We start from the raw sequence: 114,069 nt of genomic DNA on the forward strand, positions 1-114,069 counted from the left end.
AGGGATTTATCTCGATCAGACTTTTGTTTCACAGATGGTAAGATTTTCTGCCTCATGCCATTAAAACAAAAGAACAGTTTCTATTTACATGTATATTTCACTGCAGGAACGCTGTTAAAATATGTTTTGTTTGCTTTTTATTTATGAATTGATTTTAAATAGGGGCCAGCGACATATACACACACACACACACACACCCACACACACACACACACAACCAGTGGCAGGGGGGGGGCAATCACTAGGATACACTAACACAACAAAAACAATTGAAAGTTGTGTCAGCCTAAAATCAAACCAGCCAATGGACTATTCACATTCACCACAGGTTAAATCGCTGTTTAACTTTATTCAAAGACACATTTGAATAAATCAAGCATAAAACCCTGTAAAGACTCTTGTGCCACTCATACACAGATGCTGCTGAATACAGTTGTACAAGTCCTTTTTTGCCAGCAGATGGCAACATGCTACAACAGGGATTACTGTTTATAGCCTGCACCCAGGACAACCAAGTATTTTTGACTTCACATGAAAGCCTCTTCTGACTCAAGCAGAAAATATCCCTGTGGCAGACACAAGGTGCCATAAGAGGTTTTTGCACTTTGTCTGCGAGCTAATGCGGAAATCTCTCCACAAGGTCAATGTTGTGAACATATATGAATGGCTGTGTGCAGTAAGTGGTCTCCTTCACCATTACCACGCTCTGGGTAGTGTGAACCCTCAAGCAATAAGGCATTTTATTGGCTTGTTACAGAGAGTTATTAGGTTTACCCCCCTGGCCCCTGCTGGTATTTAATTACCCTTGCACTCTCTCCTTTTCATCATGATGGAGATGACGGCCGCCATCACCAGTAGGTGAAGGAGGAGACTTCACCGGGCCTTAATTGGTTCATTTGCCTCGGCTTGCCAGGCGCAGATGGAGCACTTTATTACTGTCACTGCCAGGTTCATTTTGGTCTGATGAAGGCTGTCTTAAGAGGGCGAGCTCAGCAGCACATGAGGACGTGGATTATCAGGATGAGAGTTACAGCCCTATACTGATGTGCATTCATAATATGAGCTTATTCTTCTGTCACAGATTTCTTCTGTTGTTTCAACAGTGCCAAGACGAACATCATTTTATAGTCATGCTTATGAGCCTACTGGGTCTAAGTTTTATTTGCATCCCTTGGAATCTTTCTGAATAAGGATTTTATGTATACAATGTGTTTGTAGTTTTGTGTCTGTGCATACATGTTTACCAATGCTTGCATATAAGCATATGATACATATGTTCTATATGTGCATAGCATGATCCTATTGCATGTGTTTATTTACATAAATATAGCTATGGTCATGAATTTGGTTATCATTCATTGTATGATTTATACGTGCAAACGTGGCATAATGGGGGAGGATATGGAGGCAGGAACACACACTGCAAAAGCTTTAACATAAAAATTCTAAATGCTCATGTGTGTTATAAACATGAGATTCTAAATAACCTGAAGTACATGGCATCTCACAGGTTAAAATAACAGCAATTTAAATCTTTTCATGGATGTATTGAAAATATATTTCTAATAAAAAGGCAACACAGACACAAAACTACATAACAGCATCACGGCATGGAAATATACAGCACACAGTTCATAACACGTAATCAGGTTACGACTGAGGGATGTCTGTGAATCACTCTGCACCCTTTTCCATCATATCATTAAAAAACTGTTAAAATATGAGTTGGGTTAGAATTTGTGCTCCACATGAAAACTTAATAATTACTATGTGTGGATTTTTAGAGATTTCAACAACAGAGGATCAGTGTTATGTTTGCATTAAGCTCCTGTGCAACAGTGGACCCCTTTTACTTTCTGAAGAGCCATTATTCCAACAACATGTGATTAACTAGACTATTTTCCATCCATATCCTCCGTGTTCAATACAGGGACATTGGTGCATAGCAACCTCATTTGCCATCTGCAGGCCTCATTCATGTTGAAAAATGACACGCAGGGAGCTGTCAAGAAACAATTCAATATTCTTCCTCAGTCTGTCTACTTCAGGTTTCGCTGCTTGGCTTGCGGCCGATTAGCTTTCACAGAAAACAACATAATAACACTGGTTTTTGCAGGGATTTGCAGCAAGACTAGTTGGTTTCCATTATCACATACTGTAGGATACACAAGGACATAAACAGGAGTTGTTTCAATTTTCCTAACTTTCAACAAGAGCAAATGAAGACAGGTTTGGACCACAGGACCTTTCCACCAGAACTAGAAGCCATAATAACCAGGGACTAAATAAAGTTCAAGGTAAATTTTTTCACCTTGGAAACTGACCCTTGCGAGGCGGAATCTTACTGATTAGTTGGAACAAATTTTTAGAAAACCTGAAGCAGCAAACCAACTGTTTAAATTTTTGAGCCTCATGATGAACTTGAAGAAAATGTATGAATGATTGACCAACAAGGAAGTCCAGACCTTGCTTGGCATTTTTGCTGGGTACAACGTCCAGTGTGGAATGGAAACCGAACCAAAATGATAAGGTGTACGTTACGGAACATTCTTCATACCGGGCAATATTGCCTGGTTAAAGCTAAAGAAATGTAAACAATACAATAATAAAAAAAAGAGGAGAACAACCAGAACAGCAGCTCTGACTGGCGGACCTGCAAGTGGTTTAAACACCTGGATGCGTTGTTGGGTCACGGATCGGCCTTCTCTCCTGCAGCTGCAACAAGTTTCCAAAATTACTTAAAGAGCAGAGGTGAGTGCAGCTGTTAGCTTTGGACTTTGGGGGGCCAAGGCAAAAGGGACCAGGGGGCCCCTACATTGAACCATTCTAGTCTTCAACCAAACCTTTAAGGGTGCTCTAGCAAAATTGTCATTCCTGTGGCAGCTCTAAGGAGCCCCCTTTCAGCTCGAGGCCCTAGCTTGTGCGTGCCCTGTCGCAGCGCCCCTGCATCCTGCATGTTGTGAATGGTATTGGAACTCCAAGGTTTTAGCAATGATGTTACTATAGCAACATTAATGATGGCTCTGTTCCATTCAACTGTCCCTGTGAGTCTAGATAATGTGTCCAAACAGAATTCAGCCATCATTCATTTTACTATTAACACTTGTACTTTTCATCCTGTGACATGTCAAAGTGTCAACAGTGAAAAGACCTGCAGAGGAAACCCACTGGCTCAGGAAATTCTACCCCCCCCCCCAATGCACGCACACACACACATACAACACATGCACACACACACACACAGACAAACACATGCACAGACAAAGAGTCACACATATGCATAATGCAGTCCACTCATGCTGTGATGCCATTAGACTTACAACATGTACATTTTGGCAGCCACAGGGAACTATTATTAGATTTAAGCTGGGTGAGTAGTCAAGCATACACTGACATTACTATCTGAATATGTCAAACACCTCATGCCCTTAAAGGACAGTCGACACTTATATTGATATGTGCTCAAAATCTGTGTGTAAACCAACTGAGGACGCAGAACATGTATAATTCATGATTTCACCACAGAAACACACACTGTCACTCCATCATTAAAAAACTATATTGATATTTTGAGGACTGGATGAACTCGTCTGATTAAATTATGATTCTCTAAGTGTTGGTTAAACACACACACACCTTTTTCATTTTGACTTATTACATTAATGATGGCTTCATTCCAATGCGAGAGTCACAGCGAGCCAACCAGCACAATACCAGGATACTCAAACTGGAAGACGGGTCTGGCACAGAGATTAATTGCGCCCGTGGCTTCCATCCTATGACAAGTCAGGCTGTCTGCTGGGGAAATGGCACACTAAATTATTTTCAGCAACAGATCGTGACAAGCTCTCATCCTGAGACGTTTAACCCGAGAGACATCATTTATAGTCAACTTGGTTCTCGATTTTGTGTCAGACAAGAGTCGCCTGCATTGAAAAAGGTTTTCACACCTATTTTTGATCCTCACTTTCTTCAGATTTCTCTTTAGGATCAACATGCCTCTGCTGAAAAGACAGATTCATGATCAGTGTATTCAATGTGTCTAACAGGTGCTGATTCAACACCACTGAGGGTTTGTCTCTGTAAATACTGTAAGTACAATTTTCAGGGATGTGCACTTCTTTACTTTTCATTTTAAGCTGCTTTCACAACATGATCATAACTTATACTCCATCTTTACCTACTCCCATGTTTTCATCTGTCTACACAAAAACTACTGGACGGATTAACACGAAACTTAAATATTAAGTTACATATTTAGTGCTCATAAAGGATTTTTTTTTTCCATTTTCTTTTTTTTTCACCATTTTTCCAGGAAATAATTAATGGATCTTAAATAGCACACATTTAGGAAACTGTTATTAATGAGTGTATGACATTTGGTGCAGGTTTTATTGAATTGAAGGAGACCTTTACCTTTTTTTAGTTACCTTTGAGTATAGCTGAACAGTTTCAGATTTCAATTGCAAAACATATCAACTTGTAAAATAAGTGCATCATTAATAATGCACATTAAATATAACAATCATACAAGATAGATAGATTGTAGATTTTGCAAATGCTCTGCAGAAACATTTGTAATAGGGTATTTCTTTACAATGTGGTATTTGTATTGTTATATCTTCTATACTTTTATCATTGCCAGTCCTGAGGTGATGCAGGTTTTTCTTGGTCATCTTCAGTTTAATGAAGCTCTTCTGATTGGCTGAGATTCTCATATCATCATCGATTAGACGTGCAGGGATCATTTTATCGACCACAAACTTGCATCTATTCCGGTGCCATCACTTCAGAGGCTCTTCTCCTTTAAAACACAGCAACGTGCTCACTTTGACGGCTCTGGCATCACGGCAGCGGCCGCCTTCTCTCGCACACGATTGGCCGAGCCGTGGGAATATTCAAATTTAGCCTTGATTGATTGGCCCGGAGCCGGTTTCAACAGTGCAGAGGACTCATTGCCATTCCGACATCACTCTCTCTCTCTGTGGCACACACGCACACACACACACTGCTTTTGTCAGCTCCCGGGATGAGCTACAAGCTGGTGCACGGAAAAAGAAACAATCAGTGACATTTTCTTCCTGTTCCACTCGGACTGAAGATGCTGTTGAAGTTCAGCTAATGGAGCCAGCGTCATCCATGGATGTATCCCCGGAGGTCTCCAGTGCGCACCGCGGAATCAGAGGCGAGATTGCTCTTTGCGGAGGAAATACGCCTTCCGAGCAGGGGAGCGACCAATCAGCCGTGGCCAACCAAAGATAAACAAGCCTTATGATAAGACTAAACTCTGTAAGACTTCTTTATCTCCACTATAATGTTCAATGTATGCGTGTGGCAAATGTTTCTCTTGTTTTTCCTCTGCAGCTCCATAGGTTTTTTAATAATCGCTGTGTGCGTGTGTGCGTGCGTGCTTGTGTGCGTGTGTCTGTGTGTACACGACCATGGCAGAGTGAGAATAAAACATGTCTGGCTGTAAAGATGCTCCAGGATTCTGCCCCGCATTGATTCCAGGTCGACAGCGCTAAAGTGGTGAAAGATGCCCAGTGCGCACTCATGGGTAGGAGTGTCTCGCCCTCACTATACATCAGTGTCCTGCTGTTGCTTAATGTGTCTTTATATGCCGCTACAAGGACTGTAATTTATATCCACCATAGAGAAGGGTTCATTTAATGGTACAAATAGTCTCTGGTTGTTTTATAAATGTAGGAAATGTGCGTAATTTGGTGATAATATGGATGAGAAACGTTTGCGTAATGATGATGTGTAGTTTGTGGATGTTTTTTCTGTTTTATAAAAACTGTTGTTTTGTTTGCCAGGGGCGTTTTTCCACTCTCATCAGCTGTGTGCATGTGTGAGTTGGATGCTGGCTGTGCATGCGCGCACTGAAAGGCGCTTTTATAATGTCAGCATCTCAGTGGAAACGGGAAGTGCTTTGAAGTATATTATCGGTCATTGAGGGCTGCCTGCCTCTGAAGGTTTCCATGTCTATTGTGTGGAAGCCGGAGGTGGGATCATCGCACCTCACTGCACCGGTGGCAGCCGGGGTTGAAGGTTATAGCTGCAGCAGAGGGGGCCTATAGATTATTGGCCAGGTGTGAAATTCTAGCCTGCATGCTTTCCTGCTTGTTGCCAGATCCTTTATTACCCAGAAAGACGTAATGTCACAGCTTCTCACCAGAGACAGAGAAGTAGAAAAGCTGCAATTTGGTGTCAGTCATTGTCCCCTTCTTCCTCCTCTTTTTTGTGTGTGTAGTTGTTCAAGCTATTCTCTGACCAAAAAGGGAAAAGTATGTCAACTCCCCTGGGTTAATTCTTTCCTTTTGAGGCATGTGGTGATCAGGAACAGGCGTATATCTGTCTTTCTTATGATTTCCTATAAGCATATTCAAAACATGCCACTGTTGCCTTTGATGTACCACACTGCTGCAATAAAAATTTTAGTAGCTTGTCCCCTTTTCATCATAAAGTATATTGGTTTGGCGTTCGATCCATAAATCTGCTTCTCACACTAAAACCCTCTCCCCCGGTGAACATTCAGTGCTGTAGGCTTACACATCACACGCTGTCATTTTACTTGGGCTTTAGCAGCTGCGTTCTTCAGTTTTAGACGGTTACATGTCACTAATTACACAATGACAAATATTCATGTTGCGGTTGTTTGCTTGAAATGTGCTCTGCCCGGCCCTGAAGCTCTCCTGAGCGGATTGTAAATTGTGCGGTATCATGAGCAGTCAGTGTGCAGGTATCCCGTGGGGGTTTCCCTCTGATCTCACATCACACCCCAGCAGTAATTCCAACTCCGTGAAGAGAGAGGGGGATTTGTCATTTGGCTGCCTGCTTCCCTTTGCTATCTCAGGATTGAAGCTGAGCTCTGATCTATTGTGAAGTTTCCCCAGGCTCGCTCAATCTCCAGGCCCACTGAGTTACTGAATGGAGGAAATGGCTCACCACAACAGTGACCTTTTCTTGGATGATTATTACGCGGGCCAGAACAAGAACTGATTAAGGTCATGTCTTTCTCTGCCGTGTCATCCGTTGCCTCACATTTAAGACTTGTTATGTGCACGGTGAGATTACAGTTGTGTATCAGTCTCTTGTTGGGAGACTGAACGATGAGATGATTCAAAATGACTTTGATCATATCTACATATGCACCCAGCCTATCTTTCCATCATACATGGATAATGTAGCTGGCTCAGTTGCTTCGCCCTTTTCTCCCATGCACCCTTTGTAGTCACCTTTTTATCTGCTAAGAGATGTCATGTGTAATTACAGACAGCCTGCCATCTTTTGAAATCTGTCTAATTGGTCTTTTCACTCTAATAGGATGATGGAGTAGTGAAACTGGGGTTAAGGGTGGGAGGTTAAGGACTGGGCCTCCGGGGTCACAAGGAGGGGGGAGGGACTGAGGGGGTTATGTGGAGCTCCAGTAATCTTTATTTTGTCTACATGACGTTGCTCGGTCATTACTTCAAATTAATGATCAAAATGGCCAAATTGCAACTGATGCTTTATCATGTAAGAGAATGGAAGCTGAGATGATGACATCTTTGTTTGGTCCAGAGATCAAAAGGCTTTTTTTTTTCCGAGAACGTCTCCACGAGGCCGGGTAGGGAGCTTATCATTAGGTTATAGCTCAAATAAGAGCCATGCAAGCAGCGTTTTTCTCCACGGTATTTAATGAGTTTTTTGTTTGCTTCAAGATTTTAATGACTAGAAGGAATCAGTGACCCTTAACAGTGTAACAGTGCGCTAAACAAAAAGATGACAGGGCTCAGGGAGGGTGGGGGGGGGGGATTAAGTTCATGCTTATGTATCGTATTTTGTTTTCTCCTTCACAAAACTCTGAGTCTGCCCAACAAAATGTCAATGTCGCAACTGAAAAAACATAGTTCCTCTCTTTTCCCTCAAAACTTTTCAGCATACTCTTCCACCATCTGTTATCTTTAGTCAACGTTTTCTAAAGGCTGGACAGCATACCCATAGCTCTTTGACAGCGTGTCTCGGCGTGCACACTGGGATAAGGATAAGATAAGGCTTTGTTTACCCTCTAATGCTACCTTGGCATTGGCCAGACTTTACCCCATGCAGTTAGTTTCTTTTACCTTGGCACCGTCAACGTGCAAGGGCAGATTCGGGTCAGTCCGAGCTTTCTACTGCCGACCAAAGCTGTTCTCAGAGATAAGATTTAATTGTGCAGTTTTGGATTAATGGACAAATTTGCACCGAGCAATCTGTTTAAATGAAAAATGTCCAAGGTACTACTTTCCAAAGACCAAAGTGATAAAACTTATGTCTCTCAACCAAACGTGCTGAAAGTGGCATGGATATGTTTGGAAATAACAAAAATAGTGATGATATTGTTTATATATGACACATGAATCGTCTTACCAATGCTGTTTTGAAAGACTGACTCACAGAAATGGCCTGTATTTACTCCAAAGTAAATGAGTAATTGTTTGTTAGAACTGTAAACCTCAAAGACAAATACATCACGCTGGCAGTAGCTGCGGCTGCTGCCGGAGTTAATGGTGCAGGCTCTGATCCCACGGAGCCGGACTGTCATTCATTTCAAACCATTTGTTGCCACAGTTTAGATGTTAAAATATTAAAATCCTGCAAAATACTTGAGATTGTCAGACTGCAAAGTGATGTATTTTTTTCACATTCAGGTGGTGGAAAGTAAAAAAGACAGATGGTGAAATGACTGTAGAGTTTCTCAGCAGGTACATGGAGAAAAAAACTCTTCATGTCTGCTCCGACTTTTAATTGAGATCAGTCTCATTAAGACTTTTCATTTTAATATTTTATTAGTTTTCAAATCACTCAAGCTAGAAGGTAAATTGACAATGTTGCTTTGCACAGTAGACCTACGGTAAATGGATTGTATTTATATAGAGCTTTTCTGGACTTGATGAACAAACCATACAATACGTCTATGATTTTATTAGATTTTTTCGTTAGACACAGAAGTGCTCATCCCTCGCGGGTTTGTAAGACACCAAAAGTAAAGTTGCAACTTCCTCTATCACACATCACTCACACACTACCAGCACAGCCATCAGGAGCAATTTGGCATTCAACTTCTTGCGCCAGGACACTTGGGCATGCAGAATGGATGAACTGGGGATCACACCACCAGCCATCTGGTTCACAGACAACTCGCTCCACCTCCTGAGCCACAGCCACCCACAAACAAGTATGAGAAGTCAAAACATCAATATAAAAGCTCAGGGTTTGTTGGGTTAAACTGTGTAAAACATGAATAAAACATAGGTAGTCCAACAATGTGCAGGTTTATATTTTATCTATACATGCAGCAGATTTTACACTCATATCTATGTCATTGCAATAGTGAAGCAATATGTGGAAGATTGTGTGCTGGACAGACTGTTTCTTGTCAGGGGATGATTGGCTGTTGTTACAGAGCTGAACGATTTCCAGCTCTATCAGACTTCTTCGGCCTCAGCTTTCATTGTAACTGTTTTGTGGCGGCCACATGATGTTGTGCACGGGAGAAATTGTGACGTTAATGTTCATCCCAGGCAACCAACCATTAACGCTGCATGATTTACATCCATCTGAATGCCGTGGACATCTGTCTGAGCATTGCCCGGCGTTTGCATTTCCATAAATTTTGTGCTTGCACGCAAGTTGTATAGGAAATGTTTCTTTTCTTTTTTGTAAAACCGTTGTAATACCTTTTACAGGAGCTAATCCCAATGGAAATGAGTCTCATTGTTATCGGCCTCAGGCCTTGAGTGTTCTTTTAGCGTGGAGCAGAGTAACTCCAGGTTGTTTGGTTTTCCTGCATTTGAACCTTTGTGTCCTTTATTCTTCTTTCTCTACAGAGAAGGAGAAGAGAGAAATCTGGGTCTCTCTTATATGCAGCTCTGATACCAATTATGCAAACTATTATAGAATTTAACCAGGGCAGCTCTTATCGGCTAATCCAGAAGTAATAGATTCTATTAAAAATGTATGAGGGGGTTGGGGTGTGTGTTTGTGTGTGTGTGTGTGTGTGTGTGTGTGTGTGTGTGTGTGTGTAAGGAGGGCTTTATAGAGATGAATCCAGCAGCTGCAGCAGCCCTGTATGTCAGATTACTTGTCTGGTCTCCATTACTTAAACAGGTTCCTGCAGTGCCTACCTTAAAGACAGTATAAAAGCCATGCATAATATACTATTAATTATACAGTAAGTGGATTGTTATTCATGGGCCACATCTTGTTCATTCAAAGAGGGAGACGCTGCTTTTCCTCTTCTGTAATAACCAATTGCTCTTTGTTAATCATCTATTTATTTCTATATGTTCTTTCATTTTCTCTTTTTTTCTGCAGTTTCTGTGTGGAAGGAAGGGGGAAACATTAGCATAGCACTCACATGCTAATCCACCCAGAGAGTGAAAAGGGTGCTCGTCTTAAACCTTTTTCATTATCATCTAATTATTAACAGAGGATTCTGAGAACTGCTAACAGGAGCTGAGATGGTTTGGGTAGGGAGGGGTGTGTGTGTGTGTGTAAGTGGCAGTTTGGATGTGTGTGTGTGTGTGTGTGTGTGTGTGTGTATAAGTGACAGTTTGAGTGTGTGTGTTTGTTTAGAGCCAGTGTGTATCCCTGTGCATTTCATGTTTGCTGAGAGGGCGGCTCTCCACAATTTGCTTCTATCTTCTCTCTGACCCTTGATGCTGCACAGAGTCATAAAAGACTCCAGAAGGTCAGACACATGCTCGTGTATAATGAAGGGCTTTTTCCCGCTTTGATGGTTGTTCCTGTGCTGCAGCTGTTGTTGTGAAGCCTGACAGGTAAAACATTCAGCATGGCCCAGTATTTTTTCTGGGTAATTGTGCATACCTTGTTTAAAATCTAAAAGAATTTGAATTATCCAAAATGTTCTCAACAATATTGAAACCCTGAGAAATCCCCTATTTTATAAAAGGCTATGGGATGATTATAATGATTATTCTCTGCTGTTTGCCGCGTGATGTGAATTAAACTAATAGACAATGATATCCAAACATATACATACATCATCAAACTAGGTCTTTTGTCATTGTTTCAAATTAGAGACCGTTAGCAGCCAAACGTACGTATTGTAAGTTCAAGATAACATATCATCTCTGTGCCTGCGGCAGCCATCATTAAGTCCCTCCGTCGCTTCCCTCATGGCCCCTCAGCTGACCATATCTTCTCAGGGAAAAGGCCCCGTCCTCATCCCGGGAGAGATGACATCAGAAAAACGGGACCTTTCAAGTCCCGTCAGAGATGAAGAAAGAGGCTTGAAAAATAAACTCGTCCGCCAAAACACCCTTATCAGAAAACCGTGGGGGACAGTTAGATGGACTGCAAAGCACGAGGTCTTTATCTCGCTGGCACGCCCCTCAGCCGACCACATCGCGCTGCTTATCAGCTACACGGATGTCGCCGGAGAGTGGTGAGGAGTGGACGTCCTTGCAGCCTAAACTTTGTCCTTTTCCCTAATAAGCATGTTACAGAGGTCATTCATGAAATGAAGAAGAGTAAATGTGAGCAGTGAGACATCTGGTTTATAACAGTAACCATAATATCTTGCTGCTGATTGAAGAAACAATGAACATCTAAGTAATGACCTTATTTGTGAAAGCTGAGTTGAACTACAATAACGACTGGCATTTCTAAGATTGCTGACAGTTACTGTGCAGTTGTCAGACGTGAGATATCTCGACGTGACATCAACAAAGCCAGAGGCAAAACTTTTTTGTTGAGCAGAACATGAAATGAAGGGCTGGAGAAACCATATGGAGCCGAGATAATATCACAAATTCTGGGATCACTTTCATTTGTTATCTGTCCTCGACTTTCAGGTAATTCTCCTCGAGATTCAGGAAGCAAGTTCAATTTTCACAAAATCTCTTTAAATTTAAAATTTAGATGGCAGGATGAAAGAAACCATCATTACTCGCACTTTATGGATCATATCTAGTTCCCTTCTCTGCTCTCAGCGAAACTTTCTTTTTCTTTAAGCCACTGCTGGCCTCTTTGAATTATAATGACCTCCTTGATGTATTTTTTTCCATCTGCAAATTATGGGGGTAATGGAAGGTATTCCAATTCATGTCTCATTTTCTGCTAGTGAAGGGATTTCCCTTGAGATACTTTCCCTCTCTTGTGTTCCTTCTGCGTTTTCGGCACCTCCCTCTTGACAAATGTGTGGTAATGGAGGGGTTGTTGTGAAACTGCTATTATTTTCAAAATGGAATCTGACCATACTCAGGCTTTTAGCGCTTCAGATGTGTGTGTGTGTATGTGCGTGAGTGTGTGTGTTCAGATGAGACAGGTTGCTCTGAGCAGTTTGAAGTGGGCTTGTCACCAAGGGACAGATGTTGAGCGGAGGAGGGGGAGGAAGGGAAGAGTGAGGGTTGGCACCTGAGTAAAATGAAAGCCACTCTCTGTCTCTTCTTCCTTTTGAGGCGAAGGTAATCACGTTTCCGCAGCTCATCACTGAACATTCTGTTCCGTGGTTGACTCTCTTTAGCTGCTCCGCAGACCCTGAGGGAGAAATCAAGGCAAAATCCAAAGGAACCGAAAAACCGAATAAGAAAAAGAGGAAAAGTGACAGCTGGATGCTGCTGGCTGCCTTTTTTGGGGACTACTGCAGTTGCTGGATTAACGGTATATACGTCTCAGATAGTTTGCTGTCGGTATACGAGATACCTAAATCAGTAAGAAGTTTGTGCACGGTAGCCCAGGGTTTTTTAGTTTTGCAGAGCTGGCATACAGATTTGCTGACTCCCTCAGATAATCAAAGTGAATGTCAAACACCGTTATCACTGAAATATTCCCTCAATGCCTGGCTTTCTTTTCAGAATGATTGCTTCAATCAGCACAGCCATGGAGAGGCGCCTCCTTCTTCAGACTCCGCCGCTCATTTCCTCTGACAATACTTAACCCTGCAAACAGCGCGGCCTATTCTAGGGAGTGAGCTGCTTTTGGCTTTCTACGCTGATCAATACAGCCATAAATTCATAGAACAAGAAACCCAGGTCTCGGGGATAGTAACAAACTGAAACGCACCCCGAGGCTGCAGGAGTCCTTGTAAATGATCTGTGTGATTGCAGCTGACAGACCAAGGTTGATAACAGCGAAGAACCATCATAACAACTAAGCAGCAGGAGGAGATGGCGTCGTTATTAAATGAGATTACTTCCTTAAATGTGCAGCCTCCGCAGTTCAAAGCCGGGCTCCTGAATTTTAATGTGGTAAAAGGACCCGAGACGTTGAAGAGTTTTAAGACATGTCAGCTACTGGAGTGAAGTGGAGGAGATGTTTTTGAAAGAGGAGAGTTTGTACCGTGCGCGCCTGCAGTTTTTACTCCGACATCAAAGTGATGATTGAATGTAATGCCCGCCCATCGTTAAATATTTTTCTCTCCAAACTTTAAGTCGGCTTCTGCTTTCTTTTGAATGATAGTTGTGTGACCAGACCATGAAATCAGACAAACATTTTAAATCAAAATATATAGACAACAGAACTGGTCTGGGATTAATTCATCTTTAATGGTTTTTGCTGCTATCACCGTAGTGTGCCGGTCTGTCGTCGTAGCCATCCATGGTTCTCAGAGAATGAAACCTGCCGACTCTGTTGATGCTCTGACTTTATCACCAACGCTAGGCTGATATTTGTTGTTTTAAAATGTCTATGTCTCAAGCTTCAGTCTGGTTTAACCAACATGTTAGTTGGAGTCAAAAAATCAGTTGTGTTATCTTTATTCCAGCAGGTTTACCCAGGCTGTGAGCAGCCGTCGTGAACTATCATGCTGGCCTGTATCCAGAGACGGCAGAACCTGTCATCGCAGCATCTGGCCTGCACCCCCAAAAGCCTCGATGTTCCTCCGCCACCATTACTGCTGCAGGTGCCGCCGCTGCAGCCCTGCACCCGCAAAGGTGAGTCATGGCACACAGGTAACACAGAGGGCAGATAACAAGCACTCTGCACATTCATCAATGGCATAGGCTGCTTTTAAAAGTGAATAGTTCATGAGTGACTTTTTAATCAGTTATGTTTTGCTTTCACATGTCACCTTCAAGTGCACATGAAGATTGTGCTCTCATACAACAAGAATGAGAGAAATGAAAGAAAATATAAAAACAAGAAAGCACCTCTGCACCAGGGTTACGGACATTTAGGTTAAATCCAGTGGATTTAACTGTGGCCTGCTCATGGTCTGAACCTCCTGGAGGTTTTTTATAAACTGCAGCTTGTCCTACTCCAGGAAATAACTAGTAAATTCGACTTCTAGGGGCTCTATCTGCTACACAACAGATACACATTATTGGTTGATAGTGGAAATACCCAATGGAGGAGTAAATGTTGTCACTACTGCACAAGATCAGCATTTTCTGCCAAACACAACGTAACCCTCGCTCCATTGATACCACACGCGGCACATTCCCGCTGCAAGTCGACCAGAAAAGCAGCCCACATGGACAGGGAACTGGTTTAGTTTGGCAGTGGTCTGAACCAGGCCAAGACAGACTAGAGTGGAAATTAGATCAAAAATGTCAAAGTGAGATGCCCTTTTCCCAAAAATGTATCATACATGTGTGTATATGCTCACAATGTGCAAACAGCAAAAGTTGAATACCAACATTAATCAAGTTCAATATGTTACTTACTTAGTTAACCTTACAACAGCACGTTGAGCTGTCAGCTGTCATTAAGCTCTTAGAAATAAAATAATGGCCAATCCTGATGATGATGATGATGCCTTTTAATTGGGTTGCTAATCACTGTGCTCCTGCAGTGCCAATGGTCAAAGTGGAGTCTGAAATTACGGAGTTAATCAACTCTCCCACACAGGGTTACTAATAACGTTCACATTTCAGAGAGCCCCCATGTCAGTGACCTTCATCTTGACTGATTATGCCACGTTCACTGAAAGGTTGAGCCGGTATCTCCGGGACTAACCTGGATTGACATTTGTAATTAGATTCCTTCCAGTTAATTGGTTAAATGTGACATGTCTGCAGAATTAGTCCTTGGTCTGATACTGCTGTGTTTTGCACGTGTGTGTATATGTTACTCTTTTCTTCTTCTTCCTCGATAGTCTAGATTCAGATAATGAGATCACAGTACTGCAAATGAAGTTATTCTGCTGTGGTTTCCTTTTTTTTCATTTTGATTTAAAAACTGCTGATGCCTTATATTTCTGTGCTGGGTCTGGTTTCGGAGTTATATTGAAGATCTATAATTGCTCACAGTTTAATGGTTCAGCTGGGTGTATTGCAGTTTTATTAATACACTTAGCCATGAAACACTTTGACTTATTAGGTCCTTTGGAGATGTTTTGTTTTTTCATGTAGGTGTTGCAGGATTATTATACTGAGCCTGAGCTGTCATATATATATTTAATGTGTTTTATTTAGTCCCATGCATGAATTGCTACTGTACTGCAATACAGGAAGGTTTCCAGTAAGCAGGAGTATGCAAATATTGACCAGTAACAGCGTGTACGTTCAGATCCATCTGAGTGGATCACAATCATTTGACTATCGGTGTTTGGTGAGCAAACGTTCACCTTTTTGCCTGGAGATCAGGGCAGTGGTCAGGATGATCTTATCTGACTGATCCTGCTGCCTGTAAATGTTTTCGTTCATTTGCATGGGCCTGTGGTTTCTCACAAAGGACATCTTTGCTCACGTATCTCGCGCTGCACCATTAAACTGTCTAATGTCACTGTAATTGTGTTTGTAATTATCAGATTACAATGACGGTGTTTACCCGACACCTTCACATGCACACATGGGTGTTTTCACATATTCTGGATAATTTGACCTCTTCTCAGGTTGAAGCTGGGTGGAGCCACACTAGGGGGTTTTCTCAGGTCACCGAACTCCATATACTTCATATACACTTCATATACTATATATACGATGAGGTCAAATCAGCCAAATGAAGAGGAAATACCTGTGTGGTGCTGCAACAGACTTATATTTAGAATTAAAGGCTGTGTTTCCGACTGAACTCACTTTTGAAAGGCTGCTGAAATTCTTTCCCCCCTTTTAAGCTCTGTCTCCTCATCTCCTCATCTCCTCATCTCTCTCCCCGGGTGAAATACCTCTTTGTCTATTTTGTTATTAAATATTAATTAGGAATCAGTGGAGCACTTGTCTGCTAAACATTGGAACAGAAGGGCCTAGTTTGCCTCAGGCAGAACCAGGGGTGCGTTCCTCATCCTGTTTTCGACCCCTCCCTCCCTCCTCCCTCCCTCCCCCCCTTCCCCTCTCCTCCCCCTCCCTATTAGTTTTATGTACTGCGACTGTGCGTAGCGTGGTGCAGCACCCTTCAGCTGAAGCCTGACATTTCAAGCACAACCACAGGGAATAGACTGCTGATGGGAGCTCAGTCTGTGTGGGTCCAGGCTCCTTCATTAAATGAGCTGCTGTTGGATCATGTTAAATGGGGACAGACGCCGGTCGCTGCTGTGCTTTTGAAAAGCCATTTCCATTTTTAGCTATCAATAAATGGAAGGCACAGGACATAAAAGCTCTCAGCCACACAAACCCATGTGAAAGATTTCTGAGAAACCAGTGTGAGGAATTATGCGATGAGAGTGAATGCGCGCCACGCTCTTCTCTCTCCTCTCTGCTATCTCAGTTTGAAAGCAGGGGCTGGAAATGCCTCTTTTTTTCCCACGCTGCCGGCCTGTGCTCGGGTCGGCTTTTAGAGGGGAAACTTTGCCCAAGCTGGGCCAAGCGGCACAGAAACAAATGAGGAGTGACACTGGTGCAAAGGAGTATTCGCCATAGCCTCCTCGAGCACACATAACTAAGTGTTCAACCCTGAGGTTACTCCAGCACCCTTCACGTAGAGCCTGCTGACATATTTTCAGGTTTTTGTTTCAATTATATATAACTTCACTCAACAAAGAATCATGACAGTCCTCTGGATAAAGAAAAAACACTTAACATGCATGTTGTAGTCACTGGTTTCAATAATTTAAACTTTGTATCTGTTGACATGACAGATGGCTCTACATACTACATTACCCATGAGCCAGAGGGAGGCTACTGTTTAGAGCTACTTATCAGAGGGGCAGCAAATTCAAAACACCTTGATTTTAAACTCTTTTAAACTACATTTTATTAGCATTCAGTAGCAGAAAGATCGTATTAGCTGTTCCTATTACCAGTTTTCTCAGCTTGGATTTCATATGTCAGCCTGTAGCCATATGTATGAGAATGATTGGATGTTTCTTACTGAAAAGCACCTTGAGAGTTAACTTCTCATGTTTTGTTTTTTATTTACAGCTACTTTTACTTTTTAACCAAAGTTATTTTCCACCGCAGTTCACATTCAGCACTAATTCAACCCGGAGAGTCGTGTGTCCATCAGACACTTTCTGAATGTGTAGCACCCGCAATCTGCTCTGACACCATGGAAACTCTATAACCACTTCATAAATCATCCATCTTGTGGTAGCTGTGTATCTCTGTGTTCGTTTTAACATCTTATGCCCCAGACTGAAGTTGAAAATCTACAGGCCGAAGTTATCCATCACCAGTAAATATAAGCCGTAGATAGAATCATTATCCAAAACCGAAATGTATGATTTTATTTTCATTTTTTGGCTCGAATATGGAGGAAGAGCAGAGCAGCAGTAATGTTTGGTGGTATCGCTTTGTCTAACCTCTGATGAATGGAGGCAGGGCCAATTAATTACATGGTTCTAATGACTATTGGGCGATAATAGACACAAAAAAAGGGAGAGGTTGTCATGGGAACAGAGACATAGGTTTTACATGTGTCGTGAATGTGCTGAGCTCAGGCCCTGGTTACGAAGGTGGGTCGAGAAGTTCTTTAAAGACCAGAAATCATCTGTGTGGTGGATCCTCGCCCAGGATTTGACTCTTGTAAACAGGCTCTCTCACTAATGTGTCCACAGGAAGTCTGCACCATAACATCGAAGATCTGACATTTCAGCCTGTATGGATATTAATAAGGAATAATTACCTAGTGGTCATTCTCATTCCTTATGTTGGGCCTCCGGGGATGTAACAGTCAGGAGGAGTGGTTTTGGAAATGCAAAGTGCTCCCCCGACTCCAGATTTCATCTCTGCCTCTGGGGCTTGTTTTGCCCATAAATTAGTGATTAACTTTAACTGCTCCAAACAATGAGGTCTGCGCTCTAATCTGGGGGGTGGGTGGGGGTGTGGCTTCTAGTGTGACCACGGGAAAAAGATTAGCCTGGTTTTATTTTTTTCAAAGTGGCAAAATTGTATGGGGGTGGAATCAAGTTTGTGAAAAACCACAAATTGCACCGCGGCGCGATTAAAAATGCAATGTTTTATATTTGCAGATTATTCCTGTGCAAACATTTCTTCTTCTTTAAATCACAAACACACACATTACAACAATCTCCTTTCTCTCTCTCTCTCAACCCCCGACTGTTTCTTTCCAAGTGAGTCTCCTGCATGTAAAGAGGAAATCAGGATTAGGTGTTTCCTGTGAAAGTGTGCCAGCTTCTCTCAGCGTGGCGCCACAACAGTTGCACACAGCACGTGTAGCGCGTGGCGTGCCCTTCTAACCAAAAAAAGCTTCTAGCATGACTAGTGGGACCATTAAATGGATCAATCGAGATCCGTGGATGCGTCGTACATCATTGTCATTATGCAGATTCTTTTTGAGGCAAGGAATTTGACAAACAAAGCTGTTTTTTAATCCAGCACGGCCCACTTTAATCAGCTGTGTCTGAGGACAAGTAGGGAGGGGAGGGCTGTTAAAGGTCAAAGAATTTAAACGTGTAAACACTGCGTGATGCCGGGGCCTGCTCGTGAAAAGAGTCTGATGTTTTTCTGGGCTGTTTTTCATTTCTCTCGCTCGGTGCCTCTGCTCTGTGTCAGGGCTGAGGAGAAGCAGCGTGCAGTCTTCAGGTTAACGGCGATTAAGTGCTTAAGGTCAGACTGCTAATTATCTCCCCGCCATTCCTCACCTGACAACACGTAGCTGCCATTTCCCCGGTTGTCATGTGAACGGCCTTGTGTTTGTTTTCATTTCTTGTCTTAATTTTTTTACACCCATGACTTTTGTCGTGACAACAGGGGAGAAACACAGGAAAACATGTCAAGATGAAATGCATGGTTGACACCCACAAAGTAGATTTTTGAAAATAATTTACAAAAGAGTACTACACATAAGTGGAGTAGAGATAAGTACAGATAGGGAGAAATAAAGAAAATGAACATAATTTTGTTTTGTTTTGTCTTCATTGTTTTAAATAAATTCTCAACCCTGCAGATTTAATATTGCAACCTTTGTTTAGCCCATAAAACTTCCAGTTGGTCTTTGGGACACTCGGTACATTGCTGACTACTAAACATTAAACATGCATTAATGGAAGAACATGAATAATCTCATCTCCTAAAGGCAACATTGCCAGGATAAGACTAAAAGCTGCTCTGCTGCTCAGACATTTCACCTGGTATTACTCCCTCACACATTTCTGAGCTGCAGTTAAAACACCTTGGTTTTAAAAGAGTGAACCCCCCCCCGGAATATAACGACTGTTCCCTACTTTTGCTTGTTTTCAGGATCAATGATCTGGAAGCATCAGATTTTGAAATGGACCAGCAAAACAAAACCACTGACTTCAAAAAAAGCTTTCAAATTGAACCTTGCTCCGATTTTGGAAAGTGCAAACGACGCCTGCAGAGCACCGTGCGAGCGAGATACTTCATGCACATCATCAATTATCACTTTCATGTGTATATATATATGGCCCCTGTGTTGAGAGTGAGGGTGAGACAGCAGCCTCCACAAAGGAGGCCCATGCAATCTTGGCACCTTCAGGGGGAGACTTGAGCTGTCGTGGAGCCAGATTGTAATTAATGAAGCACACATATATTTTTTTTTTTGGAGCAAAGCCTGGTGAAATGAACAAAAATGATGCAGCTGACTGGTAAACATGACGTGCTGTGCTGCAGTTTAACTCCTGTGATTGGTAATAAAGTCCTCAAGATTGAAACAATTACCTCTGGTTGTAATTTCGAGCTTAGCGTTAATGCTGGTCGTGCTGTTTTTGTCCTCACTTTGAATTTCCCATTATCCAGCAGTCGCGCTTCTGTCGGGGGATCAGCTGAAAATGATCCCCCTTTTTTCATGCATATGCCACGCAGGAGCGGTCCTCGGATGACAAATATGTGAATGCAGAGTGGGGGAAAGGCCTATTTGCTAATGAGGTTTCCATTAAGGCAGCCACAGTGGGGAAGTGCAGCTGTGTTGTGTCTCCATGACTCTGACAGGGCTGTAATCTCTGGACTAACAATATCAGACACCCCGCGAAGACGTGTTAGCATTCAAAGTGTTTGAAATGTTTGTGGAACAGCGAGCCAATCGCAGCGTGCAGAGCTTAGCGCTGACATTTAACCAAGCGAGAGACGGCAAAAACGCCTCACTAAATCATCTCTCTCAGGTAACTGAGCAATTTGAAGCAGAAACAAGAGACATGTTTTCTTCTGTGGTATCGGAAGGATTCATTTTATCTTTTATATCACTCCCCATTACCTAAGCTTCTTCATGGTTATGATCCTCCTCTACTAATCATTTATGGTCATGAATAAAAACCTTTTTTTTTTTGCCAAAGGCTAAAAATTGTTATTGCAGCTGGTTTTTCCTGTTACATCCGACTCCGTGAGCAGGATTATGGGAAACCAGAGAAGCGAGAGCTCACATCTTGATGTTGTATACAGTATAAACACCTCTCCAACATCCCAGATGTCATTGTTTTCTATAGCAGCACTACACCGCGATACATAATAAGCAGTGTTTTGCTTTGTTGTATTTCTCAGTAGAATTCATTCATGCTGCCGGCGCCACGGTGCGTCTGCTTCGCCGGGAGATTTCTAGATGGATTGAACGCTCCACCTTACCTCCTTCCTCCATTTTAAACACCCAATTTATTTCTTTCATGAGATGGATCTTGTAGATTGAATCATTTTCACAGTCGGGAGGCTCACTGTAGGCCTGAAATGAAATGAACTCCCAAATCAATTTCAAATAGGAACAACAAGTGAGCCTCTCCCCCGCATCGCTGGAATTGGTTTTGTTATTGAAAATGAAATGAAGTGTTTTGTTTTTTTATTTTTATTTTTAGAAGCTTTTTGTCGCAGATTATAGGCTTGTTATTCCGCCCGTGATGATTTCCACCGACTTATGTAGGTTAATTTCAGCGCCTTTTCTGTTTTATGTCAGAAACTCCATAAAAGTGTCGGCCTGAAAGGTGGCTGTAATTTCAAACAGGTGATTTATTGTTTTTAAATGGCTCCCACCGTTTTCCACCTCACCTTTGTTGCAAGGAGTTAAGCAGCCATGAAATTGCCTGAATAATAGTGTTTAAATCCAATCTTAGTTTGTCCTGTTAGCTTTCCCACACACACAATTCAATCAGAAGTGCTCTCCTCTCTTTTTTACCCCCATCTGCAACAACTTCTCCTTCACAATGTAGACTCCAGGGTTTTTACAGTAGAATCACTTCAGGTTCATAAAAGCTCTAAGTGGAACAAACCTTTATTGACAGGAAGCAGTGATGCTTGAATGATTTCAGAGCCAAAAATGTAATGTGGATCAACTCAAAATAATTTAGCAGTCAGGCCAATTGCTGAAATATGAGTCGTGTAATCAGTAACAAAAATGACTTTAAAGCTTTTTTTCACCTTGATATCTTCAAATGAATCTCATTGAAGCCACTGCGTCAAATTTAGCTCCTCCGCTTCTTGGAGACTAATCGCTTCTTTTCGTCTGCTTTCTTCTCAGGCGAGCTGGCCTCCGTGATTTCCCGGTACCCCTCTCCTGCAGAGTTGGATGCTTTTGCCCAGAGGACCGCCAACAGTCCGCTGTCCATCAAAATATTCCCCTCTGATGTACGAGTGCCGCAGCACAAGCAGCTTAACAAAACCGTCAACGGCTTAGACACCACAGGCAACCACCGCTACAGCCCGTACTCACACCCAGGCTCAGGAGGCCACCAGGGCTTGCTGGCCATCGGCAAAGCCGCTGTGGTGGTCAGAAGTGGGGTGAAGAACTCTGAGGGCAGGAGGACTAAACATGCAAACACCCAGCAGGCCTCTGTGGCACCGTATAATAATCCTCTGAATAATGGCTACACTGTCAGACATGGGCACAAGGCCTATCATATAAGCGCATGTAAGCTCTCTGATGTACCCATCGAGACACTCTGTTCCGGTGCGGGGATGACCTCCGGAGATCAGAGCGTGCTCCCCCGGTCGGAGCTGGCGGAGGTTCAAAGCCTGATGAGGCAGATGAGCCGAGTTCCCCACAGCCAGGCCCTACAGCTGGGAGGGGAGGCGCGAGCCAGCCCCTCCGTGCAGGCTGTGGCCGCGGTGGCACATTCAGACTCAGACTTTGTCCTGGGAGTCCCGCCCCAGAGCAGCCTGGCATTCACAGGAGCGATGCTACCCACGCAGAGTGCAGACATCGCCAAAGCTGGCCACTTGGAGAAAGGAGACTACACAGTGTGGCAGCACAAGCAACAAATTCAGCAGCAGCAGCAGCAGTCCTATCAGCAGGTAGCAGTGAGGATGTACAGTGTGAGTAACAGTGCTCAGGGGCATCGGGCAGCACAGGCCGGGGTTGGCCAGTCTCCTGAAACCTGCCTCCCTTTGGCGTGCTCCTCGCAGCTGTCCTACAGGCCGCCTCCTCCCAGTGCTGGGCAGGAGCGAGCCAGCAGCTCGTCTCTGAGCTGTGCTGCCATGCAGGGCGGGCAGTACTTCGCTCCTCTCTGGGACGGCGTCGTGGCCACCCCCAACAGCGACTGTTATCCTTCTCAGGTGCTGGCAACGGGTACATGTATGGCCAGGCCTAGAGACCTGGGGCTCTCTCACCCCCACCTCCACCCAAACTGCCATCAACGCCACCACCACCACCCTCAGCGTCACCAGCCGCAGCTGCTCCCTCCTCTCCCCCCTCACATCCAGGCCTACAGCACAGACCAAAACCTCTGTTGTGGGCTGCCTACTTCCAGCCTGTGCCACGCTGCAGTACTCAGCAGCAGCCTGCAGTCTCTGGAGTGCCTCATCAGTGAGATCCACCCTCCCTGCATCAAAGAGCGCATGCTGGGCCGTGGGTACCAAGCCATGGGAATGCCTCAGCTGCTGGAGCACCACCAGACAACCCACATCCAGCTCCCCGTCTACAGATAAGACGAGGCGCTGGCGCTCAGCAGGGCGCAGAGGTGACAAACCTGACAGCGGAAGTGTGTCAGTTCAGACGTCTGCGAGAATGAGACATGCCTTTTTTACGTTCGTGCATGTACTGTAACTGAAGAAAGGCTTTGTGTTAGAAGCCTGAAGGTAAATGATAATCATGACTTAAGATATAGGTTTATCTTATGGACTTTTTGTGTTTTTATTTTTCTATCTTAAATGGCTGATCACCCAATCATAATTCTCCATCTTACTTTGACATGTCAACACTGTCTGTTTTTCTCTGTCGGCCTTTACAAACATGGGAAACCTACGAAACTGAAATAATCATTGGTACTCGTCTAAAAACACTTGAATCTGACTGTTTATATATAATAATATGTTTTTTTTTCCATGTTTGAGAGGGAACATTTCTTGATTATTAACTAAAATTCTGTTTGTCTGTTACTTTAATGTGAATTTAGTTTTCAGTGTTAACAGACATGTGCTTCAGCAGTATGATGCCGATCCTCTGGTCGGCGTACGGGGAACGTTTTTGCGTATAAATTTCAAAATGTGTTTTGTCATGCAGTTATAGACAAAAGTGATGTAATTTAGCATCTGAATTGTTTTGATGTAGTCACGCTCAGCATATTAGGACTGTTGCGTATCCAAAATCAACACTGTGGCACTCAGGCCAAGCAAGATGTGCAGTTTGGTTGTATTTTGTTAAGATTTAAAATTTCTGAAGAGGGTGTTTGGATGTGACAATTGTTGTGGCACCGTAACACAACATCTGGGAATGATGGAGTGCCATGTTGTGGAGAGCAGGCCGCCTGAATCATTTACACTTCTCTTCTTTTTAGGGCTCTATGATCTCTGATGGCGTGAGACGTGTGACTGAGTAGATCTTTGTGTGTCTGCACTGGTTCTGTAAAACTATTTATTTATGTCGGCCTGTTGAGTTACATAGCAAACTGTCTCTATAATTATAAAGTGCAATTATTCTATATGAACATGTGAACGCTCTCCATGAAGTATGTTGTTGAAATAACTACATTTTGCAATGTATGACCCCAATCCCTCACCCCCCCTTTGGCCTCTTCTTAATAAGGATTGTCGAGTAAATGAAATTTTCTAAACCCAGCCCAGAGTTTGTGTTATTAAATATGATTATTTATCATCTGTCCAACGTGTAGCTGAGGAGACCCTTTGATTATATTCATGAATGATAAAATAGTTGTGGAAAGGAAAGGAGACATTTTTCTGGTTTTATTGCAAAGGGATTTATAGCTTAACCACCGAGCGTATCTGGTTTTTTTTTGGCAGCCATAGATCTTATTTTATTAAGATATATTTTTTTTCCACCACTCGATCTCGGCTTTATAATAAGATGTGAGTCCATCCTGAGCTAAAACACATTGGACTGGTTCCTCGATAAATGATGCAAGTTGAAAGAACTAATTTTGTTACAGTTAATTATGTTGGGGGAGACGGATGACCGACGCTTGAGCCTGAAGACACAGAATACTTAAAATTACAAATAAACATACCAGCCCTCCTTTAGATATTACGTTTGTGTATTCAAATTACATTTATTCCTGATGATAAATCCACGAGGATACTGCTGGTCACATTATTTAGAAGTGGCCTTGCTATTACCCATCTACGGAATTGCTAATCTTAAAATGGTGCGCCTGCATGCGCCTCTTATGTTGCTTCATTTGTCCTGCTAAATTGGATGCTATAGCTGTAATGCAGTTTAGATCACCACAGACATAAAACGCATGCCCACTTTAAGTAGCCTATTACCAAACAAATAACCTTGCTGGCGTCAATAGCGGCATTATATGCAGTGTTGTGAATAATACTGCAATATTCAATTGATGACTATATTGCAGATAAATATTTCAGAGGGAAAGGTCAGTGGCTTTGTCATTGAGGCTCGGCTGTAAATGATTTCCTGCCTTTAGCCTATTGTGTCCCCGGCTTCGCTCTGAGCTTTTCCGCCCTATCTATCAGCCAGGACAGGCCAGGCCACTCTTCTGATAAACCTACAGGATTACAGACATGCTCGCCTCGCTCTCGCTCAGAGACGATTAGCTCAGGCCTGGGCTCCTCTGGGAGAGGAACCAGAGCCACTGTGGCCGCTGGGACACTCTTCAGATAAGTAAGACTGGGCAGAGGAAAGGGTTGGTCGATTTGGAGGATTAGGAGACATGAAAAAGAGAAGGGATTTTCCTCACTGCTGATGTTTGTAGGGGGGGAAACATTTTTGTCAGGAGTCTGCCTTGGAAACATTTTCATGTCTTTTTCAAGATTTTCACAAACCAGCTTTAACAGATGAACGAACATCAACATAAAATGTTTTTAAAGATTCATTTAAGATTTCATTCGACTGAGACTGAAACTAGATTTGTGTTGCATATTGTTTGATTTTGGTTTTTATCCGTAACAGCTTCCAATGTTTGATGCAGCAGCTGCACCACTAATGTGATTAAAAGAGAAAACTAAGACAAGCAAACATCGCCACCTAGAGTAACATTATTGAACTGAATGCATGTGTGATTTGACTGGTTTGATTAAAAGTTAATTTAACATTAAGATCTTGTGATAAGAACAAATCTGATCATAGACCAAAACAAATAACTTATTTTTGAGTATAACTACAGCAAATTTGTATAAACCTAAAAATGAATGAATTCTTAATAGATGTGTAGGAAAAAAAAGATATTTTGATGTAAAGTGTTGACGTAAAAGGAATTAAGTTTAATTTATACATAAATAGGAAACAACACACACAGTGAACACCACCACAAACTTGAAAGATACAGAAGTTCAAAAGAAAAAACGAATTCTCTCTTTGAAACTGAATTACTGGCAAATAAATTAATTCTGGGCTTATTCTGAAAGCACTGTTTTTGTTCAGTGACACCATGAGGGCACTGAGTGAAAAAGAACAGAACAAACTGTACAACTGCTCCCAGGTTAATAGCGGAGGTGACCCCCCCCCCCGGGCATAGGGCACAGTGAATACCACAAACTGACAGAAATGTTTTGCAGTGATAACAGTGTTTACAGTCTAATAGTCTTCTCTCAATGGAACAGGTGAAGGCCAACAGTTAATGCCACACTCACATAAAGCAACAACCCACACAACAACACAATCCTGCATAAAGCGCGAGAGCTGCACTGCTGCGAAAACAAAGGACAAAACGCAAAACCTTTAGCGTTTTGAATCCAAAGATTTTGCAGAATTAATTTGTTTTATTAACGTAATAAATACCAAACTGAAAGAAAAAATGAAAACAACCCTGATAAAGTGCCCTCGTCCGACAGCTGAGAGAGGGCTGACAGATGGGACAGTGTTTCAGGACACGCCTCCAGCACCTTCGGTCCAGTCACGTCAAACAGTGTAGTCCAGCTCTGCGTTTAGATTTGTGTACATCTCGTAGATGGCGTCTACAGTGGCGGTGTAATTAACCAGGAAGTGATGCGTGTTTGCCAGACACTCCTCTTCTTTCACTTCCTCTCCCTTTGACAGCGCCTTGAGGAAGTTGGATCTGTAGGGAGATGCATATAATGCCGTCTGTAATGGACAAAAAACAAAACAAAATTAGAAATGGGTTGGAATAAATATGTTTAAGACTGAGTTCTTCATCTCTCTACCTAACCTCAGTGTTGTGTTTAATCACCAACCACCCTCCTCTGACCATCTTGTGTTGATCATCGAGTTCTTTGCACAGTAACATAAGAAAAGTCCAGCCTCTCCTGCCTTAGTCTGCCACGCAGCTCTTGAATCAGGCCACTTTATCTCCCGCCTCCTCTAATTCAATGCCCTTCTAACGGTTCTCCTTTCACGCCCGGTGAAACCCTCACAGATGACGGCTCTGCTTTTCCATCAACCTAAAAGGGCACATGTCACTCCGCTGCACATCGACCTCCACTGGTTAAACGGTGGCCGCCCGAATCAAATTCAAGTCTCTAATGCTCGCCTACAGAGCGACCTCTGGGTTTGAACCCATCTACTTGAACTCAATCACACAGGCTTATGCTCCTTCTTGGCCACTGCGTCCCCTCCGAGGGACTTTGTCTGGCGTCGCCATCCCTGCACACAAGGAAATCACAGTCCAGACTGTTCTCATTTGTGTTTCCTTGATGGCAGATCTAGCTAACAAATCCCATCAGAGCAAGGCTGTCTCTCTCTATTTTAAATTATCTCTTAAAGGCTCATATCTTCCAGGGGCACCTCTTCTCCTAACAGACTTAATATGTAACTTCGTCAGATCTCCTTGCACTTTGTCTTCTTGACCAGATTTATGACTTAGTTCTCACTCCAAGGTCTCCTGCTAAAGAGATAAAATCAGATAGAATCACCTTCTCTGATGAACAACTGCTTCACAACGGTCAGACTTCGTCCATAATTTCTATTATATTACTATAACTGGTTAAAAACCGTTAACATTTAAAAAAGAACATTTTACTCACACTGAAAATCTTTTGCACCAGCCAGCCGTGGTATCTCTTCAGTGCCTGCTCGTAGGCTTTCGTGACATTGATCTGTATCAGGTTGGGGTTGTTCTCATCTCTTTCTCCATCCACCAAACTCTGCAGCAGGATCTGGATGAAACGGAGACCCCTGCAGGAAACACCTAGTACTTATTAGAAAATGAGCCTGAGACAGCAGACGGTCATAGCATTGAGTTTAGGGAGCGCTCACCTTTTCAGCCACATCAGAGCTAAAGTTGCTCCAACTTTGGGCCATTCTGCTCCATGGGCCTCACGCTCGACCTCCAAGATGTCCTGCAGGGTCTTGTACTTCGCAGGATCCTTGAGGTAGACTGCTCTAATTTTCTGAAAATGCAAACATTTCACAAAATAATGACTTTTACTCAAAATAACAGCATAGTATCTCAAAATAAGGACAACATTTTAAAAAGAATGACTTGTTATACAGACTTAATTTCTCAAAAACATGAGCTAGTATTTCAGGAACATTACTCACTAGCTCAAAGTAATAACTTAGTACCTAAATGTAATAAGTAAGTAACTCAAAATAATGACTTATATTGTAAATAATGTTTTACTAACTCAAAAATAATGACTTTTACTGTAAATAATGTTTTACTAAGTCAAAAATAATGACTTTTACTGTAAATAATGTTTTACTAACTCAAAATAATGACTTTTAATGTAAATAATGTTTTACTAACTCAAAATAATGAGAAGATCTCAATATCATGAGGTAGTATTTCAGGTCAAAATAATGACTTACTAACTCAAAATACGGGTTTTCACTGAAGATAACAGCTTAGCAACTCAAAATAACGACCTGCTAACGAATAGTAATAACTTAGTATCGCAAAATAATCTTTCTAACTCAAAATAACGACCGAATAACTCAGAATGTTGATTTATCACCTAATAGGAGCTTCAGCATTGAACCAGCTGTGGCATGAAAACACACCAGTGCAGCAGCAGAGGCCAGAAATAAAAAGGGGTTCCAGACAGATGTGTATCTCACCGTTATATTTCCATTAATGTCAGATTTGATGATTGAAAACACTTTTGATCCCAAACAGTCTGGAAGACAGAGAGAGAGAGAGAGAGAGCAATGAAATGTGAATGACTTCAGCACACGTCCCTGGCTCTCACGTGGGGAGGATGCATACAAATGGGGAGGAGGAGAAAATGAATGTTTCAGTGTTCAGCGAGTCAACAAAGAGTTTCTCTATCTGCTCATCCGATCCGCGCCGCGCAGCGCTCCAGCACATACCCACGACCCGGTTCCCTCTTTGCATCAGACGGATCATGTGTGTGAACGTGGACATGTCATGAGGGACATGTATGAAGCGGGACAGCGTCGGTTCAGTGACTTTATGTTGGTTTGATCGACTTCAGCTAAAAAGAAAAAGGTTGATACTCACCGAAGAAAGACGGGAGGTGAGAAACGGCCTCCAGGAACAACTTGGTGTCCACGGACCTGTCAGGGGGCAGCTCACTGAATTGGTTGTCCAGTAAAAGCGACATGATCCCGGTTGAGGCAGCGGCGGCGAGTCGGTAGCTCTCAGTTAGAAAGAACCCGGAACTGAGCTCTTGTCAGATGGGTGGGGGGGGGGGGGGCAACTTCAGCCCCGAGCAACCTCCTCCAACAGGTGCGGAATTCAACACGTCCGTGTGAAGAGACACACACACAACACACAACACAACACAAAACAAAACACCACAACGAGCTGAGGTACGAGTTATACTTTATTATAGCTGAGGCAGGGAGTGTTTTCAACCACAGGGACCGTGGCACACTACAGGGAATTCAATGTCAGGGCTGAAACCAGGAGCGGAGAGCAACTGAATACTGAACACTTCACACTTCATGTACCTTTTTACAACCAGTTCGTTAAGTCACTGGAGTTAATGTTGTCAAGACCCCGGCAGGTTGTGTTTGTTTCGATTGATGATTTATTGTAATAATAAAGAAAAAAACAGCTGACTTTGCAAACTGAAAGTAAAACCTTCCTCCTCTTACAAATGACATTCTGAATTCACCAGCACTGAAATTATCATCACTGAATTACCCTAATTGGCTTTAAATGGCCACTAGTTTCACTGACATTAAGATATCACACTATCCTTGATCTACATTTACATCACCTTCACATTTGATCCTGTTAGTTATGGCCACAGTTCAGCAAAGGTCACAAGGTCTTGCTTTAGAATTCTCCAATGAAGTTTTAAAGTTAATTAAAAGTGAAATTAACACTGGTTGTTGCATCATTTTAAAAAAAAAGGGAAAGTGAAAATAACGTGTGCTTAATGATAAAACAGTTCTGTCATCACACATTACAAGAAAAAGGAACAAAATAAATATCTTTTTCAAAACGTACAAAAAATATATATCTGTTCAGATTCTCAGTCATCATGGCACGGTATCATCAGTTGTACAAGTGTACATAGGCAGAAACACGAGCAGGTCCAGTTGCCGATGTGCACGCTAACAACTACTGAGTAACTCAGACTATGCGATGCAGCTGAAGCTCAAAGCTACAGGACCTCGAGTACAGATTGAGGAGAGAAAAAAGGATCACTTAATACTTTAGTAATTAACAGACTTAACTCATATGAAGCCCAGCGTTAACCCTTATCGTCTCCGTACAGATTGAAACCTCATGTAATGTGAACATTAGCTCAAGCTCTTGGTAAACCTCATAAGTAAACAGTCTGTTGGCTTTCTTGATAACAAAACTTACAAATGGCTCTTTAATGATAAATTCTGTACTTTACTTTGAACCTCTTTTTCCTTCTCCATGCATCCTTATGAGAAGGCGTTCTGAAAAGTTCAATGAATTTTTTTGGTGGTTATAGTCAGGATGCAACACTGGCTCTTTGACCACATTAGTAACCGATGTGTGCAACTTTTTTGAAAGAGATATTTTACAGATACATTCAAACGCAGGTGACTGCACTCCTCTTGTGTACGGTATTCTAGTCGTCTTTCCACCCCTCGCTCAAACGTACCTGGCTCACGACAATGAGTGACACATTGGACCCAAGTTCTACAACAGGTTCTCTAACTCAGAGGGCACATTTACTTTATCACTGATTGTAAACCATGGCAGTACGTATTCGACCACAGGCGGCGTCTAACACACCAGAGTTACAGCACCACACCGAATGAAACAAAGAGATCACAAGTTGTCTTGTAACTAACTGCAGGCTGAGACGTCCCAAACCTCAGAACACACGTTAACCTGTGAGGAGCATCATGTTAAACAAAAGCTTATGAAAATAAACATTGGTATTTTCTTAGAGGTATGACATACACTTTATAAATATAATAGCATTTGGGTTATTTTGATAAAGAATTACATGGATACATACATCTTATATATTTGCATAACACTATTAAAATTGATTCAAAATGGATTTCACACGGGCCATCTGTGACACACACACACACACACGCACTCACATAAACGCACTTGCATACACCAGATATATAGCTGTAACATTAGAACTCCAAAAAACGACTGAAACTTTACTTACACACCTTCAACCAGAGCGAAGGGACTGGATGGAATTGAAGTTCACACACTCCGTACTCACATGCTGCTCAATGCACTGACACCATGTTTCCTAACCAGTTTGCTTAATACACAGACTTACATCTAAGCGAGTGGCATCATGATTCAAGATTTAAACACTGTTGTTGCATTAAAAAAAAAATGAAAAGGCTAAAGTAAATTGTCACTGGAATAGATTAAGATTCATCTGTTCTGTGTCTTGCAGACTTTTGTTCACGTCAGCAACAGAAACACGACTCAAGGAGCACAACTGATGACCTCTGGTGTTTACCTAAGTACAATGTAAAAGCTCAACTGCTTGTTTTGCTGATTGTTTTATATGCACATAAACACACCTTGCGCTTTTGAAAATTGTGTGGTTTCAACTAATGAGGTGAGGTTAAGAATATAACCTGTTTTGTAATATTTGTGTCACGGTACAACAACCATCAAGGAAATAACGCTGTTGAATGTTCCATAATTTTGCATTGTATATGTTTTGTACAGATTTCACTATCTCAAGGAATGTATTGAAATGATCACACTCTTAATGTGGGAAAACAGAAAAATGGTGTGAACCGATTAAGATGAAATGAGCAAAATCATTGATGAGCTGTATTTTGAGCGCATTCGAAAGGTCTTTGGGTTTTAGTTAGTTGTTATTTTCTTTGGTTGTCACAGTGACAAGTTGCTTGGCGGCTTTGGCAATGTCATAGGCGCACTGGATGACCTGCTGGGTGACCAGCTGGATGTCCGACGGGCACGGGCTGTGATCTGCGGCCTTGTGGCACTCTCCGTGCAGCCGGCTGGCGCTCGAAGTGAGCAAACACAGAGACCCTCGCACGGTCTCAGAGGACGGCCTCTGTTGGGGGGGGAAAAGAGGGATGATGGAGACTTGATAAAAAAAAATTAAAAATGACAATGTCTATAAATTCACTGTTGTTGTGGTCAGTAGCCCCACGGGCACTGTGTGTGTGTGTGTGTGTGTGTGTGTGTGTGTGTGTGTGTGTGTGTGTGTGAGAACAAGAAACCAAGTAATCCGATAAATTGCAAACATAAAACTAAGTAATGCAATGAACAAGCCCTATCATGTAGACGAGTCAGTTTAGATTACCTTTGGCCGTTTTCAAACAAACAACAAATCCTTTAATTACATGGGGGAGGGGACACCAAGCTGTTGGTGGGAGTCATCCTACCTTGGGAAACAGGGCGGCCATCTCCTTCACGGCCATACAAATCTTTTCAGAGCACGGCAGAAAGCTGATGTAGATGGAGGAAAAAAAAGGTTGATCAACCACTCATGTGCCATATTTAGAAACACTGCTGCCAAACAGCCACAGCACACACTCCCCTGTCGAGAGCCTAAAACAAAACAGTCGGAGGTCAAATTTCTTGACAATGATATTTTTTTTCACGGTGCACATTTCATTCACATGTTATTTGTAATTCATTTTGGATGTTTACACATCTTACAGTATTCCCAGGTAATGGGATTTGACTGGTTGTTATTGCCTCCGAATGCACACAAGGAATTAATGAAGCAGTGAAAGCCTCGTCAGACCAGTAACATATTAGAAAGAAATAGTGTTTACAACATCATATGAGACTGTGCATGTTCTCTATATATTTAAAAAATCAACATGACAGAAACTGTTAAAATTCTCAGAGGAATATGAAGAGCAGTAATGTTCAACAGTACAAAAACACAATATTAACACATGAATGAAAACAGGAAACCTCCGTGACTGTAGTAAGTCTCTGTGGATTTGGCAGATCACAGGGGAACATGCTCATGTGATGTGTGTTTGTTTCCTGTCAGCTGCATTAAATGACACAAGGCCGGCCCCCAGCAGATGGAGAGTTTCTAGGACACTGGGACAGAGGCTGGTCCACAAGGCTCAGAATCAGTGAATCAAAGTCTCTGGAACCAGAGCTTTGCTGGTTTTATGTGTTCAGTGACTGACTTCATTCACCATGATAATCAGTTACCAGTTATCCAGCTAGACTGAATGACAACCAGTAGGGCCCTGGGCTCAGACTATTGAAAACCACTGACCTAGAAGAAGCTGAATCTGAGATTACAGCATTTACAAAAACACCAGGCTCTGTTCATCTTATCTTGGAATATCCTTGATGTTTGAGCCTATAATTCTCTTTATGTTTATTAATTATACATAATCACAAAGTACCTTTCATGTTTAGTCTCCTGAGCAGCCCTCAGAAGCTCCTGTATGTTCTTAGTGATCTGCTCTGTCTTACAGATGACGTCCTCTGTGCACGGCAGGGTGGCGTCTTCCTCACCCTCCGCCTCTGGCTCCATAGTATCAGAGGCTGAAGGAGGGCTTCTATAAAGCAAAAGAAGAAATTGCATTTGTCACTGCTCACTGCTCTATACACTGCAATGCATTGGTTCATCCAGTTCTGGGGGGAAAATATATAAACTGCAGATGATAGTCCAGTCTATAACAAGAGTGATTTTATTTAAAATATAGATTTTTTCTTCTGACTGTAAAATTGAAGTAAAATACGATTATCATATCCTGCAGTTTGGTTGTAATTTAGAAAATGCAGCTCAATTTGAGTCTGGCTGTCACAATTCAGAGCCATTTAGATGTCAACCAATGTTTGGTTTTATAAAAACGTTCCTAACATGATGTAATATTAAAGTGCTTGATATTTTATAGCTTCTCAACAAATTGCCAATAGCAAAGACAATAGCAAGTAATACATGTACATAAATGACAAAAGAACAACCAGAGGTACGTGTGTGCATAAGCAACTGATAGGGTACAATTTGTTAACTCGTATCAATCAAGGCATCTTTTTAAAAATCTGCCCAAACTAAAATTACTACTTATGTGACTTTTTAATATAGAAGATTTTGCTACAATGATAATATAATCTGTAGCACCAGAAACAAGAAACATTTATTCCCACTTATTTAATTTCAGACTTAATTGCTGACATTTCTTATTCAATCTCTTTGTCTCCTCTTAACAGCACGTTAATTCAGTTAATCCTGCATGAATCCTGTTTTTTTAATTTAAATTTTGATATAAAATTTCAACTACGAAATTTGGGATGCTTATTAAAATCTACAAAGGTACAAAGAATTTACTTAAAAAGGCCTTTACCCAGTCTCCTCCATTTCAGAGTGGTTGGGTGTAGTGTCGTTGTCACTCTCCAGCATGGTACTCCGTCCCTCCAAACTACAGCCCTGCAGAGAAATCAGCGGATTAGCATCATGATATATAGATAGTATGTAGTGTATATGGTTGGCAGAGTTATCACAGGAGCAACTGTAGGCACAAGTCAGGATCATGCATGTCTGAAAACAAAGCCATAATCACACCTTCAGACATTTTGTTTTTAAGCAGATAAAGAGAAAAAGAAGAAACACACAACAAAGTCATTGTGGTGTAACAATGCATATGGCAGGGGGTGCAATTAGTAGATGCAAAGAAATCCCAATGTAAACTGTGAGTTCTCTTATCAGTGGTTATGGCTAATAAGCACATTGTGATGAGCCATTTTATTTGTCTTTCTTGGATATGGAACGCTCCTGTCTGATCATTCAAACAGCGGATCTGGTGGAGGTTCACTGTAGAGAGAAAGCTGGTAACTGAACGGCAGCAGAGGCACTGTGGTGCATGCAGGCACGCAATACTGATAAAAAGCAGTTTTAAAAGACACAGGTCAGGAGAGAGAAGACTGTGGGGTCAAGCAGAGGGACGGTTTTCACCATCCCCCAGGGCTGCCTCTAAACCGAGGGGAACTTCGGTACTTAACCCTTCGAGATCTCTCGTCCCTCGACCAGGACAGGGAGGAGGGGAAGGTAGGGAGGGAGGAAGCAGCCGTCCCCAAAGGACCCCTCCCAATCTAGAAAGGGGTCAAACCAAGTTGAGCATACTCTATTGAGATGCAATGAATGATTGATTGAATGAATGAATGAATGAATGAATAACCAACACCAGCCCCAAGCCAGGCATCATTTTGTCTTGTGAGGACAAATCCAGTAGGATCATTGGTGCCTCTGTGCTTACATTGGTTGGGAAAGGTTGTAAAACGACTCCATCCTCATGCCTGGCTGTTTCGGCTCGGTGGGAGAACTGCTTCGGATTAGATCCTGTCTCATACATCGATATGGCGCGACCTCCGCGGGGTGGATGTCGACCAAGGGGCCCCTGGGTGTTTTGCTGTCCACTGGGGGTCTGCCATCGCAGGGTTGTGTTTTCAGTTTGCAGGGAGCTCAACTGTAGAGAACAAAATATCTTTCAATGCAACTTTAGCTGGCGGGCCGATCCCCTTACAAAAGCTCGGCCAGACATCAATAATAGAGTAGAATGCAGCAAAGCCTCCAGGAGAAAAGAAATAATTCAATGTGAGGTTCATCTTCACCTCTGTTTTGTTTTCAGTTTCCCTTCAAAGTTTTTCTCAGAACAAAAGGTTTGTTTCTTTGACAAATGAAATGCTGACACTGTGTTTACAGTGACAACTAAAGTATGACCCCACTGAGAAACTGCTGCAGCAGTGGTTGCCCTTATTTACATCAAGAGCATTTCATAGCTCTTTTCAAAACGGAAGATAAGAAACATGCCTTGCTCAGCTTCCAGTCAATATTATTACTGCTAACAAGGAGGTTCTGTTTTGGCTCCTGTCCGATAGTTGGTTGCGTGGTTTGTTTGTCAGCAGGATTATTCAAATGCTACTAGATGGATTCCTACAAATCTTTGTGGAAGGATGGGCCATGGGACAAGAGAGAAGTCATTACATTTTAGGCACAGATCCAGAACAAAGGCATTGTTGGGCCTTGTCTGAGGTGTCCTACCTACTGTTCTAGTGTATTATCATATAACGCCTCATATCAGATTATATTATATCAGATAACGTAAACAGCTGAATATTACCAGTCTAACATAAAATAATAAATTTGTTACCTGTAGTTCTTAACAGAGCTTTTGTCTTTTTAATTTTTTTTAGAATATGCAAATACATTAAAGCAGATTTTTGAAAATTTGCTTAAATGTTTGGAATTTAATACGGTCAATCTGTATCAGCAGCGTAGTTACGGAGAAAATAAACCAGCAGGAGGCAGCTCATTGTCAGTACACTGTCTCTGAATCAAGTGTAGAGATTAAGTGTCAAACATTGAGCCATTGAAGAAAACCAAATGAAATGCTGCCATCTCGAGAAATGAGTGCGTAAGTGACAAAGGATTATTTTGATTGGGAAATATGTGAATGAAGTGAGAATGATTGTAAAAAAAAAAAAACTGCCCACACCATGGTTTATGTTTTTGCTGAATAACCAGGATATTTTCACCAATGTATTTAAGTGGTGGTGGAAAATCGTGACAAGGGTCGGGAGGCTCCACAAAACCATGGCAAATAAAACTGGCACTGTGCAGATCTGAATTTATATCGCTGGGCCTGATTGGGAAATCCAAGGTTGTGTAATATTAAGCAATAAGGAAGCGAGTAGAATGAGAACTCTAAATAAAAAATACTTTAGAACTGTTTTCTGGGGATGTTTTGGATCCAGATCATTGACGTTTTGGTGAATGCCAAGCTGATAAATCTAGTGATTCACCCACACGTCAAAACTAATAATCACATAGTGGTTTGTGACTTGTGGCTATTTGATGCTTCTGCAGATTTGCAATAGAACATCATAATATTCTCTGTGGTTGTATTTTGTGGATTATTACTTCTGTCATCTGACTTGAGGCTCTGTATGAATCCTCCGTTTCAGATCACAAAGAACTGTTACACTTAATCCTGTTCTGCTGTTAAACTGCACAGCATAGCGGATTCCTGTGGTGATAGCTAATTATCGCCACAGGAATTTCACTCATTCTGAAACATAGCATCCATTTTCTCTTGTGGATTAGAATCCCTATTGAATTTTATTTTTCATGTAGAATTCTAGTCTTCCTGGCAACACATACACATGATTCATACACAGGATATCAAATAACTAATCGTCTCTGGTAACACAAAGATCCTGCACACGCAACACAAGACTGAGACTCACAAGCAGATGTGGGTGAAATGAATACAGAAATGTAATCAATAATAAGCCTTTGTAATGGAGTCACAAAAGGCATATTAGTGATAATCTTAATGCAACTGGAATTGAGAAGGATCAGTAAGGATGTAAATATCATAAATACTGTGCGACCGCCCTGTTATTATAGAGATATAAGATAAAATGAATATGTACTTCCATCTAATTCAAAACTGGAAATCACCTGCACATACACAAAAGAAGAATATGCAGTGCAAAAGTAAACTTTGATTATTAATTGGATGTGGATTCACTAACCTTGCTCTGCATCGACCGCAGCTCTTCACTGAGATGACAGTTGACTTTGAGAAGCTGCTGTATTTTGGCTTCTGACGCAGTGAGGGCGCTCTTCACCTCCATGAATTCCTGCACTGTGATTGGTCCATCAGAGAGGTCAGACGACTCCGAGCTCTGCAGGACATCATGTGACATTGGACCGCATGAATTTAAAACAGTAAAGCAAGACGATGTGTTTGAATATTTTAAATTGTAGCAGGGTCCCACAAACATTAACCTTGGTCCTTCCATCATTGCAGCTGTCCCCACAAGTGGCCTCTTGGACTGGATCTTCATCTGATGCAACACTGTCGTAATCTGGCTGATCATTGTCCTGGCTCTCACTGTTGTGGTGACTGTCTATTCCCTGAAGGATCAGCTCTACATTCTCTGAAGGAAGACCACCAGATCAAAAGTTCCATGATTAAAACAAACCCCGCTGGCTAAAGGCAGATGTCTAATTCAAAAGGCAAAGGAACCAATTTAAACTTAACTGAATCCAGAATTCAGGACTTGTTTGTCTTTAATATCCTAACAATCTTTTGTCTTTGAGTAAACACCCGGAAGAAAACAGGCTGTGATGTGGTTCTTGATAATTTGCAAATTGCAAACGTTTTTTTAATGCAGCTTTTCCACTTATACATCTGTACACATGGTCCACAATTGTAGCCTTGGCTAAGATGGTCCACGTTTACTGACTATCTGCATCTTATTTGCAAACTGAGTACTTACCAAATAAGTACATATACTGCAATACAAACAATAATAAAACCCATACAACAAAATCAGAAAGACATACTCTACCTTTGGGACTGTCACAGGAGTTACCCCACTGCCGTCGTTTAGCATCAGTTAGGATATCGATCACCAGGGTAGCAAATTCATGAGCACTGAACCTTGCCAATTTTTGGCGACCCTGAAAAAAACCAACAAATGTATCAAATCATAAAAAGGAGAACACGGGGGAGACAACTGAAGTTTGATTAAAAGGCAACACACGCTTACCTGGTTTCTGGTAGATGAGTACTCTGGGTTGACTGGCAGAAAAGGTACAACCGTGGTATCAGTCACAAGTGTGCTGTGGTTCTGAGTGGCCAGCCACACTGAAACAAAACATATAATAACAATTAAAACACATGCATACAAAGTGTTACATACATGATTTCCAATTGTTAAATATTTACCAGCATCTGTTTCCCTTCTGTCAACTTCATCATAAACATCCATGGCAAGTTCTTCAAACTGATGGTTACTTAGCTAACAAAATAAAGCAGAATTCCTGCTTCAGTTTAAGAGCAAATGAAGAGTAAGTGACAAAGAGAGATTACACTTTGGAACCATCAGCAAATCCCAAGTAAAAATGTCTCACCGACTGCAGCTTCTTCTTTGCAGCTTTTGCAAACTCCGACAAATCCAGACTGCTTTGAACGAAAAAAAAAAAAATCAATAATTATTTTTCTGCAAACAAACCAAAAAAAAAAAACTATGGCAAAAGTAACATACTTACTTATTTCTTATCCATCCAATGCAGCCGAAAAAATAGAATTGTAATCATATTGTGAATGACTATCATGCTGCCTATAATGTACAATTAAAAGTAAACTATTGTATTAACTAGCAGCCAGGGGCCTGTTGCAGATGATAATATCACTTGGTATTGATTTCTGTGCTTTACAAGAACCCAACTTTTATAAATAATAGATGTTTCAACTTGGATCATAGCTCTTACCTGTCTGCCATTTGAGGAATGATGAAGTGTTGCCCATTTCTGTGATCTACGACAAAACAAGAACACCACAGAAAGTCATTACCACAGGCGTTTGCTCCCGAATCCCATACAGCCGCTACGCATAATGTACTTACCCGGTCTTCTACCACAAAGGTAAAATGTTAACCGGTCAGTGAGTTCATACTGGATCTCCATGAGCCTCTCTGCCAGCTCCTGGTGCCCAGCTTGTCTGCACAGATTAGGAATAACAAAAGGTGAGATACCTTTTAACTATTTTACGTGTCTATGAAGGTCACAGAAAACTACAGTATGTTTCTCAATTAGGGTACAAAGTTGGTTTGGTAGCTCGAAGTAATACACAGTAATATTGAGCACAGGATTGCAGAAGGTGTAAGAGTGTTGGCTGGGCATGATGACCCACCACTATAAAGTATACAATTTTGACTTTGACTTTGTTGTAAAATGTGACGTGACATATCGCCATCAGCTCAAGTATCTCTTATTTTCTTAGTTTTTAACTTGTGAGCTGACTCAGTTAACATATTTTACTAAAGAATCATCCCTTCCTCTCCTGTCTGCATTAGTCATACCCTTATTGAATTAAACTGTCAAAATGCCACTGGGCTTGTCCCGTGTTCATTGTAGTGCAAAGCATGCTTAATATTTCTGCCATTTCAGCTGGAAACTGTGTTATTTCCTTTACTCACAATGTGCAATATCGTCATTTACACCTCAGTATAAACATAGTACACATTATAAACACATCAGTTTTTTTCACTTATTTAAATCTCCAAAGGATGTGTGTCATTTCCTGTAGCACAGTCACCAGTGAGGTGGGCTACATCTGTTTCAGTGAAGCTTCCAGCTACAATACCATCTAATAATGTAAACCACAACAAATGTTAACATAGACAGTAACGCAGTTCTAGTTAATGTTAACTAGATCTATGTATTCTATGTAGCCAGAACAGATTAAATTACAGAGCTAGAAACAATAGGAGACAGAGTTGGCCCATGTACTATGCCTAACAATAAAATTCAATGTTTTAAAACATTAAGTTCCATATTGTGACTTCTCAAAAAAAATGTATAGGTTCAAAGCATCATATAGTGTTGTTTAGACTTCACAATGCTAAAACCATAAATACATATTATAGTAAAACAAACAGGTAAGCAAGTGTTGAATGGAAAATATAGACCAATTTTTACCTTGCATAATCAATGGGGGTCTTTCCGCTGGAGTCCAGAGCTCCAGGATCAGCTCCATAAACTGCCAACAGCTCTGCTTGTAACACCTGACCTGCTTTTGCTGCTATGTGTAGTGGGGTGTTTCCCTTCTCCTGGGAGTCCAAAAACAATGTCATGTTGAAGGATTAATATTATGTCAACTCACAAAAACATTTTTTTCCGTTTAATTCTTCTGTACTTACTGGATGGAAGAAGTTGGCCTGTGCTCCCAAAGACAAGAGTCTGAGGCAGGTCTCCAGGTTTCCAGTCCGAACACTGGAATGTAGTTGCTGAAAAGAGATTGACAGGAGCTTTGCGTTGATTGGATTGTGAACACAAACAGGGTTGGCTACACTCAAGACATCTGCAAAGAACTGAGTGATATGATCCAGCTGGAAATATATACAATAAACACACATTATCCTGCTGTAGATATATATAACGGGTTTTAATCATCTATATTATAGTATTCACCATCTTTATATATTCACTTATCTATCTATAAAAGAGATATAAAATATACTAAATAGACAAAAGTGTGTATGTTTAAATACAAAAACAGCCATAAACATTTATTTGATACGTTACTTTACTTGTTAAAACGGTTATTGACATGAATAATATTCATATACAATCATCTCTAATTGTATGGAGTGGTAACTGTGAATTCAATACACAAATCCAATAGGAGAGTGAAATAGTGTAAGTACAAGAAAATGTGAGTAGCACCATGACACAGCAGCACTCAATTTTAAGAATCATATATAAAAAGACCATGTCATTTGTGAAATCACAAGAGTGCTCCAGTATCAAAGACAAAAATAGCCCAAAAGGCACTTCCTCTGCAGTGGTCAATCATTGGAGTAACTTGCAGCATATTAACACATCACCATTGGGTTTACTGTTCCCTAAAACCTTATTTCAATGTTGGTTTAGTCTTACATTGCGTAAATGTTGATGAATGACGAAGGTAGAAAGAAGAGATTGATTTCTCACCTTGCTGAGGTCTTTTGCGGTTACACTATCATCCTCCCGACAAGGCATTCTATGGACATACGCCAGCATTTGATATTTGGCCTTGATGAACTCTGTCTTGTTGGGACTGAAAACAACAACAGATGCTCATGTCACAAAATCAAGAACATTGAAAATCTGCTCCACTACTGACGACCATATCATAGAAGATAAACAACATAGAAAAAATACATTTCAAAAAAGGATGTCCTCAAGTCCACATTCTGACATACCACAACACAGGATTCTAAAGGTAGACAGCTTTTAAGATTAGAGTAGCAACTCTAAGAGTTTCTATTCTCCCTGTAATCTGAGCAGCTATATCTCTGTACAAATAGAGCTAAGTACAGTATACCACAGCAAACTAATGGGGAAGCTAACAACAAAAAGCACCTTTCTATTTAAAGTTAAAAACCCCAATCAATTTCTTAATATCAGTGGCAGACTACTTCCTTGTTTTGTGACTGAATCAGTACAGAAGTTGAAGCAGCTGTTGCCTCCAACTGAATGACTAAAAGACTCTTTGTCCCCTGGGAAAGTTTCTTTGATCGATGCAGTAGATAAAACAGCAATAATCGTGAACATTGTATTTGAGATAGAGAATAGCTGCCTCATGCTTGCTGCACTGCGTACTCTCCGTCTGCATCTGTCTGGTGACTGAATGCATTTGCTCTGGCACGGCTGTGTTTATATGTGGCCGACTATTTATCTTTACTCCATCAGCCGGACACTGTACCGACACAGTGTTTATACTTGGCACTGGATGATTTTATAACAACTCAGCCTTATGGATTTTTTATTGTCTTCTAAGGCTACAGTACATTCTGAGAGTTAAAAGCCTTTACAATTACTTGTTTTCATCGGCATTCAGTCAATCAACAAAATTGCCAAATTGATTCCATTTGGTTGACACGATTAAGATGTTACCTCTGTCAAGTATGTTTCATCTGCGTTTGTTTGTTGCATGGTTCAGGGAAAAGCTCATTAAATTTAGTGTGGATTTTTTTCAACACTTTCTCTGAATATGAAAAAATTCTGGATGTAGTTCATTTCAAGTGGTTTCGTAAGAGTGCTGACGGGCCTTGCCACAGGTATGGCACTCTGCTGACTGCCATTCTAGTTCATGTTGTTGTGTACATCCCTATCTGCATGTTAACAAATCAAACCTCCTCAACTTCTTCAAGTCACTGTGGACTGACTAACTGGCCATGAGTCATTTCAATGGTACAGAGGGCCAATTATATATCTCAAAGTGCAAACAAGCATGCCCAAATCAGGACTGACACTTCAAAATCCTTAAAAGCACTTACTGAACTCTGTCCTGGGGATTTGCTTTACGCTTCCCACTCACTGAGGAGGAAGGGTCCAGAAGGCTGTGCTCCCATATGGAATTAGCTCCATTGCCATACAGCGTCTGCACCATCTAAAACAGCAAAACAACAAAACAGATCACATGAATTATTATTACATTAGCCCCAGTCCCTCACTGGTGTGTCTTGGTTGTGTAACCTCTACATTGCATGTTACTATTATTATAAAATACATCTCTTGGGTGAGAGATGAAACGTCTTCAAGAAACTCAACCAATTCCAGTTGACCTGTTTTTAGCACTTGGATATTATTGGATATTATAAATGATAAATTATTCTACCCATTTGCATCTGGATGTTGAGTGCGCGTGTGTGTGTGAGTTGAGTCCATGTCCCCTCACCTGTAACTGGGACGGTGGCCACGGAGAGTGGGTGAGGTGTCGGACTTGGGAGCTGTGTCGCCCCAGACCTCGATGGATGCTGCAGCACTCATCGCAGATCAACACCCCCCTGTTAACAGAGGCCCAGCGTGGCTCTGGATGAAGATGTGACATGTATTAGTTAAAGGTTCACTGTGTAAGATTTAGGTGAAAGGGATCTATTGGCAGAAACTGAATATAAAATAATCCTAGTGATGTTTTCACAAGTGTGTTTCATCTAAACTGTAAGAATGGTTCTCTTTACCCTAGATTGGACCCTTTATATTTGAACACTTCATCTTTACATCGGGAGCGGCAACATCCAACCACTAGATGTCACTAAATTCTACACACTGAACCTTTAACGCTTCAGTTTAAATACTGATGATGCACTAAACTATAAACTAAGGCTTCTTGATATTTCATGAACTCCATCCAGACGAAGATGTTGGCTAACTGACAGCCACAGATAAACACCCCCGAGGTTAGCTTCCCAATATCCAAAACATGATCAGTCACAAACACAGAACAGACGTGGGGGAGTTAGCGAACTAGCTAATTGAGCTAACCCAACGTTAATTAGACAACATAGAAGATATTACAGGCTAAGAGTTTCAAGTTGTTGTGACAACACAAACGCGGAATATTCTAACACACGTTCCCACGAGAAGAATTGTTTGCAAACCACCACAATTAGCCACATAGCTAGCAACCCGCTACTTAATTGTAGTGCGTTTAGTTACGTTAACCAGGCTAATGGCTAACTGGAGGTGGAGTTGTTGTCGGGGCTAGCTCTGGTTAGCCGGGCAGCTAACGTTAGAAGCTAGCTGTGTTTGACATCCCTACCCGGAGCGCTGCAATCAGCGCAGACCTCCCTGCTTCGGACTCGCTTTGACATCCCTGGACGGAGATCCTCAGAGTCCAGGCAAGGAAGGCGAATGTCTGAGCCGCGCGTTGATACCACAGCCGGGCAGAGATGAGACAGGGTCGTCCGCCCCAGCAGATCCGATCTAACGCTCCTAGCAGAGCCACAGTGTCGGTCTCCCCTCCCCTACCGCCGAACAAAGCGGTGTCCCGTCCCAACACTCACACTGCCTCCTCGACTGCCTCCTCGACTGCTTCCTTCCCTGCTTCCTTGCCCCCCCCCCCTCACATTACACTAGCCCACATTGTCCAAATCAACACCAACATGTATTTGATGTATTTCATAAAAATGAGAATTTGTACATAAACTAAAATAAATTACTTTTTAAGTTTTTGAGTACTGTTGCTTTCTTAAGTGCAGCTGATGAACTGACCTTCAATGTTTGTTGCTACCTTATTAAAACATACATTTCCCTCTGGATCAATATCTATCTATCTGTCTATCTATCTATCTATCTCTTTCTCTCTCTCTCTCTCTCTCTCTCTCTCTCTCTCTCTCTCTGTGTGTCTCTCTCTCTCTCTCTATCATAGAGTGATGCCTGAGTGATGGAAGTCTTTTGGAGTGCCTTTTAGAGCAAAGTATGGCTGAGCATATGCTATTTAGAGTATATACAGATGGTAAAGCTTGATGTTGTTAAATGTATATGAGACCACAAGCTGAGGCCTCAAACGCTTGAATTACCACGTCATCCATCTCAATAAAACTCCACAATATACGTAAGAAGACAAGCCTAAAGCCTAATTACAATATGTTGTATCGCCAAAGCAGTTTGTGCAGGATTTGCAGTCAATTAAATTTCAAAAATGCATCAAATTAGGGAGGAACACCACTTTTAAGCCTGTTTATTATGATTGAAGATGAATGGGACTGTTTGTATGTGAGTGCATTATTTCTGTCTAATTGTGATGATTAATCTAATGAGATCTTGATTAAATTGACCTGAGGCTCTTTAGGTTCAATCACCATGTGTTCTCCACATGAGAGGAAATAATAACCAGGCTCTGAAAATGCTCAGGAATAAATGGCAAAGAGAAAAAAAACGAAATGTATTGAGAGTCTTGGGGACATTTCTAATATGTTGAGTGAGTGTATATGTGTTGTCAGGGTTAATGTATAGGCTACTGTGACTTTAAAGGGGTGTTGGTTCACTGAGAGGTAGCAGATAGGTTTAATGAGAACACATCGCACATCTCGGATCCTCTCCACCTCCCAAACCCGCGGCTGTGCGTCCTCCGCTTGTTTTCTGGACATCCACCCGAGAAGCTGTGCGTGTTAGCCGCCGCATCCTGCCCCCGGGAAGCGATGGGAGGTACCGCTGTTATTATCATTTGTCCCCTGTCGTCGTGAGCTTGTCATCATTCATTTCCGATACAGCCTCAGCATCTGATCGGCATAATCATGATGTTTTCTCCCGTGACAGAGGCCGAGACGCGCCAGAAGCTGCTGCGCAATGTGAAGAAAGAGGTTCGATGCATTCATTTATCTTTTTCCCCCCCTCTAATTTCCTCGTTGCAGTTTGTGTGAGATCAGGCAACGTTTGTGTGCATGTGTGCATGTGCATGTGTGTGTGTGTGTGTGTGTGTGTGTGTGGGCTGTGAGCCACGACTACGCCACACAGGCCTGTTTATCATAAAGAAATGACCATTTATTTGACATCATAATGACGGTGGATGCATGTAAGATGGCTGTGGTTTTATATCCTGGGGACTGCTGGTGTAAGATGATGATGACGATGATGCTGGTGGTGATGATGACGATAACAGTGATGATGATGGTAGTGGTGGTGGCGGTGTTGATGATGTTATATCAGGGGGGAAAAAACTATAAATTCACCTGCAGATTAATTTACTCCCATCCATGCAAACCAGGTTATTTGTCATATCCTGCAGTAGTCTCTCTCTCTCTCTCTCTCTCTCTCTGAGGATAAACTGGCATGCCTGTAACACACCATCTTATTATTCACAACTTAAAGGTGTGACCTTGGCATCTTTATTATGTCTGTGCTCCATCAACCATTAAATGCAAAACACTCCAACCAAAGCCGGATGATGTGTCGCTCAGTGATGAACCATTTGGATAATAAATCTGCACAGGAATTGGAAGGATCTGCAGTGTGCTCCCTTCCAAACTGCTCAGTGACTCCACGACTCCCCAGGGAGAGAAAAACAGGATGTTTTATTCATTGCTGAGAAAGCCCTGTACTTCAGGGCTCATTGTGCTCCCCCTCACCTGTGACTCATTGCCTCTCAAACATCCATGACTCTGGTACCAGATTCTGCAGCAAGGAGGGGCAAAGCTGCGAGCTGTGGGTTTGAAATCCATGCATTGAATTGAAATGATAGGTTTTGTTTTTAAATGTCCAAGATCATTAATTCATACAACAGACAGACACATACACTCCTTCTGTGTGCCTCTGATTTGCAGTATACCTTTACATACAATACAATAATTTTTAAATAAGGCAGTAAAATCCCATCTTGTTTTATGACAGGTCTGTTTCAGTTCATTATTTCCTTGTTCTGCTTTAACTTTTTACACATCAAAGTCATATAAGGGAGCACTTCCTCAGCCTGTAAAAGAAGCATATATATATTGTTTTCTGTGGCTCTGTGGGAGTTTTATCAGGTCTGAGAAAACAAGCGTAGCAATGACATCAGGGTTAGTTTAGGTTCGTCTTGGAGGCAAAAAAAACAACAACCTGCATTATAAACATGCTATTAACATGTGTACATTTAAATGGCGGGTGGGTCTCCTACTGCGACGTAACCATGCATTGGAGGAAATCTAAAAATCTGCATATTTAGTCCTCTGAGGCTTCAACTGTGATGATTCTCAAGAGTTTTCTGTCTTTATTGACATAAATTGCTGGATTACCCTCCTCCCTCCAGAAAATTGGGTTAGCTGATGGTTGCGCATGGAGATACTGAGGGAAGGCTGTTGTCTGGTGTCTTTATCATTGTCCTTTGTATCATATTTACTCTTATGTCAGACAGATTAAGTCTTGTCTCACCATGTTTCCTTCTCTTGTAGGTGAAACAAATTATGGAGGAGGCAGTAACAAGGAAGTTTGTGCATGCAGACAGCAGCCACATCATATCTTTCTGCGGTAAATTCGTTTTTCTATTTATTCTATCGTGATTGCACTGCACACTAAGACTTTTGTGGAATCATTTTGTTTTATGCTTCGTAGGAAAAATAGTTTTCTACCTAAAATAGTTCAGTGGATCAGTGCTAATTTCTGAGATCATCACACAGAACATGTGGTATCTAATAGCAGCGGTCACAGCATTGGTCACACATGTACAGTACAGAGTGATGGTTGACACGACTGTCAACTCCCACGTGTTCATCCTCACTGTGTAAAATGTTCCTTTACATTCTGTTCAATTCAAGCGATGCAAATCCTTGCACAATTTATTTTCATGTTTTCTAATGTTTCTAATGTTATAAGCCATGTCTGTTTATATTTAATAAAGTGGATAAGATGGACTGCGTTAAAGTAGAACACCCTTCAAAGGTGTTGATACTAACCAGGAGTGATGCATGTGTGATTCACATCCCTCATATCCTAGCAACAGTAGTCAGTGTCGGACAGATCCGAGTCTATTTCTACTTGTGCCACCTGTGCTTGCCTGTCACCTGTTTTTTTGTAGAAACTATAAAGGCGTGAGGTTTTCACAGAGTGGAAATGATAGCGTGCTCATGCCAAATAAAAGAAAGATCTCACATCAAATTGCATGAACTGAAATAAAAATAAAAATCTAGACCAAATCTGGGTGCCAAATGAATATACTAATACTCTGTGTGTTTGTGTGTAGCTGTTGTGGAGGCCTGCATGCTTCATGGGCTGAAACGCCGTATTGCAGGCCTGCTGTGCAGCAACAAGGTTGCAGCACTTTTTATGAAGGTGGCAAAAAGCTTTTCACCTGCTGAAGATCTCTGCCACAAGGTCCAGGAGCTGGAACAGATCATTGAAAACAGGTGAAATGTACATTCCGACCGATGAGAGGCCAGTGACTGAAACATCAAACACATTCTCTCTGTTTTAGTCTTGTATATCTTTTTGCTTTCTACTGTACGTGCCACATTGCATAGTAATGAGCTTCTATATGGACATCTCATCTGTCAGGTTTATTTCCTGTTTTCCAGCAAACAGAACAATTCCTCACTGGGTAACGACCGCAGTCGGCAGTCTAAGATGGGCAACCTCCCCCCTCAGGCGCTGAAACACCTGTGGATCCGAACTGCACTGATGGAGAAGCTGCTGGACAAGATTGTCTTGTACTTGGTAGAGAACAGCAGGTATTTATACACATCATTAAATGCATTTATACGTCTGTGTGGCCTTAGTACATTAACCCCTCAGATAATCCTCTTTCAGTACCATCATTACCCTAAACAGTGCATTAAATCATTCCTTTACAGATATCACAAATGGTTTAAATAGTTTTAACATATACATTTCCTCCCATAATATGCAGGGATTTTACAGATCTCCTTGACAGTATTGATACGCAAACACAAACTCAGTTATCCTTTTGAAATCCTAAAATGCTCAATTTGAATTCTGCAGTGCCTTCTATGAGAGAGAAGCCATGCTGATGGATCCAGTGGATGGACCAATTCTTGCATCTCTATTGGGTATTTATAAACCTCGCTAATCTGCACATGGTGTGACTACACTAAAATAGTAAAACCCTTAACTCTACCTTACTTGACTATTACTTTAAACCAGTTCAACTTGTCTTACAGTTGGCCCCTGTGCACTGGAGTACACCAAAGTCAAGACCGCAGACCACTTCTGGACGGACCCCTCCGCTGACGAGCTCGTGCAGCGACACCGCATCCACAGTGGCCACTGTCGGCAGGATTCTCCCTCCAGACGACCTGCCTTGGTTAGACAGTGGAGAACTTCATTGATTTCCCTGAAACAATAAGCTATAAACCACTGTTTGTGATATCAGACGTGTAACACTTGTGACGATATATGAATCTGTCTCAGATCCAGAAGAGACAGTCCAGTGGTAGCATGGACGACCGTCCTCTCATGTGGGTGAGGGAGTACGTTGAGTCGCTCCACCAGAACTCCAGAGCCACGCTGCTGTTTGGGAAGAATAATGTGCTGGTGCAGCCGGTGCGTGTATTTTATTTCCTGTTTAAAAGAAAAACCATACAAATCTAGTATCTGCTGTAAGAGAGTGACTATTAATAGAGCATTATTCATATAATAGGGAACTTGCTGCATCTGTTAACTGATTTATACTCTGGTTATATAAAGAGCAATCAGACAAGCTGCTATTTGTGTCTGCAGAGAGATGACATGGAGGCCATCCCAGGCTATCTGTCTCTACATCAAACTGCAGATGTCATGACACTGAAATGGACGCCCAATCAGCTGATGAATGGAAACGTGGGGGAGTTAGACTCTGAGAGAAGGTCTGTTAGACTTTTAGAACCCTGTCTCATAAGAGGAAGGCCTTGCTTTTCCACAGTTTACTCGATGGCTTCATATCACTCGTCTTTCTTTCAGTGTTTATTGGGATTATGCCATGACAATTCGTTTGGAAGAGATCGTGTATCTCCACTGTCACCAGCAAGGTACACTAACACCCCATTTTATTACTGTACCCAACGTAGTTTGAAGAGTTATTTATCCTGTTGGTCTGTGTTTGTGTCTCCAGTGAACAGTGGTGGGACAGTAGTTTTGGTGAGCCAGGATGGGATCCAGAGACCTCCTCTACATTTCCCCAAAGGTGGCCACCTCCTCCAGTTTCTCACCTGCCTGGAGACCGGCCTGCTACCTCACGGACAGCTGGACCCGCCGCTCTGGAATCAGAGGGGAAAGGTGGGCATGATGAAATACTTACAATCTCAATGATCAATGCAGTGAAGCTGTGTTTTATTGGTATTGTATGATTTGTCGTAACAATTCTTCTACTTCATATTCCATTGAGAGTTATCCATGCTTTGCTAAGATGCAGTGGTCTCTCCACTCACAGGGAAAGGTTTTCCCCAAATTGCGAAAGAGGAGTCCGCACGGCTCATGCGATTCTGTATCGGATAAGGAGGATGATGAAGCAACCGATTATGTGTTTCGAATCCTCTTTCCTGGCAATCAGATGGAGTTCAGTAAGTGTCTCTAATCTTCCTCCCTCAGATGAAGAATCATCAGAGATTACATCTGAGATGATGTTACTCTCTTAACTCTGATTTACAAATCAGACAACTTCAGTTAAGATAAATCTGGTGAGCTATAGGTATAGATTTGGTATGCAACTTTCTCTTTAATGTTAAACTACATTTCTTATCTCTTTGTGCCTGCTTGTCATTTTTCACTATAGTGCTGACAACATTAAGTAATTTGTCTGCCATGTCTTCATCTCCATCCTCTCATATTTCTTTTTCTATTTTATTTTTGCCCATTTATAGTTTTTTATGTTTTTATTATGCTGATTGTGACGATAACTGTAATAATCAGGGGTATTATGCTGTTTAGTGGCTCTAGAGCTGATGGACCAGGGTGTGAACATTTGGCAACCAACCCCCAGAAAGTCCTCGTGCTCCTCTTGCTCACAAAATGGCTCCTCTGATGGCTCTCTGCCTAATGGCTGCAATCAAGAAAGGTAATTATTTTCTAAGGGAGGGCCTCGAATCCATATTCAGATTATTCCACTCAACTAACGTTGCCATTTTCTCGTTTCTACAAGGGCTTCATTAAAACTCCTCTGTGACACCATGAAGTACCAGATAATCTCCCGTGCTTTCTATGGCTGTGAGTACCAACGACTCAGGGTTTCATTGAAAATAATTGTTCTCAGTCAAACAATCGCTCCTAATATTTAATATGAAATGTTTATCTTTCCTCTCCAGGGCTTGCATACTGCCGTCATCTGTCAACAGTCCGCACCCACCTTTCTGCTCTGGTGAACACCACCATAGTTGACTCTGATGTGCCCTGTGGAGCCCGGGCAGGCCTCTCTGTGGAGGTCTGGAACAGGTTCCTCAACGAAAGCTCTGTAAGAATAAGAATTGAGCAACAGGCCATAAAACATACTTTTGTTATCTTCCATTTAATATTTAATAGTCCTATTCTAGTGTGAGTTAATGAATAACTATCTCTTCTTGATCAGGCCTATGAGGAGAAGGAGATACACAGGCTTGTGTACTATGGTGGTGTGGCCCCTTCACTACGCAAAGAGGTCTGGCCCTTCCTGTTGGGACACTACCAGTTCACCATGACTGAGAAATCCAGGCTGGAGGTATTTCTATTCCTGTTGGTCTGTCAAAGTGTTATAGTTTGTATGACACAATATTTATTCCAAGTTTCTGTTTCAGATTGATGAACAGATGCGGGTCATGTACGAGCAGACCATGAAGGAGTGGCAGGGTTGTGAGGCCATCGTCCGTCAGAGGGAGAGAGAGAAACACGCAGAGGCCATCGCCAGGTGTTCGTCCGGGGCCAGTGTGGAAAGAGGACCAGTGCAGCGAGACTCCACCATCAGCACAGATGCAAGTTGGATGATTTAGTATATAAATGTGCATCGTTGTTTAAAACCAAAATCACAACACACCCAACACAATAGTGAACATTTTATAGTATAATGATACATTAGCTTGTCTGAAACCTCTGCTGTTTGTCTCCTGTGTGTCACTGCAGTCGTCTCTAAGCAGCAGCTCAGATCAACACAATGCCAGCTCACAGAGTGATTCCAGCAGTGGTGCACAGGTAGATTTTCACAACAGTTACTGTAGCTGTAATAACAGAGCAACCCAGTGTTTTGTGTGTTTTAGTCCAATTATTTAATTTGGAGACAGCAGGTTCCACTGCATCTATAATATTATAATGGCAGCCAAGGGCCTCCCGTTATTTCAAAAAATACGATTCAAATCAATCCAAGCAAACTTCCTTGCAACAGACATATAGTCAGTGTTAAACTGAATTGTTGACTCTCATTGGTGCTAAATGAAATGTCAGAGCCACCAAATTGATTCAACCACATGATTGTGTGAATGTTGTCCAATGGTTATCCATCGAATAATGTGTGTAGTCAGGGATCCGCCAAATGATTGGGTTCTTCTTAACAAGCCATCCAGTTGATGATAAGGTTTGTCACAGGAAAATAAATAACTTTGGCCTGCAGGTGGTGCTAGAGGAAAGGTCAAGGAAGTCTCTACTTGCCATCCCAGTAATTCTCAAATCTTGGGCTCAGTAAGGAGGCAGGGATGAAAAACAATATATCATAATTATATTAATGCAACTGTGACCAGATGTTCATTGTGATAAAATATACATTACATCTTATGCATGTTTTAAGTTATTTGTATGGGCTAATGAAACAAATGAAAACCCAGGGCTGCCTGGATGGTTGGAACGTACTGTACAGTACAGTATGTGATTTGTTACTAATGGACTAACACATTCAAAATGGCTGCCGTAATCCATTTCACTTTTTATCAGTGCTATTTGATCTTACATGTTTTGCATGTTCTTTGCTTTTCTTGGGTTGCCAGGTCTTCGAATTGGTTGAGGCAGTGGATCAGATTGAGTCTGAGCCCAGGCCTGAGGAAGGAGACGTACAGCACTGCAGTCCAGTGAAGGAGGACAAAGAAGACACTGCCGCCTCTCCGCAGCTTCCCTCCATCAACGCCTCCTCTCCAGGTCTGTCAAATCCAGGTTTGGAAAACAGGCCTCTTGTCACAGAGACAGCTGATGGATCTACAACAACACATTCCTCAGCTGGAGCATCTGATGACTTAAATGAGAATATTAAAGCTGGATCACAGCCAGGAGGGACAGATGTTATGGACCCAGTTGCCAAGGACAAGGTGTCAGAGATAGAAAAGATAGAGACAGTTTCACAAAATGAGGTTGTTGAAGACAAAGAGGTCAGTGAGTCTAAAGAGATATCTGAAGCTGAGGAAAAAAAAGTAGAAGAAGAAAAAGATTTAACAACAAACGAGCAATCTAAAGATTTCAAAGCAGTAGACACAAATATGAATATAAGATCTGCACCAGAGAACACTAATGTTCTAAAGTTAGAAACGGAGATTCACAACGAATATTTCCAAGCTCCTCCACTTGGGCAAACCTTGACTTTTCAAGCACACAAGAGCAAAGATGTGGAAGTGGAACCATTATGTCCACCCACAGCAGAAATAAAGCCAGAGAGCTCTGAAACTCCTCCTGAGAAAAATCCATCACAGGCGATCAAGATCACAGAGTCAGAGAGAAAGGAAGCAGAAGCAACACTTTGTGATTTGGATAATTCTAAAAAGGACAAAGCAGCAGAAATTCCATTTGAGAAACCTGATTCAAATTCACCGGTCAGGCAAGTGCTGAATGCTCTTCAGACAGCATCGAGGGGGAGCCTTTCCTTATCGTCCCGGCAGTCTCCAGACACTGCAGATTCAGATGACTCTCCTTCTGCGCTGGAAATGGAGGACATCCCTGCAGGGACATGTGTAACCTCTGAGCATATTAGGGCCAGGCCATTCGCAGGCCTCGCTGCACCACCGATCTCTCTGGCACAAAGAGAGAAGATGGCTTCCGAGGGACTCGTCCTAGATCACCATCTGGACACAGCTTGTAACACCAGTCCTGAGGGCACCGACCTGGGCCTTTCTGAAGAGGAGCCTGAGATGGACAATGTGCTAACTGAGGCAGATGCTGTGGAGGTGGGAGGAGAAACGATCAAACACGATGAATCCTCAGAAGAACAAACCTATTCTGTAAGCTTTAAACATGACAAGCAGACATACCTGTACCTCTTCTTTTTGAATATTAACAATACATGAATTCACTTTTATTTTTTGCAGCAAGAAATTCTGGATATGTACTTGATCAACTTACATCGCATTGACAAAGATGTCAGACGTTGTGACAGAACATATTGGTACTTCACTCCGGAGAACTTGGAGAAGCTGCGTAACATCATGTGCAGGTAAAACTAACATGTGTAGCCAAACTAAATACATCTAAGATTTGTCTCAACCGAAATAAACACTATGATTGTCTTCATAGTTACGTGTGGCAGCATCTGGACACGGGTTACGTCCAGGGCATGTGTGATCTGCTGGCTCCTCTGCTGGTGATTCTGGACGATGGTCAGTGAAACTTTATTCTGTCAATATCAGCTTTGAAGTGCACATAAAAGGCCAAATGAACGACATGTTCAAGTTGTGTGTGTGTGTGTGTATGTGTGTGTGTGTGTTTCCCAGAGGTCATGGCATTCAGCTGCTTCACTGAACTGATGAAGAGGATGAACCAGAATTTTCCTCACGGAGGTGCCATGGACTCTCACTTCGCCAACATGCGTTCTCTTATCCAGGTATAATTTACATGTATGTGCACAGACGCACTGTCAAACAAACTGTAGGGTGAAAGTTATGGCATCTTGTTTTTTATACGTCCAGATCCTGGACTCTGAGCTGTTTGAACTGATGCAGCAGAATGGAGACTACACCCATTTCTACTTCTGCTATCGCTGGTTTCTTCTGGACTTTAAAAGAGGTAATCATCATGATACCTGCCTGAATGAATCATTACTCATTTGCCTCAAAATGATGCTGAATATAATATGATTTATTTGTTTTTTTGCAAATAGAAATGGTGTACGATGATGTGTTCTCTGTGTGGGAAACCATCTGGGTGGCCAAACACACCTCCTCCGAGCACTTTGTGCTCTTCATCGCTCTGGCGCTCGTGGAGATGTATAGAGACATCATCCTAGAGAATAACATGGACTTCACGGACATCATCAAGTTCTTCAATGGTAAGACAATAAATACAAGGACTGTAATATAGCAGAATTTGTTCTGAGTTTTAGGTAGAATCCTACTAGATAAATAATATACAATTCCAAAGATCAGTTTAAGCAAACAAAATACATTTGTTAAGGTTATATTTCAGCTATGACAATGTAGGACAATTTCAAAATAGACTACAATTTTTACAAATGTAAATTTTACACATGTTTTTATTGCATGCTGACATGTTCTCAGTGTTAAAGATAAAGAGAGGGGTTCCATTACTTATCTCTTAAAGTAAGTGGCCTTTCACCTTCGTACTGGTGTGATATATTTATTTGAGATTAGACAGTAAGTTGCGCAGGACTGTTTTCGATAAGGTTTGGTCCACTTACATTTCTCTGACCCACCTGTCATTTAACAGACTTACTATGATTTTTTTGTTTTTAACCTCTTATAAGACAAAATGATTTTCAAACTCTCTCCTCAGAAATGGCCGAGCGACACGACGTCTCCCAGGTCCTGACGATGGCTCGAGACTTGGTCCACAAGGTGCAGACTCTCATAGAAAACAAGTGATGCGCGACATGTTTGTTCGACTCTCACAATTCTTTGTGCTAAAGCGATTCAAGATACTGACACACAGCCCACAGTTCTGTAATCAAGAGGAAAGGAATCAGTGTAAATGATTGACAAGTGCTGAAAAAATTAGAATTGGTCGTTGAAACTGCTCTTTGTTGCAAAATAGTTGTAAAACAACTCATGTGCACTTGCGTCTCTCCACATTCAGGAAATGCAAGTGTTGCCTGTAAATTTATTTTGGAAGTGTTGTTGTTCACCTGGTGAATGTACCCTTGTTGAAACTGCTTCAGGATGTTCTTTATTTTTGCCTTAACTATTTTTTCAGGGATACAGCGACCAAATCCTCCACTGCGTTGCCATTCTCCTGTTAAGTTCTTGCCATATGTTTACAATTTGTGATACACTTGAATATGTTTCCAGTGATTATCTGGCATTGTTAGATGGTTTGGTTGTGTGGACAGTAGAGGTGCTACAGACGAAGCTACTAGGTTGTGATCAAGTGCAATATGTGGTCACTGGTTTGTTTCTGAGCACCACTCGCTGGTCCTTTCTGAGGCTTTTTCCTGATTTGCCTTCGACGACACAAGCCAGCAGGATATCCAGACTGAAACTATAAAACTGTGTGCACTCTGATATTTTGCATATACAGTTGCACCATTTCCTCAGTCCCTTATGCTGTGTGCTACTTCTATAATGATCATTCATCCTTGGCTACCTATCCTAGCTCTCTGTGCAGACCAATGCTTTTCCAGAATCAACACATGCAAGTGGTTAATGCAGATACTCAGAACCTTTCTTCTGCTGAACTAACAGCATTTCACTTGGGCTGAAGAATTCAGCTTTAACACCCAGATAGATCAGTGTAGACAGGTTGTGCTACCTTGCAACTTCATGAGAGCAGCGGCGGTGGTTAATTTTGAGCTGGTGGCGTGAAGGCGTGAAGGCAGCGTGCTTCCTTTTCACTTCCCCTAAAGAGTTTCATAGCCTCTGTCTTCCCTGCAGATCTACTTTGCCTTCGATATCGAGTTCTTTACTGGCAAAAAGTTTTAGAATAACTGGAGTAATTGAGCATTTCTCTTCACTATTACCTGAAGATCTCCTTGTTCAAACCTATACAAAATAAACTCTTTCCTTTGAGGCTGGCACCAGTTTGACACTCGCTGCTCCACTTTGGCCATTTGTCATACTCCCTCAGTTACATTTCTTGTCCTGTAGAGGACACCCCTTTCGATTATTCATTTGAGAAGGCAGTCAAGTTGTTCCTTCTCTATTGGATCTGGAGCAGTGCTTTCCTGTGGAGGATTCACCTCTCAGCCGAACAGTACAAGTCACCAGGTTGACCGCTGCCCACCTCTTAGCTTGAGTGGACGAAATAACTACACACTCAGCAGTTTCTACTCAGGCTCTCATCACCTGTCACTCGGAAAATGTGCTCTTTCTGAAACCTCACATCAGGTTTCCACAGCCTTGTAAAGTATCTGCAGTGTCACATTTCAAGGGTCAGTTAGGTGATAGTTATTCAGTGGCATGTAGCTATGGGTAAAATCTTTGTTTAGTGTGTGTTAATTTAAGATCCCCAACTAATACTCTATTTCAAACAATTTCTTCCATATAATGGCAACAGGCCTTTATATTGTGACAGGATTTTTTCGGTAGAGAGCGATCCCAGTGAAATCAACGTGACGTGAATGTGATGGAAGGATTCGTTAAAGATAAAAACAACTATCTACATGTGTTTACATCAACAGACACGAGTCAGACAATGTGTTTTAATGCTGCCGCTCACAGTCTCAAAGTAGCCAAAACACACCGATGTGGTTCATGTGGCTTCAAGTCCAGTGCTTTGATATCACCGCTAATGTGTCTCCATATGATCTCCAGAAACATGCCTGAGTATTGCTGTTTGTGTATTGCTGTGTTTGTTGTCAGAGGATTTACTGTATACAGTGTGTTAAAAAGAAACGGATTTATTGTACAAAAAAATAAGCTAGTAAATATTTATTAAATGCAATACAATGTCTGTACAGTATATGGGCTTTATCTGATTATAATGAAAAAGAAGATAAAAGTAAACCATTCGAAATAAATATTTTTATTTATTTTTTTCTGTCTTCTCAAATGGTCACCTGGTATAATTGATTTAATGTGTATTAAAAATATTATATTTTGCATTTCAAGTGCCTTGTGTGTATTTCTAGAGAATGTTTCAACACTGTTACACACAACTATTTCATTTAAAGGGAAAGGTATGAATTCAATTTATTTGTTCCTACAAAATAAAAATTAGCAAATAATTTCTGGTTCAGGGTTTTTCTAAATCTATCTACAAACTTTCATTCTCATGTGCACACTGTAAAATATGTCCACACTGCACAGCATGCAGGCCACGAGGAGATACTGTATCTTTCTAATGTGGTTTCAGTTGAAAACAAGGAGATCAAAGTCTTTTGTGTAGAACATTCCCATTTTATCTGTTCACCATAGCTCTGAGAGATTGTCAGGGGAAACACAAAGGGAGAATTGTTCTCCCTGTGTCTGCATTGGTTTTCTGCATTTTCCTCCCACAGTCCAGACATGCTGCATAGGTTAATTGGAGACTCTGAATTCCCTGCAGTTGGGAATGTGGGGATAAATGATCTCTCTGTCGGCCCTATGATGCACTGGTAATCCTTTTTATGGACAAAATTTAAATACCACAGGTTAATTAGAGTTGCATCATGAAGAAATGAAATAATGAAAAAAATCACAGTAAAAGTTTGCATTTTATTGGTAAAGAAAAAACAAAAAAACATCTGAGATGCATACAAATTTAAATCCACCTACAGGCCACCTCAGTCAGCGGTTCACACAATTTAAAAAAAGAAACTGACAAGTGAGGCTCACAGTCAATGTGTCACTGGTCTGAATAACTAAGGAGGATATTGATCAACTTCACAGGTTTGTATTTTGGCAAAAAAAACTTTAAAATTCAAGCTGCAGAATTGTTACACACAAAACAAACGACCTTCAGAATGATAGCTGCAGAACTGTGTAATTTGTTTTGGACGATACGTTTCTTCTTTGCAGTGGTTCCTGACAGTCTGACCATCAGAAACTTCCAATGTTATACAATTAGCTGTTATGTCACCAAGTCGGGGGGGAAATAAATCCTGTCTCCAGATAACATTTGGTTTTTTTGGTTTTAAAAAAAGGACATTTTATTTTAAGGCTGTGGGAAGGAGCATGATGTTCAGGGGATCCTGACTGTGGAATGTATGTAGCAAGAATAAACATTGGGGAATCCTATGAGGAGAACTGGGGTAAAAAAAAAAATTTAAAATCAAAAGTAGAATTACAAAACACTTTCCCCAATTCCTCTGTAAATGACGGGTCTTTCTACCGATAATGACGTGGTGGTGGGCTATGCTGCGGAGGGTGCCTCCTGGGGGGTGGACTATGGCGCGCCATGGCGTGGCGTGGAGGTGACTGGTAGCGTGGAGGAGGAGATCCTCTGTTATTGTAGGGGGATGAATAGCGGCCTCTGGATCTGGAGCGGGAACGTGACCGACTCCAGTTGGGAGTGCCCCTCTCCTCAAAGACACGGATGTAAGTAGTTTCACCCTATAAAAGGAAAAAACTTTATTTCTATATCTATAAGGAAATAGTACAATTAAATCTCATCATCACCGGCACTCACTTGGTGTGAACGGAACTCGGTTCGATCCAGTCTGTGTAAAGCATACTCCATGTCCTCTCTGCGGAGAAATTCCACAACACCATCTCCGTCTCGCTGCACATCAGCAAAACAAACATCTCCTGCTTCACGCATGTGATCCTTCAGATCCTGCCAGCTCCCACTTGGTGGTAACCCTGACATAAGGAAAAGATGAATGTGAAAGGGAGCTGGGGACGAGAACTTGTTATATTTGACCTGCCATTTTAAACCAAAATCATTGAAGGGAGAAGTCCTAAAGCATTAACCCTTTAAGCTGAACAACACCTTTATTAAGTCAGAGGCAGTGATATTTAAAAGCTTGATTGAAATTCTCTGGGAATTGTAGTTTTCTTAACTCTTAAAGTGCTTACAGAACATGGTCATTTTTCTTCCAATCCAATGTTTAACCCAGAGATAACGTCAAACCAAAAGTTGGAAATGTTCAGTGGAAAGTCACTTTATATGACATTATTAACTATCTATGTGTACAAGTCTAAACACTTGATCCTGTGTATGGTACAAATATATAATAGAGCTGAATGCATTTTTCAGTGAAATTTTCAGATAAAGAAGTATTTGGACCGGGTCCTTACTGTGTTGTACTTCATGATATCTTCCGTCATATGACTGATCAAGTCAGGCCACTATATAAATGTATGGGTTTGTGTGGTTCGTCTTTCTACAAAGATTTCCATTTTTCTAGCTAGTATAAACATGCTTGTATACATATAATATCAATGTAGTACATAAAATCATTAATCATAAAGAATGACAAAATGTCACCTACCAGTCACTAAAGTTGGTGTTTGGGATTATGCAGCCAACATGATTGGTTTCGAGTTACTGTTTTGTTTTTCATGACTTAAGGAGCTGACTTGACCTCATCCACTTAGTCCTTTTGATTTCCAGTCCGCCATGAGCGAGAACTATATATATATAGGACTCCGGAGGTCCTCTACTAGTCCTCTTGTCCTCCAATCCGCCACAAGAGATAGAAAGAAACATATCTGCCTATGCCTCATGACGTCCTCTACTAGTCCCCTTGTCCTCCAATCCGCCATGAGATAGAGATACATATCTGCTTATGATTCATGATGTCCTCTACTAGTTTCCTTGTCCTCCAATCCGCCATGAGATAGAGCGAGAGAAACATATCTGCCTATGACTCATGATGTCCTCTACTAGTTTCCTTGTCCTCCAATCCGCCATAGAGAGAGAAATGTTTATGCCTACGACTCATGACGTCCTTTACTAGTCCCTTTGTCCTCCAATCCGCCAGAAGACAGAAAGAGAGAAACATCTGCCTATGACTCATGATGTCCTCTAATAGTCCCCTTTGTCCTCAAATCCGCCATGAGTGAGAGAGAGAGACGAACATATCTGCCTATGACTTAAGTCCACCTTCCTACCAGTCTCTTTGACTTCCAGGTCGCAGTGAAAGAGAGATAAATATTATCTGGCCATGACGTCCACCTACCAGTCACCATGACGCGGAATTCAGATCTTCGAGTTGGGGGTCCAAACCTTCCCCTAGGTGCTCCTCCTCCACCACCACCTCCTCCTGCCATGGGACCAAATTTAGCACCAGTAGAGCGAGGATACTCAACACGCAGTTTGGAGTCTCCATACCCATATCCATTCCTTCCATAGACAGCATCATCCGCATCCCTACGAGAAGAGAGCAAAGAACCCCTTACCATACACCTGTTTCACTAGAGGACATTGACCTGGAAATGCCATCTCCATCCATTCCCTGCTGGCAGTCAGTGGAGATGATATTATACCACAAAAATTAAGGTATGCTGTAAGGGGAATGTGATTCGACTTGGCAAAGACCATCCCAAAAACTCACCGTGGGTCTTCAAATCGGACGAAGGCAAAAGGGATAGTGCCTCTATTGTTCTTCAATTCAATATCACGGATTTTTCCATATTTGTAGAAGAGATCCTCAATGTCTCTCTCCTGGACATCCACGGGAAGATTCCCCACATAGATCCGGCCATCTGACATGGTGGTTGATTTGAGTGACACTGCTGACACAGAATGGGGGCACCTGCGGACTTTAAGATCACTTCTTGTTTTCACAAAGAGCTGTGGAGGTGGTCCTTATCCTAATCCCAATCCAAAACTTAGTCCATCCACATCAGATGTCTTAATTTAGATTAAAGTTAAAAAATTTAAACCAGAGATGCTGCCATCATAGTAGTAAATGATGAACTCAAGACAAATAGCACAGGACCTCTGATCCAAGCCTGAAAACTTAAAAAAAAACACAGTGTAATGAATGTCCAGCATTCCCAATAAATTACATAGAAATAAGTTACAGTTTCATTCTGCTTCAAATCATTTACCAAAGTAAATCATAGCACAAAGCACAGGCCTGTTAAGTGATATGAAGAGAAAGGCCTACGATTATGTTCTACAGTCTTGAATGTCACATATCTGATAATAAAATCTTATACTGTCCCAAACAAACATAACATTTAGAACAGTCACATCAGAAGGTAAGTCTCTGGACGCTCGTTATATAAACTGTGATGGCTGGTGAAACTGGTTTTATAAATAACCTGGGTGATCGCTCGGTGGCATATCATTGACATGTATGAGAGAGAGAGAGAAGGTAAACCGGCCAAACCTGTTCACTCTCTGCCAGCTAAACATTCACATCCGCAGCTTACTGGTTCATTTCGATATAAACGTTGGGTCCTTGTCAACACATTCGTTTTAACACCAGTTAGCAAGCAGCACATGATGTTAGCATTCAAAACATTCATTTCCTAACAGCTGCCCAGCTAACGTTAGCCACCATCGTTTATTTACGGTGATTTAAATAACAAACTCTGTGTCGTTCCACCTTCAGAACCACAGGAGCAAATGCTGTAGCGGGGAGATTCAGGTTGACGCCTGCTGCTACAAAACGACAACAAGCCGCTATGCCCACCAGCCATTACGGCTCCACTACAGTGTCTTTGTTAATAACGGCAGGTCAGCTACTCCTGCTATCGAGCGGCAGTTTCGGCTGAAACGCACGAATATTCCTCACACTCGAACATATGTGGGGTTGGAAAATGGACATTAAATACATTCAGCGAGTAACACTTGAATAAAAAAACTTGCTGTTACCTTTTTGAAACAAGTGGCTGCGCCCTTCACTAGAATTGATGCTGCCGACTAGCGCGCTATGCTAGCGTCCGTTGACGACGAGCAGCTCGAGGTCTTCTTCTACTTCTGATTTCATGGACACCCTCCGGCTGGTGAGTTCTCTGCTGCCCCCAGTGGGTCAAACAAAGTAGTTGTCAAACCACTTTATTTTGTGATTGTGAAAACACTAACACGATGCAACCATAGACTATATACAAGTATTTGTACTGTACTTAAATACTGTACTTAGTGTGTATATCAAATGCAACACAGTAGAGGGCGTATGTTTTCTCTCAATTGAAAGAATTGTTGACGCACAGCTCAGCTCTATCCAAAATACTATCCTCCTACTATAATAATACCAATAGTAATAATAATCTCTCTCCTTCTCTCTCTCTCTCTCTCTATCTATCTATCTATCTATCCAACATCCATTTACCTATCTATATATCTATCCATCCATCCATCCATCCATCTATCTCTCAATCTCTCTATCTATCTATCTATCTATCTATCTATCTATCTATCTATCTATCTATCTATCTATCTATCTATCTATCTATCTATCTATCTATCTATCTAAAAATATTCCCGCGTGACGCCAGCGTGACATAGGGGATATGAGACCACGCCCCCGTCCGCGAGGTGAGTTTTAAGCACAGTGACTTTCAAGCACGCGCATCATCCCAGCAGCGGCTCAGTGATCAGAAGTAACTCAGACCGGAGGAGGGTCACTGAGGTCTGAGCACGAAACGCGAAGTAAACAAACATGTCGTACGCCAAGTTAGTGTCTGCGCTCGTCAGGGGGAACTCGGGCCAACTGCGCGTCTCGTGTGGAAGATGTCGATCGACGGTTGCCTCCACCAAGAGCCGGGAGGAGAAGGAGCTGAGCGGCTGCGCTGTGGTGGAGGCGCAGCCCGTGGATCTCATCTCTCAGACCAAGAGCGCTGCGGACTCACCGCTCAGCAAAATCCACATCGACTTTGACAACACCAAAGAAGCGTACGAGAGTAAAGGCAACGCAGAACTGATCCGGAGTCTGCTGGTGTTCAAGCTCTGCACTGTTGACCTGCTGGTGGAGAAGAACAAAGAGGTGAGAGGTTTTTAAATGTGGATGTTTTCACCTCGGAACCTGATCTGCTGCCACATCAGGAATAATCCAGACCCCTCAGGCCCCCTGGAACAAGATCTTAGTTCCTTTAAATCGATGCTGAAGACTTTCCTGTTACGGCCTGTTATTAAATCAAATAATCACAAATTTTATTTTCACTCCTTATATTTTATTGTTTTTTATTTGTTACTTGAAATGCTTCCATGTCTTGTCTTATGTTGCTTTTTTGTTTGTTCCTGTCAGTTGATGGATCTGAGTAGGAAGCTGCTGGGCCAGTGGATGTTTGAGAAGCTCATGAAGATGACCTTCTACGGCCAGTTTGTGGCAGGGGAAGACCACGAATCCATCAAACCTTTGATCCAGAAGAACCAGGCCTTCGGAGTGGGGGCTGTTCTTGACTACAGCGTTGAGGAGGACCTGACCCAGGAGGAGGCGGAGAAGAAGGAAATGGAGTGAGTGTACTTGTTACCTTGGGCTGTGACAACAACAGTGCCTTTGTCATCACCCACTTTGCGGCTCAGAAACGTTGCAAAATGATTCGGTGTGGATTTAAACCAAGAACAGCTCTAATATATGTCAAATGTACAGCACACAAGGGGCTGTGATGAGTTACATAACAGTGTCCTGTTTCAACGGGCGTAACCAGGCTACCACTGCAGAAGGTGACCCAGCCCCTGATCTCCAGGAAGAGGACATTAAAATAGAGCCCCCTTCCCCCACACGTGTGCTTCCAAAATGAGAGGGACAAATGCCAGAATAAAAAGAAATGTTGCAGTGAATAGAATTGTTCTAAACCAGAAGGCCAGTCTGTGATAAATAGGTTTTATAGGCCCCCGGTAGTCATTTCGCCCTCGGCCATCTTAGTACCGATCGCATTACAGGCGAATGGAATGTGCTGTAAACGTTGTTTACGACATACATCTCTGGTCTCAGGTTAAAATTAAACCCTCTTTAGTTTGATGAAAACATTCCATTGAGATATAGTTTGAATCCCTAGCAACATATTCGTATCTTATCAGTCTGGCTTCTGTTGTGACTCTAATTCATGAGTCATGTGTTTCATAGTAGGTTTCCTCCACATAAACACAGCTATCATAATCCAATGTGTTTATTTAGTATCCCATTGCAAAACAGTGTTTGTCCTCTATTGGTCGGCTGGGACAGACCCATCTCCTCTGATTGGTTGAGCTGGTTAGTCCTGAGGAAGGCTGTCAGCCTTTTAGAGCAATGTCTGGATCCCTTCAAAGGGCTCGCTCTCACACAAACACACACCCATACACGCACACACACATGTGGACATGTTATGTAACGTCCTGCAGTGAAAATAAGCTTATTTTGGGGATTATGTTACGAAGCACGAACATACACATGCTGAAACAAATCCAAGCACTTTGTAAAATAAATTCTGGATCCAATTATCTGGACTTTCTTGGAATCTACAGACGTGAAAGGTTCTTATCTTCATAGAGAAAACAACACAGCAAACGTGTGTTCCCGGATACTTCACTGGTGTCATAACACGTTGAGAAAACTGGTCATCGCCATCGCATTAAAAAGGGCTCGGCTAGACTTGTTTGAATTACTTGCAATTATTTGTTTTTCCATATTTCATGTCTCTTTAGATTGTGATAGAATAACCTTTAGACTTTACTGTTCATAGAAAGGGGCTGAAAGTGCATTTAGACATAATCATTTATTTTCTCTGTCCTTCTTTTTCAGTTCATGTGTTTCTGAAGCAGAGAAAGAAAGTCCAGGTGTGTTGAACTTTTATTTGTATTAAACATAATACCTCACATTACTAACATGCAAGCAAAGGCTGGTCAGACTCTAAGACTTGCTGCACTGGGGCCTGGACGTGTTTCTCAAGTGTCAGCAGTGGTATATGTCAGTTATGTGCTCAAGCCTTGAGCTGGTTATATCTGGATCTCGTGGGTTCTGACACACTCTGCCCTGCTGGTACAGTTAGAGGAAACCTGTTTGTGTAACAGGGTGTACATTTGACGCTTATGTCACAATATACATAATTCCCTAATGTTACTGGCAGTTGCATCACATCATTATAGTGATTACTTTATTATTTATGAGGAGTAAATGATCTCTGACTCATAAAAAATGGGATCAGACATGAAACTTCAAATTAATAAATCAAAACAACCACATTTAATTTTTTTTCCCATGTCAAATGTTTGTTTTTTCCATCTCCAGATGCTGATCATCGCGAGAAAAAATATAAAGCCCACCGACAGTTCAGTGACAGGCGCGGGGGCGTCATCAGTGCTCGCACCTATTTCTACGCAGATGAGGCCAAATGTGACAACCAGATGGAGACATTCATCAAATGCATTAAAGCCTCCGGTGAGTAGGAAGGTTTCTCTACGAGTGATTAAGAAACATAATATTACTAGTTAGTTGAAGCTTGTTGTTATATAGTCACTTTAAACCACTGTGAACAAAATAAGTAAACTATCTCTAGTTAAGTTAAACAAAATCAAATGTGTGTAGAACTATAACTGGCATGATAAGGTTTGTTATCAATTTCAGGTGGCGCCTCTGTTGATGGATTTTCTGCCATCAAACTCACCGCTCTGGGACGCCCACAGTTCCTTGTAAGTCATGTCTTAATTTGTTATCCGTGTTAACCACAGATGTCAGATAAAGTTATGACTTTAATGACTCTCATTAAGCAACACTAGTAAAACCTGGGTGTTAGCTCCAGGTCATTATCACAGAGTAATGACGATGCAAAACAATGTCCATTTATTTTTATGGTTTGAAGCCACTGCCAGTAGATTAGAACAGTCATAGATTACACAATTGCCCCCTCGGATCAGTAAAGTATTCTGATTCTGATTCAATTTGCTGTGTGCAAATCTCAGATGAGATGACTCATATTAAAAGAAGGAAACTGGTTTAAGGAAAACAATGTTTACTGTGTCAGATTCACGCCTCAGTGTTCATCACAATAGGGCTCAGGTGCAGCTTTATAAACTAAACATGAATGTCTTGTTCTGTGTTTGAGCAGCTCCAGTTTTCTGAAGTCCTGGTTCAATGGAGAAACTTCTTCAACTTTCTCGCAGCCCAACAGGGAAAATCTGAAATGATGCTTTTGGAACAAAAGCTGGAGCTGGAACAACTCAAAGTGTGTCCATGCATGCTCATGAATTACTGCTGCCATATGCTTGTTTACTGCATGCGCTTCACTGGTTTTAATCTCTACGTCTTTTAGAGCCCTTTCAACCAATTCATGTTTTTAATCACTGAAATATTTGTCTTGAAGGAAAGTTTGACTCAGATGGGAGTTGGAGCCAAGGATGACATAGAGAACTGGTTTACTGGAGAGAAGCTGGGTTTGTCTGGGTAAGATAGTCGCTTATGCTACAGTGATAACAACAACACACATTCATACCTTTTTATTATATACGTTAAATACCCTAGAGTCTGAGTTCTGAAGTTCTTGAAGCACAGTTAAATCAGGAACACACAGACATGTATCAACAGACCTGTGGTTTTTGTATTCACACCAAACCTAGCTCCAATTAATCCAAACAACAAAATATTCTGAGGGCATTTGATTTAAAGTTTGTTTTACTAGAATGTAAAATTTTCTTGTCTACCTTTCAGAACAATTGATCTGCTTGACTGGAACAGTTTGATAAACGACACGACGAAGATATCCAATCTACTCATGGTGCCAAATCTTGAGGTGAGACTATTTTTTGGGCCCAAGAATTCAGACTGTTTAGTAAAACTTTGGATAAATTGGCAGAGGCTGCCTTGCTGTTTGTCTGCTGTACAGTCAGATTTTATTTTCCTTTATTCTGATCATGAGGAAAGCAAAAGCCAAAACAATTGAATATTTTGTGTGTTGGTTGTGCAGACAGGTCACCTGCAGCCGTTGTTGAAGATGTTCACGGACGAGGAAGAGAGACAGATGAAGAGAATGCTGCAGAGGGTGGACGTTCTGGCCAAGGTGAGGGAACCAAAACAAAAAGAGGAATTACAGAACACAATGCAGCATTATCATAATCAAATGCCTGTTTTGTGTATGATTCTCTTCTGCACTTTGATGAGTGTCACATGCATGCTTCCATCAAAATTATAAATGCCGTAAAATCACCTTGTATGCTCCAGCATGCTGTGGAGAACGGAGTGAGGCTAATGGTGGACGCTGAGCAGACATACTTCCAGCCGGCTATTAGTCGACTGACCCTGGAGATGCAGAGGATATTCAACAAAGAAAAGCCAATCATTTTCAACACCTACCAGTGTTACCTCAAGGTGAGAATACGATATTTCCTCATGTCGGCTCATAGGGAGATTTTTCAACACTAATTATTTAAAGCTGCAATTTTACCAAAACACATCCAGAGCTGTGTGATGATCGCTCATATTCTCTTGTGTGTGTGTGTGTGTATTTGAACAACTAACTGCCTTTAGGAAGCCTATGACAATATCACTGTGGATGTGGAGCTGTCACGGCGAGAGGGTTGGTACTTTGGTGCCAAGCTGGTGCGTGGAGCCTACATGTACCAAGAGAGAGCCAGGGCCGAGGAGATTGGCTACGAGGACCCAATCAACCCGGACTATGAGGCCACCAACAGGATGTATCACAAGTAAATGCTGAGTTATTGTTAAGGCCACATGTGGATCCGTTAGATAATGTCTGAACGCTAAACATCTGCCTCACTGTTTGTGCAGGTGTTTGGATTACATGCTGGAGGAGATCGAGCGCAGCAGGAAAGCAAACATCATGGTCGCAACGCACAATGAGGACACAGTGAAATTCACCCTTGAAAGGTACGTTTATTCTTAGGCTGCATGAAAATTTCACTCGGCTTGTACTAAGTTGAGATTTTGTTGAAACATACACGGAAGCTGTAAACCCCTCATTCATCAAGGATTACTCCCAGTGGTTTGAACCAAGGCTCTGGATATTTCTCTGAGCTTAAGGTCGTCTTTGTCTACTTTCCAGAGCAATAAAAAGGATTTGCCACACCAGCAGAGAAACACCACACGCCAGCTTCCCTTATGTAACCTGCATGCCATTCTGTTTTTCTTTTTTTTTCAGGATGAATGAGATGGGCCTTTCACCCACTGAGAATAAAGTTTACTTTGGACAGCTGCTGGGCATGTGTGACCAGATCAGCTTCCCACTAGGTATGTTGTGCGCACGACATGCTGTGAGGTTCATATGGCGGGGTCCAAAAGTCCTGGCCTCTGACGTATGCACTTAGATGTCAGATTTTCAATACTCAGGTGGCCACTGACCTTAGAAACTATCTATCCTATCTCAGGAACAAACAACTCCAGTTTCTCAATGGTTTTAATCGTCTGTCACCAAGTCGAGATGCACGCTATCAAGTCTAAAGATAAACACATCACCACCCAATATTGTCTGAGAGATCATTGACACTGCGCTATGCTTTCTATATGTAACAGAGCATGAAACAATACTCAAACTCCATGTTTGTCTCTGAGGTGAAACTAGTTCCCCAGATTATTCATGGAACATTGTTAAAACTGAGACACTCATCCTCATTTAAAAAGAAGTTAATGCTGTACCAGACCTAATCTTTTTCCCACTAGCGAAACAGAAGGCCAGTTTGACCTTGTATAATATAACTTGATATCTAATCTCAAAATGAAAATTTTACATGGCAGTCTTTATCATAACCCAATATTTATTCACTTTTTCTCACCAACCACGCAGCTGTCAGGTTAATGAATATATGCTGAAAAATAATTCAATGTGCCTGGTCATTTTTACTGACTGTATTTCTGATACATCTGTATTTGAAAGCTGTTATTAGACTTAGACACACACATGGTGGAGATAATTGCCACTGTTTAAAATTATTGTCTTCTTTCTGCATTGAAAATACAGGTCAAGCTGGTTTCCCGGTCTACAAGTATGTTCCGTATGGCCCAGTCAATGAGGTCATTCCCTATCTGTCCCGCCGTGCTCAGGAGAACCGCGGCTTCATGAAAGGATCGCAGAGAGAGCGCAGCCTGCTGTGGAAAGAGCTGAAACGCAGGCTGCTGTGTGGCCAGATTTTTTACACGCCTGCCTACTGAGTTACAGTACAGCAACGTTAGCAATGCTAACAGAGGTTAATCTCTGTAATCATTCCACCTCCTGAACTGAACTGGACCATCACCTGATAGCTGCTCTGAGTAGCTATCATGTGATGTCCCTCGTGTGCCTGTTAGGGTGCAAGGTTTTGAAGAATGTTTGCAGTACATCGTCTGTAATAGGGATTTATCTTAGAAAAGGGATTTATTTAACTAGAAAAACACTGCTGATCCATTAAGAAGTGATTCATATTTCAGCACCATATGCTTAATAGGTCAGCACCAGTTTATTTTAGTTAGACCTGGACAATGTGATCCTCAGATTTAATCTGCAAAAGCATAAAAACAATTTTTAATGGACCTTTGTAAACATTTATTCTGATAAGAAGGAATTCTTTTAGTAGAGGTTAAGAAAATGATGTTGTATGTTTACCAGATGTGGCCTACTTGTATATATTTATAACAGTGCTCAAGTGCTTTGATGATGAAAGACACTTTTTTTATGTTTTGTTCATTTTATTTTTCTTAGCTGTCACTCAAAGTGCCTTATGATGGTTGACATAAAATTAATCAAAAGCAATCAGCTACTGTACCACTTATCGTCACTGTACACTCCTCCAGCAGGATAATAAATTATTCTAGCATGTTTATTGCTGTTATTTTATGTAAATGTATTAACAGTTGTTGATCACTGTACACCACAGGGTTTTAATTATATAAAAATGGTTTGAATGAATTTTCATGTGTCTCGTTTAGAGTCATAACACATTGTTTATCAGTATATAAACAACAAATGTGGCAATAACATTAAAATAGTTCATCGTCTTGAATGGAGTTGATTCTCACTGCAGCTGGAGGATAATAAAAAATGTTGATGCTTTTATTTACAGCAGTGTTTATGAACTCCTGAAGTAACGTTGTCACTCATTCAAATGTACGACAACTGCCTCATCGTCATGTTGTCACTGACATCAGTCCATAAACAAGTTGCCTCTACGGGAGGAGGATGGATGGTTAAATGTCGTCTGAATAGAATGAGAACCTGTTGTCACTGCAGAGAGACAAATTGACTGTGATCTACAGTCAAAGTTACTCTGGAACTCGTCGGGCCTCATTCCAGGAGTGACATACCACAAAGTATCATTTAGTTTGCTCTCCTCCCAGGAAACAGTATCTGCTTGTCAAAGTTGTATGGTGCACGAATGGGGGGGGGGTGAAAGATATGCCATTCCCCCTGTTACAAGTGGGTACCATTAGAATGATTTTGAAGCTGCTATTTTAAAGGTACAATGTGTAGAATTTAGTGATATAGTGTAGAAATTGCATGTTGCAGCTGAACACCCCTCACCTCACCGTCTCCTTTAACATGAAAAAGAACCTGTGGAAGCCTTCACTTGTCATAAAAACTTAAAAGGTGTTTAGTTTGTCCAGTCTGGATTAAGGTAAAAAAAACATGGTGGCCTCCATAGAGAGGGTCCCCTCGATGTAAATATTAAGTATTTGAATATAAAGGGCCTTTTCTAGGGTAAAGAAAACTACAATTCATACAATTTAGATCAAATGAACTAGTGAAAACATCATGAGGATTATTCTACATTAGATTTCTGCCAATAGTTCCCTTTCACCTAAATCTTACACAAGTGACATAACATGACTGATGTAAAATTACAAGACAAGGCTGTTGCTGCCTTAGTGGTAACAAAACTTCACCTTCCTTCCTGATTATAGCAACTGAATCCCAGAGTGGATATACAAACCTCCCTCCAGTGCCATGGTGACATAGATCTGATTATCCTCTGTGATGTAATCTTATATCAGTGGAATCAATAACTACATCACACATGGCTGGCAATACCAAACGATGGGACCAACTGGATCAGACACAAATGATTCAGCCGCAGCCAAAGTCAACAGCAGCTGAGCAAAGTCAACAGCACCTGCGTCCAGGTGTCTGGAGACTGAAGAAAAACATCCCACCAGCCTGCACAACACAGCAGGCAGCTGGGAGGAGACAGGTAGACCCCTCTGGGTGTGTACGTTTACATCTATCCATGTATCTATATATGTAATGTGTATGAAATGATGCACAGAACATCTAAAGTGTTTTCATTTGGAGGAACAGTGCATGTTAGATCATCTACAGTGAAGCCACAAAAACATGGTGGCGTGATCTATCTATCTATTTGAATTGAATCCAAGGAACAACATCCAATATGCAATTCAATGTACATACATGTATGTAGGCCAATGTCATCATACAATTATAGCCATATTTATCTTTCTCCAAACAACAAAACAAAACCAGAACCGCAATCTAAATCCTAACAAAACTTAATGCTTAAGCTGACTATATATTAATTTAGAGGCCTACTTGATGTTTGTATAGTTGAATTGCAAATCTATTGAAACAGTTAAGTAGAGTTGTGCCTTTCAGCAGTCTCCCATCAGACTCAACAATCTAGTTTTCCAACCCTGTGGGAGGAGAGTTCAGATCCGCTCTCAGTCTTCACAGCCAATGAGACAGGACGGTGACTTCAGGCACTCTTGTCTTATGCTGGAAAACAAAGGGTTTTACTCCACCACAGGACTGCTAATGCTGTCATCTGCAGGTAAGGAATGCTCCTCTAGTATTTTCTCCACAGGTGTATTGTTGTTTCATTCTGTCATTGACTCGGCACTTCATTTATACTCTGGCTGTTTTGATAATGAGTCATATGATTGTAATTTTCAGCTAAATGAATGTCTTGTCGGCTTTAAACTAATTCAGTTATAATAATCATCCACTTCAACGACTGTACGAGGCCAACTCACAACAGCTGTGTGTGAAAATTGACAACACAGATGACTGTCAACGACAAGAAGCCAAAGCTTCGGGGACGTTCCTTTCAACATCATATTATCTCTCCAGAATGCCTCTCTGATAACATTCAAGAAGAGCTCAGCCATTCTCTTTTAGTTTTCTGTTGTTTCCCAGTGTGAACCCTTTGCTGTTATAATTTGCACTTGTGTTTGGAGCAGCAACAGCAGAAAGCATGTTTACAGTGTAAACATGGGGGTTGTGTGTTTTATTTGACCGAAAGAGTGATTCAGCAGTTTCCTTGAATATATCCCTTATTCTATGATTTAATATGGACGAGGGGAGGCTATAGGGAGTATTTGTGGCCCTGTGTGTAAGAATGGTTGCACGGCATTTCAGCCTATACTGCCCATTGTTTCTATGAGAGCACAACGGTAACAAAATCCAGACAGGTGTGTTTCAAACCTTCACAGCTACACTGGTCTTTTTCCTTTAAAGTTTCCCTCCATACTCTTGATTTCATTTTCAGGTTTTAATCATGTTTGGCATCAACGGACACAAGTGCACACATGGAGTACAAGGGTTGATTCTGTGGGTTTTATTGACCAACATCATGCTGCTGCTCTACTGCTTAACAAACCCAGCCCAAGTGAAGATGAGGTAAATATTCAAAGGCAAAGTTTTATAACCTCTGCCCAAGAGGTAATGTTCCTGTATGAATTTATTTGTTTGCTTATCTGTTCGTTGGCAGGAATACACAGAAGCCAGTGAGCAGATTACCACAAAACTTTTTTAACATCGCGAGTCGTGATATTGATGAATAAGTAGAATTTGGTGCCGATGTAAATAAAAATCAAATGTGGTTTCATAAGGGGACTGTTGGGCCTTGGTGGAGGAATGTGCTCTATTCCCTTTACTTATGCCTGTGCTTACAGGGGCTCCCAAGAAGACACGTGTCCACACAGCATGGCTAAAAATCTTAAGGAAAATGTGACCAAGCCTTCTCAACGCAGCAAACCCCAGTCAGACGAGTGCTCCCCTGCAGTCAACGTCATGTTCATGAAGACACATAAAACTGCCAGTAGCACCATCCTCAACATCCTCTTCAGATTTGGAGAAAAGCACAAGCTCAAGTTTGCCTTCCCCAATGGGCGCAATGACTTCCTGTACCCATTGCCTTTCCAGAGCTCCCAGGTGAAGGACTACAGGCCTGGGGATTGTTTCAACATTGTTTGCAACCACATGCGCTTTGCCCCCCAAGAAGTAACCAAGCTCCTGCCTCCCGATGCTGCGTACATCACCATCTTACGAGACCCGGTGGATCTCTTTGAGTCGTCCTTCCACTATTATCACAGGGCGGTTCCTCTTACATGGAGAATCACTGGAGAGAACAAACTGGTGGAGTTTCTGAAGAATCCTCAGACCTTCTACAGGCCAGAGGCCTACAATTCATTCTACCTTAAAAACCTGCTCTTCTTTGACTTTGGTCTTGATAACAACGTTGAAGCTGATGATCCTGGTGTGATGAGGGGTATTCATCACTTATCCAAATTTTTCCATTTGGTCCTCATGGCAGAATACTTTGAGGAGTCTCTAATCCTGTTGAAGCATAAACTCTGTTGGAGCACCGAGGACATTATATATTTTAAGCTCAACGCTCGCAAGAAGTCATTTGTATCTGAACTGACCCCTGAGCTCAGAGCCAAAGCGTTGGAGTGGAATGGGGCTGACTGGAGACTCTATCATTACTTCAACACCACCTTCTGGGCCAGAGTGGAGTCCTTTGGGAGGGAGAGAATGAAACAAGAGGTAGATGAGCTGAGGAGAAGAAATGCAGAGATGGAGGCTATTTGCATCGAGGGAGGGAATCCAGTCGAAGCCCAAAAGATTCAGGACAGTCACTTCCTGCCCTGGCAGCCGGTCGGAGAGTCTTCCATCCTGGGGTACAACATGAAGAAAGACATCGATCCTAAATTCAGGACACAGTGTGAGAAAATGCTCACACCTGAGATCCAGTACCTGTCAGACTTGGGTGTGAGTCTGTGGCTCACTCGACTATGGGGTTGGGTAAAAGATGCTGTTTTCACATTTAACTGAAACTGATACATTTATAACTAGACTACAGTAACCCAGTGACATGTACACGATTCCTATTGTAACAAATGTTTTCCTGTTATTTAAGTACAGTTTGCAAGTTTTTTTTTGAATGATACCTCCATAATGTTAATTACGGCTGGATTACAGTGATCTCAGTGACCCTCACTCATCATCTATTGACCCTCAACTAATTCTCACATTTTGTTGTCAATTTTAAAACATACATCTTTGTTGTTCACTGCAAGTACAAATGTTTCTGACTCTTTTTGTTTTTTTGGACTCATGGTGCTAATTTAATGTTGAGCCAACATTGAGAACAGGAAGTGACTGAAACCACTGAGCCACTGGCTGTGGCTGTGAAGTTGTGTTATTGTGCCATCTAAAGGCCTGAGACTTTATTGGAGTCGTTTGCGTTGCGTTTGAACTGTTGTGGTCTAGCTTGACCCTGTTGCTGTCGTGAACATATCGTCATTGTTGACAGTATTAATGGTTTCACATGGCGAGCAAAAAACTTCAATTCAGGCATGAGACATTCAGTTTGGCCACTTTTCACAAAACCTCACCTCCCCCACCTTCTCACAAACTGAAGATGAGTAGTCTTTCCTCTTTGTCAACACACTAACTTTACTTGTCTTAGTAATGTTGGTTTTGGTTGTATGTTTTAACCTTATATACAGTCTATGGTTTTAACTCAGGAAATGCAGACACATGACAAATCAACTTGTGGTACAAGCGTCACTGATATATCCACCCTACACTAAAAACAAATGAAGTTGAACCATCAAGATGAGCTTTTTCTTTTCTATTTTTATGAGTCATGTGATTTTAACTTTTGGTGATCTCCAAACTGCAAATGTATGAACAACCACTGTTAACCCATCGTCTGTTTACTAATTTTAGTTGAAAAGAAATACTATTTGACTTAAATAAAGATGACAAATGAAGCCTTCATTTATGTCTGAAAAGCCCAATTATGTCTTCTACACTATTATTTGATAAAGATCACACACAGCAGTGTTTTGCACCGGAACACCAACCTCTCTGCCATCTTTGAAATGCTACTCTGTGTTAGCATCAGATATCAGGCATATGTCAAAAAAATGAAATCAGCTCTATGACAAGGACACAACTACCTATTGTATATCAATGCCCTTTAGCAAGGTATTTGAAAATATTTCCTCCATCAAGAAGGGCTGTTTTCACAGACTCTGGTTCATTGGTTTGCAGGATTACACAGAAACTACTAAACTGATTTGCACCAAACTTTGTGATGGGTCTAAGAAAAGTAATGTATGACAAGTTTAGTTTTTCGGAGCTCTTCTATTTCTTTCCTTTAGTAGTTCTACTTAAGGAACTAGACAATCAGGTCTACGATTTCAGAGGCATGCGCTGTACTGGTGTTACTGTGTGAGTGGGGCTTTTGATAGTATTATAGGCATAAATGTGACTATTCCTATGAAAATACTATTTCAAAATGAATACATTTTATCAATATACTTCACCAACAACTGCACTTAGACAAATCACAACATTGTGAGGTCTGTAAGACTGTAATACATGTTTAATTTAATCATTTACAATTTGAAAGAGGAAAAGACTTGACAAACAACAACTGGGATTGGTGGGTGGAGGTGGGAAAGGTGTCAGGAACCATTGCTCCGGCTTCGTTATGGTCTGGACAGTTGATGGGCTCCCTCAGCTCCTCTGGTAGCCTGTGGTTCACTGTCCATGTTGACTGCTGATGCATTCAGGTGTGAAGTCCTGGAAGAATGGATGATGGGAAGTGTGACGACAGCTGCACTTCAGCCTCAGGTGACCCCGGGGCCGCGTCCTCATTCCTCCTCTTTCTCCTCGTAGTTGTGTTTGATGTGCTTCCATAGTTTCTACAGAAAAGCACAGGTTTGATGAGGTGAGTGTCATGAAAACACGGTGTAGTAATGTACGAGGCTTTACAGACACTGGGAGGAAGCAGGGCTACGCTAACAAACGAGCTAACCAAGCTAACACCCCCGCCGCTTCGCCCTCTGTTTACAAGGTCAGAATAAAACAGGCTTTAAGGAAACCACCGGACTCACTCACCCCGCTATTCATCTGCTCAAAGATCGCATCGCCACCTTGGTCGAATAGTCGCTCGAAGAAAACCGCTCCAACCATGATGGTTATAGCGAAAGTGGACGTTCTCCTGAAGAGCAGGTTGTACACGGACTTAGCCAGCGCCATGACGGAGGATCGAGTGCGCAGGACCGGAAGTCCGCGCTCTGTACTTCCGCTTCGGGAACAGGAAGCGACCGGGAGACGTAAATAAAGATCCCGCAGAGACGCAGCGCGTTTTACATTTTACTTTGCTTCAAAGAGGGAAGATAAAGCACAGAGGAGGACATCACAGCTCCATTAATGGTACGAGATCTTCGCTGTTTACATCTAGTGTTTATTTAAGTGGTTGTAGCCACGTGAGCTGAACTGTCCAGCTGTTTATCATCGCTACGCACACACCGATGTAGGTGTTTGTCAAACGGTGAGATGTTTAAACGAGCATCAGATCACTTGTTTACACGCTCATTGTGTTTCTATAAAACTCCATGTTGGTGGATCAGTGTCTGAAATTCACTCATTATAGAACAGGAAGTCACATATACAAGGTTTTTCAAAATAAAAGGCGTCTCCTTGGTCAAACCAGGAGATGGCAGCAAACGACCGTCAACTCAATACACTCAATCAAAATATAGATTTATATGAGGTTGTATATATAGTATTATATTGCTGATAGTATTGATTCGGTGAGGTTGGCGCCTCCCAATTTGTATTTTCTACTTTTATGGCAGATCTGCATTCAAATGTCTTACATTAGAAACGAGACATGTCGATTCCATGGATGCAAGTGTCCCACATGTCATAGAACTGATTGGATTAGCTTCTGATTCATGATGAAATAATCACTTGAAAGATTATGCACTGTCAATGCATGTATCAGATTTACACAACTGCAGATTAAATTGGTTTAGTAGGTAAATAGGTTTTGTATTGTTACTCATGTGTAGGGCAACATTAACATTTAATACTGGATAAAAAGAGATGTAATAAGAAGTGTTTACATGAGCAAGGTTACTCACTCACCATGTGTTGGCAGAACAGTGTCTAAAGCTTTTTTGTTTCTGTTTTTGGTGTTTCAGAGGTTTAAAAGGTGACATTGTGGTTTGAACACAGAACTTGCACCATGGGGAGGAGATACTACTGTGACTACTGCGACAGGTCCTTTCAGGACAACATGCATAACAGGAAGAAACATCTGAATGGAGTCCAGCATCACAGAGCTAAAAAGGCCTGGTATGATCATTTCAGAGGTGAGACCTGTGTTTGTTTGTGTGACCACTGAGATGAAATGACACACAATGTTCTCCTTTGTATATATTGTGTACAGAATCACTGTCAAACAAATTTATGTGATTGAAGAATGAAGCGTGTTTACATTTCAATATGCCACCTCAGCTACACACCAGTTTCCTTCACAGTGTTGTATTACAGTAGATAAACAAGCATGGACACACTATTATTGTTTTTACAGACTTAGCAGCCATTCTGCAGGATGAGCAAGCAAAGAAACCGTGCAGGAAGTTTCTCCAAAAAGGTAAAAAAAGAGTCAAACCAAACATTCATGCTATAAAGACATTTTATGAAATGAATTTTTATAAATATTATTATTTCCTTGGTTTCTTTTTTGTTTTAGGAATTTGTGATTTTGGGCCAAACTGCAGGTTTTCTCACATGTCTGAAGAGGATCTGTTTAACCTAAAAACACAAGTGGAAGGTAGGCTGTAACCGAAGTGCTTTCTACCATGTGTTTGAGAAGTTTTAGAAATAGATTATGATTAACGTCAATTAGGGTAATGTGATAGTATCTTTATATTTATAGTTATTTATAATAAAGTTGATAGTTAAACTATTAAATTCAAGCCTCATATTTTGATATTGGTATCCTCAGCAACGATTGTGTGAATGACTCCTTGTTGAGGGGAGTAAAACATTTCTTGTCTTTCAGATGAGAGACAGCACAGAGAGGATTCTCTGGACAGAAGGAAGTCGGGGCGAAGTGTAGAAGATTGGCTTTCTAGGAGGGAAAAGAGGCGAACTGCCCTCGGTAGCAAAGGGTAATCGTCCTCTTTTCTGTTTCAGCACTTGGTGCTCGCTTTACATGATAAATGGTTATTCCTGTTGATGAAGTATTCATCTGCTCAATTATTTATCTTTCACAGAAATCTAAAGCACGAGGAAGACATTGAAGAGGACCAAACAGAAAGTGACATACCTCAACAGCTTCTCTCTATTCCTGACCTTCCACCATCACTTATTCCTCCCCCTCGGGGCGGATGGAAAGTCCAAGTAAACACTGAATGGGGTTGATGATTCAACATTTGTTTTTGCATAAAACCATTTTTTTAAACAAAATCTGAGACTAGCAATTCCTATAGAGCTATATTTAAAACAAGGCTCCTCTCAGGGGTAAGGCTTGATGTCCTGAGAGGAATGCAGGATCACTAAGCAGATGGAAATTTATTTTTTGTTATATTTTAACTATACTTAATCCTGTGTTGAGTCACTGGGGGAATAACTGATTTCATGACCTAATTTTTTATACCAGCAACTGGAAATGATAAGATTTACCCCCATAACGTTTCTGTTAATATGTGTTAGCGACAGGCCTCCTGCAGATATCTTGGATTTATGTTTTTATAAATGACATGGTCTTTCAAAAACATCAGTTTATGTATTCCTCTTATCTGAGGTTGTGCTTAGATGTAAACACTGTCTCTACATTCATTACACAATACAGTGTTGACACCAGAATCCTCATTAAAATGTGTTTTTGTGTGTAAATTACAATTTTGTCAATAATGTGTCTAATTCTCCTGCTACTTAAAAGTACCATGTGTTTTTTTCTACATGTTGGACTATGAAGCAGTATTTTTACTTGTTTAATCTCAATGGAGGTGGAAAAATATTATTTGAGTTTTTATATTAGTTATCAAAAATCATGCACTAGTTTACTGAGTCAGAAACTATTAAATGCTTTAGCACAGGAGTCTTTATTATCAGATGTAGTCTGCAGTTATGTCAAACAGCTAAATGACCGAGCTGAGTGACCATGGAATCAAATAACAGCTTTGTAAAACGTCATTGTTGAAAATATTCCTGCGTACATTTTTATTACACATACACTAAATATTTCTACAGCTGCAAAACTTTATTACACATCCACAAACTTGAATTTGTGAGAACGCTTCTTGTTCACACATTCAGATGCGTGAGTGCAGTTTTTTTTTTCACATGCGCACAAAAGGTGATATACAACAAATATTTTTTCGAACATTGTTTCATAAACTCAAAATATGTGTGACTCTTATTTGACTTAGGTGAATTCACATTCTTCATCCTTTTCTTTTACATGTCCAACTCCTCCTCCAAATACTTCATACACATTCAAGCCATTGATTCGTTTAGTAATCCCACTGGATAATATTTTATAGTTGAAAAATACATTTAACATAAGATTAGAATTCATTTTTATTAAATGTGTTTTGCATCTTTCTAAAATCTTCTAAAGTTAATATCAGACGGCGTGAGAGTGCAGGTTTTAATCCTCCAGGTGACAAAGGCACAGAACAGAAGATATTGAACAGTTCAAATCAAAAAAATTAAGACAACCATCAACAGAGGTTATAGAAATACACACATTAAATCACTAACACAGAATAGGACACAATATTTGCTTATATGTCTTAAGACAAGATTTGACACAATAAATTTATTTTATATTTGCACAAACCCATACCTTATGTGATATGTTCACATGGAGAGGTAATGTGATTTAATATGCATGTCATACATAAACAGCTACTATGAGATCAAATATCAGTTTTATTGCCACTGTCTCATCTTGCGGTCGAGCTTCGATAAACTTTAAGATAAAAAGAGTGAGAAAAATATATAGCATTTTGTAAAACTCGTCTAATTTGACAAATATTTGTAAAAGAAAACATTCTGAAAAATGAATCATGTAAGAGCATGAAATTAATACACACATGAACTTGTATTTGATTGTCCAGTTAAACTGGATATGATACATCAGAAACCGATTTTTTTAAATATTATATGTGTATATTGTTTTTTTCTTACAAAACATTATGCTTACATTCATAATAAAATCACATAGATTCAACGTTTCACTTTTCCAAGTAAGAAAATATAACCATGTTATACTTTAAACAATATGTTGTTTTGGTGTTCCATGTAAAAGCCAGAAAACAACATTCTCGTGATATGTTAAATTATCGTTCACAGCATACTGCAGAGTGTTGAGTATTTGTTTGCACGTCGACAAAATTTGACATTTACTGGAAAATGTCATATACTGAGATTATTTCTTGCAATGACCACTATACAAATTGCATAATTATTTGAATACGTACATCAGAATTCAAGATTTGACCTCACACACATAGAACACACATTTATTTCAGATTTAATGGTCATGCAGGTGTGTTGTGTGAACTAACTCATCTGCTTTAAATATTACAGTTTTATTTGAACTCTACTCATGTTATGATGGGTTTTTACTCACAGACGGTTGCCCAGGTTACACAGTTTCTCAAATGTGTCTCATTGTGGTGCCTTGGATGCAAAGATTTGAAATATGTAGTAACATTTGAAGTATCACTGGCAGATGGAAACATGTTTCACCAGTTGCAGGGGATTAACGTTAATCTTGGGAATTTTTGCATAAAGACCCACGTATACACTCATGTCTGACATTTCAGGGATTTGGTGTTTCCCTTCGGTGTCATGCCTTTAATTTGTAGTTCATTGTTTACCTCCATCTTAAACTGCCGGCTCTCCACCTTTCAGCTCGGTAAACAGCTGTTTGATTTACAGAGGAATCCCCAGCTGCTCAGCTGAGAGGTCCCACTCTGAGCATAAAAAACAAGCCAATTTGTTTTTTTTTTATAGACATCCTTGGAATTACGCCACAGGATTTGTCTGCAGAACTGCTGACTGGAGAACACAGCATGTGGTGGAGGGCCGTCTCTTTTTAGCACTTTTCTAATTCTTGGGTTCTTTGTACTTCGTAACTTGGTCAATGCCCTTTTTTCTTCTTTTGATGTTTTTGCTTTTTACAGCAAAAAATGCTTCACAAAAACAAGAATTTTACAAATCACTGCAATCTGACAGATTTGTGTGATGTCACATGTGTGGTCCTAAAGCTGTATATAACTACACTATACCCACTTTATCCTGGACAAGCTAGTGGCTCTGTGAGTACTCAGTTATAACAGTTTACACTGACAATGCTAACATGCTGATGTTTAGTATTAACATGTTCACCAACCCGGACCTGTGTGGTAACAGGCTAAGATTTGCTGCAAAGCACTAAAGACAAAGTACAGCTATGGGAATGTTTTTTTGGTTGCACCGGCATTTAGTCACAGTATTGGACAAATTAGAGATAAAAAAAAAAATACACACACACATTTATACTTTTATCTTAGTGAGGACCCTCATTGACATAATGCATTCTCTAGTCCCTTATCCAACTAAATGCTTGTGTGTGAGAAGTGGCCAAAATGTCCTCACTTTCCTAAAATGTTGTAGGTTGAAACTCTTCCTCACAAAGATATCTGTACACACACATAAAATATAGCAACACTAAAATAAAAGAGACACTAATTTGTGTTTTAAGCAAGTGACTTAAAACACCAATATTCATCCCATCGCTACCTTTGTATTGCTTTAGCACTATAATCGTTATTAGGCGCATTCCAAATTGCATTTAGCTCTAATCCATAACATTGATTGTTTTTGAGATATTAGACACAGCACAGCTATCACTACAGCACAAACTGAACATGGACGTCTTCTACAGTCTGGTTCACTATCTAATCCTTTAGAAAACATCAGAGATTTGAGTCTGACTGTTTTAGGAAACTAACCAGCCCTTGAAATTAGTTTCTTTTTGTTTTACCGTGTTACGCTGTGGTCACTAAGAATCACTGCATGACATCAATTCATCCGTTATTGAGAGAAGCTGTTGTAGCATCGTCGTTGAAAACACTGAACAAAACCAATAACAGAAACGTATTTGGGTTAACATTAGCTTTTTCAGTCCAACCTTATTGGAATCAGCTGTATTCACTTCATCCCTCTGCGAAGCATTTGATTCGCTGCGATGAGCATAACGCTGATGATGAATGCAATGGCGAAGGCACAAATCAGGCTTTTGCGCACACACGTGTGTTTTTCCTGTTGCGTTGGGCTAGCTGTGGAAAAAGATTTAGAAAAAAAATGATTAGCCAATGTCTAAGCAGAGATTTAAAAATGTCTGATCAACAATGTGTGGAATAAAATCTTTCTAATGCAGCGTACTGTCAATGTCCACATGGGACTCTGGGCTGTTCAGGTGGCTCTCCTCAGTTATGATGATGTTCTCGATGTCTTTCATAGTGAGGTGGTCACGAAAAGTGTCGTAAAGCAGCCTCTTCAGCTCGTCCACAGTCAGTTTCTGCATGTCGCACTGGGAGGAGAAAAAAACAACAACTTCTGTTTTAATTTCCCAAAGTGACGCACGTAAGCTGCAGCTCAGCTGTAAGTATGATTCGCTCCTGGTCATGAGTGCTTGTTAGAGGGTGCAAGTGTTCACTGGGCTGTTCCGTCAAAACAGACAATCATTTCCATTGCAACTAGACAGTGCAATTAATTATTTCATAACGCAACTGAATGCAAAGCGTGGAGATACTGCAGGTGGTGTAATAATCAGCAAGGTGCAGTCTAGTCAATATTATAAAATTATAATTTTGTAATTATTAGATCATACTTTAGTCATTGTCCTGTCACCTATCCATGAAGGGTTCTGGGGGGCAGGGGTCAATCCCATCTGACATTGAGGGCGAGAGGACAGATCACCAGCTCATCACAGGGCCAACATACAGAGACAAACAAGCTCTCATTCACACCTATGGACAGTTTACAGTCTCCAGTTAATCTAACCCTAATGTCCATGTATTTAGACTGTTGCTTTGAGGTGATTTCAGAGGACCACTGCACCACCATGCCTCCCTTTTTATTGAAAAAAACAGAAAAGCCTTCTGGAAAACATCCTAAAGAGAAGACAGGAAATGCATTACGCTGATAAGGGAGAAGGTTAAGACTTGATTCAACCTGACTGATGATGCTGATGATGATTTACCTTCCAAAACACTGAATCAAAGTCGGCTCCGTGGAACTTATCGGGCATTCCAGCAGAAGAGAGTTTAGGTCCGAGTAATGTGACAAATTCTTCGAAGCCGACCTGACCGTCACCTGATTAAAACAGAGAAGCACACAGACATGTCACTGCAGGATTTGATGCAGCAGCCTGAACACGTGTGAAGTTTCTGACCCAGATCAAGAAGGAGAGAGAGAAACATACCGTCCATGTCAAGTCTTTGGATGATGACCTCCAGCTCCACCTCATTGGGCATGTAGCCCAGTGAGCGCATGGCCGTCCCCAGCTCCTGCTTTGAGATAAAGCCGTTCCCATCTCGGTCAAATACCTTGAAAGCCTCACGAATCTCTGTTGGAAGAAGGAGGGCGATGATGAGTGAAAAGTGTAGACAAAGGAGAGATGCACGGGACAGCAAACACACAAATACAGATTGATCACTTTCCCACTGAGAGCAACAGCTGGCTCAGTTGAACATGTTGATTTATAACGTGTTGATTTATAAAGTGTTTATAGTGGTGAAAAGTAGTTTAAAGTTTAGAAAAGGGTTCAGAAAGTTAGTCTGGCTCATAGTAATTGCTGTTTCTTATATATTATCAAGATATTCTTCCTTTTGAGAAACATGGAAGCATATTTTAATATATTTTTGTGTTTGAAGATGGAAAATTGATAGACTATGGACTATGAGGAGTTTCAAAATATTGCAGAGGCAAAGAGAGTCCTATTAAAAAGTGTGGTGATATTTTGCAATTTTCTATTTTCAATAATTCCTTTAAAAAGACTCAAACCAATAATAATTTGATCCTGGCATTAGATGTGCAGCCAAATCCTGATTTACTCAGTTTATTCCTGTACCATACATCTCCAGAGAGTGATCCACAACTTCGGTTCTTTTCCTGATCCCTTGCTATTTTTCTCTCTTCTTTGTTAAAGGTCAAAGAAGTGAATCTAAATTTGCAGTTTGTAAAGTTGTATATCTTTAATAGGAAAACGGGTTTGGATGCACTGTGTGGGTATTTAAAGTGAAGGCCTGTGACAGTGTCTAAAATCCCTCTCATTTTTGTGTTTTTCTCCATATATAATAGTATATTATGTAGTTTTTTGGCATGACATACTGTAGTTGACTGCTTCAGCATCACGGATAGAGACAGGGTAGATACTGTAGTTGAATGTAGATGCATCAGTTGTATATTTTGTTTCAAATAAAATAATTGATAGTACATTAATACTATAATTTGAGTGGGTTTCCATCAATAATTACAGAACTGTGTGAGAGACAGTTCTTTCATCACGTAGTGCCCAAGCTGCTCATCTTCAAAAGTAATTGGATGCTTGGCCACAATTTTGTTCTTGGCCCAACTTATTATATCAATATTAAATAAATATTTTAGCAATTTAGCAAATTCCTTGATTGCTATAGTTGTACATTAATGGGCTCCTTCAGATCCAATACCTGTAGCCATGACCATAACACAATTGGTAGCGACAGACGGCGGTGCACAGGTTCATGTGTTTATAATTAATTACGACTTTCGGTAAATAATCCATAAACATCACCATTTGGCTCCCGTCCTCATCATGCATCACTGGATTCTGTTTGAAGTGGTAAAAAAAGGAGCAGTTGCACATCAAAGGCTGAATGTTGGTGGCTCTTTTTGATGAAGGTCCTAAAATATACAAAACCCCTCCATGCTTTCTCAGGGAGTTGGAACATGTATGTATATTTACTGAAGAAGAGGCCGATCCAGTGGATGGCGGTAATGCAACTTGACCTTGGTTGCCAGTGCCACCCATCAATTTTAAAAAAAAGAGGAAGAAGATGCTCTCTCAGTCGTCAAGTGTTGCATGATATGTATGAAGGATAAATCGAGACAGGCAGCTGAGCAGGTATCATCTGTTCACACTATGCAAGTCAATACATGAGCAATTTTTGCCTGTTATACGGGAAGCAGTGATGGAAGAGTGTGATCAAAGCCTTATTATATTAAACAGGAATAAACAGAATAAACGTTCACTCCTCGTAGGCTCAGACATTCAGTCATTAATTCTCAACATCTCTTTCTTCAGTTATGTTTTATTTTAACATTAAACAGAACAGCTTGTAAGAACCTTATTTGAACCTCGTGCATTAAAAGCCTGTAAGAGCTTCTGCAGTAGAGAAAAGTAACTTGCATGCAAGTACGCGATTGGGCGAGCTTCTCCTGAAATTTGCATGCAGCCTTGCAAGTAGACAGGCACTGCTCATCCATCTTGCGTGCACAAAGTTTACAAGTGATTTGTCCACAGTGGCCGCCGATGCACAGACAATAAGAAACTGCTGAGGTGCATAAATTGAGCTCCCCCTCGACATGTGACATTGTCTGAACTGTACCTTGACACATCAGACACAGCGTATTTGTTTAAATTACAGCTAGCGCAACAGGCTCAGGCTTCACTATCTTCCTCAAGCCCCAGTGTCAATGTCACGACCTCTGGTGCCCATGACAAATAATGAATTTCACCGAGCCAGCCGAGAAGTGGCCGGACTACTGATTATTTCACACAAGAGTGATTATTAGAAACGTGTACAGATGAATCCACAACAGACACACAACTACGACTTCTCTGTGAAGAAAGACTTCTTTATTAACTTATATTTATCGTCTGTTTTTAAATTCTAAAGTACAGAATCTGCTACTATAACAGTCCACATACAAATAAATACAAATAAATGTCCATTGTCCCTTTTGTTATTTTACAATATGATGAGCTTCTTTTTGCTCATATGAAAGAACCTAAAATAATATATAATAAAACCTACTTTGTTGGCAAAACCCATGGTGTAACCGATGATATGTCCTAATTTATAAGGACAAAAAAAATATTCCCACAGCAAAACAAATTTGATTCACTGCAGCTACAGTCCTTGTCAAATACAAATCTAAAGCTGACAGCACCGTTTATTGAATACTGGTTTATGGATGGTCCAAATGCATTGAGTCGTGAGTGTGGCTGCCTGCGCTCAAACCAATGAATAATCTTTTTATTTCTGACAACGTGCAGACCTCACATCCTGACAACAGGAGCTGCAGCATCTTGAACAAGATTCTGGGGACCAGAGAGGGAACATTTGCATTTTTGTGCTTGTTACTTCGTGGCAAAAGAATATTTTGTTTTTAGTGTTGTATTTCTTATTTGGGTGCCTCTCCCTCTACCACCCATGCTTTTCATGCAGGTGGTGCTTTCTGGTGTATGCTTTACTACATATGTCAGAGGACTGGGTCACTTGAGGCAAAAAGGAGGAAAGCAAATTACATTAAATTGAACCACAGGTTGTATTTTTTACGGAAACAAAAGTGATATCACCATTTCATCAAATTTCACTACGCAAGAACAAAATGAAATATTGACTGACAATTTCACGGTTAGACCAACAGCTGCCAAAAGAATTATGCTGTTGATTGTTTCCTTGAGAAGACAGTTGATGTTTATTTATTCTTCGATGTGGAGCTGTTTGTTATTTGACCTAGAGTTGGATTATCACCTTTGTCCTTCAGTCAACATCTCAGTAAATAATGTATTACCTCATCCTCATCCCTCCCCTGTGAGGACATGTACTTTCAGGAGCCTGTGTACACTGTGTAATACTGATTTGTCTCATAAAAGGTGAATTTTTCTGCCAGCTTCCAGATCTGAACCCAGCACATAGAAACCTACTGACCTTCCAAGTGACCTGAAACAGAGGATGAGGAGCAGCAGATCCTCACGACTTTTCTGACAGACCGCTCTATGAACGAAAGGCTGATGCCAAGAAGCTCACTCTGGCAGTGTCAGTGCCTCTGGCAGAAAAGCCACTTTTCCCTCGAAATAACAAGGGAAATCCCAAATAAAGGCTTAGAGATAGAGAAGATTGTGCGAAAGAGGAGGATGACATTTTTAATTATAAATCATATAACAGATTCGGCTCAACAGAGGAGGTATAAATTATAACATATGTGGGAGATATTATTCCTTTTCTACAGAACCAAGGTTTTATTCAAAGAGGCTGCAACATCTGTGATCAATGCAAAATAATCCACTTTACAGGAGGTGGGTGGTTCGATCTTTGCTCCCTCAGTCCACATGTCAAAGTGTCCCTGGGCAATACACTGAACTATGATTTCTATGAGATTAGATACTTTCATGGAAATTTCTTCGATCCAATGATTTAACTTATAGAACAACTTTGCTCTTTTTTCAACAAAAATTGCCTCCACAGTTTAAGGGAACATGGTGAAAAGAAAAGAATAAACCAGGTTATTCTTTTGAACCAGGAACCAAACAACTGTATCCTTGAAGAAAAGGCATCCACCATGTTTACCACCACTGGGAGCTCCCTACTGTGACTGTCCAGCTTACTGCCAAACGCCTCTCCACCTCCAGACATGATCATGACTCTGCACAGGAAACTGTAACGGAACGAACACAGCAGGAGGCAGATGAAGAGGTCGCCTCACGCTGCAGCAAGTGAAGAGAAGAGAATCGAGTAATAAAAAGGTTGGAGTTCTCGGTCTCCAGAGTTTCTCTAAGTCAACAGAACTTAAGCTCACAACAGGTTTTCTTTCACGGCTGTCACAGAATTCAGATCAGACCATCATCCAGCAGACAGCTCAGTCACATTCACACAGTGAATATTTATTCATATCAGACATTTTCCTCCCAGTAACAACACTCGACTGCTCAAGATCGAACCGGATCTTTAATGTTAATCCAAGATGGAGCCAGTTACTGTGACGAAGGGAATGTAAATACAAGAGAAATGATCTCGAATCAGATAAAGTAACTTTAAATCCAGAGGAGACACAATAATAATAATAAACAATACAGAGTCTTATTAATTGTGACACATTTGACCTCAAATTTGTGCCTTGTTAACATGAGAAGATATTTTTCTTGTCAAAACGCTGCTTATTGAGGTTGGAGGACAAAAATATTAACCGAGAGATGAGTCAGATTCTTTCCATTTTCTCTCCAGATTCTTTCCTGGTTTGTAACATCAATAACTCTATGACGAGACATATGACGTCTGTCTCTCTGACAATGAAATGGAGGAAATGTGAATCATATTAACCAGAGGCTATAGAAATGAAAAAACTCTGTATGACTGGGAGAGAGCTGCATTAAAGCTCTCTAAGCAGAACAAAATATATCTAATACAAATACTGTCAATGTTATACAACTTTACCGAGCAGCATAGACACTGATGTGAAAAAAACCCAGGCTAAATTTACCTTGACAACATCAAACTTAACGGTTGGAGCTAAATTGGGTGAACTGGACAATGTGTTTGTAATTTCTGGGTTATTTTGCTGTCAATCACCTGCTTAAGACACAAACCGACCAATCAGAGCCTCGCTGTGGATGATCTGATCTCCCACCGTAAAGAAGGAAAGAGAAAAGAGAGTGAACACAAATCCAATTTGAATATTTAGTAGTTGGTGTTACAGGTTAGGGTATTTTATATCGTTTACATTGAGTGTGGGGGTCGGGCATCCATCTTCTAAGAGAACCCACTGGCAGGAACATATATTTTGCACATTCTGTGTCCGGTGGGAATTCTATACTACACGCACACGTTTCCATTCATATTAAAATGAGGGTCAGCGTTGGTCGGGTCTTCCCTTCATGTGTACCTGATCCAACATCTCATCCCAGCAGGTGGATGTATTGTAACTGGGCCAGTTGTCAGCGTGTGCAGTCAGGGCGGTCAAGCATTTTGGGCAGATGCCCACACAGGGGTCTTTTCCTACCCCAGTGGACATGACAACATCTAGGTCACAAGGACCATATCCGACACAGGAACTTGTGTAAAACAAAGCAATCCATAACGCGTCCACACATTTACAATTCATCTCTACCTTTCTTTGCTGCAGGAGATTTACAGTTATTATATTTGCGCACGGGCACAAGCACACACACACACAGTTGCTGCTGCTGTTTTGGAGGACTAACTCATATGACTTCATGCTCATAAACAGATCAGATATAATTGTTTGACAGGTTGTGTTGTTTTATTATATTTATCTGTATTCACTTCATCCCTCATAAAGCTGTTTTTTCTCTTATCTCCTGATTTACAAGCTATATTAATGGTTTCTTTGAACACAAACATGTAGCAACAGCATAACCAATGTTTTCTCTTGAGAATACGATCAATCGTCCAATGAAACGGGATAAGTTAGACCCCTCCGACTTCAGTAATGCACCTTAGATTGAACATTCCCTGAAGGAGGTCTCACTTCTCAGGAAGACTCAAGGGTAGAAGTTGCATGGATTTCGTACACTCATAAATATTCATCTGCACCAGTTTCATCAGTTAACATTTGCTTTGTGTCCCAACTGATGTAAATAAAATATGACGGTTGTGGAAGGACGGACTAGGGGAGAGTAAAAGACACAGTCTCATAATTAAAGTCTTCTCATAACGTTAAACACTTTTATTTAAAACTGTGACTCTCTCTTAGCGACTACAACGGTAATGAGCAGACATTTGTCTTTGACCACTGAGGAAGACGCATTAAATAAACCATGGAAAAGATAATGGAGTGTCTGCAGAGGAGTTTCTTTTTCTTTTTGTAACCTTGCTGTTGTTGCTTTGCTCAAAATCAAAGATGAACACACAAATATTCATCATTTATATTCACTGAACTCAACTGGACAAGTGTGACCCTTTCAGTAAAACAGTGCATCCAGCCATAGCAAATCGGGCCTGACAAATATTCCTCTGTTTGTGTGCAGCATATATTTGCAGTTATAGATCCCTGACACACATACACTTGCTACAATACTGCTTCAAAAAACCTGCTCCATTTTAAAGCGCTAAAGACGACAGCTACAAAGTGGAAGCTGGTGCACACTCCACTATAATGCCTGGTTTCTGGGGGATTCTCCTGCTGGCTATGATCCACAAACACTGTTCACATCCTCTGTCAGGGATGCACCGAGGAGCGATACGAGCTCGCAGCAACCGCCAAGAGTGTAACTGCCAGGAAGACACGACTGCTGAGCCATAAAACACGAGTCTTATCAGTTTCAGCATGTGTGCATTTAAAGAGTCGGCAGGTTTATCTTAAGTACATTTGTAATAGTAATGTTAAAAAGGCTAGATTGACATTTGTTGAAATTAATGAAAATGAAATGAAACGGGCAGAAAATAATTAAACATATCAGTTAAGCTTCATTTCGGACTCGTGGTTCGATATCAACATAGAAATCTAATTAAATCAATAAATTAGAAAATACACACTACATTAAAGATCTAATCATGGACATTTTGAATGACTGTAATTCCAAATTTAACATCGTGGACTGTATGTAAAGATGGACGACAGGAGTTCTGCCTTCTCCATGTAAGCAGATTGGATGTGGACCAAAATATAAAGTCAAAGAACTCGTTTTAAATCAATTATTTGTTCTAAGAAAAGTGTGAAAAGCAGCGAGTGAGAACTGAGACGAGAGCATCGTGTTAAATGTGCACGGAATTCCTCCACACTCAGACTCCTCACTGAATTACAGATCGGTGACTTTCATTTCATATATAGCATCGATATAAATCACCACATGATCGTGCATTTCAGAGTGTTCTCCATAAAGGTGATGGACAAATCTAAGTGCACATTATAAGTGTCATGGCCGTATTCAGTAATCCCAGTGGTTCATGCGTAATGGGCTGAACTCGGCTGTGGACCTCAGTTTTAATGTAGCGCTCATGACACAGGGAGACACTTGGCACAGCGTTACGTCCACATAGACATTGACCAAACTCTGCTCTGTGAGTCAAACTCTTTCACACAGGTTGACTACGCACATAAACGTTTAATGGAGTGTTGGTATGAATAATGAGGTGATTGCTGCTATTGACCTAAAAAGTCTGAATGGCTAAAGTAGCATAGGTGTGGAGGTCATTAGTGATGAAGTGTTACTGCCACAGACACAAAGAGAAATAAGAGATAGACCCAAAGTTAAACGTTTGAAAGACTTAATTACAACCAATCAGGTTTTGCATGAGAGGCATTTAAAGCCCACGTGCTTTACATGAAGTAGGAGAAGAATTGGTTTTACAGCAGTAGTGGTTTGAATACATATGAGGTTTTATGACAACTGCATGATACAAGGGCAAAGAAGCCTCGCCACTGACCCACCTGCTATAAGCAACCATCTGTTCAAAAAACACCCCCTGCAGGCAGATCCATTAGGAGCTGAGGTACTTAATAACTCTGTCTACACCTCACCCTCGATAAACAATGTCTTCATATTCAATGCAAGCTTCTGTCGTCCCGTTATCACTGCAGAGGCAACAATTTCTGTCAATTGAGACTTTAGCGTATCAACCGAGTTTCTTTAATTTAAATTGAATCACGTGCAATGCATCTCACCCTTTGTTGTACGAAATATAGCAGCAGCTGATGTCCAGTTTGACACTGTCAATAAAGTTCATATTACAGATCAAATTATAATCTGAATAAAACTTCAGATTAAAGACAGTGAAGGGCGTCAGATGTACTATAATAATTATAATGAATCCAAGTGATTTTTATTCTTGCACTGCTCTAGTGGCAAAAGAGAGAAAAGATATGTGTTTGTCAGTATGGACTTAATAAAAGTCGGCTTGTCCCTGCAACAATGTCACTGAGAAGATTTGACATAACTCATGTCTCCTTGTTCTTTACTGATAAAAAAAGGAATAAAAAACAACGTTCATTTCCTATTGTTGCGTTTGTGTGATATAAATGAGCTTGTTCAGGATAAAGATGTTTGGCTCTTTGAATCAGTTAAATCAGTGTTTGTTTGTTTCAAATTATCTTATGGTGGAGGGATGAAACTCATATTACACAAAATGTGGTGTTTTATTTTCTTTCCTATCTCTACACTCGTCTATGCTTCGTAATGAATTCTCAAAGAAACATCCACCATTACTGTGTTTTTCCTAATGTCATTTTTACAGCCATTTTCCAAAGCTTAATGTCTTGCAGTTCAGTAATGTGTTTATAATCCTTTTCTCAGAGGGGCATATATATATATATATATATATATATATATATATATATATATATATATACATATATACATATATATATACATATATATATATATATATATAAAGGAGCTTCTGCACCAAAGTAATTAAATGTTTTGTGGATGAAACAATATGTATAGGTCATTGAGACACAGTGGACTGCAGCAGAGTTCACAGACAAACAATGTGCGTTTAAACCGCCCTGCAGCTCCCACACTGCGTGTTCAGGTGGAGCAGCAGTGCTGTAAAGGGGGAGACGACCTGTATGTGGGAGGTTGCTGATCCAAACCCTCAGTCTGGTTTGATGATCTGTAAATGAAACTTGTTTAGTAAACCTGCGGGGGTGGAGCTGTTCGGTGGAAAACAAGGTAGAGCGGCGTTTACCCTGCTGAGGTGCAAGCCATGTAATTGTAGCAGTGAATTATGTGCTCGGCGAGTCTTCCCTGGATAAATACATTCACACTTGAATGCTCTGTCACACTATGTCCTGAATATCTAATGCAACTCAATTAGTGAGCTACATACTTTGACTCCTTCATTACCCGAAAAGCTCTCTCATCATTGACTACGCAACTTCTCCTGCAACACAACAGAACCCTTGTCAGTTCGCTCTTGCTCTAATTCCTGCTTTCCCATCGCCAACCTTTTTTAATTACATTTATGCCGTCATAGTGATTTCAATGTCAAATGTGTGGCTCAAAGCAAGGGCAGGCAGCCACTTGTAGGCCCGGGCAACCTACGGACAGATAAAGGGGAAATGGAATTCCCTAAAAGATTTTCTTGATATCGAATCTGATCGAGTTATCTCTTTATTCTAGTCTGCCTGGCTTTGTTCCAAATCACAGCCAGCTGCGCTCTCATTGTGGAGCCCATTTGCCAAAACGAGACGACCAATCTTAACAGCTATGCACCACATTTATAGCGATAAGATTGATTTAAATGCTCCCATGAATCTTTTATGTGGTTTAAGTGCAGCGCTGTGTCTTAGACGCGTCCTCTTTTTATTAATTAATATCAAGATACAATTCAAGTCAGGAAAAGAATCAATCTTCCATCTTAATGATGGCTTTTTATCTTGGCATAGATTTTCCTGAAGAGGTATTGTTCATCTGCTTTAAACTGGTAGCCGTTTTTCTCCATTTGAGGCGATGCTTTTTTAGGACAAATTTCAAGCCTTGTCTTTCAAAAACAAATCACCTACAGTGAGTGATACCAGGTGAAGTCAGGTCTCACAGGTGCTTTAATATAGCTTTATGTTTGTATTGTCTAAAAGCACAAGGGTGGGTGGTGCTGTAAAATGCATGTTGTTAGTTATTAGTCTCTGCATTCTTTGGGAATGACGTGAAATTTTGAACTGAAAAAGAAATTATCTAAATATGCAAAAACAGACTCAGGTGAAGAGATAAAACTGACCATTAAGCATGTGCAGCAGAATGTGTTGAACATGTAGGTTAGTACTGAACCTTTCTTACACACAGACCTTCAGCCCAGACTGCTCCCAGATCTGTGGATGAGGAAAAGAAACGCACACTGGCAGGATCTCTCCAGGGTCCTGAACTGGTTCAGTACCCGGACCTTGGATTCAGATGTTGCAAGTCACTGCAACTACCCAACCAAGCAAACAACCAACCTACGGAGCGATAGACTGACCAAACATCCATCCGACCAACCTACCTACCAAGCGATAGACTGATCATCCATCCATCCAACCATCCAACCAGCTGAAGGACTCACCAAACATCCATCCAACCAACCTACCTACCAAGCGATAGACTGATCATCCATCCAACCAACCAGCCGACCAACTGACCAGCCAACCAACAACAAATCCATCCAACTAACCAGCTGACCAACTGGCCGAACATCCATCCATCCATCCATCCATCCATCCATCCATCCATCCATCCATCCAACAAAGACTCACCTTCCACCTCATCCTCAGGCAGGATAACAGGGGTCCGGTAGGTGAGGATATCTGGAATAGTGCAAAGTCCCTTGTACATGAACCTGGTGGTCACAGCACGCACTGGCATTTCTGCGAGGGGAAACCAACAACTGTGTGGCGATCTTCATATAGCCCAGCTCTCCAGAGTTTGCAACAGAGACCCTTTGCTACTGTCCTTGATTTGAAAGAAGAGCTCGAACTCAACCCTCAGCAAACTTCAACCCCTCGTCGCGTTTTTTTATATCGTAAAAAAATAAGGAAAATCTCCTGCGTTTCTGATCAATAATGCAGCTTGTAAATCGCCTCTGGCTTTCAATGCATAGTCTGCAGCAGCCTACTGGGAGCAGGACGTGAAGCAAACAGGCGATCTTATAAAAATGACATCTTAAAAACTTTTTACTCTCGTGCAGCCTGATGCGCAAAGCTCCACACCGTCGGGAATGATGCCTTCACTGACCATGTACGGCTCGATTAGCAGAAAAATCTTAATCCCATGAGGTAAACAGAAAATAATGATTAAAAAAAAAAAAGAAATTAAGAAATGTATATGGAGTAAAAATATTGGCAACAAATCGATTAATGATTCCTATTGCGCGTCTCGTGCTGTCAAACAGTCGATTCCCGATATTTTCTGCCTCACTTTTCTTTCCCGTTTCGGCATCTTCTTCGAAAAAAAGAGAGAACGAGTCGATGATAAAGGAAATAAAGCAACAGCGCGCACGAGCTGATTCTATCCAGAGAGAGAGAGAGAGAGAGAGAAATAAAATCTGGAGATGATAGTGTGATTTTTCCTGGAGAGCAGATTCAAGGGATTCCTTGATGACCCCCTTCTGATCTGATACAGACAACACGCTGCAAGAGACACTGATGCTCGCTCTCTCTCTCTCTCTAAAACACACCTCTCTCTCTCCATCTCTCTCTCTCTCTCTCTCACTCACTCACTCTCTCACACACACGTACAGACACACACACACACACACACACTCAAAACCTGTAATGAGATTTTCTCCAAGTCAAAAGCCTGTTGGATCATAACACAGAGTCGTCTGGCAGCGTTTAATGGCGCAGAAAAGTGTGAAATGCAGCAACAAGTGATGCTCTTGAGCCCAGTTACTTATCTCTTGGAGAATGTGGCTCAGGATGTAGAGCGGGTTGTCCTCTAACCAAAGGTTGGCGGTTTGATCCCAAGTGTCCTTGGGCTTGATACTGAACCCCAAATGGCAGTCCCGGCAGTGCCGGCAGTGCATGAATGATGTGTGATAGTGAAAGTGCCTCACATAGATGCACTGTATGAATGTGTGTGTGAATGGGTGGATGGCAAACACTGTACTGTACAGCGTTTTCATTAGGTGTGTCAGTGAATTTTAGATGTTAACTCATCACAACAACACACCACCGAAAAAAAGATCCAGCTGATTCATTTTTGGGGAAATGGACAAAAATGTCTGTATTTCGCATATATTTTGCTTTTATAGCCATTTGGGTTTCAGGGCCTTGATCTATCATAATTCATTTATAGTGCAGGTGAAGCTGTAGCTTCATATTTACCCTGCGGACACGAGGGTCAATCCTTTCATCTATTTCTCGACAAGAAAGTCAATAAGCATATTTTGCAAAAATGTCAATCAATTCCTCTTATACAGTATTGATGCTGGGACTTATTAATATGAAAAATAACCTGAAATACTCAGAGGAGGTGGACCGCAGCATACCACCAAACCACCTTGTTGCTCACTCATCGCTGCAGGCAGAATTTCCCATGGGAACAATGCGGAAAAAAAAAATCTAGGACTCTCGTAAAGGTCACAGATTTATTAGAGGAGATATGACACCCTAATGTCTTTCAAAAAATGACTGGCTTGGCACTAAATCTGAATTTGCTCATGCCCAAAATACCTTAGTTTTGTGTTTGTACGGCTCGGAGGCTGAAATTTGATGTGTGTTCACTGTGATGCATCCAAATCAACAACACAGTCAACCCTCTGAAAACACAAACATCTCACAATTCCCAGTAAGACTCCCCTTGCATCTTGCATGATGAGGCCCTCGCTTTGGTATCTCTCCACCCTGGTTCACACCAGATAAGTGTGACGTGTGCGGAGAGCGCTGCATGTGGTTCCACTGGTTGGCTCTTCAAGGGTTTACGGGACTGACAGGTCTATTCCCCTCTGAATGTGAAGGAATTGTCTCTTTCTGCTGCACCTGAGCCTCCTGCTGGCTCCGTGCTCACACAGGCACACTACTTACAAGCTGAAAAGCAGGCTTTGTTCTTTCTCCACTGCAATATGATGGCATTGTGATGACTCAGATCCTAAGACTTTAATCATTTTCATGCAGACTACAAAACTCTGGAACCACACGGTGAGGAAAAGCATAGATATTCCAGTAATTGTGTATCCAGGCAATGATGTTTGAATTGCTTTTTGTCTGGATGTTGCTGTAGGCCTATAAATAAACTTGCACTGCTTTTAAATGACTACACTCAAAGCTTTTATTAAAAATGTAATCACTCAAAAGATGAAAACCAATGCAGCCTCCTTAATTTAAAGCATCATATTTGATTACACAATAATCTACAAAACAAAATGTAAAAATTGTTGAAATTGAATAAGAAAAAACTTTACTCTGCTCAGAGAAATGTCTTATTCTCCAGACATGAAGAGCTGAGTCACTCTCAAATTTGTCAAACCAGCCAATATCTCATGAGATAGGAGCAGTGTGAGTCACCTGTGTTTTGCGATGGAAGCCCGTGCAGTTGCAACTATAAGTATAGAGCTAACATTATAAAAGCCTCCCAGGGTTCAGAAGAAGACATGACAGTCATTCGTGGGGGGGATCACAGAGAGCAAGAACGTCCCAGCTTGGGGGCTTCCACCAGTGGAGAGGACCTTGGTCCTGACAAAAAAGACTGAAGATAAACTTATTTCTAAGCTTTAAAAGTTAGCATCCTTACCCCAGGCCAAAGAGAGCCTTGTTTCCATGGTAGCATTTTTGACAAGAGCCAGCCCGTTAAAAAAAAAGAGACCAAAACATGGCTCATAATTTCAGTTTTATTATTTTTACAGGGTTGTGGAGCGTGTAATGAGAAGGAGAGTTTATAGAGACCATATTAATCTGTTGGAAAGAGAGGACATTGTTTCGCTTTGAAGTCAGTCTCACCCATAGACTGTATATAAAGATGGACAATGTGACAACGCCCCAAAAGTGAAGTGATCGCCCCCTGGTGGCTGCAGTATAGGTTCTAAACCCTGCCTACAAAAACACTGGGTAACATCCTGACCTATTTATCTTCTCTTTAAAACTAGAATCATTGAAAATATAATCTTCATTCTATGCACATTTTATGATTTGTTGTTTCCAAAGTCGGGACTGAATTGGAAAGGAAAGCTTTTAGGTTTTTAGCATCTAAAGCATTGAATAAATTACAGAGTGATTTTCAGCTATAAAACCTTGTGATGCTGAATAATTTTAAAACTTTGTTTCAGTGTTACTTATCAGTGTTTGTCTGATCTCAGTGGGACTAATCTGGTAAAATACAGGCTTATAAATGAATAAGGATAATAATGTATATACAGTCTGTGGTTCTGCTACAGGTCAGAACTGAGCTGAAATTTAAGTTACTTGAAGTTGCAGTTGGTAAAAGAAGTGGACAGCTTTGTAATTAATTAAGACGTTTCTCTTTAGTCTGAAACTGGTTTGATCTAAGCAACAGTCAAAGTCTTTGTATCTCCTGCTGTGAAATATGTTGGAGGTGATCAAACATCTCATTGGATTTATATCTGTTGGTGTCTTATCTCACAAGGTCCATGCATAATTAAAAAACATGCACCAAACACCACAGGCTCCTCTACTTGCTTATTCAGACGCTGTTGCATGTTATTTTTTCCCCACTTCTTTGCAAGTGTTGAGGTGAAGTCTATCAAACTCTCTTGTGATGAGGTTTGTGTTTATCTTAAGGAATCACGGGTCAATTTTGTTTTATAACTAACAGTGTTTTTTCCCTGCATGGAAAATGCATTCTATTAAACTAACGGTGCAGAAAGAAGTTCCAAACATCTCATCAATGGCACCACATCCAAACAGCTTACCGTCAAAGATTCACTTGGGATTTTGTAATTGAGGATACAAGGTTACGCCACGGAGAGCTTTTATGTGCTCAGAATTGAAATAGCTCCCCGATGTGTACAAAGGAAATGTCGGAGATATTTATTGTTTTATATCCTTCCACCCTTTTACTTCATCTGGGAGTGTAAGAGGCTTGGCTCAAAGTGAGGTTTGAGTAATCACTGTGATACATTTGTGACTGAGCGATCCGTCAAAATCAGAAATCAAAGGGGGGGGGGGAAACTGTGCATTAACTTGAAAAAGGTAGAAACCTCAGGGAAACACAGGAGGGATCCCTCAACATATACAGATGTCACACAGACAGGAAACTAGAATTACTGGGATTCTGTGCCTCTGACAACCAGTGCAATCCGATGAATTTATTTTTGAATCCAAGTGACAACTGATCAAACTGAAGAAAATACCCAAAGGCAGATTTGACATATCGTATACAAGAAAAATGTTTTGCAAGGTCAATGTGACCTTGATGTTTGGCCGACATCTTTGCCAAATTTGAAAGAATTCTCATGGTGTTCTTAAGAGAACACGTTCATGAAGCAAGACAGAGCACAGTGACCTTGACCTTTGACCTTCAACCAGTCATTCTAATCTGTTCGTCTGTGGGTCCAAGTGAACATTGGAATGAAATCTGAAAAATGTCCTTGAAAGCATTCTTCAGATATTATGCTCACATTGCAAACATGTTTTTGATTTAAAACACAGTTCATCCATGAGTCCAACTGAAGGTTTTCACCACATGTGAAGGGATTCCCTCGAGGTGTTCCTGAGATATCATGTTCACAACAACAACAGACAACCCAAAAAACATAATGCCTATATGGCAACTGGCCGTCGTCTGCATGGAGGCATAAAAAGGGGAATAATAACATCTTTGCTCTTGAGTCCTAAAAATGTTATCCTTAATTGTATTCTGGCCATGTGAAGACAACCATATGTCACCAGATGATGTATGGTTTTCATAGCTCAGTCAATCAGTGAAATGACCTGCATGTTTTCTGACTCTGTCTCATCAGGACACGTCGCCTGTGCTTTAAATCTCTTCCTGAATATTTGCTCGGGATAAAATGTAAGATACTCTTAATCTAAGGGCACAATTTAAGTACCCTCTTTCCGAATAGTATTCATGAAGTATAGGGGGTGAAATTGACCTGGATACACACATGAAGAAGGCTTCCACTAGCGAGGGATATGTGATTGCTTGTTTCACCACTATGAAGCTGGCTGTTAAAACGTCAGTATAGATGGTATATCTCCTAATCTCCATTGCTGGTGTTTTTCCTGGATGGACGTGGCGCTTTCTATTTAATTCCTCCTGAGGTCACCTTCTTACACTTATCTTCTCACAACACAGATCCTTCACTGTCCTTCAAACCACCCATTTTTTATTATTCAGATTTTTTAAATGAGAACTGATCCTACAGTAGTGTCTGTTGTGTTGTTGTGCTCACTATCACTTTCATCATCGTGCTCTGAGAGCTGCAGGTGTAATTGTCAATTAGACACTGGCGGCGCACGTCACAGGTTGTAATGCACGGCCATTCATGAATATTTGATGACAGAAACCCTTTTATCGCAATTCACATGCACCGCGAGTACCTGCTCCGGCTCGGACAGCTAACTAATACTAATTTGTCCTTGGCTGGGTCGGGCTGTGTCACGCTCCCATTCATACGTGAACCAAGGGTCTTACTCAGTGAGGAAGGTTATGATGTCATCATGCTTTAGAAAGGGTTCAATTAAATGAGATGTAAAAAAAAAAATCAGCTCTTGAATGTTTTATTCATGCGTTCTTTCACTCACCACTGCTGGAAGACCTCAGACCCGACTGCAACAACATCTGAAGTGCAGAATTTAAACTTATTGTCAGAGAACAGACAACCAGACATTTGAGCGTCGTCTGCAGCCTGTTTGCCGTGTTACTGTATCATTCTTGAATTGTGATGGATTCCCTGAATAACCTGTTGCTGCGGCAGATGGCGAGCTTTGTCATTAACAGCAATTGTGACAACTCCCTGGTATCCTGATGAAATATTAATAGCGAATCTTCGTGACCAATAGTGATTCATTTCTTCCTGCGCCCCTGTGAGAGCCAAATGAGGGCGAGAAGAGAACCTAGCAGTGCTAATTGAATTTTTAAGTCATCACGTATTCAAGTGATGTATTAAGACATAATGACATCACGCTTTACCCTTCTGAATATCTCTGACCGCCCGAGGCCTGTCTGAGGACTGACGTAGGTGTGGCTTGTAAATCTGATTGGCCACTGATGCAACCTTTAAAATCAAGAGTTGTAATTGGTTGATGGCCATATTGATGCCTTGCAAGCGCTCTGCAAAGAAAAGACAAAATTTCACCTCAGTCTAAAAAACACACTGAGGTCTTCTATATCATAAAATAAGTACTTTTTACTTAAAATAATAAAATAACAATATTTTTTAATTTATCTGTCAAGTTTGGTTTTAATTGACTTGCAATTGGTCGAGAACGTGTGTTGGTGGGACCTCAGTACTGCAGCTCCACACCACGACCACGACTGAGCAGACTCTGTAAGTATTTGATGGCGGTCCCTATATCTGGACTAGACTGAATCTATACTTCTTTAAATGCTTATTCCTGCACCTGATGTTTGTATAAATAAAATACTCAGTAAATAATGTCAAAGATCATTTACCTGCAGTTTAAACAATCACACACAACATTTTTTTAAATACATTTCATGGGAGCGATGCATTCGTGGGTCTAAATGTCATTGTGTGAGATGTCTGGCCTCCCTGCTGAATTGGATTCTGACAGGGTTGAGCGTACTCCATCCCGTCTCCTCTGTCCAATCAACATTTTATATATCGGATCAGTTTGGTGGAAAAGAAATGAAGAAGTCACCGCGCTTCACCCGTCAGACGACACAGCTGCCTCCATGTTGTTGCTGAGTGCTGATGCTATCTCTCGGCTGGCATCCTTACCCTCGTCCCTTTAATCCGGCAATCAGGAGAACATGGCAGCTGCCACGCCAGCAGACCTAAACACATCCTGACAGGTGGAAAACAGCTCTAAGGGGAGCTTCATGTTCAATAGCAAGGCCCTGATGAGAGACACATCTCTGGGGAAACATAGGGCAGATACCTGGGTAACGAAGAGCCACCTCCTGCTTTGTTATTAAATCTCTTTCTTTCATTTCACTTGTATGAATAACTCATCAGTATAATACAAAGTCTTTAAGTTGGTCCGCCCCCACTTCTCTGACATTGGTTTCATTTAAATGGAAACAGTATGACTTATATCTGACATTCGATGTGAGTGAAAATCATCACCTGCTTCTTCTCCTATTTAACTCCAATATCCAGTGGGAGCTCCTCCTCTTTATCCCTGGGACAGTCACAGGTTTTACCCAACAGGGATTAAAGATTTGAGCTTGTTTTCCAGATGACTTAAGACGGATTCCTCTTGTCATATTCGATGTAAAACTTTAATCCTCCTCCTCCACTTTTATAGTGTGACAATCAGACTAAAGCATCACCATCGTGGGTCGGCGCTGAAGCGTAATGTCTGCATCCCTCACAACAAGCAAACGACGGCACGGATCATTCCGTTAAAAAACATTTTACCAGTGGAACAAGTTATTGGATACGAGTGAGTGGCTGTCCCTCTTCATAATCCACCGCATCAAGCATTGAAACATTGATAGCAGCTAATAACCTTCACCAAGAATGAGCATTAAGTGCACATCCATCACGAGCACACACACAGAGCTGTCTGGCTTTTACTTCACAGAAATAAATACAGGAATCCACCCCCTGCTAGATTTATTGTGCCACTGACTAATCCCAGGATAAAATGCCAGGATACGCCTCAGTGCTAGAGAAGAAAGTTTTATATCAAAGCCTGTGGCATGGCCCAGAACAGAGGTCACTAATGGGCAGATCGTGGCTCGTTTCGATTTTTAACTGGCACCATTTCTTGCCTTTAGAGCTGCGTACCATCGGTGAGCAGACCCTGATATATACAGGACATTGAACTCCAGGCCACACCCCATGTTTGCTTCGCCACAGGAAGTGAGAGTTTTGTTCGTCTCCTCACTCTTACAGGTTGGAACTTAACGGGAGGCGAAGGTTGAAACATTCATGTGTGTGGCTGAGCCCTAAACGGGACGAGAGAGAAGAGACGCTGACGGGGGATGAAAGAAAACTAAGAAAAGTGACTTGACAAAGTGAGTTTTTAACAAAAAGAAAAAGTTTTTAATATTAAATGAATTTCTTTAAGTTATATATTTTATTTTCTACTTGACATTTATTTTTAATTATTTAATTACTTAATGATAATCCCTCCAGTTCAATGTGAAAACTGAAATCAAACATTGTAAAAATATTATTGCGATATACTTTCTTTGATGTGAAGGTCAGGGGTTGGGATTATAATGTTTCAGGCATTTGCTTGAGGAAAACTTCTCTGGACCTCTCTGAATTTTAAGCGAACACCCCCGACCTAAAATAACGTTTAGTTGTTCCTTGTGAACACGTGTTACTGGTCATGACGTCGGTGTCTAACTTTCTCACTACAGTCATGGAAGCCTTCGAGCGGATCATTAACCACCGATGGTGACACTGTGGTCGGATGGCTCGCTCCTCACTATACACCAGGGGGTGACCATCCATCAGGGTAAGAGGCGCAGCAGACTGACAGATGCTTGATGGGTGATGGCACTAAATATGCTGTCATTTGGCCAGAGACTGAAGCCAGACTCAGTCAGCGGGCCTCATTAAATGTCAGGAGCAGTTTCCGCCACCATATTTCCCCGATGGAATAATCATATGGCAAGAATTTATTTATGTCCTTCTGCATTATTTTTTGTTGAGAAAAATCTCCTGGCAATCCTGTAAAGATTGATATTCCAGGAAATTAGTTCCTCGGAGAAGCTCTTGAATAGAAGGTCAGGCTTGTTGTCGGGAGATGCAGGTAAACGTGGTTTTTCTATTCATGCTGCTGTAAGCAAGGTTAAGGATAATGGACCTCTGCGTTTTCTACTTCTTTTGTCCACCTGGTCATGACACAAACCTTCGCACGCTTGCGCCGCTTTCTCCCCAAAACCCGTGACCTTGTAAGTCCTCAAGGATCTTGTCCTGCACTAAAGTCAATTACATTGCGGTAATGCATTGTGTTTGGTAGCATTCCCCAGACAATCAGTCATTGTCTTGCACAAGCTGGTCGCACTGGCTCATCCTCCCCACCTCCCATTTCATTACCGTGCAACCCAGGTGGTTCTGGGTAAGGACCATTCCTGCTTCTGACAAGGTCACCCTGCTTTGTGAATGGGCAGTCCCATGTACATTTACCAGTGTATGACACAGAATCAATGATGGAAACTTTTAATCTTGGCAAAGGGTTTCTCCTTCACTGACAAGCTTGTAAATTGAGTGATGTTATCAAGGTTATGTGTAAACCCAAAGACTTATACTGTTTTTATCATATTCTCTATTTTTGAGGATGAATTTTACTTTTGCAAATTATTTAATTCTCTGCGTGTCAATCAAAATCCTGCAACAGCTTCTTTGTCACACACTGCATCATGGTATCTCGTGGAGTTGCTTAACGACGAAGCAGAGAGGGAGCATTAACAAGAGGAGCATTACGAGTCTGGTCACAGCAGCGCTTTGAAATACCAGATCAATACCATTTCTGTGACCAATTTTACAGTTCTTTGGCTTGGTTGCCTCTGGAGTAATAAAGCTGTTTTCTCCACACACACCCTAGTTGATGCTGCGCAGTCACTGGTGATAATATTAAGGCAACGTGTTTGATCATCCTGTGGGCATGTCAACACGTTCTGGTCTGCACTTGATCAAACCGATCTCAGTGGCTTTCAGGAAATGTACTGCATGTACTGGAAAGTCAATTTAAATCGAATTAAGTAGATTTCAACTCACAGATTCAGATTTTCCTTTTTGAAAGCGATTTTAAGATCTCACATCAGCGTGCAGAAGATAATTTGAGAGGGGTGTTTGTGATAATCGCTTGGGTCAGGTACCCGCTCTTGATTTCATTTTGCAGAGTCAGCACAGTCTCTCAAAGCGAGGTTCTGTTTGAGCAGATGGTTTGTTTGCACCGGGTCGGTCGCCTGTTCATCCTCTTTGCCCTCATGTCACGCAGCTCTTTTGTGGAGTCAGCGGACAGCCAATCACAAACACAGAGAGTGGATTAAATGCCGAAGGTTGTCCTTGGAAAACGGAGAGGGTGACCCCAAGATGTGACAGGACTCGGAGTCAAATTGGGATTTGGGCAGAGAGAGGTTAAAAGATCTCTGTTGTTCTATGTATTGTTTGCATGTTTTTACCCACACGTGCACGAGGATGCACATGCACATCACAAGCATGCGAGACATTTCCTATCATCACTATGAAGCGGTTCACTGGTAAATGAAAATAAGAAAACCACAAGCAGATGTAAACACTGCAGGAAACCAAGGCTTAACAAATGTTTTATCAGATTGGAAATGCAATGAATATGTAAATATGGCCTTGAGGACACAACATTGTAGTGGAGGAACAACTGAATCGAAACAAACCAGTCATTGTTCAGAAAGAAAACTCTGCAAGATTAGCCCTGGTGCTTCTTCATTTCACAGAATGAACATCCTCTGGCTGAATTTCTTAATGAAGCAGCAGATGCTCACATCCAATTTGAATTGGTTGCTACGACCCAGGAAGCTGCGATAAACTGCTTTCCTCCTGTCAAGAAGTCCAATATGAAAACAGCAAACTGCAGGGTAGTCGTTCAGATTCATTGTGATGCCTTTCCGGGCTGATGACTTTTATTAGAACAAACAACCTATTGCCACAAATACTACCCCGTGCACTTACAGATTGGTTCTGGGGATGAAATGTAAAGTTAAGTGTGTGTCATATTTCAGACAGGAAACTGTCTACATAGGATGGAGCCTGATTTAAAATAGGTAATGTTATGTGCACAGGACACATAGAACGTTTTCTTATAAACTCCCTCACCTCTCATTTAATCACACACTTTTGATCCCCTTCTCTCCGGCGTACCCGATGGACTAAAATGCAATTCACTTCTTTGAATAGTATGTGATAATGTTGCATACAAATGAGCACGACTGCACTTTTCAGTAAAATAGAAAATTGAATGCCGTAATTGAAAATTTTTTAGTGACCTAAGCACTTTGGGAAACTTCCTCCTTGCTGCTTATTCGCATCAAAATGATGATGTGATATAATTTTTTGTCAGTTTTGCAACTTTTTCCATGTTCCTCTTTTTGAAATTTTCCATCTAAAGGAGGAAAACATATGATCTAATGTTTTGCTTCTTGAGAAATGCCAGATCATGGAAAAACTGGAACAAAGAGTGCAGTCACCCACGTCTGATTTGGTATCACACATATTACACATCTACAAATCTTATCATGCACTCACAGATTCTGAATACACATTTGCAGATTCCAGAATGCATTTTTAAATCTCAACATGCATTTGTGCATCGTTTTACAAATATACAAATCTGAGATCTCTCACACAGACACAGACAGACACACACACACACACTCTGGAGGTTGAGGGTTCAAGATGGTGCTCACAGTGCTCTGTACACACACAAACACACACATAAATAATATTGCTAAGACATTGGCCCTGTAGGTAGATAACAGGAACATAGTGTTGTGCGTTGGCCTCAATTTCCAGCAGAGCAAAACTTTAAAAGTTACTTTGGGTGTCAGCAGCCTTTGTTAGACTGTGACAGTATCTTTGTAACAATGTTGGTAACATTTGGACCCAAAAGCACAACTCATAGGGAGAACACTGATGTTCTGAGTCGATGTTATGAAGTGAACAAGCAGAAACAAGGGGGACAAAAACACACAGGTCCAACGGGGCAAACAACGAGAGGTAATGTCAAAACTAAGCAGGCGAGACAGCAATGGAAGCAGAATAAACAACCTGCCGTACTGATGGAACTATAGAGGGGAGGGATTTAACTTTTAAGAATAAAGAGCTGCTGTGCAGGTGAAGATGAATAGCAGGGAGAGAAACGGAATGGCAGGGTAGCCGCAGACAGACATAAAAAGGTCAATATAACAATAGCATATGACAGTCGATATGACAATGGCAGTGGAAAGGGATCGTCACAGACTTATGTAGATGCCGTCAATTTGTCAATTCACAAAAACAGTTGAAGAATATTGAAAAGGTCAAAAAGTAGCTGAGCGATGTATTTTTCTGATTGTGTGTTTTTGTGTGTTTATCAGTTCAAGGTGGGTCAAGGAGTCTTCTCAGACTCACCTTACAGCAGTGAGCCTCAGCCACAGGATGACCTGTGCTGTCTGGCTCACTCAGGCTCATCGTGAGGTCTCCACAGTGGAGACCCACCTATGACTGGCTGCAGCCTCGTGAACTGCAACGAGAGGAACAGCAGTGTTTGGTCAGGGGTTCCTGAAACCGAGCTGTGGGTTACATCCCTCCAATTGACTAGTTTAGTAGTATTTTCTGTCACTTTTCTGGTGCATCCCCACTGCATATTCAAAACCTGCCGAATTATGATGTTATATGGATGAATGGGGGGATACAGCTCCTGCCATGGTTTTCATAGATGGCTCTGGTCTATTCATGACGTAACACTTCACAATGTCACAACGAAATATACAGAGAAGTTGGTTGTCTGATCATTTTTTAATTTAGATCCCTGCACATCCACACACACACACACAATTTCAGTTTTTGCTAATTAGACATCTTGCCCAATTATGAATGTAGATATGAACACATTCAATACTGCCCATTAATTGTATGCCGGCCTGTGAATGTTGTGAGTTCACACTGGACTCGATTGCTGTTCTAAAGTGACAAATTCAATTTACTAGAACGGACACGATAAGTTTGTGCCTTCAAGTAAATGGGAGAAAAAATTCAAACCCTCCTTTGTCTGGCATTTGAGTTAAATCATTTCTGACTCAGCATATTCAATATCCTGTTTTGAGCAACTAAAAGAACCAAAGGAAGTTGCAGGATGTTTTCAATTAAAATGCTTTTAAATGATGATTGTAATTATCTTTGAATTATTTCACTTTAATGATTATTTGTAAATGAGTCATAAAACATAATTTTGCCTGTGAGGCTACAAGGATCCCTCTGGCTCTCAGTGCTGTGGTTGGCTCGGCTGTTTGGTCAGACAAGGACATTCCCCATATTTAATTTAACCTCTTATCATAATCACGTCGTCCTCATGCAGATCTCATCAAGAGACAAGAACTATCTCTGAAGGACACTGACTCAAAAGTTTTTCTCATCAGACGCCATCGAGGAAAACAGGCTTTAAAAATTAGTCGTCTCTATACAACAAGGATGAGGATAATATTATTTTCTTGTTGTAACATGAACAACAAACCCTCCTATTTCTGCCTGAACGCATCAAAAACAACCAAAACCATTATAAAGCCCATTCTTTATAGAGAATGTGGTCTTTGGACTGTGAAGACTTCTTCCCCCTGTTATTTTTCTCCAGATCTCTGACTGATGTTAACAGAAACACCTGCGACTCCTCTGCCCTCGGGCGCAGTTTTGATGGTTTGTCTCAAAATACGTTCGAGGAGGAAGCGGTCTAACAGCCATAGATAGAAAGCTGTGTCATGAATGAAGGTTTGCAGCTACAGATGACCCCTCAAACTCAGAGTTTTAATTGTCTTTTTTTTAACAAACTTATATAATTGCGAACTTTTGCTTTCTTTTATCTTTCTACTCCGAAGCAGTTTTTTCCTCTCTCAGCGTCCCTCGTCTTCGTCAAAGGGATTTAATTAGAAAATCAAACATTGTTTAGATTCAAACACTGGGATCTCCGCAAAGATGTTATTGTGTGTTTTGATTAACCTACTCTGTTTAATTAACCTCTTTTGTCTAATAAGCAGAAACTCCCTCTCCTTCAGCCGTCGCTGTTTTCAATCTGTCTCCACCATCCTCTGCCCTTCAAGCCATTCATGTTTCCCGTCTGCTCTGCTCTCATATCTTTTGTCATCATTGTTTTTTAGCCCATCAGGCCCTGGACCACTTCTACACTAACGTCATTGTTTCTCTTAACTTTTCTTCAGCTTCAGCCTCTGACCAACCAATTAAAACAATATGTCGCCCAGATTCTTCATAGCAGGGAAATGGCATATTCACCTTCCTCTTGAGAGTTAGATCAGATACAAGACACCCTCAGTCACGTTAGTATGCTAGATATGAAGGTACGTGTAGGAGACAGTTAAGTCAGCACAGACTGTGAGGGTCAGGTGAAGGGGAGACACAGAGGGAGACACAAGGCAAAGTCACAGCGGGACGTGAAAAGGAAATATTCTTAATTTCTCTGTGACATCATAAATAAACACCATAAATCTACTCACAAATCATAGAGAACCTGTCTGAGTGTTTAAAACAGGTGCTGGTCAAATTTTTAGGCTAAAATCATCGTTTTGAATCCAAATCAGGTCTTTTTCGTGTGATTGGGGTAAAATTATGATTTTTGTGTGGAGAGGGATCAGAGTCAATAAAATGAGAACCATCATGGAGGCCGGCTTTGAAGTCCATCTTTGATTTTCTGGCATGTTAATATCCTTAATTGGCTCATGCTGCCTAACTTTGTTGTGTGTCTTTTGCTCGTGCTGCGTATGGTTGAGGTGGGGCAGATCTCAACTTTTCATGTGGCAGCGAAGGCAACAGCCAATCCAATCATCTTAAAACAATAACTTAAGCAGAGACACCAGCCAATCACATAAATGCAAAAAAACAGGAGGCCAAGGCAGATGGTGAACCTGGTTTGTGTTCATTGGGTTATGTGTTTCATTTGCATTGATAGCTGGCATGGCACAATAGCCAAGCTATATTGTGCATCCTTAGCATGAAACAGTGTGTTGTCATTATGGTGATCACGTCAGCACCACACTTGCTGTCAAACGTTAATGTAACATGTATGTTTAACGCATACGTATGAATCCAGTGTCAAATATTGGTTTGTTTTTTAGTTTTGGAACAGTGAAGACTGACAGAGCTGCATTACTAATATGGCTAAATGGGGATTTTAGCCAACTTAAGTCTCTTAAAGGCAAATGTTAGGCTAATACCACTAGGAGACCATGAGGACAGAACCAGACGCCTCAACAAAATATTTGAGGGACAATTGAACTTCAAATAGCAAAACAGATATAACCGTCCCTGACAGGAGCTAAAAGATGGATCCAAAATACTTTTAGACTCAACAAGATCATGCGCTAAATGAAATGCAATGTGACAAGTCACAGGGGTGAACTAAATCTGTAAATCTGGGAGCTGTTTTATGGTGACAGTGTCTCGGAGGCAAAGAAAGAGGAACTTGTGTAAGAAGTCTTTTCATGTGAGAAACAAAGAAATCAAAAAAGATTACGAGTCGTTATAAGCTCCTGGGTCAGTGATATTACATCTAGTGGTTGATTGATCCGTACTTTTCTTTGTGCAGAATTAAATGTGGAAGAGCAGAAAACTCATGGAGTATGAATAACTATGATCAGGGCCGTCAGTTTCTTATACATGCAAAATCTTATATAATATTTTCTGCATCTCTTCAGAAGAACTGACACATGAACGTTTACCTACAAATGTAGATCCACCAGCTCTGAATTAGGTCACAAAATTTTTCTGCCTTGCCCAGGGAAATTAAGAGCATGATCCGTCTAAGCAGAATGAGGAGTTACATAATTTGGACTCAGATCCCAGGGCAGCAGAAGTAAAAGGCAATATAACATTATGCTGTGTTAAATATTTCAGTGTCTATTAAACCCGTAATCAAGCCACTGAAGGCTCCTGCAAAATCAGAATGTAACGAAAACAACAGAGAAGATGATTATTTTTCTCAATCTAAATCTAATAAAAGAGGTTTTCAGCTCTGCAGCACAGAGCCCCCTCCTCATGATTAGATGGTTGGGAAAAAGACAATATCAGGATGTTTAAATATTAATTTGTCTGAAAATCTATTGGTTATGAATATTTGGAAGATAATGTTGCTTAATGGTTTAAAAAAAACTCATGTGCATCAATAATCTGCATGGTAATTTCCCACACGTGATATTCTTCAAGTCAGAATCCTATTGAGTGACTCCTGTATTCCATGTTTCCAAGTCATCCTCTAATAGTCACCCAATTTCATGGAAATTAAAGGGATTGCTGCCTTTTGAAATGCAAATTGAGTATGGAGATTTGGGATGAATTAAAATCTGCCTCCCTGGATGACACAGTGAAATAAGCTCCTCGTGACCCGTTACGTCTGCAGTGCCGTGTTGTCAGCTCCAGACTCATTAGGGATCGGACACAGCTCTGCAGCACAGAGACGAGGCAGCATCGCTACCGCAAAACAAGTCACAGGCTTCAGATGTTAGTCGTTGACAGTGATTTTCATATTTTTCTTTGTTGAAACGGGAAGAAAATTCCACAGTGTTTTTTGAGCTTGCAAACCTGTAATAAGCAGAACTCTCTCTCCTCGACATGCTGTCAAAGCATCGGCCTTCTTCACATTTACAAATGGAATCAACTTCTTTGATGTGTGTCTTCTCTCCATGATGAGTTATGGCCCCCGTGTTACACCCCCCGCCACACAGGTGTCTCTGCTATTTTTGCATTTTGTAATTTTCCTCCCCAGCATGCATGTTATTTAGATAGCAAATGCACTTCTTCCCGAATGAGTCTCCAGCCGCTTTGCACTGGCGTAAGATCGAGCCCCAAGGTCATTGTCAATTGATTTATTCCTCTCTGCAGCCAAATGATAACTCCAGTTATTCAGTTAGTGAAAATCTTATCAGGTTACCTCCACCCAGCTGGCAGCCTACGCCTCTACCAAGGAGGTTTCATCACCCCTGTCCTTTGGTTTGTTTGTCAGCAGGTTTAGGCAATAAACACTTAACAGATTTCCATGAAACTTTGGGGAAGGAGGAGACATGAGTCAAACAAGAAGCCACTAAATGTTGACAGAGAACTGGATAAAGAAGGTTAGGTCAGGGCTCATGTGCATCAGATTTGCAGGGAACAATCCATGGACCATGATGAGAACAGTCAGTTATATTTAGGAACTAATATCTGTGAATACAAATCTGGATCTCACAGATTTAAATGTGGTTTCATTGGTTTTCTTCAGCAGCTGTACATTCATATATTTTGGGACAGATCCAGACGACAGTCCGTAAATAAAAGGACAAAGGGACGTATCCGGGATTTTTTTTTAAAAATCAATTTTCTTTGACATCGCAAGATAAGGCAGAGTGGTCGGTTATTGGAGTTGTCAATTTATTCCTCTCTGCCGATAAACAGTAACTCCTTTAATCCCGTCAGTGGAATTCTTATGTACTCAGGACATTCAAATAGCAAGAAAATACCTGAATAATTTCCTTGATATTAATTTCATAAGATGCTCACCAGGCAACAGTGATTTCCGTCCGTGTAACACTTTATATTCCGCTCATGCCTGCCAGTGAGCGGACAGTCCGCCCACAGCAAAGTGATTTCCAAACAAGACGATTCCATTTGCTCATCTGCATTAATCCATCAGCAGGGAGATCTTGGAACGATCTGCATCTGTCTCTGGGTTTTTTGCCTCAGAAGTAAGAGAACCAACAACACCAAACATCATTGATAAAAGAAGCAGGAACGTGAATTCGACATCACCAGTCATACAGACCTTGGCCTTTCACACCTCCAGTACTCCGGGTCTAGAAATTACCCAGAGATGTTCTCTGCGGATCAAACTTGCCAAAGAAATAAATTAATTGCCTTTCCTCTTTATGTCAAAGCGTCAGCTGGGATGTCAGAAAAGCTCTCTAGCTCTCCGGGTCTCATAAAAATGGGTCAAGTAAAATCTCTCTCTTTACTAATGAAGTCCCCGTGCACTGAGCCTCACACCTGCACAGTTTCAATTACCACAGCGAAGCAGGATGGGAAATCCCGACAGTGCCGGTGCAGCCAGCAGGCACATGGATGAAGCAGATGCAGCGACGGTGCTAGTCTATGAACCGGAGTGTGATCTATCAGCTGTGATTGAGCTGGGGTGTCAGGTTGAACTCTTATTTGTATGAAGATTACTTTAGAGGCAGACTGTTGTTAATTTATAGTTTCATTTATTCATGCATTTATGTATTTATGCATGAATGTTTTTATGTGTTCGATGTAGAGCCAAGACTTAACTTGCTGTTTTTGCATATAAATCTAAATTTGCTGCAGTTGGAAAAAAACTGGATTTGAATTCAATTCTTGTACATTATTGGGAACAGTTTATTTTGTTTTATTTTTTCTTGTGTTTAATGCAGTCGTTTGCATTTGTTAGAAAGGGTAATAGTTTTTTGCAGAGTCACCAACATGTTACAATCATTTTTAACATGGACGAGACTGATTCAAAAGTCACTCGTTCAGCTCTTGAATCGTTTCTGTTCATGCACAGTTCTTGCATGTGTTATACGGTTTCTCAGAGATTCAGAGTTTGTTCAGCAAATTCAGTATTATTGACTTCAGTGTATATTCGGCTCCGCCCAGACCCTTTTCATCTGCCATTGTCCCCTGCTCTCTTGTGAGTCTCTTATCTCTGGAACATGCCTCCGGACAAGGACTGCTCCTGATAGGATGCCGGCCATCGGTACCCACAGGGGGAGGTGGCGTTGGTGGCGGGAGGGGGGGATCAGATGCTTTGCCAGTGGTTGCGGTCAGTGAAGATTATCTGGCTGAGTTTGAGCTTTACAGACTCGCTCTCATAACTCCCTGGATCGACTGGAACACAGATCAGTGCCATCAAAAGAAGCAAAATCATGTTTGATAGATAGTGAGATTTATTTTTGAGAGGTGGACGTGCAGAAATGTGAGGAAGAAAAGCTCAAATGTCCTTTTCAAATGAACAGAGCTGACGGTACCTTTCCTCTGATATACTTTGCAGACAACAGAGACCGATTCACCCAAACTAAAACCTTTTCAATGCAAATACTAGATCTAAAATGTCCACAATAATACATCCTCCCTCTGGACTGTGCTTGCTTCCGCAGGGTCAAACAATTAGACGTCAATCATGCATCCAGAGAAGGATCATTAAAGAATTAAGAAATCATTATAGATGCATTAAATAAGATTGAACTGTCAGTGGGTTTATAGAAGTGTGTTTGCTCCGGCAGCTGATGATGACAGTGTTTTTTATTTCAAGTGGAACTGTGTGAGGGAAGAGATTATTGTGTCCTGGCTGCTCACTGGGCTGAAATACAAACCATGAAACTGTGACATGGGTTTGAATGTGGCACA

At 41.2% G+C, this 114,069-nt stretch overlaps 10 protein-coding genes across 24 annotated transcripts; 5 read left to right on the top strand and 5 right to left on the bottom strand.

Moving 5' to 3' along the window:
• Nucleotides 1-4,293: 4,293 nt before the first annotated feature.
• LOC109625930 (protein FAM222A) lies at nt 4,294-24,320 on the top strand. Of its 4 annotated transcripts, XM_020081537.2 has the most exons (4): nt 4,294-5,289; nt 5,449-5,557; nt 13,751-13,919; nt 21,787-24,320. In XM_020081537.2, the coding sequence occupies exons 3-4, from the start codon at nt 13,790-13,792 to the stop codon at nt 23,190-23,192; spliced, it is 1,536 nt and encodes a 511-aa protein (XP_019937096.2). In that variant the 5' UTR covers nt 4,294-5,289; nt 5,449-5,557; nt 13,751-13,789; the 3' UTR covers nt 23,193-24,320. The 4 variants fall into 4 exon arrangements, with proteins under 4 accessions (XP_019937096.2, XP_019937094.2, XP_019937097.2 ...); XM_020081535.2 differs by lacking the exon at nt 5,449-5,557 and having other exon boundaries at nt 4,941-5,289; XM_020081538.2 differs by lacking the exon at nt 5,449-5,557 and having other exon boundaries at nt 5,004-5,289; nt 13,754-13,919.
• A 1,602-nt stretch (nt 24,321-25,922) lies between these two features.
• LOC109626103 (glycolipid transfer protein-like) lies at nt 25,923-29,356 on the bottom strand. The gene is made up of 5 exons (XM_020081778.2): nt 29,102-29,356; nt 28,699-28,757; nt 27,895-28,028; nt 27,663-27,813; nt 25,923-26,763 (listed from the first exon to the last, which is right to left on the bottom strand). Exons 1-5 carry the CDS (start codon nt 29,202-29,204, stop codon nt 26,581-26,583), a joined length of 630 nt encoding a protein of 209 aa, XP_019937337.2. The 5' UTR covers nt 29,205-29,356; the 3' UTR covers nt 25,923-26,580.
• A 52-nt stretch (nt 29,357-29,408) lies between these two features.
• On the bottom strand, nt 29,409-44,351 carry git2b (G protein-coupled receptor kinase interacting ArfGAP 2b). 4 transcript variants are annotated; one of them, XM_020082296.2, is made up of 20 exons: nt 44,122-44,344; nt 43,258-43,391; nt 42,857-42,969; nt 41,529-41,634; nt 40,736-40,822; nt 40,515-40,645; nt 39,440-39,534; nt 39,306-39,351; nt 38,946-38,994; nt 38,761-38,833; nt 38,582-38,679; nt 38,381-38,492; nt 37,815-37,966; nt 37,559-37,711; nt 35,278-35,487; nt 35,024-35,113; nt 34,369-34,451; nt 33,424-33,579; nt 32,431-32,494; nt 29,409-32,096 (listed from the first exon to the last, which is right to left on the bottom strand). In XM_020082296.2, the coding sequence occupies exons 1-20, from the start codon at nt 44,171-44,173 to the stop codon at nt 31,887-31,889; spliced, it is 2,214 nt and encodes a 737-aa protein (XP_019937855.2). In that variant the 5' UTR covers nt 44,174-44,344; the 3' UTR covers nt 29,409-31,886. The 4 variants fall into 4 exon arrangements, with proteins under 4 accessions (XP_019937855.2, XP_019937854.2, XP_069369469.1 ...); XM_020082295.2 differs by having other exon boundaries at nt 38,946-38,997; XM_069513368.1 differs by lacking the exon at nt 35,024-35,113 and having other exon boundaries at nt 38,946-38,997; nt 44,122-44,351.
• A 989-nt stretch (nt 44,352-45,340) lies between these two features.
• Nucleotides 45,341-57,699, top strand: sgsm1b (small G protein signaling modulator 1b). 3 transcript variants are annotated; one of them, XM_069513348.1, is made up of 25 exons: nt 45,341-45,509; nt 45,621-45,664; nt 47,231-47,306; nt 48,019-48,181; nt 48,350-48,502; nt 48,774-48,841; nt 48,953-49,095; nt 49,203-49,334; nt 49,512-49,636; nt 49,731-49,798; nt 49,882-50,045; nt 50,200-50,329; nt 50,697-50,823; nt 50,908-50,972; nt 51,071-51,216; nt 51,331-51,459; nt 51,536-51,709; nt 51,858-51,926; nt 52,712-53,929; nt 54,017-54,141; nt 54,222-54,304; nt 54,419-54,528; nt 54,614-54,710; nt 54,805-54,972; nt 55,437-57,699. In XM_069513348.1, the coding sequence occupies exons 1-25, from the start codon at nt 45,503-45,505 to the stop codon at nt 55,523-55,525; spliced, it is 3,873 nt and encodes a 1,290-aa protein (XP_069369449.1). In that variant the 5' UTR covers nt 45,341-45,502; the 3' UTR covers nt 55,526-57,699. The 3 variants fall into 3 exon arrangements, with proteins under 3 accessions (XP_069369449.1, XP_019937177.2, XP_069369450.1); XM_020081618.2 differs by lacking the exon at nt 45,341-45,509 and having other exon boundaries at nt 45,602-45,664; XM_069513349.1 differs by lacking the exons at nt 45,341-45,509; nt 51,858-51,926 and having other exon boundaries at nt 45,602-45,664.
• A 572-nt stretch (nt 57,700-58,271) lies between these two features.
• Nucleotides 58,272-62,501, bottom strand: srsf9 (serine and arginine rich splicing factor 9). 5 transcript variants are annotated; one of them, XM_020082180.2, is made up of 5 exons: nt 62,346-62,501; nt 61,075-61,252; nt 60,700-60,890; nt 59,205-59,377; nt 58,272-59,128 (listed from the first exon to the last, which is right to left on the bottom strand). In XM_020082180.2, exons 2-5 carry the CDS (start codon nt 61,230-61,232, stop codon nt 58,904-58,906), a joined length of 747 nt encoding a protein of 248 aa, XP_019937739.1. In that variant the 5' UTR covers nt 61,233-61,252; nt 62,346-62,501; the 3' UTR covers nt 58,272-58,903. The 5 variants fall into 5 exon arrangements, with proteins under 5 accessions (XP_019937739.1, XP_019937743.1, XP_019937741.1 ...); XM_020082184.2 differs by having other exon boundaries at nt 61,075-61,275; XM_020082182.2 differs by having other exon boundaries at nt 61,075-61,481.
• A 514-nt stretch (nt 62,502-63,015) lies between these two features.
• On the top strand, nt 63,016-70,376 carry prodha (proline dehydrogenase (oxidase) 1a). Its single transcript, XM_020082178.2, has 14 exons — nt 63,016-63,456; nt 63,718-63,926; nt 65,194-65,228; nt 65,680-65,829; nt 66,016-66,080; nt 66,497-66,613; nt 66,752-66,831; nt 67,096-67,177; nt 67,352-67,444; nt 67,606-67,752; nt 67,912-68,087; nt 68,173-68,271; nt 68,543-68,631; nt 69,359-70,376. The coding sequence occupies exons 1-14, from the start codon at nt 63,133-63,135 to the stop codon at nt 69,547-69,549; spliced, it is 1,857 nt and encodes a 618-aa protein (XP_019937737.1). The 5' UTR covers nt 63,016-63,132; the 3' UTR covers nt 69,550-70,376.
• A 1,607-nt stretch (nt 70,377-71,983) lies between these two features.
• gal3st1b (galactose-3-O-sulfotransferase 1b) lies at nt 71,984-75,391 on the top strand. Its single transcript, XM_020082534.2, has 3 exons — nt 71,984-72,155; nt 72,873-73,003; nt 73,279-75,391. Exons 2-3 carry the CDS (start codon nt 72,882-72,884, stop codon nt 74,438-74,440), a joined length of 1,284 nt encoding a protein of 427 aa, XP_019938093.2. The 5' UTR covers nt 71,984-72,155; nt 72,873-72,881; the 3' UTR covers nt 74,441-75,391.
• A 595-nt stretch (nt 75,392-75,986) lies between these two features.
• Nucleotides 75,987-76,714, bottom strand: uqcr10 (ubiquinol-cytochrome c reductase, complex III subunit X). The gene is made up of 2 exons (XM_020082538.2): nt 76,520-76,714; nt 75,987-76,323 (listed from the first exon to the last, which is right to left on the bottom strand). The coding sequence occupies exons 1-2, from the start codon at nt 76,658-76,660 to the stop codon at nt 76,273-76,275; spliced, it is 192 nt and encodes a 63-aa protein (XP_019938097.1). The 5' UTR covers nt 76,661-76,714; the 3' UTR covers nt 75,987-76,272.
• Nucleotides 76,234-79,315, top strand: zmat5 (zinc finger, matrin-type 5). 3 transcript variants are annotated; one of them, XM_020082536.2, is made up of 6 exons: nt 76,234-76,349; nt 77,611-77,781; nt 78,003-78,065; nt 78,165-78,245; nt 78,477-78,585; nt 78,691-79,315. In XM_020082536.2, the coding sequence occupies exons 2-6, from the start codon at nt 77,655-77,657 to the stop codon at nt 78,836-78,838; spliced, it is 528 nt and encodes a 175-aa protein (XP_019938095.1). In that variant the 5' UTR covers nt 76,234-76,349; nt 77,611-77,654; the 3' UTR covers nt 78,839-79,315. The 3 variants fall into 3 exon arrangements, with proteins under 3 accessions (XP_019938095.1, XP_019938094.1, XP_019938096.1); XM_020082535.2 differs by lacking the exon at nt 76,234-76,349 and adding an exon at nt 76,680-76,837; XM_020082537.2 differs by lacking the exon at nt 76,234-76,349 and adding an exon at nt 76,696-76,837 and having other exon boundaries at nt 77,645-77,781.
• Nucleotides 79,316-80,239: 924 nt separating this feature from the next.
• On the bottom strand, nt 80,240-94,901 carry cabp7b (calcium binding protein 7b). Its single transcript, XM_020081835.2, has 5 exons — nt 94,649-94,901; nt 83,898-84,041; nt 83,676-83,788; nt 82,856-83,003; nt 80,240-82,749 (listed from the first exon to the last, which is right to left on the bottom strand). The coding sequence occupies exons 1-5, from the start codon at nt 94,755-94,757 to the stop codon at nt 82,622-82,624; spliced, it is 642 nt and encodes a 213-aa protein (XP_019937394.1). The 5' UTR covers nt 94,758-94,901; the 3' UTR covers nt 80,240-82,621.
• Between the last annotated feature and the right edge of the window lie 19,168 nt (nt 94,902-114,069).

The sequence above is a fragment of the Paralichthys olivaceus genome, chromosome 18, assembly GCF_024713975.1.
Source record: "Paralichthys olivaceus isolate ysfri-2021 chromosome 18, ASM2471397v2, whole genome shotgun sequence".
In the NCBI taxonomy this organism is placed as follows: domain Eukaryota; kingdom Metazoa; phylum Chordata; class Actinopteri; order Pleuronectiformes; family Paralichthyidae; genus Paralichthys; species Paralichthys olivaceus.

What these genes read in the sequence shown, in the direction of transcription:
- prodha (XM_020082178.2), top strand. Translation starts at nt 63,133, where the DNA reads ATGTCGTACGCCAAGTTAGTGTCTGCGCTCGTCAGGGGGAACTCGGGC. An exon ending in TGGGACGCCCACAGTTCCTT is followed by an intron (nt 66,081 to 66,496) that starts GTAAGTCATGTC and finishes GTGTTTGAGCAG; the next exon opens with CTCCAGTTTTCTGAAGTCCT. An exon ending in GGGTGGACGTTCTGGCCAAG is followed by an intron (nt 67,445 to 67,605) that starts GTGAGGGAACCA and finishes TGTATGCTCCAG; the next exon opens with CATGCTGTGGAGAACGGAGT.
- gal3st1b (XM_020082534.2), top strand. Translation starts at nt 72,882, where the DNA reads ATGTTTGGCATCAACGGACACAAGTGCACACATGGAGTACAAGGGTTG. An exon ending in CCAGCCCAAGTGAAGATGAG is followed by an intron (nt 73,004 to 73,278) that starts GTAAATATTCAA and finishes CTGTGCTTACAG; the next exon opens with GGGCTCCCAAGAAGACACGT.
- LOC109625930 (XM_020081537.2), top strand. Translation starts at nt 13,790, where the DNA reads ATGCTGGCCTGTATCCAGAGACGGCAGAACCTGTCATCGCAGCATCTG. An exon ending in GCAGCCCTGCACCCGCAAAG is followed by an intron (nt 13,920 to 21,786) that starts GTGAGTCATGGC and finishes CTTTCTTCTCAG; the next exon opens with GCGAGCTGGCCTCCGTGATT.
- cabp7b (XM_020081835.2), bottom strand. Translation starts at nt 94,757, where the DNA reads ATGCCAGTGCGTGCTGTGACCACCAGGTTCATGTACAAGGGACTTTGC. An exon ending in TTGATTCAGTGTTTTGGAAG is followed by an intron (nt 83,004 to 83,675) that starts GTAAATCATCAT and finishes TTCTCCTCCCAG; the next exon opens with TGCGACATGCAGAAACTGAC. An exon ending in GTCCCATGTGGACATTGACA is followed by an intron (nt 82,750 to 82,855) that starts GTACGCTGCATT and finishes CTTTTTCCACAG; the next exon opens with CTAGCCCAACGCAACAGGAA.
- sgsm1b (XM_020081618.2), top strand. Translation starts at nt 45,602, where the DNA reads ATGTTTTCTCCCGTGACAGAGGCCGAGACGCGCCAGAAGCTGCTGCGC. An exon ending in ATAATGTGCTGGTGCAGCCG is followed by an intron (nt 49,335 to 49,511) that starts GTGCGTGTATTT and finishes TTGTGTCTGCAG; the next exon opens with AGAGATGACATGGAGGCCAT. An exon ending in CAGAAGAACAAACCTATTCT is followed by an intron (nt 53,930 to 54,016) that starts GTAAGCTTTAAA and finishes TATTTTTTGCAG; the next exon opens with CAAGAAATTCTGGATATGTA.
- zmat5 (XM_020082536.2), top strand. Translation starts at nt 77,655, where the DNA reads ATGGGGAGGAGATACTACTGTGACTACTGCGACAGGTCCTTTCAGGAC. An exon ending in CCTAAAAACACAAGTGGAAG is followed by an intron (nt 78,246 to 78,476) that starts GTAGGCTGTAAC and finishes CTTGTCTTTCAG; the next exon opens with ATGAGAGACAGCACAGAGAG. An exon ending in ACTGCCCTCGGTAGCAAAGG is followed by an intron (nt 78,586 to 78,690) that starts GTAATCGTCCTC and finishes TATCTTTCACAG; the next exon opens with AAATCTAAAGCACGAGGAAG.
- srsf9 (XM_020082180.2), bottom strand. Translation starts at nt 61,232, where the DNA reads ATGTCAGATGGCCGGATCTATGTGGGGAATCTTCCCGTGGATGTCCAG. An exon ending in GTCCGATTTGAAGACCCACG is followed by an intron (nt 60,891 to 61,074) that starts GTGAGTTTTTGG and finishes CTCTTCTCGTAG; the next exon opens with GGATGCGGATGATGCTGTCT. An exon ending in CCGAGTTCCGTTCACACCAA is followed by an intron (nt 59,129 to 59,204) that starts GTGAGTGCCGGT and finishes TTCCTTTTATAG; the next exon opens with GGTGAAACTACTTACATCCG.
- uqcr10 (XM_020082538.2), bottom strand. Translation starts at nt 76,660, where the DNA reads ATGGCGCTGGCTAAGTCCGTGTACAACCTGCTCTTCAGGAGAACGTCC. An exon ending in TTGAGCAGATGAATAGCGGG is followed by an intron (nt 76,324 to 76,519) that starts GTGAGTGAGTCC and finishes GCTTTTCTGTAG; the next exon opens with AAACTATGGAAGCACATCAA.
- LOC109626103 (XM_020081778.2), bottom strand. Translation starts at nt 29,204, where the DNA reads ATGTCGCTTTTACTGGACAACCAATTCAGTGAGCTGCCCCCTGACAGG. An exon ending in TCACCTCCCGTCTTTCTTCG is followed by an intron (nt 28,758 to 29,101) that starts GTGAGTATCAAC and finishes TCTGTCTTCCAG; the next exon opens with ACTGTTTGGGATCAAAAGTG. An exon ending in ACATTAATGGAAATATAACG is followed by an intron (nt 28,029 to 28,698) that starts GTGAGATACACA and finishes TTGCATTTTCAG; the next exon opens with AAAATTAGAGCAGTCTACCT.
- git2b (XM_020082295.2), bottom strand. Translation starts at nt 44,173, where the DNA reads ATGTCAAAGCGAGTCCGAAGCAGGGAGGTCTGCGCTGATTGCAGCGCT. An exon ending in CAAAGAAGAAGCTGCAGTCG is followed by an intron (nt 38,834 to 38,945) that starts GTGAGACATTTT and finishes TTATTTTGTTAG; the next exon opens with CTAAGTAACCATCAGTTTGA. An exon ending in GGGACGAGAGATCTCGAAGG is followed by an intron (nt 34,452 to 35,023) that starts GTTAAGTACCGA and finishes ATTTCTCTGCAG; the next exon opens with GGCTGTAGTTTGGAGGGACG.